At 39.5% G+C, this 120,370-nt stretch overlaps 10 protein-coding genes across 10 annotated transcripts; 5 read left to right on the top strand and 5 right to left on the bottom strand.

Moving 5' to 3' along the window:
* Positions 1-3,153: 3,153 nt before the first annotated feature.
* On the bottom strand, positions 3,154-80,863 carry LOC144651171 (uncharacterized). Its single transcript, XM_078511060.1, is given in 91 exon segments — positions 3,154-4,227; positions 4,682-4,858; positions 10,670-10,849; positions 11,581-11,673; positions 12,272-12,367; positions 12,930-13,031; positions 13,298-13,390; positions 13,843-14,005; positions 14,590-14,692; positions 14,879-15,035; positions 15,561-15,848; positions 16,962-17,105; positions 18,173-18,475; positions 19,773-20,061; positions 20,177-20,385; positions 20,782-20,946; positions 21,351-21,644; positions 22,261-22,558; positions 23,183-23,634; positions 24,070-24,369; positions 24,968-25,297; positions 25,755-26,030; positions 26,697-26,993; positions 27,918-28,107; positions 28,645-28,754; positions 29,385-29,667; positions 30,152-30,519; positions 30,626-30,676; positions 32,532-32,819; positions 33,198-33,477; positions 34,466-34,830; positions 35,111-35,140; positions 35,483-35,515; positions 36,231-36,512; positions 37,482-37,782; positions 38,149-38,510; positions 38,955-38,996; positions 39,446-39,736; positions 40,222-40,518; positions 40,956-41,244; positions 41,930-42,303; positions 42,446-42,466; positions 42,936-43,226; positions 43,795-44,070; positions 45,151-45,438; positions 46,242-46,550; positions 47,306-47,600; positions 48,175-48,536; positions 48,835-48,879; positions 49,332-49,499; positions 50,457-50,642; positions 51,005-51,097; positions 51,424-51,519; positions 51,939-52,034; positions 52,525-52,620; positions 53,166-53,348; positions 53,718-53,903; positions 54,587-54,628; positions 54,916-55,193; positions 55,869-56,024; positions 56,834-57,032; positions 57,718-57,897; positions 58,635-58,757; positions 59,269-59,451; positions 60,108-60,284; positions 60,926-61,102; positions 61,608-61,784; positions 63,209-63,379; positions 63,677-63,847; positions 64,330-64,360; positions 64,362-64,507; positions 64,946-65,122; positions 65,843-66,013; positions 66,892-67,068; positions 67,718-67,732; positions 67,956-68,147; positions 68,150-68,386; positions 69,130-69,339; positions 70,355-71,017; positions 71,502-71,671; positions 71,895-71,956; positions 72,490-72,602; positions 73,145-73,414; positions 73,754-74,128; positions 74,645-74,857; positions 75,142-75,522; positions 76,073-76,966; positions 77,333-77,437; positions 77,984-78,271; positions 78,421-78,528; positions 80,715-80,863. Coding segments are annotated over 90 exon segments (19,134 nt in total). The 5' UTR covers positions 78,482-78,528; positions 80,715-80,863; the 3' UTR covers positions 3,154-4,114.
* Positions 80,864-83,761: 2,898 nt separating this feature from the next.
* On the bottom strand, positions 83,762-86,878 carry LOC144651328 (kremen protein 1-like). Its single transcript, XM_078511279.1, has 5 exons — positions 86,691-86,878; positions 86,123-86,221; positions 85,088-85,351; positions 84,350-84,441; positions 83,762-83,932 (listed from the first exon to the last, which is right to left on the bottom strand). The coding sequence occupies exons 2-5, from the start codon at positions 86,178-86,180 to the stop codon at positions 83,903-83,905; spliced, it is 444 nt and encodes a 147-aa protein (XP_078367405.1). The 5' UTR covers positions 86,181-86,221; positions 86,691-86,878; the 3' UTR covers positions 83,762-83,902.
* A 650-nt stretch (positions 86,879-87,528) lies between these two features.
* Positions 87,529-88,984, bottom strand: LOC144652074 (uncharacterized). The gene has a single exon (XM_078512114.1). It carries the CDS (start codon positions 88,940-88,942, stop codon positions 88,355-88,357), a length of 588 nt encoding a protein of 195 aa, XP_078368240.1. The 5' UTR covers positions 88,943-88,984; the 3' UTR covers positions 87,529-88,354.
* A 1,859-nt stretch (positions 88,985-90,843) lies between these two features.
* Positions 90,844-92,846, bottom strand: LOC144652073 (uncharacterized). The gene has a single exon (XM_078512112.1). The coding sequence runs from the start codon at positions 92,584-92,586 to the stop codon at positions 91,951-91,953; it is 636 nt and encodes a 211-aa protein (XP_078368238.1). The 5' UTR covers positions 92,587-92,846; the 3' UTR covers positions 90,844-91,950.
* Positions 92,847-95,368: 2,522 nt separating this feature from the next.
* LOC144649129 (transcription factor MafB-like) lies at positions 95,369-96,772 on the top strand. Its single transcript, XM_078508576.1, has one exon. It carries the CDS (start codon positions 95,428-95,430, stop codon positions 96,001-96,003), a length of 576 nt encoding a protein of 191 aa, XP_078364702.1. The 5' UTR covers positions 95,369-95,427; the 3' UTR covers positions 96,004-96,772.
* Positions 96,773-99,749: 2,977 nt separating this feature from the next.
* Positions 99,750-101,129, top strand: LOC144649128 (transcription factor MafK-like). The gene has a single exon (XM_078508574.1). The coding sequence runs from the start codon at positions 99,886-99,888 to the stop codon at positions 100,468-100,470; it is 585 nt and encodes a 194-aa protein (XP_078364700.1). The 5' UTR covers positions 99,750-99,885; the 3' UTR covers positions 100,471-101,129.
* Positions 101,130-102,306: 1,177 nt separating this feature from the next.
* Positions 102,307-103,640, top strand: LOC144649127 (uncharacterized). The gene has a single exon (XM_078508573.1). It carries the CDS (start codon positions 102,368-102,370, stop codon positions 102,950-102,952), a length of 585 nt encoding a protein of 194 aa, XP_078364699.1. The 5' UTR covers positions 102,307-102,367; the 3' UTR covers positions 102,953-103,640.
* A 1,147-nt stretch (positions 103,641-104,787) lies between these two features.
* Positions 104,788-105,799, top strand: LOC144652072 (transcription factor MafK-like). The gene has a single exon (XM_078512111.1). It carries the CDS (start codon positions 104,868-104,870, stop codon positions 105,450-105,452), a length of 585 nt encoding a protein of 194 aa, XP_078368237.1. The 5' UTR covers positions 104,788-104,867; the 3' UTR covers positions 105,453-105,799.
* Positions 105,800-108,262: 2,463 nt separating this feature from the next.
* LOC144652071 (transcription factor MafAa-like) lies at positions 108,263-109,622 on the top strand. Its single transcript, XM_078512110.1, has one exon. The coding sequence runs from the start codon at positions 108,290-108,292 to the stop codon at positions 108,875-108,877; it is 588 nt and encodes a 195-aa protein (XP_078368236.1). The 5' UTR covers positions 108,263-108,289; the 3' UTR covers positions 108,878-109,622.
* Positions 109,623-116,006: 6,384 nt separating this feature from the next.
* Positions 116,007-117,599, bottom strand: LOC144648087 (uncharacterized). The gene is made up of 2 exons (XM_078507722.1): positions 116,367-117,599; positions 116,007-116,252 (listed from the first exon to the last, which is right to left on the bottom strand). The coding sequence occupies exons 1-2, from the start codon at positions 117,534-117,536 to the stop codon at positions 116,007-116,009; spliced, it is 1,416 nt and encodes a 471-aa protein (XP_078363848.1). The 5' UTR covers positions 117,537-117,599.
* Positions 117,600-120,370: the final 2,771 nt, after the last annotated feature.

Below are 120,370 nucleotides of genomic sequence, written 5' to 3'. Positions count from 1 at the left end.
CTTTGTTTAATGCCAGCGCTTAAGAGATAAAACATATTCTTTTGTCATATAAATTGTCTTGGGAATTTCAAAGTTTGCATACATCTCAGTGGCTTCAAAAACAGCGTGAGCGGAAACTTTTTTTGGAACTTTCGAGATCTGAATCGAGACGTGTATTTCGCGGCTTCTTCCTTGTTCATCTCTTTTGCATAAACAAAACGAAACGACCGTGGAAGGCTATATGCGATTTCAGCTCTGAGCCGTCAATTCTCTCGAGATGAGTACACTTCAATTCACAACGAGGCAAACAACAAATGGTCCACATGCATTGACAAAGAGTTAAAGCGCGCTTTAACTCTGTTTTCTTTGCGATTTGTGACCATTTGTTGTATGCCTCGTTGTACGGAATTCTTTAACAGTGATGAATGAAACACCCCTACAATCATCGCGATCGCTAGAACTGTTATAGTGTACTTACGCAAATTTATACCTCACAAACATTTTGCGACCTAAACAAAACGATTTTTTAATCGGTAAATACACAAAACATTTTTTGTAGTGCCTTTGACGTTATGCGGAGAAAGCCTGAAGTTCCTATATCTTTGCTGGATTTTTTTTTTCAAGTCAGTTGACGAGCTTTATGATCTGTTTTAAACTGACCTAAATGGAACCGAAACGCCGAAGGAAAGCTGAGTGCCAGAAACGGTCAGAAACCAGGGGGGTTGGGGAGAGATTTAAATCTCGGAAATTAGCTAGATCTGTAATTAGCTTTCCTTGCATAACGTAGAAACCTTCATTAAGATGTAAGGGTGCTATTCAGCCTTATTAGCAGTCTAAAAAAATCCCAAAGAAAACAGAATTATATCTCAAGCGCCTGTGACTGATTCAATGGGAGCAAGTGGTGTTTAAATTTGACCGGCGCGTATATACATCTAAAACAAACCTAATCACTCACTTGGTTACATGTAGTATATACATGCAGGATAATATAATGTAGGATACATGTAGCTGAAAGCTCCCCGATATCACAGAAAACAAAGCTTCTTTGATTTTGCGCCGGCACTAAAGCCAATCCAAATTTGTTATTCCAAGATTATTTTAAAATAAATGTATTAGTTTGCGGGTCTGCCATCAAATACTACAAAATTGAGCCACAGATTGTCAAGCTAAAGGACAAATCGTTGAAACGACCGAGAGTGTTGCCAGTTTTGAATCGATTCGATTTCGGCAAAGATGTGCAATTTCTGCTCAAGAATGCCGTAACAGCTAGTAGTATTCGAATAAAAATACAATTACTTCTAAAAACAATTCATTATCACCGGCTATCGAGCTAAATCTCATTTAAAAATAAACCAGTGGCTTAATTTTGTGCGCCGCCCGGGCTCTCTTACCTTGCTTTAAACTGGTGGAAAGTAAAACTGCGAGCAAACAGATCTAGCAGTGTTGGTAGTAGTAAGTGCAGTGTTGTGAATCGATTTTGTGACGTGGTTGCAGTTTGTTGACGTTTTACAGGCAAAACGCGTGAGTATCATTGAAAACTCGCGAGCACACGTGAGCCCTTACCGAAGTTTTCGCGCGGCGTTTTGAAGTGGTGCTCTTCCCAAAATCTTATGGCGGGAAGGGCTAAAGTAAAACCGACCAGGACTGAAGCCTTATACAGAAAAAAAAAAATCTTCAAGACTTTCAAGACCCTCAACACGAAATACCGCAACTTTCCACAAAATTGCAACTTGTGCATGATTACACAATACTGAAGCCGGGCGGTACTGCGGTACGTGGGACTGTATTTTAGTCACATCTTACTGACCGGCGAGAAAATTATTTCAGTCATAATTTTGAATGTTTCGTTATATGCTAGTCTGAGACTCGGTGATCATGCGATCTTAAAATTATTTGATTTCTTAAAACATTGACAGGTGGAAAGAAATTTTGATATCACTGTATGTTGCGTCATAAGAAGGTGGCTGAAAACCACACAGCAAGTGTTAAATGTTCAGTAGGGAGTCGTAGTATTTCACAATTTTATCTACCCATATGCATGGTGCTTTTTTGTATTTTTAGAAAACTAAAAATAAGCACCAAAGGATATAAATATTCTTTCGCACCTAATTTTAACAGCAGGGAAAATGAGGTTGAACAGATCAGACTGGACAAGAGACACGTCTGTTGCTTCCTACGGACCGGTATGCAGAAATTGTTTTCGGAGGCTAACACGTGCCAACGTTCGGGAGTTTCGACTGTCCACAGCCCTCTATAGATGATCGTTGAACACGGGAAAAGAGTCGCTGGACGTCAGTGCAAAATGCGAGGCCCGAGGGGTTGCATTGAAAAATGGAGAGGCTGTGAACAGTCTATTATTATTAACCCATTGACACCTGGCGGAGATTTTTGAAAAATTAAAAGGCCATTTTTGGACAGTTTTGACATTTTCTGGTCAGAAATGAGCTAAATCTGCCCCAAACTGCTCGAAACGGCATTTGCAACATGACAGTACGCCTTTCTTTCCACTAGCATCGCATTTTACGGCATTTTAGTTCAAGCATGCGCACAAATCAAAATTTTGCTTGGACGAACAAGTGCCCTTCCACTCTTGGCTTTTCGTTTTTTTCCTTGCTTTGCCTTTCTCCTTTTCTTATCTTTTTCCTGCAGTTGTTGGCCTTCTACTGGGCTTGCATTCAGTTCAAGAACTGCCGAGAAAGCATATGATCCAAACAGTAAATCCTTGCCATGTAGTAAGGGTGGTTGAGGCAATTTTCCCTCCGAGTTTTTCACTCAAATTTCTGAGTTTTTTCTGCTTAGTATACAGCTATTTTAAATACATGTAGTAGAGAAAACTGTAAGTAAGTTCTGAATCTATTCATATTCCAGTCATTCTAAGTCATTTTTAACGTACCCTATTTTCATAATGTCACTATAGTAAATTTCATGTTGGATCATTTAGTAGTTGATACTGTTTTGTCCATGGTCGTTCTTTTATGATCTCGGGGTTGGGTCAAGGATAATGAGGCAGAGGTGCAGACCATGTGCTACAAACAACCCAAAATTAAGTCCTGTCCCGTCAATGGTCCATCCACGCGGCGTAGAACAGTTGGTGCGATGTCTGGTAGATGGATAAAGTTCCTATATATTTGCCCACGTGTGAATAAAAGATAAAAGGAGAAGAGATGCAAGCAGTGGAATTAGAAATGAGGGTTTATTTGTTCAGTGTTCCACTTGACAGTACTCTACAAAACTAACAATGTTAAACACGGACTACAAAACTACACAAACATGACGAGATCTGACTATCAACAGTCAAAATATTAAATGATTCATTTCCTAGTATTCTAATGTCGAACTAGGGAAGACGTTTCCTTTTTTCACTTTTATCTGCCTTTTTAACCCTTCAAGCCCGAACAATCATCAATTCAGGAAAATGTTCCATCATTCCGCAACAAATTCAGAGGGAAGTCGCAAGTGGGCGAAATCTGATACAACGCATCTTCTCCTTAGGTACATCATACAAAATGTATGTCGCGCCGAAAGCAGAATTTAGATGCAGATGTTGGGACTTCAAGGGTTAAACTTAAATGTACAAAATCGAGTTCAACGCAACTCAGCGATAAATATAATACTAAAAATATTTCATATTTCTTTTCAAAATTGAACTAATTCCTCACGATCTTTTTTTCCAGGGATACAAATAACTTACTTGAGGAAAATGAAAACACTAAGATGACGGCACATTTTTTGTCAATAATACAAGCATCTGGAAAACCACACCGCTTACGATTGTAAGTTTGTTACTAGTATTCAGCAAAAGTGAATTTAATTCACTACGAAGTAAGGGGCTTCATTGATAAGTAAACTACACGATTGCCTTTGAGTAACTGATTTACAAATCTGTGCGATATTTAAAGCGATTTGATTGCTCATTTTTCTGCGTGAAATCAGTTACTCGGTTATCCAGAAAAGATAACCTTAACGTTTGCATTTTTTACTGGAATAGAACTTACACCAGCAGAATCAAGACTAAGCATGGTACTTATTTCTAGGGAAAGTCATATCCCAGGGCATTAATACCCTTTTAAAACCAAGCTCGACAGAGAAACAAACTAGTTATTTATCTTTAGTCTTCTAATTTGCAGTTCTTTTTTCATCTCGCAGATTGTCTTGCAATGTCATGTAATCTCTGCACTATGGTTTTATAATGGCCGTGCGTTCTGGACGCATGCGTTCTGTTAGACACTTCACGTCTTCGCTTTGCGTCTGAAAAAACAAACAAAACAACATGGTTAAAAGATAATGCTGGGCATAGAGAAAAAACTTTTGAACTTTAAGTTGTATACTAGCAATGATATGAAGCTATGTGCCTCATTGGGCGGAACGACTTTAATGCATAATAGAGAACGCAGTAGTTTTTACTTGGAAAGAACTTTCTCGTGCTTTTTCTTTAGTTCTTCCGGCAAGACACTACCCAGAATACTAGTGCTGAAACGGAAGATGATTGCGCGAACGTCTCAGCGCACGTCAGTAAAATCAAAGTTCCTTAACGCAAATACGTCGACTGATTTAGCGCATTTTAGAGGAAAATCTTTCATAATTTTCCGCCATACTTTACAAGAACATCTTAAATGCCGGAAAACCACAAAAAAGTTTTAAATAGTTTTATATAAATAGTTTAAATAGACATAAATTACACCCTAGCTCTCGAGTCACTTACTTTGAGCACAGTTTTGCTGGCAGAGCTGTAAACTGTCAAATTTATTGTCATTCCCCAGGCAGCTGTAGTATTTAAACGCCTCGCACATGTTGGTGGTGGGGTTGAAATAATACTTCAGTACTTCTGTACCACATTTATTGCTCTTCCAGACACTTGTACAAATGGAAGCACCGTCACCTGTGCGACCGACAAAAAAATGTGATGTTAGGCGACACTTTTCTAGAAAGAGATGTTCTTTACCGCAACTGCGTTTTCGACCGCACCCTTAACCACTTCTCTCCAACCCCCCGAGTACTATTATTCGTAGCTCATATTAGGGTTTTTTTTTTTTCCACCGGGGGCAAGGGGGGCTTAAACAATTCTACTATCCCAACTTACGTTTTGGAAAAAAAAAATAACAACTTGAAAGAACTACCCCATAGCTCGACCCTCGTTCCCAGGGTCTCTCTCTCTCCCTTGGAACGAGGTTGCCCCATAGCCTTGAACTAGTCACTTAAAAGGGTTTATTCCATTAGACATAAAAGCCATCCCTATATCATGCATGACCATTGAATGTTTCAATAAAATTTTATTCTGCAGAATTTATCATTTTAACTTAGCAGCAGTCACTCTGATAATCTTATAAAATCCCTGAGTTGAATACCGTACTTATCAATGTTTATATGGATGAATTTTATATGGTTGAGCTGTCAACGCGTGGATTAAGTGCGTCAGTCAAGAGTGGTCGACTATAAACTGAAGAATAGAAAGCCGCATTCGTACTTTGCGGGTGGCTTTATTTCTGTTAATAGAGACTTAAATTTGCTTATCATTTTCCGGCCCTAAGAAAGTAACATTTCCGTATGTCCAAAGGATTTTCACATAAGATGATCTATATTAGAGATAAGCTCTGTGGATGTCAAAAACAGATAGTTTCGAGACTAGAGAATGTTAGTTTAGTGGAGGAAATGGTACGTGTTACCCTACAGTTCAAGGACTGAAGCCAGAACGTGCAACTAAGACGTGAGACACTGCACGGTTTTTTAACAGGAACAAGTTGAAAAACTTTCTGCGTAGGCGAAGTCATGCAACCTCGATATTTAAGCGATAAAAGTCAAATATGATACCGGCCTTACGACTCGAACTATCGAAAGAAAATGGTTACAACTTTCGAAAGAACTGTTGAAATGTTTTTGTCTCAAACATCATACATGTTGAGCGAGCCACCCCATTTCCCGTTCCCATTGTAACCACCCCCCCCCCCCCCCCACACACACACACACACACTCACTCGCAAAAAGATACAGTAATCAGCAATTCTGGTGGATGGGCTTTTTGGAGGGAGGGGAGGGGGGAGGGGGAATTGTTGTTTCGAGCTGATTAATTGAGGTTTCATTTAAAATGGCTTCAACACTTCTTTTCTCCGTGTACCTCAAGAAAGATACTAACAGTAACTTGGAAGACAGCTTCAAGGGTCTTTTTGATCCCAAAATTATCGCTCAAGATAAGCAAACGACCAGTGGATGTTTCATTATTAGTCACTCAAGTCTGAATTGCCTAATTCAGTTATCAATGATCAATAATTCTCATAAAATATGTCATAAGAATATGTCTGCTTTCATAAAAAAATATATATAAAAGTAACAGAATCTTTCAAACTAATGACGTTGTCTGTGGAATGCTTTATACTATAGGATCAATGACAAACTATTTTGACCAGTCACGAATGAAGCGGAATGGATATAATCAAATACAACATGGAAGGCAATTCATTTCGTCAACTGAATGAAATCTGTGTCAAATCCTTCTAAATTGACGAAATTCCTTAAACATTATTGAATTGAATACTTTCCTTTGCAATGTCCTTATAAGCACCGATACATTTAAAGGACAAAAATATTTTACGTTCTTACAAGGTACTTGAGGTGAAAAGAACGAGAAATTTACAACATACGTCACTCATTTGAACTGACGTCAATCAATGCTAAGCCAAAATGCAAATCAACAGCAAATAATCGTGACTTCAGTTTAAGTGCCACAGGCTATAAAAATATATATAAACGAAAAAAAATTAAGCTAAAGTATCTATAAAGTAGCAAGTTACAAATCGTTACAAATCGCTACAAATCGTTTGGCATAACTTAATATTGTGGCCATGAAATCTCTGAAACAACGAAGCAATATTTATTAGAGTACATGTGCAAACAAACACTTGAAAGACACGAATGGAATACTAATGAAATGACAAATTCCTCATATACTTTAAAGACTTCACGCGAACAAGCTGCGATATTTTACAGGGGCCGGGATCGAACAACGATAAAATAAATAGGAACAGAGTTAGAAAGAAAATAAAACCTCAAACAGAGAAATATCGGAGGAAATTTTCAACCGCAACTCATTAATATACATATGATATTTATTGATCGTTTACTTTTCTTTGTTTCGGTGAGTACGTGCTTATATGACACAAAGGTAACTGTGTACTGTGTATTGCTTTGCGTAATTGTGAATTTTGGGGCACTTGAATATATTGTAGGATGTCGTTTGGGCCTTAAACACTCGTTCCAAGTGTCTTTGCATCTATTTTGTCCATTTACTATTCATCTGAAAAATGTTCAGAGGCAGGTAATGCTGGTAGACTGTGAAAACAGACGTGACTACACTGCCTCATTATAAATTCGAACATGACCTTGCTTTGTGTTCTTTCGCTGTGATTATTTGTATTCAGTTCGTGAGATATCGCACGTTTTTTCGTCCAGCATGGCCATCACGCGCTCAATACATGACATTTGATCGATAAGGTTTTAACTCGGCGGTTTACAAAGTCGAATTAAACAAACTTCTCGCTGAGTTGTTCTTTTGACAGTTAAAATCATCACGTTTATCAAACACGTACAGCAAGCGAAGATAGTTACCAAGGCCTTTGGTAACTAGTTTTTCGTTTTTGTCAAAAACAATACGCATAACAAAAAAAGCTTACTACTAGTAGTACTAGCTTTCTCACTGTTTAGATTATAAGGGAATGAATATTTTTTTCCCGGTTGTTTCGGGGCGTTTTTTTTTCCTTCGTTGTTTTAGTTCCTTGAGGATCAAGATATTAGTTCTTCTAATTGACTGCAATACATTTCTTTTAATGAAAGTTGTGAGAATTTGAATCTCCATCAAGACGATACTCTTAGTTCACGAATTTCTTTTGACAAGGTTTTAACATTGTGAGGTGAAACTAAGATACTGATCATCAAGTTAAATCAGTAGATTTAAAAAAAATACTTACAAACCATAATAGAGAAGAAATTAAATTTGGTTCTAATAAACAAAAGTACCTCGAGCTTGAAAGGGAAACAATTTATCTTTATCAAGTCAAACCATATCGCTTTTACTTGTGCACCAGCATACATAAAACAGATTTGATATTTCATTTACTTGCCTTCTCGTGACGCAAAAATTATATTCTACAGAAACTGGTGTAAGTGCTTCGAGAATGGTGCAAGCATCGAGAAAGAATGAAAAATAGCAATATCTAATATACCATAAACCAAAATTCCCGTTACGTTGAATATCATTAGCTGTACACTTTATACGACCGTTGTGAATATTGTTATTTTCCTTTACTGACGTAATAAATCTAAATTTCTGCTCTACGTGTATATGTAGGAATGCCGTTGAAAGTGGTCTTCATACTTAAATATATTCTATGTGAGGGCGTTTTGTTTTTTGCGTAAGATCTTCTGCTCGAGACAATATTATTGATGACGAATTCAATTCCATGCGGGGTACGCGCATTATTATAAAAATGCGATACTTCAGCTACACTTAGAAATGGTTTTTACAAACGACCTTCATACTTTGATATATTCTACTTTAGGATCATTTGCGTAAGATCTCTTGCTCAGGGCAATATTATTCATGTTGAATTTAATGAACGTCCATGCGGGAGTACATGCTGTGTTTACGTCCACCTACATGAAGGAAGTACCTTTTAAATGTGGCGTCACACTTCGATACATTTTCTAGGCGAGGGTGTTTTGATGTTGCGTCAGAACAGATTGGAACGAGGAGCAGAAGTTAACTTCTAGATCGTCCTAGGTGTGGACTATATTGTTCATAGGAAGGTAAAATAAATCGGACAAGTGTAGAAAATGACGTCCACTTATTAAAATGTGGCTTCACACTTCGATACATTTTCAAAGCGAGGGTGTTTTATTGTTGCGTCAGAACAAATTAAAACGACGAGCAGAAGTTGACTTCTAGATCGTCGTAGGTGTGGACTATATTGTTCATAGGAAGGTAAAATTAATCGGACAAACGTAGAAGATGACATCAATCAAAAACAAATCAAACGCGTAACTCAGTTTTCCTTAAATGTTAAAACGCTAAAAAACATGGTCGAAAAAAGAAACCAACCACTAACATCATTATGTACTGATGCAGCAACAAATTTCTACAGTACAATAGTATTCGAAATTCGAAGACTGGTCTACCCAACAAACGCAAGCAGTCCATCACGCCTATCTTGTCAATAAACACACAATATTTATCTACGTGTGAAATTTTTTGTTTCGAATGGTATATTCTTCAGCTAATATACCAACGTATAACTGTTATCTCGTGTGTTATAGATTTCAGACAAACAATATACAGTATTGCGGGGTGAAATTTCCTCGATTACGTGTGCACAAATATTGTAAAATTCTCTGGCAAAACGTACAGAAAAACTGAATGTAAACAAATGTAAAATATATTACGATTCAACTTTGCACTTTTTAATTTTATTTGAACATCTGTTTAAATAAAATAAAGGACTATAGTACAACAGGACGTGACTTAACTTACCCTGCTTTTAATTGAAAATAATGCTCTTGCAAGTTTTGCGACAAATCGTGAGTCTTTGCACGTTTTCACAAAATAGAAATTCCATCCTTTCGTGAGCACTCAACAAAATAGTGGCGATGTCGCCCGCAGACTGGGTATTCCTTGTTTTAACTATATTAAATTCACAATCTTTTCACCGATATAGACGATTTTGCGTCAGTTCCAAGATTAGTCGGATAAGCACGTCCGGTGAAAACACAGTCAAGGACCTCATGTAGTCACGGATCATGCGCAGTAGGCAAATTTTAGTTTCGGCCAGTTTCTCTTACTCATGCAATAAAATACGTTGAAAAATACGAAACGAACAGTTCAAAGAAGTGTGAATTGTGAAGGATTTATCCTAGTTCAGTTCATAGGATGTAAATTTTCAGGCTCCTCTTGCGATTGTAAAGGGACAAAAACATCTGACTTTGTTATTTTTTTTTTCATCCAAGATTCAAGGTCTAATTTGGGTCCTGAAATAAACATGCACATGCTTTCAATTTGCTGCGAGTCGTGAGATGTAGCATGAACACATGGACAAACGAAGTCGTGAGCCTCAACATGGAAACTCGGGCACGCTAAACATGAAAAATACTCGATATTATTTTTTCAGTGTTTTTTTTTTTTACAACTTAGCAGTTTGGTTGTTTTTATACCAAACCACATACACTCTAGCAAAACAAGAGTGCTTGACTAATGTGACCCACAAATGACACGTGCCTTATCTACTCCCCCTCGTACTGTGGGGGTTATGCTTCATAAAAACACAAAGAGTTTAAACCAGCAGGTGCGCTTTTTACTTTAACAGGTCCAACCGAGCTTAGCTTGCCTGTCGAGTGTAAAAGCACATAAATATAGGGTGCGAAATGCACGAGCGCACGAGAGTTATAGGGAGCGCGCGAGTTTTAGGGCGCGTGCGTGCGTGCGAATTGCAGGGTGCGCGTGCGAGGAGAATGTACCTCGCGCGTATTTTCCAACGCGCGGTCACGAAACCCGCGCCTTTTCCGTCGCAAATAGCAAAACGCTGACAGCAAGCGCGGGAAAGTGAATTGTCACGTGAACAGGCCTTTCGATCACGAGAAATGTGTGAAATGTGATCTAGAGATTGAAAAATCGCAAAGCGCAAAAAGTGTTTTGTGTTATACAACCTACCACAAACGTTTTCACAGTCCGCAAAGTTCGATGAGGTATTCTTCAAGGAACAACCGCTCTGTATGTCCGATAAATAATTGACGCAAGCTTGTGTCAGGCTAGATTTCTTGGCTGGACTCAGAGCATCTTCAATCTCCCATAAGCACGGACCATTATCTGGAGGAAGTGTGCACATGCTCCCTGTAAAACAAAGCAACGGGGTTACATTAAATGTGAGTTTCTTTCTGGGAATTGGGGAGGGGGGGGGGGGGCGTGCCAAATTGTATGGATTTTGAGCTGTTTTTGTCTAAAATTTTGTCCGTCTTTTTGGGCAGAAATAAGAAATGATTTCACGCTTGAATAGCTTTCTAGTTATCCTGAGTACATGTAAAAAGACGATGGAAATGACTAGGCCATGGTTTAAGAATGTCATCAGCCAAAACCCCAAGATTGTACTAACATGGGCACCGTGACCCGATAGCAAACGTAGAAGTGAAGGGCCGAGAGAGACATGGCGAAGAACATTAAATAAGAAAAGGTAACATCTTGCATTTAGGACATGGAGGGAGGGAAAGGCTGTGGCCACAGAAAGGGTAGCTCAGAGGAGGAGGCGGAGGATCAATGGCCCCATTCCCCACGAGAAGAGAAAGGATCGAAGTTGGTAGTGCAACGATAATTTACAATGTGCATTAATAATCAGGTAGATGATATCTTGTTTCTCTTTGTTAAACGATTTGCAGATGAAACCTTCTGCATAAGTGCGTCGAACAACCAAGTGCCGAAACTGTTTGCAAATAGAAAATCTCGACAAGTGCGTCGAACAACCAAGCATGGCGTAAAGCTTTTATGAATCTGGTTAGTTATATAAGGTCTCCATACAACAGGCTTTCAACTGAGGTCAAATAAACATTGTGTTCTTATAAAGGACTTACCAATTCTACACGCAGGGCCAGAGTAGCCTGGAGCACATTCACACGTGCCATTGTTACATGTTCCACCGTTTAGACAGTCCGGCTTACAGGCAGCTGGGTGAGAAAGGAAACAGTGTTAAGTTAGCAGGGATGGGACTACCTTGGTAATGAAAGCTCTGTGCCTAGAGCCAACTTGTCACTTCTCAGCTCAACTCAAAATATCAATTGTCCAAGCTGTCCTCCACATTTCTTAGATATTTGGTAGTACGACAAGCAATATCCTCTAGTTGATTGCTTTCTCTATTTTCGCCATCCCTATTTGACAATGCATCAACATTTTGGGACCGGTCATTATTTACAGTGTGGGAAGGGTTGGTGCAAATAGAGGGATGGTCAATGTTTTTATGCAGGGAAAAAGAGGGGGGGGGGGGACAAATTTATGAACGCGCATTAGGGAGGTTTAAGGGGGTGAGTGGGTAAGAGGAAGGGGGGTGACCAGTTAAAACTGAGCTTCATAAAAGAGGAGGGTCAAGGGAATTTGAACGTGGTCTCCCTCCATTTGCACCAGCCCTACCCCTCTCTAAATTACGACCGCTTCCAAGAACCTACATGTTGATGACGTTTGAGAAGAGTAAAAAACAGGTCCTGTTTATTGGCGATAAAAACTTTTGCAATTCCTGTTGTTTAGCTGGCTAAAAGTCGTATTACTTACATATCTCGCATCTTTTGCCACTGTATCCTGGTGAGCAGGTACAACTCTCTGGCTCAGTGCACTCACCAGTGTGGAAACAGTAGTTATTGCAGATAGCTGTGGTATTTAAATAATGAAAAATGAATGTGAATCTACCGTGACTATTCACTACTGACACCGACTAGCTACAATGACAATGACATATTCTGGGAAACTGTTTTCTATTGGTAATAGGGGACAAACTATCATACAGACAATTAGGGCGTTAGGGGTTAAAATTAGTTGCATTTAAGCTAAATAATGAAGCTATACGGGAATGTGACAGTGGATAAAGTGGCGGTTTCTATCTTGCATGGATATTAATTGGGTTCTCTGTTGCCCGTCATTAAATGTCTTGAATTTATTTCATTTTATAAATTTATGAATTTACATGACTATAAAGTCTCCTTGTCTGTGGTTTGGAATGGGATGCATAAACATGATGGGATGTGGCAGGAATCTCTCTACAGCTTCATCCCTTTACGGGTCAGTATCACGTTTGCCTTTTTCCCTCTTCTACGGGGCTGTCTAGGGGCCGTTAAACATGTTGCCTTGAAAATGTGCACCACATTGCGTGTGCTGTGAACTACTGCAGCATAAAGACTGAAACTTCCAAACGGACAAAAGAATCGTCACTTACGTGTTTCACATAGTGAGCCTGTGTAACCCTTTGGACATGTGCAGTTATTGAAGCCCGGATCCGTGCATTGACCTCCGTTAAAACAGGACGTGGAACATACGGCTAGAGACAGGAAAATATGCAACCAGGTTAGAAACAAAACGTCAGGTAAACAGTGTATAACTATTGTTTAGGACTGTGTATATAGATCGTTGTTTGATTGACTGTCGATAGTAGTTAGCATGCGTTTCTTTTTGGTGTTGCGTTTGGCCGAGCTAGCAACTAAATGGTGTATTGTGTTGAGCTAGTTTTGGTTTTACCACAGTTGCAGCGCTAATAGCAATAAATTGCTGATTAGAAACAAAACCGAACAAATTAAAACAACTTACCGTTTTCGCAGTGTTCTCCCTCATAGTTCAGCGGACAAATACACATTCCCTGCACACAAGTTCCACCATGTTGGCACGGTTCAGCACAGTCACCTTTATAAAAGAGAAGAAAAGCGTGACAACTTCAGTAACATTTGATACAAAGGGTTTATAAGTCAAGAAGAGTGCGTAACAATGCAAAATGCAAAAGGAAAAAGATTGGGAAACAACTAATTTCAAAAGGATTTATAAAGAGAATGGATAGTTTAAGTCTTCGTTCGAGCCTAGTGGCATATCAGCCTGGCACTTATCTTCGGTTTTCATAACGTAAAGTGACTAAGAGTATTTATACCCCTTCTCTGGATGGGATGCTAGTCCATCGCAGGGTAATTCCTCAGCATTAAATTCGCTGGTACCCATTTATACACCTGGGCGGAGAGAGGCACTGTGAGAGTAAAGTGTCTTTCCTGCATGGCCAGGGCTCGAACCAGGAATACTCGATCCGGAGTACAGCACCCTAAGGCTACCCCGCTTACAATAATCAGGATAAAGTTGTAAAGACTCACTTAAGCCAAAGGGGTTTAGTTTAGCTGGAGGTTTCATGGGCTCGTCGTGGAAACCATTCGAAGAAAGAGTGAATTCTGCTTGAGAAAATACGCCTTCTTTTGCATCTATCCAGTTGTTGACAGGAAACTCGAATAATCTTCCTTTCATATCCTTGATAGAAATCTGAAAATAAGCAAGAACAATGAATAAAACATTGGTGAAACGAATAGTGCGGCAGGGAGACTGGGAAAAATAAAGTGTACTTTCATATGGTACTATATATTATTCTGATAAAGTAGATCTAACTTTAAGTCTGTGGATGTGACCATTCAGTATTAAATAGTTCTTTCATGTGATACTGTTTATTATGCTGTACAAGGTGGTTCTAACTTTTAAGTTTGTGCATGAAACCCCAGGGTGTAGCCATTCAAATGAAAGCTATCGAGCAGTACTTTTACGTGATACTGTATATTATGCTGTACAAGGTGGTTTTAACGTTTAAGTTTGCGCATGAAACCCTGGTGTGTGACCATTCAAATAAAAGCTATTGAGCAGTACTTTCATGTGGTGCTGTTTACAACTTTCGACAAAGTGGCAGTAGCTCTTACTTTTAAGTTTTTGGATGAATCCCTAGCGTGTAACTATTGAAATATTTTACAAAATGAAAAATGTGATTGCTTGGCCACTCCGCGCTCACTAAGTATTGAACCTCTGACCTCTTCTCTAGTAAACAATTCAACTCCTAACATCTGACATTTTAGCCCTACCTTATCCAAGAACCACTTCTTCGATTGTCCAGTATTGTACATTTCTACGAATACTTTGGTGATTAATCCAATGTCTGAAGCTGCCACTCGAAATGCGTCGATCCTGAAAAATTGCAAAATAAATAAACATCAGTTAAGTTACAAAGTTTCGAAGTCCGACAATAACGGTTCAATTTTGCGTTTGAACTGTGTTTGTCAAAATGTATGAACTAGTTAGGAACAAATTAGCAAGCTCTTCTTTAAGCCAACGTGAATTTATGATTTATGTTGCAATCTAATGTTTACTTACTGTCCTGTCTTGAAGTGTCTTGCGCCAGCGGGAAGATTGGAGGTCAGCGGTATCTTGTCCGTGGACCCCCTGTCACCAGTAAGACGGACAAATATCTTCCCGTCCGTACCCGCTTGATATTTACTTCCTGTCTTGGTAGAGATTGTATAGTAGTACGCTGAAAGGAAAAATGGCAATACATGCAATTGTTAGGATACTTCAAGAAACGAGGGGATATTTTTTGAAACCGTTAAGGGATATATTCATGCCAGCAGTTCTTAATTGGAAAGGTTATTGACATTCGACAAAGCACCCGATTGTGGTTTTAACATTTTCTGTCCAAACTGAAATATCAATTCTGTTAAAAGTTCGGAGAAATTAACAGTGAATCAAGACAATGAGAAATTTCACATTGACTATTCTTGGAAGGGAAGAAACGACTTCAGTGAGCATCTCCAGTAAAATTTGGACGGCAAAAATAATGTCTAGAATTTGTCGCTCGTAATCCAGCATTTAAGCTGGATTAAAATAGCCATTATTTTTTTCATTTTGGTTAATTACTACCTCTTTGGTATTAATTTACCTCAAAAGACTAGTATTTTGTGTTTTGTTCGGAATTCAAGGGTTATTTTCATAGATATATTACTTAATAAATCAAAAGCACTGAAAAAATAGAGCTAAGTATCACGAATACAAGACTTACGCGGATTTGTAATAGTGACAGGCACAACCTTATCAGCGTCTACATCAGGTTTAATGTTCATTACAGGCAAGTCATTTAGTAACAGTGGTTCCTTGAACGGTTTGGAAAGCGCGACGAAGTCCGCCGGCTCCTTCTTGAACCTGGAGAACTTCAGTGAAAGAGATTTGCCCGAGGGAATAGCGTTTGTTTTCTTTGTTCCTGGAATTACGATCTCGGCATCTTTTCCAGCGTTGTTTGTGAATTTGACGTAAAAGTAGTACACTGACTCGTTTAGTGTGGATTCACGACCTGTTGGAAAAGCAAAGATGGAGTTGGCTGTGGATAAACAATTAGGCTCTAAAGAAACTTTTGTGCTGTGTTGGCGGACAAGAGAGACACTTAGTGAATTATGAAGTTGCTGAAAATAATTTATCAGCCGTATGCCTAGGGAATTTGGAAAGTTAATGTTTCGCCTTCGTTGGAGCTCTTCGTTTTCGCTCTAGTAAGGGGGTGTTACCGCTTAAAATTCCAGCTTTCAGCTGTGGCTTGCAGGAAAAAGGAATGTTATCTAAACTCCACACAAGGAGAGATAAAAAAAAAAAAAAAAACAAACAAAGAAAATCAGCGCGGACTTTTTTTTTTTTAAATAAACAGGCTATGAAAACTAATTGAAGTTTTCCGATTCGGTTGCGTTTCAGTCTTACAGCTCAGCGCTTGACCTTTGCACTTTTTTGTAAACTGTAAGCAGGATTTCAGGCTTGCTTTTAGTCGTTAACTGTAAAGGTTCATCAACATCAAATTTCTCCAAACGATCGTAGTCCCAGGGGGGGGGGGGGGGGGGTTATCCGGCTTGTAAATGACGGGGATGATAGAATGGAGGCAAAACTCAGGACCCCAAAAAATCCCTAAGTCTTCAGACATTACCCCAAAAAATCCCTGGACCAAAAATAACCCCCCAAAAATCCCTTGTCAAATTACCCCTAAATTGCTAGGAGGGGCAATAACATAACACAAAGAACGCTCGTTTTGTTTATTCATCATACCATAAATACGCCAAGGCCGCGCCAAGGCACTTTAGTTCATTTTTAATACCCAAAAAATCCCCTATCTAATTCAAGTCACCCAAAAAAAATACTTACCCAAAATAATCCTGGAATCGAAAATTTCAAACTCAAAAAAAGCATCCTTTAATCATCCCCGTCATTAACAAGCCTGAGTACCCCCCTTGGGATCGTAGTATTTTTTCTGCAATTTTCACTGGAAGAATTTGGCTTCAATTCCAAACTCTTTCTCTAGATCCCCAGGTCCTATATTATCACTTAAATTTGTTATATTATGGTAAAGAGAGGTCAGCAGTTCATCATTGCCTGGGACTAAGGCCTAATATACCAAGAGCACAGTCGTTTTCTTGTTATGGCTTACCTTGACCAAAGCATGACTTTCGTGTGTCGTCCCAGATCATCTCGTCTGGACATACCATAGTGTGTGGCTCGCCCTTCTCGCAGTGAATGTAGCGAGTGTTATCGGTTGGATCTTTAAACAATCCCTCAGGCTGAAGACAACGGACTTAAAACAGAAATGGGCAATAAGAATGGCGAGCATCAAATCAGTTAATTATTAATGTGAAGTAAGTAGTAAGGGTAAAGTCATTTAGGACTTAAAATAGGCGTCGCTTTGATGGCTGGCCATTCGACAAATCAACAAAGAAATAAGACATGAATACGCGAAAATTTGACAGATAAATCTTTATTCCACATCCACAACTCTGCTTTTTTTTACTGCGTTGCCAGTAAAAAACAACTTAGTCTGGGAGGCGGAAAAATCAAATTAAGTCCATGCACGTGCAAAGGGACACTGTCACCAGTTTCACTTCAAAAACTCAAGAGCCTTAAGACATATGAAAACCACGAAAAGTGGTCCAATTTTGTTACAGATCGCCATGCAAGTGTACTCAAGCGATAAACAAGTGATATTATTGTGATGCCATCAGGAACTTTAGATCTCAACTTGAAAAAGTCAGGCTCATTTTTTCAAGTTTTGTCCCAGTTGTGGACCGTGGAAAAACACCTCAAAATTATTACGGCAAGCTTCTTTCTTCGACACAATTAAGGGTGGATTTGTTTGCAACATACGCGTATATCCGTCGCATTTGTCCATTGGAATTTTTTATTGTTTTTTAGCTTGAAAATAATAAAGCAATAAAAAATCAATATAACAATAAAATCCCCGTTAAAGTGTCCCTTTAATTGGGTAAGTAGTAGATAAAATATGAGCGGGAGATCTGTATGGGCATTTACAATGGCGAGCCGTTAGGCGAGCCATTGTAAATGCCCATACAGATCGGACGCGAATATTTTATTCTACTTGTGAAATGAAAACAATAAATTGAATGCAAAGTATTGTTATGTGAATCAGTAGAGATCTGTATCAAAAGTTAATGAATACTAATTAGCTGAGCAGGAGTTTGTATCAAAAGTTAATTCTCTTGTTTGATTTGTATTAGGGTTTACAGTTGTGTACATGTGATCTGAATACTGTGCTGGGATTGGTTTGCACCCTCATGAATAGTTAATGAATTTTACAAGAGAGTTAAAACTCTTGCAAAAACAGTATGGTATAAATGAAGTACTTACAAGCTGCTGTTATGGTGACGAGCTTGATGTCATCCTTATTAGGATTGGGTACCACTGTCACAGGACCCTGTTGTCCATTCGCGAGAAGCTTGTTCCCAGGCGTCAACGGATTCTCGACTTTAAACTCAATGGGGATGTCGTTCTGTTGTCCTTTCTCTTCAAAATTCAGATCCAACGTCATGTGAGGCTGCACGGTGTATCCCTCGTTTTTGTTCTGTCCTTTGCTTGGGATGACTTTAACCTGTGTGCCAGCTTTGTTGTCGAAGCGAACTTTGACGAAACGAGTTGAGGAGGCAGATTCAACTAATAAAAAGAGAAATTGTTATCTAATTTGTTGGTGCAGACGCTTGCAGGCGCAGCACTTATGGAATGTCGACCAGATTACAGATATCCACAACTTAATTTCCGGCCTCAAAAAGTTAAGTTTTATCATGGTTACTTGAGCTGCGGAGATCTTATTAATTTGTGGAAGCTATTACAACCGTGTTTTATTATCACGATTGCGCAGAAATTATCTTTGCTTGTGATATATATATTAGATTTAATCACAAAACGAAGCTTTCAGTTTTTTATTTAAGTTTAAAGGAACTATGTCACGGATTTTGACCAGATTTTTGAACAGCCAAAATTTATATTTGTGTCCCAGAAAACCTAAAAATAATAGCCCATTTTTATTAAAAAAATGCTATATTAAAGCACTGAAACTGTTAACGAGCATCTTTGGCTGCGGATGGCTCGGATGGAAGCAGATTGCAACTTGAAAAGGTAAGGTTTTCTTTTTCAAGTTGTTTTCGCGCGTCTTCAAAAAACCGATAGCCGTAGCATGATTTTTATCCGCAAATTCAGATTATATATTCTTTTAATTAGTGAAGAAATTATTCTACATGACACGAGCGTGGGACAAAGAAAATATCTGAGTCCCCGACGGGAATCGAACCCATGGCCTCCCAGATACCGGTTGGGCGCTCTAACCAACTGAGCTACGTGAGACTCGCTGTGAGCTAGGCCATTTACTAGGTTGATAAGTGACACGCGTCCTGCGTACTGCTAGGATCAGCAATGTCGAAATCATCACATTTGTAGTAAATAATAAAGATGGTAGATTTTAAGCTCGGTGATAAATAGTGAAGAAATTATTCTACATGACAGGAGCGTGGGACAAAGAAAAAATCTGAGTCCCCGACGGGAATCGAACCCATGGCCTCCCAGATACCGGTTGGGCGCTCTAACCAACTGAGCTACGTGAGACTCGCTGTGAGCTAGGCCATTTACTAGGTTGATAAGTGACACGCGTCCTGCGTACTGCTAGGATCGGTATCTGGGAGGCCATGGGTTCGATTCCCGTCGGGGACTCAGATTTTTTTCTTTGTCCCACGCTCGTGTCATGTAGAATAATTTCTTCACTATTTATCACCGAGCTTAAAATCTACCATCTTTATTATTTACTATTCTTTTAATTGTTCTAAGGTAATATTTCTTATGGGTTAAGTTGCCTACCACTAATTTCAGATCAGTTTGGATCAAAAATATGCGAAATCCCCGTGACATAGCTCCTTTAAAGCTCGTAACGAAAAAAAAAAAAAAAAACGCTGAGTCTCACCATTGCTAGAGAAGTACAAAAATACATCCTTAGCACTCTCAGCCGGGACCTCCGCATCAAAGAACTCTAGAGACGAGGCGACCATCCTGGTGTAACCATACGGTGTCCCTGCTGTATTACGTCCCACCACGAGCCTTGTGTATGTATCTTTATCGTGATCGCCTTCTTGAGGCATGTACCCCAGCGCACGAGTGATCTCTGTGCCGTTGATATACAGAGCTAGACCGTTCTCTCGTGCCCAGGTTACCATTACATACTGCCAAGCATTGAACGAGAAATCTGATTCAACCTGTAAAAAAAACGAAAAAAAAAAAATGATTTGCCACCAAATTCTCACAACACACAAAAAGAAATGTATTGGAATTAGTAAGGAGAATTTAGGATTTGAAATTAGGATAACCTACCCGCCACACTTCATCAGGAACGGAGACTACCGCGTACAGCTTGCCGTCCTTCACGAAAAGCGTGAAACCGCGTGATTCCTTACTAGAGCCTCCGCTGTCCACAATGTAATGAGGCTCATCCTTGTAAGCTTTAGCTGCATCATCAAGTTTGAATCTTATGCCAAACGACAGACCAGCGGTGCACTTGTCGGGATTGCTCAGACATTCACCTAAAGTGAAAAATGGGTTGAATTTGTTAGTATTTTTACATATTCTAATTCGACGGGGAGAGAGCCCCCGCAAAAAAAACAGCGCGCGCTGAGGTGTCTTCCTAAAAAAAAAAAAAAATTTTTTTTTTTTCTACTATGAAGAATGAGACCAAAAATCACCCAGGCATTATAGCGTATACCGGCTTTTTTTTTTCTTGTATACTTCAGTAAGGACTCAAGGTTCTACCGAAAACCCATGCATAAACGACACAACAAAGCTGCAATCGACTAGCACCTCACTTAAAGCAGGCGAAATAATCATGCTTAGTTTATTTATGCTACGAAAACCAGAGCTATTAGCAAACTAGTTCTTAGTTTGACTGCAGCAAAATGGAATATAATTGTTACTTGACTAACCTTCAAAGTTTCCCATATCCAGCCAGGAGTCATTGCCGTTTAACAGCAGCCCTCCCTCCAGGGGAACTATAGCCCCGTGGGCCTCAGGGACGGGATCATCTCCGACAAGGCGGCCGTTCTCTACTTTACGCAATGGCCACATTTTCTTGTACCGTAATTTCGGTGCTGTGGAAGGAAAAAAGGAAAACAAAAAACAAAAAAAAAACAAAGGGGGAAATGGTTTTAGTATTATCATAGTTGCCACCATGAATAAAACAAATCCACGACTCTCTACTATCAAGAAAACAATACCATAATGATAATAAGCGTGTCATAATACGACGAACAAAATAAAGAGTGACAATTTACGTCCTAATTCTGCTTCAATTTATTTTGCAAAAATATATCTTTTTCCCTAACAAGATGGTCATTACCAAACACTGCAATGAAATTATCTGACATTAAAGGAAATTTAGAAATCAAATTAAGCTTAGAATCGTCACAGTCTGATCTGATCGTGCGCCCTTTTAAACTCTTCACGATGAGCGCAAACAATTTGAACAAAGTGCTAAACACAAACACACACTTACGAGCCACAGTGACGATAAGGTTTTTACAAGGCTTCCTTCCATCCCTGGGCGTCACAGGAAAAGGTTTATCAAAGTCGTTTATCCTCAGATGAGTAAAAGTATCTCTGTCTTCAGCAATGAAGTAAACTGGCTTGATTGGCGCACCATCTGTTGACATGGACATCAGCGTCACCTCTAGGGTGGAGTCGGGAACAATGTCAAACCCCTGGGGGTTACCCTTGTCCGGCTTGAGAACAATTGGTCGGCCGACTTCGTTTGTGACGCACAAAGAAGCGTAATAGATTTTAGCAGATACTGCGGGGGAAATGTACGGAGAATAAGTAATGGACTGAGTCGTGATTATTTTATTGTGTCACCACTTAAATATAAATATTTTTATCAACTTAGACATTCCTTTTTGGAAACTTCACATCTGACGCAAAAGCTGTGGAAATAAACTAAAAAAGCCGTAAAAATCCGGCATTTTTTATGGGTTTCTATTAGGGCTTGTTTTTACGGAAGAAATAATGCAGTTTTAAAAATGGCTGGGTTGATATTTGGAAGGGCGTTTGAGTCCGACAACTCAACTTGCACAGACGAATATTGCTTGATGTACAACTAGCCAACTAGTTAATATCAACAGTTTCTGAAGATACTGAGGCAAAATAAAGTATATAGTAGAAGGCTTCGTAATCGCACGATTTTATATCGCTACTTAGAGAGAAATCGAAATATAGCCTACGGCTTATGTTAATGGGGTTGGGAGGGAGGGGGAGAGGAGGAGGGGGAGTTTGATTTGCGGCGGGCAGTTTGTGCCCGAGACTCAGTGAACTTACTTTCGGATAGGCTTATTTTCTGCTGGGGGAGGGGAAGGGTGTTTTATTATCGGATTTACTTTATACAATAAAAGTTGCCAGTTTTCACAACTTACAGCCACTCCAGAAGAAAATATAAGCTGCGTTGACGTCGTCTTGTGATAGACTTCCCGCAAAGGTCGTCAAAGACGCCACATCAAACTTCCCAGGGTGAAACGGACCGTTATTTCCCACCTCTCGACCAATCACAAAGTTGTCCTTGTATGGGTTGACTGTGGTCGTATGGACTGGTTCTCCTGTGGTATTATGAACTCGTAATTGTGCGTTGTAGTACATTTTCATTCCATCTTTTTTATTCCACGTAACCATGACGTAAACCCAGTTATTCGTAGCAGCACCAGCACTGCTTTCGACCTTGTAATGAAAAGGATGGATTATTGATTTTATGATGTACGAAGACTAGTACATTAACCTATCGCAATCTAATGGTTAACGTGGGCTAAAATATAGCCATAAAAATGCGTCTGTCGCCTTTAATACTCCCGGACACTATAATTTACAAAGACATCTTTAATAGAAATTTCGTACGACTGTGTAGCGCATATAAGAAGTGATTTTAAAACGATAAATTTAAATTGTAAATAATGCGCCAGTACGTTTCGGGGTAACTGCCCCTTCTTCAGTGGAAATTTGAAACGACAGCTAACTGAAACAGCACGCGCAGTAACCCCGAAACTTATGGAGACAATTTTCTTCCATCTGGCGCATTATTAGGCTCATAGAATCGAGCCTAGCGCATTATTTACAATTTAAAATTGTCGTTTAAAATCACTACCATTAACAGATGCACAATAGCTCCAGCAATCCTGCTAGGAAAGGCTTTGCAAGTAACGTTAAGTTACATTACGCTATGTTATATTTACGTCAAATAACGCGAAATGGCGCTGCATGCGACGCATCAGTTACATGGCATTGCCATTTCTTTAACGATTACATTACGGAGCTCAAAGGCTTTCCGTTAGCGCTGCCAAAACCTACCGTCCATTCCCTATCAGCACTCCTGATCGCAGCAAACAATTTACCCTTCTGCTTGAACAAGGTGAAGCCGCGCATGCCTCGGCTGTGAGCACCGGTGTCCACAATGTACCGCGGCTCGTCACTAACATCTGCCTTGTCAAACTTGAGCTTTGTACCAAACGAAAGCCCATCAGTGCACTTCTCTGTGTTAATCACACAGTCTTCGGTCGAGATCTGGGCCACAGCGTGCGACTCGTGCCCGTCAAAGGCCAAACCCCCGTCTACTAAAGTCATTTCTCCGTGCGTCCTCAGGTCAGGGTTCCCAGGGATTTCCTGCGTGGAGTGTGGATGCCTCGCGTGGAATATGATGCTACTGTCTGAGAGTTTGTCGGCTGGCGGAGGCTGTCCGCCTGAGATGCGGCTGTCCTTTACTGATATCATTGACCAGGAATGTACAGGCTTGATTTTAGGGGCTGAAAACGGTACATTTATAGAATAAATGTTTGTAGCACTTTATAAAGCATTATTTGGAGGTTCTTATTGAATACCGTTACAAAATCGAACTGTTGTTTTGTTGTTTTGTATCTCCGATCAAATGGTAGGAAACCAGTAAATGGCAGCGCACTGAAAGGCAAGCGAAAGGCGTAATGGCCAGCATGGTTCAAGTGTTAAAGTGTCCTGTCATACTGGTATAGAAGTGTGAAATTTTTCATAACGGCTTTAGAACTGCCGTTAAAAATATAATTTAATAATATCTCTAAATATTTGTAATCGCAAATTCCTTACGCAAAAACCTTAATCCCTAAGTTAAACAAACAAACAACCAAAAAATAAACAACAAACAGAAATCAAACAAACACACGCAGAGAAGACAAACAAAACAAAAAAACAACTAATATCTTACTCACCAGGGGCAGTGATGGTCATGTTGATTACTTCATCCGGGAACTCTCCAGGAGTGATTGACACCTTCTTGACGTCACCATTAATTTCCAGGTCGTTTTCGGTCTCCAGATCCTTAGCGTCAAATGTGACGGGCTCAGGCTGAGCGCCACTTTTGGGGAAGATCATGGAGACTTTCAAGTAGTTGTTCTCGGGGACGACGTAGCCTCCTTTGCGGCCTCTTGACGGTTCAACTCTAATCTCACGGCCGACCTTGTTGTGTATGAGCAGTGGGATGTAACGCTCGTCAGGTCCGGATGGCCCATCTTATAAAGTGGAAGAAAATATATAAATGCCGTTAAACTAACGCTTAAAAAAATCGCCCATAAATAGGAGAAAGGCTAGATATCTTGCGACGCGACGAGGATTTGCCACCCTCCCTTCCTTGTCGGCTTGTCGACTTGTCGACTGTGTTTTTTTTTTTTTTACTGAAGCTTTGCCAAATACTTGCTAGGAAACTTAATGTTTGCAAAGAAATTACTCCTATGGATCTAACTGACAAAACCATAGCTTTATTACAACCAAATTTGTCTCCCGGGCGTAATAATTCAAAGTTACAAGCAAACGAGACTAACTTTGAAAACTGTTCAGCCCAAAAACATTTCAATAACCCATATTGCAATCTGTTTCAATCTGCGTCACTAATGATCGTCAGTACCTTCTTTTGTATTTGCTGTGTTATTGAAATGTTCCTTCACTGTTTTAGAGGTTATTTGTTATATTTTACCGAATTTGATTGTCATTTCCGATGCCTAAATTTGGCTAAAATCCGTGAAACAGTCCCTTTCACACGCTGCTCATAATGAAAAAAAAAAAAGTGCACTGGGGTGCAGATAATACAAAACACCTAGAAAAAACACTTACTTAGTGGAGAGATCACAACATCTGTGACTTTTTCTTTAAACTTAGCAGGCTTCACAATAATGCTCTTCCGATTGTTAATCATCATTTCCGAGTGCGAATCAGGATCGAAGGCCTTCAGAAGTAAGGGCTCCGAGCTCTGGAACTCTCGCGTGATCTTCATAATGGAGCCGCTGTTGATGTGGAACCCCTCATTCAGTCCCTTGTAGCTGGGCGCTATAATGGACTTCTTGCCTGCACGGTTCCTGACTTTCAAAGTCACATAGTACAGGGAAGGCGTTTCGGCGATGTGCTGTCTGACAGAAGGGACACTGGACTTCTTCTTTCCTGAAACTGGAAAGGAGAAACAGAATTGAAAATTAAGGCGCGCGCACTATCTGTGATACTGATGTAAACATCCAACATTACATAAACAATTCCACCTAATAACGAAGAACACAATGAAGATGAATTGGAAAGTAAATAATAAGTGATCATAGCAGTATGCAGGACGCGTGTCACATATCAACCTAGTAAATGGCCCAGCTTCCCACGAGTCTCTCATAGCTTAGTTGTTTAGAGCGCCCAACCAGTATCTGGGACCCCAGGGGTGGATTCTGGTCGGGGACTCACACCTTTTCTTTGTCCAATGCTCGTGTCATTGTTCAACAATTCATCTACATTATTTATCACCGAGCTTAAAATTTACCATCTATATTTTTAACAAAAAAGATTTTTAGTTTTATGGATTAACTGAGGTTAAAGTTTGTCGCTTAGTCACAGTTCATCATCTACCCTGTCAGCCACTCACCTGATGTTCCAAGAACGATCGTTTCTTGCTTCCCCTTAGAAACCTGTGGCGTCACAGACTGTTCCATCTGTCCATTCAATGTCAGTGCATTCTTGCCGTCCGCTGATGAAGCCGCTAGTGTGATTGGCTGAGCAGAGGTGGTACCTTTGGTAATGGTCATCATGAAGTTCTTCTTGACTTTCCAGCCCTGGGCGGGGTTGTTGTCGCTTGAACGAACTAACACGTCTTGTCCAGCCTTGTTCATGAATTTTAAAGTGACGTAATACTGCTGTCCTCCTAACAAAGGACAAAGAGAACAAAGGTGGACATCGTTAAATTCACAGACCACAGTGCAGTAATTAACAAAAAAAACCATCATCAACAACAACAACAACTGCCGCGGTTTAATATATTTTAACCGATAGTAAGACTTGCATGGACGTAATCGCTCGAAATCTTTGAGAAATGTTCTGTTGCTATATCAATCATAGGCGAAAAAAAGAAAACCGCAAGTAAAATTTTATGTTGAACATGTGTTATCGGGAAAATCGTTCACTTCTGCGTTAGCTCAGGTAACGACTGGTTCATAAAAAACGCAGAAATCCCACCGTGTGATATTGAAGAAAACAGTAACCTACGGTACATTGCATTTTCTTGGAAACCTTTTAAACTCAATTTCATTACCATGACCATAATAAGACGGTTGTTATTACTGTTGATGTTGTTGTTTTCACCAACACTGATCAGTTTTTTATCGGCAGCACTCATTATCAAAACCACCAACAACCTTCACTATTCCTGACTTTTCCTTGACTTAAACATTAAATTTATGACCAGATACTAACTTTCCTGACTTTTCCCCGAGAAAGAAATTTGTTTTCCTTTGACTTCCATCCTGATTATGACAGATACAAGTTCCTTCTACCGTGGAGTAAATTGTAGTTTATAAATCAAACTACAAACCTGGTGACATTCCTGGAGCCAAGATCTCACAAGTTGTGGGCGCACCCTTGACTTCACTTGGTACCAGCTCAATAAAATCTTTGCCATTGATTTTCATCAACTCGTTCGAAGCCGGATCCACAACCTTGAATGTTACAGCCGAGTTGCCAGTGGTCGGTTTCGTGAATGACATCATGAAGCCCTTCTTGACTGGGAAGCCTTGTGGTGGATTATTGTCACTTGGCATAATAACAACATTTTTACCCGATTTGTTTAAGATCTTCATTGATATGTAATATGTACCAGTGGCTGAACCGTCTGCAAGAAAATTATTCCCATCATTAAAACATGCGTGACACTGGCAATATTTATATTAAAAAGAAACAATTTTTTTGTTTTGTTTGTTTTTTCCCGTGTGTCTCACTGGCAACATATACCAGAGTTTGTTTTTCCTGCGTTTGCGTGATTTCGTCTTTGTGTCAATATTTCGTTACTGTGATCTAGGTTTAACGTATCATTCAGTGTTCTGAATTCCCGAAACAAAACACCATATGCCGTAGAATTCCGGTTATAGCCCTGGGCTTATACAACTTCGTAAGGGCTTTTGGGTGGGCTTATAAGCGGAGGGGCTTATATCCGGGAAATTTCTGCTTATAAGCGAAATGAAATAAACGTTTCGAAACGAGCCTCGGGAGTGTTGATCGAAATAGGTTTTTAGGTTAAAAACGCATAATAAAGCCCCTCCAAACATTTAGCCCTGTTCAGTACTGTCATCCGGTAGAGGGGCCGGCTTATATCCGGGGGGCTTATAATCGGATGTATTTTTTTGTTTCCAGGTAGATGGGCTTATAACCGGGGGGCTTATAATCGGAATTTTACGGTATTGTGGCTCAATTTCGCATTGGTACAGTCTAGTATTTTCCCTTGTTTTATATTCATTAATATATATTACCATATACCAGTACAAAGAAAACACCAAATTGTACCAAGGGTACAATTGAACCACAACATTTACAATGTATGAAGAAAGATATTTGAGTTAAACAATAATCAAAATTGGCTTTTAAATCTAAATTGTCGGATCTTCACTCACGCTTGATGTTTGCTAAGATAACAAGAAGTTAAATATGGGGTTAACGGAATTGTTCCATCAGTACATCAAGACAATGTTTCCTTAAATTCTTTGTCGTCATCTGCTTGTTAAGGTATTGGCATAGTACATAGGAATTGCATCACTCTTACCTCCTGCGCCGTCAATCTTTTCCTTGGAGATGACCACAACAAACGGGCCTTTACGTGTTAGCTCCGGTGAAATAGTGAGTTTGTCTTGATTATTCAACAACAGATTCAGATCAGCGGACTTGGCACTAAAAGTGACTGCTTGACCAAGTGCCACATCTTTGTGGACTTCCACGGTGTACTTTTTAAGTATCTGTTTAATAGGAAAATGGGCATGATGAATTACGTGTGCATAATTTATGTACAAACTTGTGGGAAGAGTGCTGGTTAGTGCGCTGGACTTCGGATCGAGAGGTCCGGGTTCGAGCCCAGGCCGGGGACACTGCGTCGTGTTCTTGAGCAAGACACTTAACTCTCATAGTGCCTCTCTACTCCCAGGTGTATAAATGGGTTCTGACGAATTAAATGCTGGGACCAACACCGCAAAGGACTAGCATCCAATCCAGGGAGGAGTCGAAATACTTCTAATCGCTTAATACTACGGAAATCGGGATAAGCTCCGGACTGATGGGCCACTAGGCACAAACGCAGACGGACCTTTCAAATCCATCTAAATTTTGCTCAGTCCTACCATCCTTGTTCCTTTTTGGTTTAATATTACAGCCACTGCATGTATAAAATCTGTGTGGAAGCCTAGTTGGTTCACCAGGGCCAGCAATTAACTGCATAACATTAAAGGACTAGGAGTAACTGCTACTCCTTCTTATTCCTTTAGGAAGTATTGCCTCACCTGAATACCCTGCGCTGGTTGTTTGTCGCTTGCCAGGAGTTGCACATCTTTGTCGAACGTGTTTTTCACTCTTAATTTAATTGTATTGGAAGCTGATGAATCAAACATGCCTAAAAAATAACAACACAACTTAGCACCTGATTAAGATGAAGTGGATAACCCTAAAGATCCTGTAGTTATCTCTTTTTTTTTCTCCTTTTTTTTGACTTTTTTACCAGTCTCAACAACAGTTCTTTCCGATAACATTATTAAAAAACATTACACGTGTAATTGCTAGCTGTTTGACTGACTAAAAAGTTTTCAAAAAAAAAAAAAAATAAAATACGCACACAAAACAAAACAAAACAAACAAAAGGTCACAGTACAGTGCATCCCATTATAACACTACCATTTTCTAACTCCGCCAAAAAAAACAAAAACAAACAAAGAACAGACAAACAAACAATCCCACAAGCCTTCACATGTCTGTCCGAGTAATGTTCTCTTTCGATGTGACTCCATGACTTCGAATCTGCACCAATTTACTTTCCCTTCTTTTTAAATTGAGTACCCCATTCGTGAACAGTTTCTTTTTACAATCCTGACATATAATTTTTTTAGCATACTGGTCACGTTCATGTTCTCAGCACACTCTTACTTTTGACGAGAAAGTAGCAATTGCACTCGGTTAGCCCGTAGTTAGAGACGAAAGGTTGCAAAGTCCCAGCGGAAAAAACCTTACACCAAAAGTAATTACTTACCACTTCTAAAATAGAAAGTGTACACATTACGCATCATCGATGGAGACAAAAACGACCTAAACGTAGAGAAGGATCCGATAGAGAACTTGGCATAATGGCCCTTCCCTTGAACGTCACGACCGAAGCACAAGTTAGGCTTGTTGGCATTGAGTTGAAGGTCGATGTCTTTTCCCTGATTATCAGACGCCACTTCTGCACCATCTAGGTAGAGTTTGAGACCAATGTCGTTTTTCCATGTCATACTGGCATAGCACCAAACATCGGCAGTGATTTTTGCCTGCGCCTAAAGACATAACGAACACAAATCATGACATCAATGTTTATACTTCATGTCGCGGATCGAAAGTGGTTTTCAGGGCTTGAAGAAAGAAGTAGAGAGCTTAAACACATGTTTTTGAGTCACAGACGGCAACCGGAAGTCGAATGTTTAAATTTTTGGCGAACGTTTAACTCAAAAAAATTGTTGGAAAGCCTTTGTTTTGGCAATTACAAGTTCAATTTATGAACAAAAAGTCGCTTATACGCGCCAAAGAAGAACCTTCCACTTCCGGTTGCCATTCGTGGTTATAAAACGTCAGCGCTCAAGCTCTCTAGACGGTGTATGGTTAAATACTAGGATCTTCGATTACTCCCGGAACGACCCAAACTCACATTAGTTTATAGTTAAAAGGGTGCTGCAGCGGTCCTAGCGTCTCATGGTTTTTGAAGACATCACAAACTCAGCACTAATTTAATTGTAACAAACTCTTCTTCCGCATACAGCTTACCTTCCAAGCCTTTTTCGCGGTGGCTAACTCAAAGATCAGGTTACCATTCACGATGTACACAGACACCCCACGCGTGGTCAGGCTGCGAGCTCCACTATCGACAATATACTTGGGCATTTTGTACGACATGACCGCTTCATCAAGCTTCAACTTGGCACCCATAGAGAATCCATTCTGACATTGCCCAGGGTCTTGCAAACAGTCGCTTTTTACTAGAGAGGCTTCAGCGAATGCACCAGCACCGTCAAATAACATGCCGCTGCCTTGGATGGGGGTGTTTCCATACAGGTTAAGCGGTGGCGTTCCTACGATCTTGTTGTGCGTTTTGAAGATGAACGACCATGAATGAAAGGGAGCCGCTGGACTGGCTGAATAACGAAAACATTTTCACTGGTAAGTGATGCAAAAATACACGACAAACAATAGATAACATGGCGATATTTATCGAAATGCAACTCGACATAACACACAAACCTGGAACGACAGCAGAAGGTGCAAGTCCCGCCGCGTCATCGTTGTTTTCTCCTGAAGAAACAAAAATCAAAACACTTTCAGAATCCAGCAAGCCTCTACACGTAAACCTATTTTTTTTTGAAATAACAGTTCTGGCATACACACAAAGTGTAAGATTGATTTTGACAGTGAATATATGAACGACATTATGTGAACTGCGGATAAATGATAAAATGAATGAAATAATCCTCGCAGTGTGTAAGCAATTTAAGCAATTGCTTTTTAGCCTGAAGAAAAAAAAAAGGCTACAACGGGACTTGATTCCATGATCTCCGCGATACCGTTGCTCTATCAGCTGAGCTAAGCTTGATTTTGTTGGGCTAATTGAAGTCAAGTTTTAATCAATTTGTATAAAAACGTGGCCAGTAATGCCAAAAAATCATACTTTGGCCAAGAATTCGCTGAGTAAGACGTTTTTGCCAGAGCCCAGTATGGGCCCGGACGCACTGGACTGACAAAATTTGTTTGGCTCTACCAAAAGTCTCGACAAATTTTGTCTCTACCAAATTTTGAATTTGGCAATCGTGGACGCACTTGAAAACAACAAAATTGTTTGATAATCACAAAGTGTCAATCATGTTAAAACTGTACAGCTTCGATAACTTTCCGTTCACTGAAAAGAGTCTTACGTTCCGGCCGATAAGAGCCGCATTTTTCGCATTTAGTACAATTCAATAGTCTTGACTCGCTGCGCTTTCATTTTGATCAGCAGCGGTACTTGTACTCGGGCGGTTTGAAAATTGTGCCAAGCCAGGAGTACTGCGAGCCGTATATATTGTTGTGTGAGTCGTTTGTCATTATATCTTTGCCGTCCTCCGCCGTTCACAGCTCAATTGTCGAGAAAAAAATAAAATATTATGGCAGACAACTGCCTTTAAAAGCGAGAACAAGTATACTTGTTTGACGTTTTCTTTAAGATTAAATCATGTTAATTGAAAAATCTGTCAGTTTTGACGCTTGACAAAAATTTGTCCTGCTCCGAGGCAGGACGACGGCGCTTTTGAAGTTTGGTAAGGCTTGACAAAATTTGGTAGATCTGAAAATCCCCGGGCGCACTTGTCTCACGGAACTGGTGACAGATTTTTTCGCAAAATAAACAAAAAATTGCCCAGTGCGTCCGGGCCCTATGTCTGTAGCACAAGGCTTGTTTGTCATGTGAAGAGTTCGTTTCTTGTGACAAGCTAGCTAGTGTTTGACTGCACGAGTACCGCAAGACAGCGTGACTACCGTGACTTGCAACGTGCATGATTATTGCTGGTTTTCACTGTCACGCAATCAAAAAATAAATTCAAAACCATTCAACTACAGAAGCTATGAATTTCAAATATTATAGACGATAAATAGATAAACAATTTCTCCAAGTTTCAGGTCTGTGCGGTGTACCGTTCGCGAGTTATTTGCCGAACCTTTCCACGCAAATTTATAAAGCTTAGTATGGAGGTGCCATAACTGTGTCCTTCCGAGGGACACAAATATGGCCGCCGTGATGTCAGAGAAACCATCTGGAACTCAATTCTGTTTACAACAGCGGCAATCTTTGGCTCATGAGCTAGTACAGTTTCACATAAACACCACTTACTATATCTGAAATGTTCAATCTGCTCAAAATGGAAAGGAAAGGCCCATTTCAAACAAAACAGCTTTGTCACGGCACTCAGCTTGATGTCAAATACGACGGAGAACTCAAATATTAAAAATGCTCTGTTTAAAACACGAATGACACTATCGATCTGGAAATTTGCAAAAAGATATATTTTTTGTTTATCTTACGTCTAATGAGAACGAAAATTTAGCAGGCCTAGTGAATTTTGATTTCAGAATTTTATGACGTAACATGAAAATCAAGAATTGTAACGCAAGCACATACCTGACGGTGTAAGAGTAACCTCCATGACTTTCTCTTGTGAGTGACATGGTTCGACCTTCAGTTTAGCAAGGTTGTTTAGGAACACTCTAGCATTGGTAGAGCTATCCAAAGCGACGAAGTTGACAGGCTGTTTGGAAACCATTGTCTTCACAACCGTCAAGAACGAACCCTTTTTCACAAACATGCCGTTAGGTGCTTGGTTGTCGCTAGAGAACACGAGAGCGTCTTGTCCAATGCTGTTCATAACTTTCAAGACCATAAAGTATTTCTCGCCTTCTCCTTCAGATCCTGCAAAACAAATTACCAAAGACTTTGCTTCTTGTTTATCTTTGCAACTGAGAAATGTCTTTAATATGCATATAACAAAAGAGGAAGTATATCAATTTTATCCCACGTCTTATTTTTGGCGGGAAACAACTGGACGCAATTTATGGCGGGAAAAACACAGGCAGCTGTGACGCACGCGGCAATCTTTGGCGGGGAATAACTAAAAGCTGTGACAACGACTCTAAAATATAGAGGCATGGTACAACAACAGATTAAAAAGGTAACAACACTTAGTTATATCCACACCGAAACAAATTTATTAACCAACAATGGTTTCCGTAACGCAAAGTTATACCGCCCCTTTAGCTGGGTTTCGAGTCAGTCACAGCACAAACCTACCTTGCCTCCAGAAGTAACTGTAGATGTGAGAAATCGTTTTTGGAGACAGTACCCCTTTGAAAGTGGAGATGGAAGCCAGTTGAAACCTTGCGTGTGCGCCTTGATTGACACTGCTGCCCACAAAGAAGTTCTGGGGATTTCCAGAAGACTCGTGATTTCCTTTCGCTCCCAGTGGATCCCCGTCCACCAGCTCGCCATCAGAATAGACCTGGAGCCCAGTCTTTCCGCTGAAGTCTCCCATAACGTAGAACCACTTGTTTGCGTAGACAGGGATGGAGGCCTGTAATGGTGAAATATAAAATAAGCAAACATTTTTAATATTACAGACTGCAGAAAATCGTGCCAGAAATCGATAAAAAGAATTCCGCTATTGGTGGTTTCCAACAGTGTTACAAAAACTGTTTATATATAGGAAAAACATCCGAGAAAACTTTCAGATTATAAAGCAGGCAAAAAATACGTTTTGTCAAAATTAAAATTATAGCTCTGTAGCGTTTTTCACAACCGAGTTATAACGATAATAATATCATAGGTGACAAATTACTCCTTAATTTTGGCGCGTCACATGTGCATGGCCGGGCGGCAGTGGCGTCGGGTAACGATGTGCACTGTCACTTCGCCTCCCCCGGACCCTTCCAGTCGGCGGGGCCTCGTCTCGACGAACTTGGTCAGGGGCCGTCAACAGGAACTTCGTCCCTCCGCGTCTAGCTCGGGTTCGCGTCACTGTCATTCGCGCGTTGTCACCAGGTAGCGGGTTTCTTCATTTCATCTTCCCCTGGCTCGGATTTTTCCGGGTTCCTACTCCTTTGTCCATACTAATTTTGAAAAATTCGGTGTTCAGTATACAGCTGCCATGTTTGTGTGCCTCTTTTGGGCACAAATATGGCGGTCATAGAATTTCACAATCAGAAACGTGGATTCCACCATGGATGATATTCCCTTTCACTCAAATTCCTTCTAGATGTCAATTCTAAATTATTATCACATCTGGAAATTGGAAAACAGCGATAAAAATAACCCTTTTTGTGACAGTAAAGAAACGTTCAACAGGGACTACACAAATTTCAAAATGTTCTATCTCCTTAACGAAGCACTTTATCGATACCAAAATTAAAATAGCGGTTTGTGTCCTTCATGTATAAAATATGTGAAAAGCATAGCTTTGTATGGATTTACAGTTTAGATTTTAGAATTTTGATAACGTCAGATGAAAACCATCAAGTTGAAACCACCAAGCGAAAAAGTTGTTTGGTACGAACATCCCTTACCTGATAAACCGCATTGGACGTAACAACCTTAAAATAGAGTGAGTTCAGCTGCAGGAACACGCTGACGCCCTTGTTGTTGGCGCTAGCACCACTATCAATCACATACTGAGGCGCGTTGGACGTCAGTGACAGGTCACTGAATCGCAGTTTGGCGCCCAGAGCGAACCCACTGATACACATGTCTGGATCAATCACGCACGCCGTGTTAGGCAGCTGTCCGCTCAAAGAGCTCTGAGTCCCATCGAAACGTGATCCTCCCAGTATAGCCTCTAAGCTGCCGTGGATGTTTAAGGGCGGGTTGCCGGGAACTTGTTTGTCATTCATTGCTGAGAGAATCCATGAATGGGACGGGTTGACTGGAGGTGCTGCCAAATGAAAAGCAAATATTGTTCACGTTTGTGATTGGTCGATAAATCTCGTGCAACGTGATTTAACCAATCAGAATAAAGACCGCCTCATCTGACAATCAGGTGAAAGCTTTGCCTTACACGACTTTTACCGCGCTCATCACTCCAATTTTGAAACTTAAACCATAACACGCGTACGTTTTCAAATATCAAAACGTCTAACAAGAGTTCTTACTGTTATAAAGAACGGGGAATTGATTTCTAGTAATATTAATAATTAATTAATAGTAATATTTACCTGAAACACTCGACTCTTCCATGGCTCCACCTTTGGAAAAGAAATAGAAATATAAATACAAAAAATATAAAAAAAGGAAAAGAAATATATTCTTGATTAATGAGATGGTCGTGAAGTGCTTAATTAATGTATTTAAATGCAATTTAAAGGAGTTGACTACAAAGAGCACCAACAGTACTAGTGGTCTGAGGTTGGCTTGGAGGCGCATGCGCACTGGCACGACATGTTGTTCATGTGCGAATTGTTAAGAAGGCAATGCATGAGAACAATTATCTCAGGAAAAAAATTAAAAAAAAAAAAACAAATTCTCCCAGGACAAATTATAGAAAACACGTGACTTCCAGTATGGAGAATCTGTACTCAGAAACTCACCTGCTGAGATTACAGGCTCCGAAAATGGCTGGCCTGAAATTGGAAAATAAAAACGTTAATTATGCTTAGAAATTACAAAGAGCATTGATCTTCTTGATCTTCACCTACATTATAAAACGTTAACTACGCTTAGATTCTGTGAAAAGTATCATCATACGACTTACGGGTATGTTGAACTCTATCAATAGATCACATTGAGTTTCCTTTTTGTCAATGTTCTTTTGTGAGACCGTCCGGAATCAAATCAGCGGAAAAATGTACAGACAAAGATACAGAAAGCTTAAACCGTGATTGAGCGCAATCGAGCACAGCTAATTAATACACAACTGATCAACTGAGGCTATAACAGACTTCACCTCAAGTTCAATTATAAGGGATATTACCTGACATAGAATTCCCATAGAAACAGTGCAATTCGCGCAAAATACTGTCAAACCGAATGTTCTTTGTAAAGTTGCAGCGTAACAGTGGTACTTCTATCACAAGTAGTTTGCCCGAAACAAGATCAAAAGATAGGACATTTGCTTAGTAGAATTTCCTGGTACATTCACCAGCAGATTTCTCTCCAATTTTGAACTGTAGCGCGGAACTATATCGCAAAGCTGCTATTGCGCTACAATATTGCAAAATCGTGCGGGAACGATCATCCCGTATACCTGTTAAAGGGACCGGATATACTTGCTAGAAGACCAATTATACAGGAAACAGATTCAAAGCCGGCATACAGTCAACAGAAAAAATCACAAACCTTTTTGTGTTACAGTTACTTTCACATCTTGTAGAGGAGACTTGGTAGGAGTTACAGAAATGCCTTCCTGACCATTCAAAAACAATGCCTCCTGATTACCGCCGTCTTCTTTTGCATTGAAGATTATCGCTGAGGGCCTGGGCACGGCTTTCTTAATCTTCGCTACAACCCCGGATTTGATCGTAAAACCTTGTGAAGGATAACGATCTGACGGCATTAAAGTCAAATTCTTTTTCGAAAGGTTTGTCACTTCCAGGACGACGTAAAATTTGGCCGCAGCTCCTGAAAAATAAGCAAAGATAGTAAAATAATGGTGAACTTTTGAACAGTATTCAACGGCCAATAAAGTTTCTGAGTGAGGCTCGCCAGGGTGATCTGGTTTAAGATGACATATAGTGGAGACTTGAAAATCGACACTGAGCTTGACTCATTTGTATTTGAAAATGAAACTGAGTAAAGTAATCTTGATGGAGCTTACATTCTCAACAAGGTCAAAACATTTTATAATTCGCCTCACTGATTACCAATATTTTTTCTTTGCAATTGAGTTCTAATAACTTTGGTGGTGAATCAAAACATCAACGAAATGACCAGTGTTTACCAAGTCAAGCTATAAAGACAAGATGGGCCTCTGGTCAGCAGATTAACTAAAAATGTGATATTTATTTGCTACGCCTCGTGGAACCACAACTACTTTGACAACGTTATGACGAAATTCATCATCAGTAACAAGACAGACGCATGAAAAACTGACGTCAATTTGTTAAAGGGACTGTGTCACGGCTGAGTGAAGTTTATTTATTTTATAGTTTTGCCAAATACTCGCTATGAATCCAATTGTTTGCAAAGGAATAACTTCTTTGGATCTTAACGACAAAACCATAGCTTTATTGAAGCCACATTTGTCTTGCGGGCGTTAAAACTTAAAGTTACAAGCAAACGAGATTAACTTTGAAAACTGTTCAGCCCAACAATATTTTAGAAAACCCATATCGCAATCTGTTTCAATCTTCGACACTTTTGAGCCATCCGTACCTCCTTTTGTATTTGCTGTGTTATTGAAATGTTCCTTCACTGTTTTAAGAGGTCATTTTTATATTCCACTGAACTTGATGGTCAATTTCACATGCCTAAATTTGGCTAAAATTCGTGGCGCAGTCCCTTTAAGTTGACGAGTTTCTCTATTCTCCTCACTTCTTTATCAAACAGTGTATTGATATTGTAAGAGAAATTGCAATCTTGATCACTAACCTGATCCGTCATAATCTTTATAGTAAGAAGCTACACTGCCTGTGTGAGCAGCTAGGATGCATTCGTCAAAAACAGCCAGCGATTTCACGGAAAACTTTGCAAAGTCAGAGCCAAAAACATTGGGAACCCTTCCGCCAATACAGAGGTTTGTTTGTGCGACGTTTATTGGTCTTGACGGCTCTTGTTTTCCCAGAGCGTCTGTAGCCTGCAGCACGCCATCTTCGCACAACGATAAGCCTTCAACTTCACTCCATGTTCCCGTCAGGTAGAACCAGTTGTCAAATTTCAACGGAGCTGAGACCTGACAAAAGAAATTAGTCGAAATAATAGTTGGCGAAAGCTTAAGAATTACATGGCAAACCAGTTCTGATTTCTTCTTGAGCGGTCCGAATTTTGCAATACAAACTGCTTCAATGATCGCTCACAATTTTCTTTCACGATTTGCTTGTTTTGAAGAATACGTAGAAACATTTTTTTGTTAACTTGGTTGAACCTTCACGAAAGATGTTTAAAAAATGCATGTGCGTCCTAATTTAACATTAAGGCGCGTGTTTGAGGAAACGGATGGATTTCGTTAACGGAAAAGTTGCAAACGAGCCATAATTACTGAAGGATTTATATTTTAGCTTGTTTGGCTAGTATTAAGGAAACAAAAAAGTCCACGTACCTCCCAAGCCTTCTGAGAAATCGCCAACGTAAAGAAGATTTTCCCATCTTTAACATACATCGATACACCGCGCGTCTGTGAGCTCTGGGCACCCGTGTCAATCAAATATCTTGGCTCCTTGTAGTCCTTCGCTGATTGGTCGAATTTCAGACTCATACCAATTGAAAGTCCCTTGGTGCAAAGAGCAGGGTCCATCACACAGTCAGTACCACTCATGTCAGTGGTAAGGAACCCAGTCTGCCCATCAAATGCCACGCCGCCGTCGCTAGCTTTGACGTTCCCATGCACTCTGAAGGCAGGATTGCCCTCTACAAAGCCTTGAGGAGTGATGGATTTAAGCCTCCAGAAGTAGATACTTGTAACTGTAGTAAAAAGACGACAGCAGATTATTTAAGCGAAGTTGACTTGGTTTATTGCTGAATTGTCTCTTTGCATTACCCTGTCATGCAGCCTTTTCAATAAAAATAAAATGGCCGTGGTATAGATGATAGAAACGGAAAGAGCGTAATCATATTAGTGAGTTTGTTAATTTTAAGACCACTGATGTCTAAATGGAAATGGTAACCTTTTCCATCCAGCATACAAATCTTTTCTCTGACAAACGTTTCATTTAACGTGAAAATGTTACGCAAAGGGCCTATTGATTTTTACACGTGGTTTGTGTAACCACGACTAGGCAGGGCCGCAGTTAGCGTAAACCGCATTTAGATGTGGTATCTAGAATGGGGTTATTTGTTTTTTTTAGTGAAACCCTGTCTTAACTTAATCTTATAAATAATCTTCCCCTGTTGCCATGTGAGGCTCACCTGGTGGAGTATTAACCACAATCCCACCATCTGGAGCCGCTCCTGAAAGAAACACAAACGTTTGTTAAATCAAGAGTGCACGTACTTGCTTGTAGTGAGAGGTCTTAACGACTCAATGCTGGTCTGCAAGCTACTACATTGCACTTGCTTCATGTCGTATTGGTTGTAAGACTCTTGCACGTAAAATTTCGCACGAATTGGAACTGAATGAATCACATGGATAGTGAAGTGAATAGTCGTTCATTTCCTGTTATTTGCTTTGTAAACTTAAATGTTATTTACCTCTGAAATCTCGCCGACACTGCGAACGAAGAAGTTTCCTTAGCAAGGTTTTTTTTATGTCCGACAACCTGAAGTAATGTACAGCTAACTACACTCCAGGTAAATCTTGTTCAGCTCGGGCAATTTTCATCACTATGACATAAAATTGCTTCAGGTAGGCACTTAAATATTGACTGCATATCGAGATAATCAAGAAACATAACTCTGACCTCCTTTTCCAGTGATTCTCAACACAAGCGGATCTCCAGTCGCTTTACTGGGTGCAACAATGATCCTGGGCTGTCCATTAAGAAGTAACGTCTTCTCTTCACCAGGCACAACTGCATGAATGGACATGTCACTGGGGTTGCTGACTTCTTTTGTGATGATACTCTTGTGCTCAGGCTCCAGTTTGAAGCCATCAGGGGGGTCATTGTCGCTTGTGAGCACCCTTAATGTTACGCCTGCTTGGTTATCCACCAGGAACGACATGTGGAATCTCGGGGGAGGAGACAGGTCATCTAAAGGAAACGGTGACGGATGAAGCAAGGATAAGAATTGAAGAAGACACTGTTGTAAAAGAGGCCTAGCCCTTGGTGAAGTCGATACGTTAATAAACTGCGAAGCGCCTTAAAGAAAACTTATGTGGAAAGGGATATCCAATTTGAGCTATACAAGTTAAAATACTTGACAGACGCATTGAAAAAGTTACTTCTTACTTTGCGGACGAGATACTGATTTAAGATCGTGTTTTATTCAAGTCAGCCATGACCTCAGTCACGCTTGTGTGTGGAGTTTAAGTCGTTTTAACGAGCTATAATACATTTACGATATTTAGAGAGGAAGCCACATATGCCCTCGCTGGTTTTCATAGGGGTCCTCTATCCAGGTCAAAAACTATTCAACAAGAGCTTTACTTTTGCATTTCGCAGCCGAAAGGTTCAAAACTCAACAGACGCTGTTATGCTCTGTTTTTGAAACAGAAAACAACACCAAAAACACTTACCCCCAGGCTTCACCAGTCTGATAGACATCTCTGTCACATCCTGCTCAAAATCACTGGGAACAACAGAGATCTCTCTTTCTCCATTCAGTAAGAACGGTTTATCAGTTGACACGCCCCATACTCGGAACTTAACGGGAGAGGGATTCCTAAGCTTCTTCACAACCCTGTTACATGTTTTTCCCTTCATGGTGAAGCCGCTGGCTGGTTGACTGTCGCTTGCGGCTAAAAGAATGTCTTCTGCTTCAGTGTTGTTTACAAGAAGGGTGATGTAATACAGTTTGGCTGGTTGGACGGACACTACGGATAAAAGAAAATAATAAGATGGAATTAACAAGTCCGTATTTGGTAAAAAACGACAACTGAACGTAGAGTAAAGGAACTTTTTTGCTCATATTTTTTGGTCAAATTCAAGACTGTTTCCCAAACCAGGTTTGTCAGTCTTGTTCAGACTTCGGAAAAGCGAAACCATTCTAGTAGAACAGAAATTTTGGCTTCTACTTAACAGAAAGACGTTTACTGAACAGCTAAGAACTTCTTGGGCAAATTTCCAGACATTTTCCCAACGTTTTTTTTTTTTACAATGAAAAAAATGCTGTGTTCTATCAAAAAAATGAGTAGGGTCAAAATGCGTATTCTGAGGCTTTCTAGTCAGTGACAAAAATTGATGACACTTAACTAACGTACTAATTTATTGCTTGATTATCACTGCTTAAACGTTACAGAGAAAATCTTACCATCGTTGTTGTAATACTGATACGCAGAATACGCTGCCTGTGCTTTCAAGTATTTGTTGAAAACCACAAAGGATGCGATGTAGAAATTTGCAAAGAACTCTCCGTTGCCTCCTACGTTACGTCCAACACAGAAGTTCTCCTTTTGTTTCCAGTCTTTCATGTTCTGCACACCCACCCCTCCCTTGTCCTCTGCCTCTTGCTTGCCATTGATGTACATTTTCAGGCCGCTTTTCATTCGCCAAGATGTGGTCAGATAGAACCATTGGTCCGTGATTACATCTGTTTCAGCCTGGACAAAGTCACACAACGATAGTAAGAAAGGGTTACGTAACGCAAGTCACGCACTAGCCTCGTACATAGGCGAAGGTCTTACAACTTGTCACGTAAGAGTATCCGGCTATCAGGGAATTTTAGTTCTATCACGTCGAAGTAGGTTAGGCAAGATTCAAAACAGGTTTTCCAGAATTTGGAAAGTCCGTTCGAGTCAGCGTTGAAAGAGGATTCCGTGATGAGCCAAAATTACGCCAGTGCAGAGCGTTGGAGGCTGATTATTTAATATGTATATTTTTCCAGCTGCACGTTTCATGTGTTATCTTGCTATGTACATTATAACCTTTTCCAGGCGTACGTTAGTTGAGAAGCAGCGCGAAACTGGATTAGCGCGAAGACCGGCGAATGAAAAAAAAAGTGCGAGTGGACTAACGAGGAAGTGCTCCTTCTTCTCCCCACACCCCTCCCCTATTTTTTTTTTCGCTCGCCGTTCTTCGCACTGCTCCCAACTAACCGAACGCCTGGAACAGGCTATGTTCATTACAATACAGTGCGAGAGTGAAGAATCTTGAAATGCTGTATACCTTGTGTGGTATACCTTGTGTGAGGTTTGAAAACATTACCGTAAACTTCTGAAAACGATCTTTTTTTATTGTCTTTACAAGAAGCATCAAAAAAGAGTTGTTTAATTAAGAGATACTTACCTTCCAACGAGTATCGTAAGTTGCCAGCTCCATAACCATTTTCTTATTCAACAAGTATAACGAAACTCCTGGCGAATTGACGCTCTTCTCCCCTGTATCCAGGATATACCTAGGGCTGTCGTACTGCATCACTGCTGCAGGGAACTTCAGCTTCAAACCAAACGTAAACCCTTTCGGGAATTCTCCAGGATTCACCAGAGCATTCTGACCACTCAGGTGAGAGCTAAGGTAACCGGAGCTGCCATCCAACAGAAGACCACCATCTACAGTCTGGGAGTTGCCGTTCACCTTCAGAGGTGCCTTACCAGGGATGAACCCGTAACTTGATACCACAAAGAATGACCAGTATTGGCTTGGAGTCAGGGGTGGCATAGCTGAGAGAAAGGCCATGAAACACAATTGTAAGGTCTTCATTAGTGACATTAGTACTAAAGATCTCAGAAAAAAAAAACGCAAGAAACTATCGAAGCTTAGAAAAAAAGCAACAACTCAGATACAATGTAGAAGTAGAATTACCTGGCTTCTGTCCAGCACCATCTGTGAAAAAAGAAATCAAAAAATAAACTCAACTATTTGGTCAATTTTGTTTGCCGAAGGTTATTGCTAGAGTAATACCTATCTACAACACAGTTGTCAAAGGTACAGCGCCATGCGCAGCCCCCGCCAAAACCGTATTTTTTGTTTGTTTGACATGCACGGTTCTACACTTTAAAGCCACACATCGAGACATTTACTGAAAAGTTAAGCTCTGCACGCCTAATATGCAAAGGTAATTTCACATTTGTTATCCAGAACTCTTAATACAGAACTCTTAATTATTACGGTTCAATCTTTTACAAAATTAAAGGCAATGAAAACCGGGAGTTTCCATTGTTTTTTTAACCGGAAGTGATATCAGTTCTGCTTTCGACCGCTGAACTGTTGCTAGGAAAGGCTAAGCTGTTCCTTCCTCATTAAATACTGTTACTTATTAACTCTGATTTACTTATTAACTCGAATTATTTACCTGATATAACCAAAGGCATCAGAATCTGTTTCATGCTCGGTGAAACATTAACGGTATCCATGCCATTAATCAGCAGTCGCTTCTCTGTCGCAGAATCCACAGCATAGAATTTGATGGGCTTCATGTGTGTGGTGAGTTTACTGACAGTTAGCATGCTGTTGGGCAGGAGACTTTCACCGTTCAGTGGTTTAGCGTCGTTCGATACCAGAGTTACTTGACAGCCGGCATTGTTTGTGACTTGCAGCAGGATTGAGAATAGCTGAGAGGGTGGCGGGAATACTGGTGGAACATCTAAAACAAGTGACACATCACAGAACATCATAAATTGAACTACAATGTGAACTATTGTAGTTGTATCCATTCACTTGCTTTAGTCATGTGTTCAGGGGTAGTTTCGAGTTTCAAACCAGTTGTGTTCAATCCCCTACTGGGGGGGGAAACAAAACCAGGAGGAAAGCAAAATTTTTTTTTTACCTCCAACACAACTGGTTAGAAACTCGAAACTACCTACACAAAACTTAACACATGGTACTCAAGACGATACTCTGTTTAAAGAGATTGACTAGCGAGGGATTAAACAATTCCTAACAACGGCACAGAGCTAATTTTCCATCCAAATGTTAAACAAAACAAAATTAACCGAAGGCAAGGATGGGGAAGGAGGAATGGCTTGTATCAATGATTGACAGAAGGGATTTAGGGGAAGCTTGTTTAAAGCAGGTTTTTACGGTACTACAGTAATATGTGAAATGTTCAAAATTGATCATTTTGTAGAAAATGGATGCAAACACCAAGACTTAAACAGTTAGAATTGATGTTACAGGTATATTTGATCAGAGTTCCAAACCTTATTACTTACATTTATCAGTAATATTGACAACTTGCCAGGCGCCCGGTTTGTCTTGAGGAATAATGATCATGCTGGGTTGATTGTTCAGAACACAGGAGTGATCGGCTGCTTTGGCCCAGAATGTTATAGCGTTCCTGTGTGTGACGTTCTTAGTGATCTGCACAATGGTCCTTGGCTTGATTGTGAAACCTTGAGCCGGCTCCTTGTCGCTTGTTGTAATTGTAACAATTTGTGTTCCATAGTTTGCAAAGCGTAAGCTGAGGTAGAAAGTTACCACTGGAGAAGCTGATAAAATGAAACAGAAAGCATTTTTAAGCGTGTAGATTTTTAACATCGACAGGACGTTTGATATATGGCTATATACTTTGAGGTAAGCAACTTTATATGTAAGATACAGCTAGGCTAGCCGTATTCAGTACTAAGCATTTGACTACTATATAGCAGTTCTGATTACGGAACTATGTTCTTAACACACTTTATAGCGCTATCTGACAACGTACACTTACAGATACAGATATATAAGATATTTTGCAAAACATTTATTCACATAACGTTAGTCCCTTTTAATAGGCACATACACAATCCACGTTGAGAATAAGATACAAAATTCTTCTTCAGAAAAGGTGCCTTTGATAGCTGCTATCAGACCTCTTCGATCAGTCAATGCACCCGCTTTACCCACGAAATATGAAATATATTTGTATCGATCTTCTGAGAAAGTGGGACCGCTAGTAACTATAACAATCATGCAATCCATTCTTTGAAGATGCCATTAAAGGCAGGCCCTTATTCTTTAACCGTTTTAATGCCATGAATGCTCTTTCGGGTACCTCTGAATTTTTGGCCTGAAAAAGTGTACGAATCCTGTAAGAAGATAAAAGGCGCGTTTACACGACAGAAAAATGTAGTACGGACTCGTCAGAAAATTGGTCCGTACCCGTCAAAATGTCTGCACTTTAATCTACTTTCTCTAGTGAAAAAGTTCTAATTATAAACGGGGCTATAGGCGCCTATGGTCCCTTTTAAGGGTAGCTGTTTCTCTACAAAAAATGATTAGGTGCTGGACCAAACCTTGACGGATACACGGGCTTGAGCTATCCAGTCTGGCGCTTCACCAACTGAGCTAATCTGATGGAAGATGCTGACTTCCTATCACGATCTTTCTCAATCGAGAAGTGTTATGCTTAGCTTTTCCTAGAGTTAATACTCTACCTGGTCCACTAGATAGTATGTAGTCTGACGCCCCACTAACTGAGCTAAGCTGACAGGGATATGTCATTTCATTAGATCGGCACCTTCTCCTTTAATGCAGACATTATTTCTGATCATTTCCTCGGTAAAATACTTTTATCCTTTATTACTTACCATTTTTGGTCACCGTAAGCGTAATAGCAGAGTTAGGATTTTTAACCGTGATGGGTTTCAGCACTATCGACGACTTGTAGTTAATGAAGAACTTTTTCTTGTTGTTTGTCTTTAAGAATGCTTCAAAGCTGCATGGAAGAGGTGACTTGACTTTCTTTGTGATGACAGCAATCACGTTTTTACGAACAACGAACCCACCAGGAGGATCACCGTCTGAAGGCTTGATTTCAATGTCATCGCCGACCATGTTCACGATTCGAAGAACAAGGTAATACCACTGGTTGGAAACTGCAGAAACATTTAACGGAAAAAACTCATTAAGAAAGGAAGAAAAAGGTTCTAATGTCGCCACGATACTTGAGCTACCTGACCAATTGAAAAAGGTCCGCGATGGGCACAACTAAAATTTTAGAGCTAAAGTTTTTAAGTTTTGCGTTACTTTATTTAGCTTCATTTTCTAGTTTGTGTCTTCTTTTGGTTTGAAGGAGGCAACGTGGCTCGAGTGGTTTACGGCGCTGGTGTTGTAATCCGGAGTCCCGGGTTCATGCACTCTACATGCTCCAAATAGCACTCTAGCAATATGACATGACTTAATCGTAGGGATGGCCGATTCCCGGAAAGCAGAGTTAAACTGATTCAGGATTAGTGTCAAGCTTGATTTCTGCTTTTAATTATAAGTTATCATTGTCGTGAAAAAAGCTTATGTTGTTCATCGTAGTAAGATACAACTATATAAGTCTTAAAGTAAATGGTTTGAACCCAGGAGTATCAGTATTCGTATAGTGTGATCGTCCGGGTGAGAGTAGTTCTGAGAGAACTGTTGTTGGTGACTGACGTTTCGACAACCTGAGCGGAAGTCATCTTCAGAGTCAGAGTCAAGGGATCACCTATACGAACTATATAAGTCTTATCGCTTGTCTTACGATGCAGTCACTTGAGATGTCGATCACGACGTTTCCACTGCTTACTGCTAGTCTTCATCGGGCGATAATCCATAAGCAAACAACTAGGCGCTGATGTGTAGAACACAGTTTTTGCCTGTGCAGTGGTTAAAAAAAAAATTGCCCCAACTTGTAACAGTCGCGACTTACCTGGCTTGCCAATCACTAAATTGATCGGCGTTACATTCTTGCTCTTCACGGGTTTCAGAGTCACAATTTGCGTTCCATTAATCAACAGAAACTGCTTTCTGGTCTCGGCATCCACAACAGCAAACTGCAAAGCCGGAACGTTAGGCTCCACAACAGGGCAGTCCTTTGTAATGATGGCGATGACATTAGCGTTGATTGGCATACCGCTGGCTGGGTCGTTATCACCAGGGATAAGAAGAATCTTCTTCCCGGACAGATTAGTGATCTTCATCTTGACGTAGTAATCCACTAATGGTTGCTTGGAGACAACTGAAACAAAGCAAAATGGTGAGAAATTGTTATTCTTGTAGAAAAGGCAATGGACAAAATCCATGACAGTGACAAGAAGGTGTCTAATCTCGTACCCAGAACTTCTCAATCCTCTTACGAAGTGAGTAAACATCTGGGTACGAGATTGGAAGGTGTCAGCAAGCAACAGTTTCATACAGCCAATTTTTAAAAGAAAAAAATTGAAACTTCTGTGTGGCAACTCTCAAAAAATAGCAGTACAAACGTCAGCAAATTTGATGTTTTTCAGATGGTAAAAAAAAAAAACAGTTCAATATTCACTGTATTAATCTTAAATCTTCCACAATTACTTAGTGCCATAGTCGCATTCAACATATCCTATCTCGACAAGCTTTCTAGTAGGCTAAAATTAACTGAATTTTCGCAGAATTTTGTGTTAATGAGGAGATTATCATTAAAGGAGCGAAGTCACGGACAACACATTTTGAAAAAGCTGGCAAAGTTTTTTCAAATTTGTCTACTCGAAATTTGACTTAATCTTTATCAGTCAAACCATTCTTGGTTATTTTCGCCTTTTTATTACTTCTTTGTTGTTTTTTCTATGTCAGAAAATAATGTTTTAAGGGTTTCCTTCAAATTGAAAGGAATCAGAAAAATGACTTTCCGATATACCGTGACATGCATGACTCCTTTAACGAAAGCGGAAAAAAACAATCTATCAACTTTATCGGTCTCGACAATCGCTTTACACCTGTGAGGAAAGAAATTTCACTTACTGTTCTTCCAGAAGAATCCAAAGACCTTGTTAACCCATTCCTGGTTAAGGTGCTGTTTAAACACAGCTATGGATGACATGTACACTAAGCCGCACATTTGGTTCAGGTCCTGATTCAGACCACGCCCAACAGCAAAGTTTGGTTTCCCACTGTACACAGCTGTTGGAGCCGGGTTACTCTGAGGTGCTGTCAGACTGGCTTTCAGGTTACTGTTACCGTAAAACTGAAGTCCAGTTTGTGGATGCCAAGTTATTAAAATGTAACACCAGAAGTCAAACGCTGCTGGAGTTTGGATCTAAACAAAACGCAAAGAAATTTTAAGCAAGCAATGGATTTTATGAAGATGGGCCCATTCTACGATTTTTTCCCACCTTTTGAAATTTCCTATTTAGCGAAAATCTGTCGATACGGCTGAGATGAGCACCTTAAAATTAGTAAAATAACTAAGTTTGTACATCATATCGTGTAAAACTGCAAAGTTATATCTTTGCAAATCCGAGAAATTTTCTATTTTACAGACTTGATTTTGTTTGCTAGGAGGCAAGTTTGCCGACTACCGGTATTTCAGTTGCAAGATTTGACTCTTAAAACTAGGTTTTTTTCACTAATTAGGACACTCTTTCTAGCATTGTCGATATATTTTCGCTACTTGGCCCAGTGTCTAAAGTTGAAAAAAAAATAAACAAACAAAAAACAAAAACAATAACAAAACAAAACAAAACAAAGCAAAACGGTGGCAGAGTCAATAAGACACACTGTAGATTATTAAAAACGTTTCCACCGAAACGCAGCTTGTTTGACGAGCCATCAGCTCACCCTTAGCACATTTATGTAAAGTAATATTTTAATAATAACATCAATCAACAAACCTGCCAGGTTCCCTTTGAGGATGTGACTCGAGCGACCAGCATACCTCCAGCCACGAAAAGTGAAACACCCTGAGCTTTGACGCTGGGACCAGTATCCAGGATGTACCTGGGCTGTTTACAAAACTTGATGGACAAATCTAATCGAACTTTGATCCCGATAGTGAAGCCTTTCAAGCAATTGTCCGGGTTGAGCAAACAGTCTTGAGCTGAAATTGTCGTGGCAAGCCACGTTTTGTTGAAGATCCTGAAGCCCATGTTCAGAAGACTTGCTTGTCCGCTGATAAACAGCGGAGGGACGCCGAAAACTTGATTCTGTTTGTAGGCCAAGAAATACCAGTAATAGCTGGCGGGAATAGGAGGTTCTACAGAAAATAAAGGATGAAAACGACAGTTATCAAACAGTCTTTCCAACACATTGTTGTGTTAGTGAAAATGACCTTCCACATTTTACACAGTTGCAAAGAAACCCAAAAGGAAAACGAAGGTTTCAACAAGATTCGAACCTACAATAATTGCAAATATTCAACCAACTAAACTACATGTACATGTATGAAGCCACTGGGTAAGTGGGGAATTCCTTATTCGTGGTCCTGATAATGCAATCATGTGATAGGAAAAAACACAGTAGACCACAAAACCAGCTGCTGTACTACAACTTACCCTTTGGTCCTGGGCCTGTTGGAGTTACTACTGTTGGCTTTGGCCCTAAGGGAAGGAAAAAATATTTCATTTTCTTTTGGCCAAACAAAGGCTCTATGGAACCGCTTTTAGAGCTGTAACTGGGGAACTATTGTAGAATTGCTGGCTTCTTCAGGAGAGTGCACAATCTATATTTTAGCAGTCAAATCAGGGTTAAACCGTTTTACAATACAATACAATACAATACAATACAATACAATACAATACAATACAATAGTCGTTTAATATGTCATACACTTAGCAATAAGGTGTGACATTGCAGAAATGTCACACCAGCTAGTTAACAGGTATTCCACCTAAATTAGTTAAGAAAAAAAAAAAAAAAATAATAAAAAATAAAAATAATGATAATAATAATGATAATGATAATTTTAGTTATCCTAATCAAGTTAACACCTGACAAACGTAAGCTAAACGTGGTGTTAAGCTAGATTCATAATTATTGCAACTGGACAAACCTGTACATCTGGCTTTACATTCCGCTTCCGTCGGATAGATGTTCTCATTTCCGAGGCAGTTTGCAAACTTGAAAGGTTTGCACTGTTTGGTGGCTGAGTCAAAATAGTACCTCACTTCTGCATTAATGCACTTCTCAGAGTTCCACACCCTCTGGCACACAGCTGCGTCTGATGAGTTTAAGAAGAAACAGCAAATACATGTAAATCTCTTGTCAATCACTACTGGTTTATCACTGAGTAACAAATTCAAAAGTGCATCCCTTCTTAAAGGCTCTCGACCATACAAGAAGGTGTTTATTTCAAGAGGGTCTACATGTCTACATGCTTGGTTAGTGGTAGTATAAATGCGAACTGTAGGTTGCTAAGTGCACCCTTTGATGGGAGACAGACATGCCCTAGTCTGTATAAATAAGCCTTAGGTATGTAACTGGAAATTTATTGACAAGAGCCTAAACGGAATTTAACTGCCAGCCAAGGCTAATTTGCAAGATTCCAAATTAAAGTAGATCCTACACTTCTTAAAGGATCCTAGTCAGCCTCCGCCATTTTCTCTGCCATCTTATTCGGACATTTCGCATGTTGAAAAGAAACCCTCGTCCATCCTTGTGCGTTCGCTTTACTGAGGTCTTAACTGACACAAGTTCTTTTTAAAAATCGGTGCTTATTTTTGACTAGTATCTATCATTCTTTTGTTTGTTTAGGGAATTTATCAGTTAAACTTAAATATCCAATTCCCCCGCCATTTTCGATGCCATCGAATTATGAAACTGTATGGCGGCGACATCTTTTGCACCAGAAGTCTGTTTAATTACTTTCAGCAGTTTCACGGTGATTTATTTCCTTTCGACTATGCTTTGGACAAGCTCCGCGAAAAATATAATAATCTGTATGTAAACAAAACAGGCGTGGCGACTAGGGTCCTTTAAGACTGCCCTCTAAAAGAAAACGAAACAAACAAAAAACACAAAACTACTGGTAAGATACCTGTCGATTTCCTGGCCCACGTGTGTACTAGCTAACATAACAGACTGTTAAGAAGGGGCCTCGTTTGTTAAGTATGCTTGAGTTTTTTATTTCTTCAATGGTATGGTATAAGTAGTATTGATAAAAAATCAAGTAACTTACTACACATTTGTTCGCAGTTCTTCATTGAATACAAGTGAGACATGTTTCTGTAACTACAATGGGTCAAGACTTCTTGCAAGAAGCTGATACAAGGAGAGCTCTGTTCATTCACAGAAGCCTTGCCTACTTCTTGCTGAATGTCGAGTTGACAAGGTCCTTCTGGTTTGCCAATATCACACGGAGAAACTGTAAAAAGAAGAAAATAAAACGTGTGCAATTAATATTACATAATTATTTACTACAGCTACATGTAAGTGAACCTGAAACGCCACTCAACGCGTTTACAGTATTTCCTTTCCTTGCAGAAGACGTCAGGGATTTTCAGAGATGCAAGTCAAACAATTACATAGAAATAAAGTTCCATTTAGAGTACTATAGGATCCGTGTAGTGTGTCTAAATGGTTGTTGGTTAGTTACAATAATTAACCAATCAGAGCCTTGGCATGATGGTGGAACCGGAAGCAAATGCGCAGACTTGAATGTCCTTCAGGGAAATACTTAGTAAAAAATAAATGGCCCCTGAATCTCAGTAGCAATGTTATCCTCACCTATGTTGCAGTTAGGGCCTGAATATCCTCCGGCACAAACACATTTACTGTTGACACATGTTCCGCCATTGAGGCAGTCTGGTTTGCAAGTAGCTGTAAAGTACAAAATTACTTCAGTTTATGTAACTTGCATTGGATACCAGGGACATTAAGCGTAACAAAAACAAAAAGAAAAGAAAAAAAGAAAGAAAGAAAGAAAAAACACCCAGGTAGCAGTGGTTATTGGGTATATGGCTTAGCGCATACAGATTATTCATGCACAGTGTTTACTTTCAGTAAAACCATCGTACATGTATTTTGATTCTCCCTGTATGTGGACAGGCTTTCCAAAACAGTATGACTCACACTAGCATAAAGTAACATGTCATGCACACTAAACTGTCTTTAACAAGAAAAACGCTTGTTTAATCGATACATACAGGTTTGACACCACTGGCCTGAGTACCCGGGCTGGCACTGACACTTGTTTGGAGCAATGCATGTTCCACCGTTTTGACAAACACGCTGGCAAACAGCTGCAACGAGAGACAGAAAGGAAGCGACACGTTAGAACATACATGTATTCCCACCTTCTAGAACGTTACATTAATATACCAAATTGAAGAAACGCTGACCCTGTGAAAAGCAGAAACCAGCAACGGTAACACCGAAATGGATTCTGGGTAGACATCGTTGGTAAGCTTAGTAATATTCTATTTATTTATAATCAAGATATTTTCTTTCTTTGAGAGCTTTAAGAACATGATTTAAGCAATCTGTCTTATTATCATGTTTATTCTGTCACAGACAACGATTACTTTTTCCGATTTCCCAGTATACATGTACATTTGGGACACATCGTTTATGGTTTATGCTTTTCATGGGTCAACGTTTCTTCGAACTGGTGTATACTTGAATAAGAAAAATTATCCGAACAAGCATAAATCATACTCACGAGTGCCACAAGTTGTTGTCTTATATCCATTTGGGCATTTACACTGATTAGGTTTAGCACATGTGCCACCGTTTTGACAGGGAACCTTGCAAACAGCTGAAGATGAAATGAAAAATGCACAATACAACGTTAACAAAGAGTGCGTGGAGAAGCATAATGCACTGAACTGGTTAAAGGGTCACCTTTTAGTCAACCCCGGGCGCGCGCCCCCTCCCCGGCCCCCCGTCTCCTCGTCTGCGGGCTCTGTCGTCTGTCCCCATCTAGTGAAAATGAAATGAAAGCTGTTTGAGTCAGCCTTTTATTTCAGAGCCAGACCTTACATGTAAAATCCATGTAACTTTTAAGCGGCCATTGGCAATTAGTAAGACAACATTGTAAGTTTGCTTCTAAGAATTCAGACAAGCTAGCGAAGAACAATGATGCTGGCAAGTCGCTGTACATTTTTTTTGCAAAACATTATGGTAAGCATCGAGTCTACAACAACAGTGTTTGCCGCAAAAATGTCCCTTATACACATGAACAGCTGTAGGTACATAGCACTTGCAACTAAGAGAAGCGTTTCAACTACTAAAACCCGATAACTTACGTGTTTGGCAATAGACTCCTTCATAAAGGCCTTGACTGCACTGACATTTTTGATTGACACATGCGCCGCCATTTTGACACGCCGGAACACAAACACCTACAACAGAATAACATACAGTAAATGAACCACTTCCAAGGAAACTTTATCAACAGCAAGAATTAAAATGCACAAAAGTATCGTTGAACCTGGGTGGCTTAATATTAGTATCGTACTGAGCATGTTTCCTTGTCCATTGTGTAGCAAAAATGTGTCATGTTGTAGTCTAAAATAAATTTTATGGTCAAATTAATTCCAAACATTTTCTTTGTTTATGAATTTTAGTAACAAACCTGAAACAAAGGAAAATACAAATTACTTAGTCTGAAATCATTTTCTTGGCCTGAAATTCATTTTAAACTACAACATGAACAACCATGCTTTTTACATGAACACGATAAAATCTTTTGAATCATCATTCTGTTTTTATTCTAAACTTTCGTTTCATATCGTTTTACTTCAAGTACGTGGTTACTTCCTGGAATGGACAGCATCAAAAACCTTATAATTTCAATATAAAGTCAAGTGTGCCACTTAGGGACAAAAAAGGTGAATGGATATTTTGGATTTGCAAAACATGTGACAAAGGTATGTAAGCGACTCACTTGGACAAGGCTGTACATTGCACATTTGTGTTTCTAGTTCTGGGCCCAGTCCCTGATCCAAACACGTCTTCCCGCCGTTCTGTGCTGGAGGGTTGGTGCAGGAGCGATTACGCATGCGCGTTCCTCCACCACATGTCGCTGTGCATTCTGTCCACTGGCTCCACGGAGTGTAAGCACCATTAACTGCAACAAAACAGCATGATAAAATGAAGGATTCTACAATTCTATAAGGTATAATTTTATAACTCCCTTGACAGCGAAATCGTCAATTTTGATTCAATTTGTTCTTTTTAGAAAGCCCTCATAAGAATAGCAAACTATGAATAAGTTTCATTTTCTTGCTTATTACTTTAATTTATGTAGCGACTTTACAACACTAACTACGTCTAATTATTATATGTAGTAGTCAACTAAGCTAATTGGGGAGGTCAAATTACGCATAAGCTTTCTAGTTCTTTTCGGTCTCCCCGCCACTAACTTTTTCTTTGCATATTCTATTGTATACTGTTTTGTGATTCATTTTAATTTGAATTGTACATTTTCATACTTTACCTACGACCCCTGGGCATGCCTCAGGATTGCACTTCCTTGTTTCCACGTCCCCTCCCAATGCGGAACAATCAGCCCCTCCATTGAGTGGTACAGGGTTGGTGCAGTTCCTGGTTCTCACTTGACTACCACCCCCACAGGTGACTGGGCAGGAAGACCACTGTGTCCATTCATCATATCCACCGGGAACTAGAAAGAGATATTAAATAATTATATACAAACATCAATCAGTCACTTATAGAGTCCTGTCTTATTATAACATTAAACATATTCATCACTGATCAGTTAGTTTCCCTTCAGTAATTATGCTTATACATGTACACATTTGAAAGCTGACATCTAAAAAGTTATATAGAGTACACAGTATACCAATCATGTATCCGTGAAGTTTGGGCACTTGACAAGAAACCTGAACTTTGTACGCCACTACTTTTCACGTTTCTCGCCAGAAATTTCCATCAAAAGATATAAGGTCTCTAGGATTGCCTTTGACCATTTTTATTTATCAACAGTTTATATAAATATCTTTTATTAGTAGAAACTCTATTGTTCTATTTTGAACTCTGTGTTCTATTTGAAATCTGCGAATTCATCTGATTGGTTCTCCCACTGTTTTCTATTCGCCAATAGAAAACAGTTGCGCGCGCGCATAGCTCTTTAAGCTGTAAATTTTATTGATTATTGTCTTCAAAGTGCACAATATTGTAGGTTTTGGACTGTAATCCTTTAGAGTTTCTACTAAAACAATTAGACTACTTGCCCTCGTTTTCTATGAGCGATAGTAAACTTGGCTGCGCCTCGTTGACTATTTGCTCATAGAAAACTCGGGCTCGTAGTCTGATTGTTAAGTAGTATTATGTTGTGTAACATACCTGGGAATGGACACATTGGGTCTGGTTTACCGCCTGCTGGAGCTATTAAAAAACAAACAAACATGAAATGCGTTACTTCCTTGCACAAGTCATAATTAAATGCAAACTGAACTGGCCATGGCAATCTACAGCATAAATGACAAAAATGCACTTGCCCCAGCTGGTATATAAAAAAAATCATAGATTAAGGATGATCTGATTGTTGTGCATGCCAGGTTCTTGAATTGAGATGTTCACCCTTAAAGTCAGCTCTAACTGTTTGCAATGTTTTCTAACTGCCATTTATCCTGTTCCTGATATAATCCAGCTGTACCTGAGTGTTAACCCACCTTGCAGCATTGTTGAAGACTCTTTGATCCAGTACCAAATAATCCCAGGGTTCTCCGCGTCACCAGTGATCCACTTGGCTGGTTGATTATCAGAAGTTTTAGACACAATGGTTCCATACTTGGCTTGGCTTTGACATTCAGATGTCGTCAACAGAGACTTATCATCATCAGCAGACATGTATGGCATACGTTTGCCGATGCCTGTTTGGTCCTCAGGCCAAGTACCAAACTTTTTCAGCAACTGTATCCCAGTGAGTCCGCATTGTGAGGTTGTAAGGCTTAAGAGATATAAAATGAATCATGAGCAACTAAAAGTAAATTAATGTTTTGCACCGAGAGGGAGTTTTGATTTTGTGTCATTAAAACAAATATCTCACTCTAGGCAAACATAAAGGATGCAGACAATCCAGAGGAGCAATCAAAACTCAAAGCAAGTACATGTAGCTGAAATAAAGCATGGAGAAACGTGTGAGTAAATCAAGAAATCTTGGTTTTGGTTTTACTTCTGACTGATTGAGAAATTGGGGTGGATTTTTCAAGCCGTTTACCACTAAGCGTAGTTACAAAAGCAAAAACAAAAGCAAACGTGAATTACTTTTAACAATCAAGTGAAAATCGCTCTATTATTGGCATCTACTGAAATGTACTGTCAGTAATGAATAAGTTCAGTAATGTGCGCAACATGTTTTAACAGAGCAAATCTCAGCTGTTTCTTAAACCAATAACAAACAAAATTAGAACAGCTGTGACTAGCTTAGGGATGACTGTTTTCCCATTTTAGCATGATCTTGGTTCACATTCTGATTGGTTTAAAATAAATGGCTCTTTGCATTTGCATGTAGTGAGTGGTCAAAATTTGTCATGACTTTTGTTTCGGTTTGACAAAAGTCATTATCAGTAAACTTTAACGAACTGTAAAAATTTTTCGATTTTGGACGTTAACGCCTATTCACCTGTAATTCTGTGGTGCCACAAATATTCCACCATTTGTTCCCCTTTCTCGTGCTTCCAGCCGATAAAGGAAATAAGGACTAACAGCTATGGATTTGATTGTGTCGCCTTCATCCAATACTGAGTAATCCTTAGTAACAGAAGGCTCAGCTGCATTTCTGATATTGAACAAAAACAATTAATTAAGTATGTGGAAGTCAAAGTAGAAAAGAGGGTAAAAGAAGAGTTGTACTAACATGTATAAGAGGTTCAAGGCATGTTGCTGCAGGAAGGTAGGTGCACTGTAGGCAGGCAGGTAGACAGGCAGGCAGGGAAGGTAGATAGGTAGGTGGGTGGGTGGGTAGATTGGTTAATGCAGGTGCAGTGTTAGAGTAGAACTAGGTACAGTAGGCAGGCATGTACTAGTACATGAACACAAACAATGCTCAATAAGGAAGAAAGTGTGTGCTTGTGTTGTGTAAGTACGTACATGTACGTAGTTTACATAGGCACATTGTATTTGTCAGTAAGTCATTTACCTAGTATTCCGAAAAGAAAATATATGTACAATGTATATAGCAGTACTAATGGTCAAGAGATACGGGGAAGGAAGAAAGATTACCTTATAATGAACAAGGAAGAAGCAAATGAGAGAATGGTTGAAAAAAGGAAGTTAGAAAAAAGGACAAGGACACACATGTGCACGAACAAAAATTTGTAAGGACCACCTTGGCAAAATAAAATAAGTACCAGGCGTGAGATCCTCTCACTGTAGAGAATCTTACGCAACCTTGGCTGATTAAACAGTATAATATTATGGGATTATATTTAAATTCCAATAATTATTTCAGAAGGCAGTCTTCCGTCTTCAGGGTCTTACACAGGGTCTTAGACCCTGAAAAAGGAAGGTCATGGCTTCCAAAACATTGTAATTTAAATATACTCCCACAGATATACATGTATAATCTTGGTTTGTACATGGACGCACCTGTTTTTGACATTGTCTTTGGTCCAACCCTGGTTGGTTGCACTAGTAACCATCAAAGTCCAGCCTCCGTTGTCATGTGTCATATCACAGAACACATTGGCTGTTTCAGCTGAGTTTGGCTTTTGAAGATAGATAGTGTAAAGACCATCAGTTTTACTCTGACAGCGTTCCAAAAACTCACGACATGAACGAATAGGAACTGAAAAGGTTTAAAGAAAAATAGGTTAGCATCTTTCAGTACCAATGTCCTATTTTGATACTACAATGTTTCATAACTTGCGCATTGAAAAAAACTAACATGGGTGATATCCTTTTTAGTTAGTCTGGTTTCAAATTTAAAGTAGATGATCCAGAAAATGATATCATCTACAGTAACTGTAGGTGGCTCAATTTATTTTAGGGCTTGCATTATAGGCATGCAATGCGTGCAAAGCTACATTTAATAGCTATAGTAGTTTGCACCTATTGCCGGACATTAAATAGGCATGCACTGAGTGCAACAACACCATTAGCTGTGTCCTTTTTAACACATTGCCGGCTCTAATGATTTTTATCACATCTTTAAAGTTTTACAGTTAAAATATTTTGAAATTAGTAACAAACACTAAACAAACAATTCAGCTTCCTTCAACTTGTATCATTTGGATTGGTTAGTACAAGTAATTATTTTAAGATTGCAATAAAACTATTCCCTATTGTATTGTATAATGAATTATTTTGATCTTGTGGCTCCAGTTGTTAAAACACCATCCACTGGTTAATTTTCTCTTCAGTGGAACACTGAGGAATTCAGCTATGTTCTCCTCTGGTTAGTGAATTATTTTGTTGATAGCATTAAATCATTTTTAAAACCCAAGTCACAAGGATGACATCATTGTACTTACTCTTTGGTTTAGGACAGGGCTGTACATTACATTCTTTAGTTTCCACAGGTAACCCAGGGCATGTCTTGCCTCCGTACATTGGCATGGGATTAATACAAGACCGTGTTCTTGAAGTAACACCTCCACCACAAGACTGTGAACATTCAGTCCAGTTGGCCCAGAGGGTGAATCCACCATTTACTAGCAAAAATTAGAACTAATTAATAACTGTTTTAACAACAGGAATCAGAAGTTATTTTATTTAAAATCGTGTTTAAAGAATAAAGTTAAATCAGTAGTCTTAGACATGTCACAAGATTTCCTGTTTTAACCACAACTGTTTTCACGTACATCACTGTACCCCCAATAAAAAGAAATTGTTTACTCTATTTAATTGAAATAGTCACCTAAAACTACTAGACAAGTGTCCTAAATATTGTATCTTTGATCCATATGACATGGTAATATAACTTGTATTCAAAGAGAATACTTCAACATGATACAGGCTTTTTAAGGTAGAATAGCAGAATGCAGGAACAAAAATGCTGAAAACTAATGAGGGTTGGGATGGATTACGAAATAATGAAAATCTATTTAATTTCTTCAGATTGGTCATCCATGTTACACAAGTGTACATGGAACTCTTTAAACAGAGAATAATAACTTTCAATTGGAAAGCTATTACCTTATTGTTACTTATTTTCGCAGGAACTTAATTTCACGAAAATGGAGCGGGCATATTTTGTGTGATGTAATTTTTCGCGATTTGGCCAAAAATATATTTAAAACATAAAGAATACAATAAAAAACGTTTAAAATAAATTTTAGCGGGTCTTTAATTTCACGATTTTTTGAAGTCCCGCGAAAATTAGTAACAATAAGGTAAATTGGTCTGTCATCATATCAAATAATTATAATTAATTTAACCAAGGCCACACCTGGGCAAGGAAGTGTGTTACAAGGCATGACTTTTTTCGTCATCTGTCCACCACTGTTAACCATTTTAAACTTCTCCCCACCACCACATGTTTTAGAACATTCAGACCAACCAGTTTCTGGAGCTAAAGAAGGAAAAAACCACAAGCAATTATTTAAAAACATGGATATGAAAATGCAAACTCAAAAGGTCTCATAAGCATAAGGACAGACACATACATTAATTTAAAACAACACAAGTTTAACAACTGCACTCCCACAGTTAATTACATGGCTATGATTAATAAACAAGGTTTAAGTAGGTAAGAGTCGGCTTATTCTGTTTCCGTAGCATGAAGCTATTAGTCAGAAGTATTTCTACCTTCCCACCCTGGCCCCCCAGCCCCGATAGAAAGCTAGTCAACTGTACGGTTACCACCCCCCCCCCCCCCCCCTTCAGCATTGAATTCACCGGTACCTATTTATACACCAGGGCGGTGAGTAGCACCATGAGAGTAAAGTGTCTTGCCCAAGAACGCAATTCAGTGCCCCGGCCAGGGCTCGAATGCAGACAGAGTCCAGCACACTAACCATTAGGCCACCGAGCATCCCAATGAAAAAACAAGAACATCATTAATCTAAATGAATTTAACTTACGCCCAGGAGGACACACTTTAAGGTAACAAGCTTTAGTCTCTGTAGGTTCACCAATAGCGGCACAATCTGCTCCACCATAACTGGGTGCAGGGTTATTACACATCCTTATTCTGTTTTGCTGTCCATTGCCGCATGTTACACTGCAAGCTGACCACTCTTGCCAAGGTGAGTAGCCAGCATTCACTGAAATGGAATAAGGACAATGAAAATTAAATCTGTGGCGATAGAGTGGCAACGTGAAGGGAAGAGAAAAGTGGGATGACCTAAAACCACTTGGAGAAGGACGGTGAAAAAAGAATCCAGACAAAAGAGATACTGTAAATGGTCCAGCTGGTCGGAAGTCAGGGGTGCAGCGCAAGACAGGGCTAGTTGGCGAGAGACAGTTACAGCCTTATGCGCCTCATGACGCGAAGAGAACTAACTAACTAACTAAATTAAATCTGTATTTCCAGCATCATTTGTACAGCACAACTTTAACCAGTTGACTCAAAGCTGGGAAGTGTTAGGAATTCAAACTGGTCATTGAAACTTGCATGAGCATGTGTACAAGTTTTAAAAGTATTTAGTGCATTGAAGGTACTGTCTTAATTCAAAAGATGCCTATAACGGTCTCTTGGCCCTTGTGTGTACACAAATAGTATACAAAATAGACAATTGAGTCTGAACTTACAGTCATCACTGTTTTGAATTATGTAATATTACGCTTTAGACTGAATGTCGCAAGTGCAAGTTTGATGTGCACAAGCTGTGTGTTCAAGGAAGGGCCCTGATCTTGAAAATTATCATTGATCACAATTTTCATCAACATTTCATGGTGTCTTTGTGCAAGCAACACTCACCTGGGCACGGATCAGTCTTGCACTTCATTGTCTCAGTAGATGTTCCCAAAGAAGAACAATCTTTGCCGCCAAACTCTGGTGCTGGATTAGTACACTGACGTGACCTCAAGGATTCACCACCGCCACATGTCACTGTACACTGTGTCCAGTCGCTCCAGGGAGAGTAACCACCATTTACTACAACATCAAAGAGAGTGGTTGTTGATTAAAATACTAACTACTTTTCCTTTATCGAACACAGGGGTTGAATTCCAGCTTGCAGCTCTCAAATTTTGTTTGCCCAGGGCAGTTGCATGCTTACATTGTAGTTTACTTTTCTACAGTTTAGACATCAGACGACTTGCCTGGGCCCTAGCCCATCAGGCAAGCAAGAATAAAAAGTTTTTTTTTGCCCGACAGGAAAATCTATTTGTCCTGGATGACCAGATGGCACTTTATCGGGCCCAATTTAACCTCAGAGGGTGTTATGTGTAGTCTTTTAATAATTGATGTCTCTAGTCTTCACACATCGATCAGATTCTTCCCCCACTTTCATTAGGTATTCGTGACTCAACTTCACAAATTCCATACTCATGACACAGTGCTCTTTGTAGCAGAGATTTGTGCCCTGCCTTGCGACTGGTTTTTTTTTGTGTGTGAACATTGAAAATAAGCAACAACTAATCAGAGATGTACACTACATGCATTGAATCTCTAAAGAACCAAAGTCAACAGTATGACAAATTTATGAGTCGCATCTCAGACATATGTCTTCAAGGAAGGGAAATTGAGTACAGAATGGAAGATGTCTGTTTCTGCAGCAGTTACTGTTTTCTTACCAGGGCACTGCTGTGGATTACAAGCCTGGGTAATGATTTCTGGTCCATCCAGTGAGCAGTCTTTTCCACCGTACTGGGGCATGGGGTTGGTACAGTTTCTTGTTCTTTTTACCACTCCGCCTCCACAAGTTACGCTGCAGGCTGTCCATGCAGACCACTCGGTATATCCACCATTTACTGCAACAACACATCAGTGATAATTAATTTTTAGAGTTAGTAAATGTCTTTGAAAAACAAAGAAAATGTAAGTTTTGATTTAGTAGTGTTTCAGATTAGAAGGGGTTCTCTGGTCAAAAGCCCAACAAGGTCAGCCCCCCTGGCCCGACAAATTTGTAGTAAACTTCTAATGATTTGGTGCGAATACTGGGAATTTGACCCGTATGAATTCCTTGTTGACATCTTGACTTAAAAACGTTCTGAAACCCTGTCAAGTCTATGCAGTGATACATTTACATGCCATGTATGTTGTGTTTCCAAGTGCATGTAACACACCATAACAGTATAGGCTCTGAGCTACTTAACATAATTATGTTAAACTGGATAAAACCACAATTATGCAATTTTTAGAGTTTTCTTTTTAATTTGTAATTTTGTCACGTAAATAGTCACTGAAAAGCCCCAAGGGGAGTGTTTATTAATAAAAGTATCATCATGATCAATCATCATGCAATACTAAACTTACTTGGGCATGGTGTAGTGCTGCAGTTCTTTGATTCCGAGACTGGCCCAAGTATACTGCAGTCTTTGCCGCCATTTGACGAAGCAGGGGCGGTGCACGCTCTTGTCCTTTGCTGCACGCCTCCACCACATGTTGCACTACATTGTGAATATGCAGTCCACTGAGTGTAACCACCATCAACTGAAATGCAAACAGTCACCCAGATTAGATAAAGCTATAAATTATAGTGATAGTAATTACATCAAAATGTACTGAATCACCTTAAAAAAATAATTATAGTCCACATACGCACATGTACAGTATGTGGCCCTTGGTCCGCGAGTAAAAGTTATAAACTTGAATATCTTACCTGAATCAAAGCCCGATGAGCTGAAATTTTTCTTGAAGATAGATTTTATGTCTCTCTTTATAATTGCAAAGTGGCAATGCCTGAACTAAAATATTTTTCGTGTAATTAAAAAAACAGTGACCGTGCTCGCAGGTCCTTGGTCCGCACATTTGGTCCTTTATCCGCGAGTCACGTAAACAAAGTGAAAATTACTGTAAATCGCAATAATTTTCAAAATGTTGCAATGTTTTAGCAATATTTAAGTTATTCTTTACTATTTTTGACATTTTTAAGCTTCAGTCTTGCTGGAAGTCGTTGTTAGGTGCGAGTATAAAACAACCAGTATATTCTTCAGATTTCTTTCAGACCGAAGTCTCCAACGAAACCCGCGTCTTAATTTCTTCTCTTTATAACTCTCCAATTTAATTTTGAAACATTTGAAGCGAGGATAAATGCCGTAGCACCAATGTGTGCACCGAGTACTTAATATTTTTCTGAATGATCTTTGTTTTAGAACATTTTTTTTAATTCACAGTCGAAGGTCACGGACCAAGGACCCATATGCGAAAATTGTTTATAACTTTCATTAGTCGCTAAACCGAAAATTTGCAACTCTGCAAAAAATTTCTTCGCAGATTCTGAAATCTATTGAACTATTAACCTGTTTTCCAAAAAAACACGTTATCCCGTTGCGTTTTATATATGCACTAGCTTAGTAAACGCGACCATGTAATTCACGGACCCGCGAAAAGTTGAAATTTCAAGAAAGGCAAATTTACTTGTCTGTTGACAAGCGTGAATTTCGCATCGTAACTGACAGTAAAAACGCTGAAAATTTTAACATACCAAAGAAGAATAGTCAAAGAATCATTGGAAACATTCATTTTTTGCCGAAGTTTAGATATCGAGGAAATATTAAATCATATTCGAAAAAGTCGCGGACCAAGGACCTCACGGACCAAGGACCACATACTGTACATGTACACATAATTCAGCAAAGCCTTTAAAGCACAACTAACTCATACATATACATGTACAGCCCTGTACATGTAACTCCTTAGCACTTTTTTTTTCCTTTCAAGTTGCCCGAACAATTCACCAATAATCATTAATACTCCTAGAACACAACACAGTGACCACAGCCAGGGCAAAAATTAACCCAGGCCGTTGGATCTGGATTCAGTGCACTAACCATTAGGACACAGCACCTCTCATGAACATGTAACACACTGGCATAAAAGATTACATTTATAACCAAATTTAATGTGAACTGTACCTGGACAAGGTTGGGTGTTGCATTCCCTGGACTCAGAGTTAGGACCAGCACAAGGTTTGCCTCCATTTTGCGGCACAGGATTAGTACAAGTTCTCATGCGCACCTGATTACCGCCACCACATGTAGCAGAACAGGCAGAATAGTTACCCCATTCATCAAACCCTCCATCAACTAGAAAAGAGAAATGCAATCAGTAAACAGCTTTCAGTCTGCAGAAGGATTAAATAGTGTAGTGGAACAACTAATTTTTCAAAGAGAATTCATAATGTTTTGCTTTTTGAGTTTGGGTGATAGTCTGATCAAGCTCTGTAAAGAGCAGTCTTCTTGTAGTCGCTGGGCTGGCAATTCTGACAATTCTGTTGCCAGCTAGCTCCAAAATTCTAGTCACCATGGCAACTAAAATGATCACAGCTAATAATTAGAGGATTGCGCAAGATTTCGGGTACTACTAACAGTGCATGTACTTACTTGGACATGGCTGTGTGTTACACTCTCGGGACTCCTCGTAAGTTCCTGAGCAATTCTTGCCACCAAACTGTGGTAAAGGATTAGAACAGGACCGTGTGCGTGTTTGGACTCCTTTACCACAAGTCTTGCTACAAGCCGAGTAGTTGGAATATGGTGTGAACGCACCATCCACTATAAAAAAGGGAACGATAGGAAAATGTTACAAAAAAAATGTTGCAACATTTATCATTTGGAAAACCAATGATTTATGCATTGCTAAAAACTCTGTGTACATTTTACAGGAAACTTCTCTCAGATTTTTATCTTCATTTTTGTAAAGCATAGCCATGGACTGTGTGTTGCAAGAAAAGTTCTTTTATAATTTTTTTTTATTTAACTATTAATTTCCTTTTCAATTTTAATTATAAAATTACATGTAGGTTTAAACCATATTTGGGCAAAATACCTGAAGCAAAAAGAAAAGAGAGAGGGGAATGAGATGGGGGTTTAATATTGAATTTCTTACTCCAGAAAGGTGGGGGGCATTTAGAGAGAGGTAGGAAAGCTTATTAGAGGAAGGGGGGTCTTAATAGAGGGAGGGGTCTTATTTGGAGGGGGCTTAATATACGACTAAAGGTAGTCTATAAAATGTAAAGTGGTGTGCTGTAACTGACCTGGGCATTTTTGAGTGTTACATTTTCTTTTTTTCGTAGTCTAACCCAAACTTGGAGCAGTCCTTTCCTCCAAGCTGTGGTTCAGGGTTGGTGCAGGTGCGAGTTCTGATCTGTTCTCCTCCACCACAAGTCTCAGTGCAGTCTGACCAATTGGTGAATGGCGAGTAACCACCATCAACTATAATTAAGGGATAAAATTGAATTTGTTAGTCATTTATTTATATATTTTTTTATAGTTAAAAATTAAAACGCAAATTATGTAAGTACTGCCGTGGCAAATTTTAAACTGCCTTGTTCAATTCTGACTTTTCCCAGTGGATACTCTACAATCACTCTTTCATTTGACTTAAGCCTTTGAATTAAACGGCTGTCTACAGTTATTCACGAAGACCCAAATCAACAAAAAGAGAAAAGCAAAAACAAAATCAACCCACTCGGATACACCTGAATGTACTTGTTGTTCCACTATTTGGATTCACAACTTCCAAAATGGTCACACAATACATGAACATACATGTACATGTACAGTACACTAGCTGGCTGAACATTGTGCATAAAGATTGCTGAAATAATTATAAGTATGCTGAATAATTATCATATTTATGGTAATTCTTACTTGGACATTCCTTTAGATTGCACTCTTTAGTTTCCACAGCTCGACCAAATGCTGAGCAGTTCTTTCCACCATGTTGAGGGGGTGGGTTGATACAACTTCTGGAACGTGACTGTACTCCTTTACCACACGTCACACTACACTGCATGAATTCTGACCACTCGCTGTAATTTCCATCAACTGAAAAGGTGTCAAAAAAGAGCACAAACATCAGCTAACTAGTACATATCCTAGACATGTACTTACAATAATAAGACCCACATAAAAAAATTATACCGGTATATTATTTAAATTTGTAAACCTAAATTCCAAGATTGCACTGACATGGGAACCTGATGGAAAGCACAGAAGAGGATGGCTAAGAGAGACGTAGCAAAGAACAATAGACAAGGAAAGGGAACAACTTGGATTAGGACATCAGGGCTGCAAATAATTTTTTTTCACTTGAAAGGACATAATGTCCTACTAAGACACCATCTTGGTTGGACAAAATAAAATTGTGGTTGGACATCATCAAAAACAAAAGGTTGAATCTTATTTTCTTAAAATAACTGATCACTTACCTAGCAATCTCTTTGCACTTCTGTTACTTATTATTATTCATTATTGCTGTAAAATGATTTACGATCAAAAAATTGTCCGAATATCATGTCCGACCACATGTACACTTGGGATTTTGTAGGACATGAGCAAATTTTGGTAGGCCAATATTGGAGGATGGACTGTTACTTTCAGCCCTGGGACATGAAGGGAGGCAGAGGTTGCAGCCAGAGACAAGGTGACTCGGAGAAGGAGGATCAATGGGGTCATTCTCCATGAGGAAAGAAGGGATCGATGATGACGATCTTTTTTTTTTTTTTTTTTTTTTTCGATCTTTGTAAACTTGCAGTGTAAACTTACTTGGGCAGTAAAAGGTATTGCAGGCCCTTGTTTCATTAACTGGCCCTATGCAGTCTTTTCCATTGTACTGTGGTGCAGGGTTACTACATATCCTAGTCCGGGACTGAACTCCTCCCCCACAGGTCGCACTACACGGGGTGAACACACCCCAGTTGTTGAAGCCACCATCAACTGAAATAGAAAAGGTTGACAGTGGTACATTAGCAATGTTCTGGATGTATGCAATCTACCATTACATGCAATGACATTAATAGAACAGCAGTTAATATAACAGCTGTTCCAGACCGTGATAATCAGTCCAAACATTGTGGAGCCAAATGCTTAACTATTCTGCTATTCAACTTCACTCAGTCATGTTTATTTATATTGAATATTTTTATGAATCACAAACTTTAAAAACTCTGTAGGAAAAAACTTAATAATCAAAAGCCAATTTTGATGGATAATGATGGACCCAAGGCAATATTAATGGCATTTAAGTACAAGTACTTTAAAAAGTGCCTATGAAGTAAAAATAAATGCTTGGTTCAGTGCTCTATCATTTTTGTGGAACAATTAATGTCATTATCACTTTTCTCATTTGCATTTTATCTCTAAAACGAAAGAAGATATTTCAAAAAGGAAAATGCCATGATTCTTCTTTAATTTAAAAAGCCTATTAAAATAAGCAGCAATTATTTTTTTTACTTCAAAGGCACTTAAATAAAGGTAGCAATGAACCAAAATGTTGTTTTAGTGCACAGTACAAACAAAGTTTTTTCATAATACATCTACAGTACCTTATTCTCACTTAATTTTGCAAGTACTAAATTTCATGATTTTCGCGATTTACTCGCGAAATATAAGAGGTCAAAGCTACATATTAAAGAATTGAAAAAATCGCAAAATTTAATACTCGCAAAATATGGCTATTGATTTTTCACAAAATTTAGTGAGAATAAGGTAGTTAATATCTGGACTGGTTTGTCAGTTGACTTTGTGTTAGCAGTGTACAAATTTTTTTTTTTTTTAATATTTGTGTTTCCTTATTTGATTGCTGGAAAACTTACTTGGGCATGGTTGTGAGTTACAGCTCTGTGTTTCGGCAGCTGGGCCTAGTAGAGCACAATCCTTTCCTCCATTCTGTGGCTTTGGATTAGTACAGGTCCTTGACCTCTCCTGAATTCCGCCACCACAAGTAGCTGAACACTCCTTCCATGCACTCCAGGAGGTGTAGTTCCCGTTTACTAGTAATAAACACATTAAAAGAATTGAAGTTTTACAAGTCGCAGGACATCCGAAGGAATGATAAGACATCTTGACTGTACATACAAGGACAGTATTATGATAGCAAAGGTTGCAGTGATTTTGATTTTATTTTTCATCACATAATATTATCTCTTTAATACTTACGCCAATTTCACAGGTGGGATTTTTTCTAGATTGTTTTAGTTACCATGGTGAATAAAAATTATCACTGACAACACCATCTTTTTTTAAAAAAAAGTCAAATAGTGACTGTGATGCAGAACCCCAATCAAATGTGATTGCTTTTAACTAAAACAGTTAATATTTAATAATTTTGTTTTCCATAGTTTTGTTTCTGTTCTATTTGCAATACTTGTGTGCTTATTTTTGAACATTGTGCTTTTTAAAAATAAAGATTAAATTGCTTTCCTTTTGATAACTAAGGCTTTTAAGGGCTTTTTGATTTTGTCAATTTCTTGATAAAATTTATCAAGAAAGAGGGCTTTTAATAAGAGGTTAAAATTGGCTCTGTCAATTCTCTTGCAAATAAGGCAATGCATTAGTAGCATTAGCAGGGAGAGGATTGGTAAGCATTAAGCATTCATTGAAGATACTGATCAGATAACTGATATTAAACTACATACTTACCAGGTGGCTTTGGAGCTGGAAGAAAAAGAGTAAATGTAAAAACAGGTTTAGTGTCATGCGAATAAAAACTGTTTTTAGCAAAGTGCCAAGAAAGTGATTTCGTTTGAGTTATATAGATAATAATTGACATGCAACATGTACCCAACATACACCCGGTATAAGGCATGAAAAGATCAAAAGTAATTTTTACTTGAACAGATTGGCTAAAAAAATATAAACATTAATTTTCTTAACTCACTTGTAAACACTGGAGGAGGCTTGGGAGTTGTATTGATGGGTTTTGTCGTCACTACTACTTTTGGTTTCTTTGTTGTTTTCAAAGCAGGGGTAACCGGAACTGGCTTCTTTGTTGGTGCTGGGGGTTTTGTTGTAGCAGGCGGCTTTGGTTGCGTTACTGGAGGAGGAGGTTTTGAGGTAACAGGGGGGGGGGAGGTGGCTGAGTGGTTGTTGTAGCTGGAGTAGGAGCAGGCGGTGGCGCAGCTGTTGGCGGTGTCGTCGGTGCCACAGGAGGGCATGGTGCGGGGCACTGTGCTGGACATGGTTGTGGAACTGGACACTGCGGGGGAATAACACAAGGTACACATGGCGGATTTGGTTTGCTAGTTGCTATTGTCCCATTATTCCCTCGCATACATTCTGGCCATGATCCTGGCTTGGGAGTGTGCACACCTTAAAATAAGAAAAAACAAAAACAATTCAATCAATCAGTAAAAACAAACAAACAAACAAAAAACAAAATTTAAGTATTCTTTTCCCTAAGAGATAACCTCACATTTCACTAATCCTAAATTCAATAACGCATCTTACCAACTCTCCACGATTATCCGAGAGTCATCTGCAAATTTCCGAGGTTCAAACTTCAAATATTAAAATACCGAGATCATTTTCTTTTGCATCTCATTGTCAAAGCGCCTATTGTTGCCTCGTTCCCAAAGCGTTTTAACAAATGTAAATGAGATGGACTAAATCGGCTTCGAATTCTTGTTCTCTTCGATTTTCTCTTTCTACGCTGTCAGACAACGCCATCGCACAGGGAAACATCAATTCCAGGTACGTTCCATTTGTGCATGTAATCAAGAAAAAATAATCGCGTCTTTTTCTAAGCCTAAAAGCTACTCACGATTAAACCAGTCTCAATTCGTAGAATTCGATTTGTTTTGCCTTTAGACTGGTAAGTTATTCACTAAAAGAGCTTCCGATCGCATTTCAAAAAGAACTTTTCAAAGAAACGACAAGAAAACTGAAATAAAACTGAATGTTACCTCGCGTTCCATGTCGCCATTGCCGCCATTTTGGTTATTGCTCATTTGGGAAACCGCAAGCCGTGGTGACACGGGGCACATAATTTTTGGCGGGAAAAGGATGACTCCTCTCTTAGTTACTTGTTACTGAACGGATAATGATTAAATTACCTTTGCTGTCTTCGCACACACAAGCCAGTTCCCTGATTTGACTTTGCGTCAAAGCTGATGTGTAGATATACACTTCGTCCACTGCTCCCACCAGGAATCTTTTGCCTTTGTGACTTCCTATGCCCGCTCTCTCGCCCCAGTCCTGTGCCAGGTATCCCGCGCCGTTACCTTGGCCTGCTAGCTGTGTATTCACATATATTTTGGCAATCCCTGTTGATGATAAAATAAAGAAACGAACAATATTGTGACAGATTACCCAGTTAGGTGATTATTCTACATTATTATATGGCTACAATAGTACGCGCGCTCTGATTGGCTGCTGAGCGGGCATTATTTTCTTGTAATGACCGGGCATTATGAAAATTTTTCTCGGCTCGACGGTTTTTTGAGTTGTGAGTAAAAGCTACTAGCGAGAGGGAAAACAACAAAAAATGCCGACAAAATATAACGTAATCTTTTCAATAACTGGAAAATATAACATACCATACTTCTTTAGTATGAGCGACGAAGAGAACCACAGAGAGCGGGCGAGTTTACCTCCAGTGTTTTTTCCCTTGATTATACTCTTCTTTTGAATAGTGCTTAAAGGCCATATAAAAAAACTTATTAACCTCGTCCTTCGGTCATACAGGGAATCTACTCGGCTTGAGGCCTCGCTGTCGCTCGGTCAATACATCAAGGCCTCGGTCTGAGTTCCCCTGTAATGACCTCACTCTCGGTTAATAAGTAGTATATATCATTGTAAACTGGAGAAGTACCTAAGGCTTTGCTGTTTCACTTAGGTGGCAAATTAAATTAGAGACAATTGTTTGGAGTAAAAAAACAATAGGTTAGAAATTTTATTTCAGAGTTGTTGAGTGTTTCTATTGTGTTTTAATGTGGTTTAAAAACAGGCCTTGGTAAGTAAAGGAATGGCTTTGGAACTGAGCCCTTTAAAAAGCAATAATAGCACTCTCCTTACATTAGAACAGCTTTTTTTCTCGTTTAGGGTTTTGGTTTTGAGTTTGTCGACAACTGCTTTTACTGATTTTAAAGAAAGAAAGAATACGACTTGATCCAGCTAATAAAATCAAAGGTATTTTTCTTTTCTGCCAATCAGATTCAGGGCTAAACTGGATACACACAACTTTACCCGCCCTCGCTATGGGTAACACGTTGTAGGTTCTGATTGGTTTATAGCTCTATATAGGTTGGGACTGGCGCCGTAAGTAAAACTTAAACTGACCTTGCTGCTTATCATACGTGCCGACAAGATGCGTCCACTGGTTGGGAGGGACCACCACCTGATTTGTGATGACGTTAAACACCTCATTGCCGTCCAAATCACGCGTTAACCACCTCACTCTTCCATCGACGACCTCAAAGTGATAATTTCCTTGCTTCTTGGGAGATTCTGCAGCGATAGCGTCGAAAAGCGATTGTCTGCCTGCTGTCGAGGTCAGTTTCACCCACATAGCGATCGTAACAGCGACACTCGGCTTTGGAAAGAATTTCCTTCCGTTGAAGGACACGTTGCCGTTAGAAAATATACCCACCAAACCACACGCTTGTGGCAATGGCGTTACATCTACGTTGTTTATTTTCCCGTTGTTTGATCTGTTGGAGGTATCCAGAACGAAAAGGCCCGAGTGTCGATCAAAAGGTATGTGCAGAGCTAGGAGAGATGCCACAGGCGGACCAACCTGTGGCTTTGTAGGTTGGACGGGTGGGTGGACCGGCTGTGGAGCTGGCGAGGGTTTCGGCACAGCTGGTTTGACTGCCGGTGGCTTCACAGATGGCTTGATAGGTGCGGGATGTGGCGCAGGCTTCACTGGGACAGGATGTGGCTTGGGAACTGGACGAGGCTTGTAACCTTTCGGTGGACACTTGGATTTTGCATCATAAGGAACTGAAAGCAAACGAAAAATGGTTAAGGGCTGTATAACAAAACCGACTATGGTATAGAGATCTTACCACCTTAGAATGTTCGACTTCAACTTTCAAAATTTATCACGGTGCTATAGGCACATGTAGAGGCCATTACTAGCAAGCCTATTGTTTATGATCTTAGTGGTTCAACTAAGCTAAGATTAGTAGCTGAAGCTGAAAGTGTTCAAGCTAACCTTTCGGTATGTTTTAGGGGTGAAAATGAACTTTAACCACGCTCAAAATTTACGGCTTCTGGTCCTTAAAGGTTCCTTTTCAAATTTCGGACAAGCGCCTCCGTCACGTTCATACTGAGACCTCCCGCAAACCCCAAATCGGGCTATCTGCCTCCGTTTGAAATATAGAGTGTCCTGATTAACTGTTCGCCTTTTTACTTGATGCGCGCAGTTCTAAATATTTCCAAGGTTAAATTACAAATTAAATTCGTAAAAAGTTTAACTAGTTACCTATCATATGCAGTGACTGTGGGATGACTTGACGTTTATTTATCGTTTTCTTGGACACCAGATGATCTCTTAGCGTGGCAAGTGGATCCGCTACAGGTTTACGGAAAGATATCACCAAGAACAGTTCAATGATATAAGGGGCATTGGCCATGTAGGGATTCTTCGTTTTCCTGAAAACAAAAAAAAGTATTATCTTTCGGAGAGCAGCGTAAATAGAGGTTGTTGACCACCATCAAACATCTAACTCATTCTTAAAATGGCAATTTAACTCCAGCAAGCAGGTTGTGATAATGCAATTGATCGCCAATAACATAAAATCTTAGAACTATTTTAATATTTCACCGTTATGGATGGAAATCCGGCGGTTAGGAAAAGAAGAGCAGTTTTACGTACCTGATACCAGTAAGTCGAGTTGACACAAAATCGGGGTGAACTCCTTTGTAAATTCCTACAATCTAAAAATGAACGAATAAATAAGAAATTAAACTAAAGCAATCAAAACTGTAACACCAACTTATTTTAATTTTAAGAACTCTTTTGAAAATCTTTATATACCTTTTGGAAGATACAAAGTTTTTCGGCATCTTTGTATCATATTTATCCGTAAGCTGCCTAGAAAATCCACCACATAATTTTCAGCCGTAAACGCCTTCTTTGGTCACTTTATTTCGTATAGCAGCTTTTTGAAAGTTTCAAAATATATTATTGTATTTGCTTTGGTTTGCCGAGTGACGGGCCTTGTGACTGGTGAAGAAAACCCGTATACGGCATGTTCCAACCAATCAGCAAGAAGATCGACATTTTTCTAACAGACAATCACATGTTAATCACGTGGAGCAAATCGTGGTTTGATTCAGCAAATAATTCCCGCGCTTTTCATACTAGCTCTGTGTTGTGATTATTTGCTTGGAATGTTTCTAGCGTCACTTAATTCAGTCGCTAAAAAACTCTCTAAAGCATTATTAAAGTAACATATATTTTGTCTTACCCCTGTTACGATCTCTTTGTTGAGTTGTTTGAGATAGAGCAATGATTTGTCTGTTAACTGCTCGTACCATACTTGGCCCAGCAACAATGAGACACAAGCGTCTTTGGTGAAGGCTATCATGTGGACAAAACGCACAGTGAAAATAAATAAAACATTGGAGTATGCCTTGGACAATATTTGATATGTGTATGCATCAAAGGGCCTTTTGGGTAAAAAAATAACTTGAGGAGAAATTTAATGAGTAAACACGTGCGGGAAAACTACAAATGAGACGCAACAGTCACACCATACGTTCATATTAAAGGGAATTGAAACTGAAGGAACATTGAACCCTTAAAAATAACGCTGGTCTTTTTCAACCAAACTTTCCTTATCGATTGCTAAACTAAGTTAATGTTCCCTGAAAATGTTCATAAGTATAACACAGAAATTCCCCATGTGATAAAAAAAATTCCAGATCGATTACTTCAGTTAAAACACACAAAAATCAAACGACAAGTGAGAGAAAGTGATAAATACGAGTCTCAAAGGATGAAAACTCTGCTTGGTTAACGCAAACTTGTGGCTTGATTCACTGAAAGGCGCACACAAACATGGATTTAATTAATTAAAGGCAGTTTTAAAATGTTTCACATAATCAAATCTTTGAACGTACCCACAGGAAACGTCGGAGTGATTGGTTTTGTTGGTTTTGGCTGTGGCTGTGGTTGAGGCTGAGGTTGCGGCTGTGGTTGCGGCTGTGGTTGCGGTTGTGCACATCCGTGTTGGTTCGGTCCAGCGGCCGCTGTTCGGTTGTCAGGGCAACATCCATATAAAGTAACTTGACAGTACACGTGATACATGGGTGGTGGTGTAGGTTGAGTGGTAGCTTCAGGGGTGGGTGGTGGGGTGGGAGGAGTTTGAGATGGTGCACTTGTGGCATTTGCTGTAGATATTGACAGAAAATCACAGATGTTAACATTTTGTGAAATGGTTAATTTATGCTTGTCCGTTTTCCATGGGATATTAACATCGGGTAGAATTGATGGTATTCATATGTAATGTTACTATGGGTTGGCCTACATGTACTTTTAATTACGGATTAGTGTTATAAAATCGGCTATCAAATAAAAGAGATCTACCTAAGCTATAAAGCTCTACAAATTCGCAGACGGACAGTTATTTAGTTCCACTGAACTGCTAAAATCAATAAGGGTGGCGGTATATTTCAAGGTCGAAAACAAAGAAACAAACAAGCAATAAATTAAAATACAAACATATGTACCTCTACAGTTCGGTGTCAGTGTATTGACCCTCGTTCCAGTAATCTCGCTGCCATTGTTTTGATTGACACACCAGCAGTCTGTTTTTCCACTGGCTGGGTAGTTATAACACTGCACCTCTTTATAAAGACCAGATGGTTCACACTCGGGTACAAATATGTCCGCTGCTCCGGAACTTTTCGCTTGCTTCTGATCTCTTTGGCACTGAGTTAGCGCCTGTGGTGCCACGGCGGAAGCTAAAGGTACTGGATGCTGGTTGTCCCGTGGAGGGCAGCCCTCCATATCCGGCCCCTTAGCGAAAGTTGCATTGTCATGGCAACAGCCATAAGGACCCAGATTGCAGCTTGGCACATTTGTGGCGTCTGCGTGAACTACACCTGTAAAAAAAAAAACACCAAGATGATAGTGGTAAACACAGTAACAATATTAGCGATAACGCATTCTGTTGGACTAACTTTAGAGTATTTCAGAAGAACCGAGCTACTTGCAAATTGTTAATTTATAAGTTTATTCGGTTCATTTTGACCTCTAGCCAAAAAGCTGTTTGCTAACGTTAAACCCACCATTCAAAATGCTTAACGCAATCTTCTTGAAGGAATGCAGATACCAGATCAAATCTTTCTAAAGAAATCTGTCTTGAAAATGCCAACACATTCTCTATTGTACAAAGAAATACCTGAAGAACCATTTATGACTATGCAATCGTGGCTGAATTTCACGGTGTTGGCAACGATATGCAACTAAATTAAAAACGGCTGAAATGATATTATCTTTGGTGAAAGTTAAGAGTCATTAACGTTAGTGTAGAATTGTAGCTAGTAAGAACATCACGCATCATAGGTCTGCAATGTGTGCAGAAAGCTGGACAATTATTACCGGCATGCTACACTCACCACATTCTGGGGTTGTACCATTGTCCAATCTTGTTCCTTTGATTTCCTGGCCTGATGAATCCACGCACCAGCATTGTTTGCCGTAAACGTCATGTTCAAAACACTGAAGAGGAACAAACTTTCCCTCCGCGTCGCACAAGGGCACAAAGATGTCCGTGATAAATGGAGAAAGAGCAATGTCTCTTTCTTTTTGACATTGGGTTTTCGGCTTTTCTGTAGTGGTAATTCAAGAAAAAAAAAGTATGACATACCACGCTGACTGCACTTTTTCTCTGTTAAACCTCCTTAACACGATCTATTTGTAGCTATTTAACAATTATTTATACTACAAGCTCAAAGTAACGGGTTGATAGTTGGGCGAAAAACTCTAAAATTCGTTAGAAACCAAAAATGAGAAATGTAATTGTTCATAACGCAGTCAGTTGGTCTAGATAACTCGCCTACGTTCAATACTTCGTCAGTTAGAAAAAATGTAATCCATCTTTTCACAAGCCTACCTGTGTCATTTTTAAATATTTGCAATTCAACTTCCATCGTTGTCTGATTCTGAGCCGGCGATTCCTCTTGTGGTTTCGCCTGTTCAACTGGTTCATCGTGATGTTCCGGTTCAACTGGTTTATCCTGATGTTCCGGTTTAACTGGTTCCTTGTGATGTTTCTCCTTGTCACTGACAATCGCGGTACAGTTGGGTGTCTGTCCGTCTGACATCCGGGTTCCTTGTATTTCCTGGCCATCGCTGGTCACACACCAACATTGCTTGGCAAATGATTCGTGCTCAAAGCATTGCACATCGGTATAGCTGCCATCTTGTTTGCATTCAGGGACAAAAGCATCATCCATTGTCTTTGCCATTTGTCGCTCTAGTTCACATGATGTTTCTGCAAGAATTCGTAAAGGTAAAGTTTATTATAAAACCTATAGTGGCAGTTATTCCATTTTTTTCAAATGTTAGGTATATTATGTCTTCTTTAATTTTAACACCGTTTGACATGAGTAGTAGGGACTAAAAATATCGAGACGAGCTTATTAATGTTTCAAAGAAAAGAAGAGAATTGTATACAATTCAATAAAATAGCCAATCAAGAATTTCGAGAATTAGGTCTAATAATAGGCCTAATAATAGGCCTTATGCATAGCTACGTCAGAGAGCTTATCCCCACCCCCCTCCTCCCAAGCTTCGCTTCCCGAAATGCAAACTAGTTAATTTTATAATGAACGAATTCCCAAAGCAGCGAAGATAAAAATAATACCCATTCGAAAAGAGTATGAAGTTACTAGAGGATTAAGGAAAATGTCGTGAATACGAAGCTCGGGGGTTAACTTTGGGCAACTTGCATATGGCCTATGGAATACATGCAGGTGAAAAAAATTTAAGTAGGTGCTTCTGCGTGTAAAAAAAACGTGTAAAAAATCTTTCTTTTTACTTACTATTTTTGTTTTCCTCTACGGCAGGTGCAGGAGCAGGGGCTGGGTAAGGGGAATAGGGTGCAGGAGATGGATACGAATATGGTGCATAGGCCGGGTATGGAGCAGGATATGGTGCATAAGAAGGTGCTGGGTACGGTGACGGATAAGGTGCCGGGTAAGGTGACGGATAAGGTGCCTGGTATGGTGCGTAAGCTGGATATGGTACTGGGGCTGAAGAAGGCGTCTGAGCTGGCGCCAGCGCCTGCTCTGAGTACGTGTATCCCGCTGACTGTTGATCGGAAAGCTGTGTATCATTTGACAGATAGCTGGATGAATTATCCGTGCTATTCATTTGAGATGTACTGTACTCAGATGAAACATTAGACGAATTGGTTTGATTCTGTATATTTTGCGCCGTATAAGCAGTGTCTTGTGTCGCATTAATTGCATCCGAGTAAGCACTGGCTGTATATTGCGCTCCATATTGAGACTGGCTTTCTGTCGACGGAGACACATCAGGAGTGTTATACGAAGATGTTGATGAATTATCACGCTGCGATGAATCATATGGATTGTAAGCGGTACTGTTTGATGTTGTATTGTTATCCGCTGTTTGTGGAGTTGAACTATAATAATAACTGTTTGTATTAGCGCTTGTCTTGTCATAGTTATCTTGACCATAAGCGTTTGCTAGTTGCTCTTGTCCGTTTGACCCTGTGTTCGCTGTCCCGTAAGATGGGCTGGTGCTCGAACTCTCGGGATTTGACCCGTAGTGATTGTCCCTCTCGGGATAGTTGTAATAAGAGTTCGTATCGTACACCGCTGATCTTTCTGTCCTTTTGTTCGCTTCCTTCTGTGGATGCGGGATGTACGAATATTCCGCTGGATTAACGTCTATGGTGAGTGTTCGATCTTCTGCAGATGAATCAATATTAACAAACGTTACCATTAGGTGCATTTTTAAAAAAAAGCAAACATTATGTTCGTTACAATTTCATGTATATTAGATCTTTATAAAAATTTACGCATTACATTTTCAAATCAACTTGTATTTGTAGTCTGTATTAAAGGGGTTCAGTCATCTTAGGGTAACGATTCCTTCTTTGTCAACTTTGTTGTCGTCAAGGAAAAGCAAAAGATTCCAGACAACTGATGAACCGCCGCGCGAAATTTAATTGAATTGCTCTGCCTGACTGTTTGTTGGCTCATCTTCATCGAACACATGTTGGCTTTGCAAAAGGTGTTAGGATAGATATGTCATTCTAGTATAATAACTATTACCTGGTTTACGACTGTACTCTTTAACATTATCAAACAAAACCACTTCATCTCGTTTGACTTGTTTGTGGGATTTGCCCGTCCCTTTATTTGATTCCGGGTTGTATCCTGCATAACAAAAAACAGTGGTAAATTCAAACTGAACCATATTTGATGTAATGTATATGAAATAATTCATATATGAACTGCGGATGGATATGAAAGTGATAAATGATCATCGCAGTGAATTTCCAATTTAAGCAATTGAAATAAAGAAGCCTGAAAAAAAAATTCAGGGCTTCAACGGGATTCAATTTGTTGGGATTCAATTTGTTGGTAAAGACCGTGACTACAGTTGGGCCTAGCTACCGCTGGATCGCTATCGGAGCATATTCCCGAATTTCAAATGAAGCAGCTTGAAATACATTGCTACCGATGGCCCTGGTAAGCATTTAAAATCGGCTAGCTCCCATTGAGTTTCTCTGGCGGCCCAACGACGCGCGCTTTTGATTAGGCCATCGCGCCTCCCACAAATTACATTTGTAAGGAGTACGAAATCCTTTCTTCGTTGCACATATTTTTCAATTCGCGTTTCACACACTGCTCGCTGATTACATATTGTACAGATAGCGTATAATTATAGACCTAGAGCTTTTAAAATCCATCTATACTCACCCGTCTGGTAAATTGAATTACTCCAGTGGCCGCCACAAAATGAATCTCTTTTGTTCGTACACTTGCTGGAGCACAAGGCATCTGGAAGTTCGCCGTATCTTCCGTAAGTGTTTCCACAAAAACAAAGATAAGAAAATTGTAGTCCAGCGTATTTAAATTCTAGTTCTTTGCACTTTTGGACGCATACGTTAGCGTTTAATTCCCGCGCATGGACCCGTTGCGGGAGATCCCGCGGAAAGCTATCTTTATAACATCCTATGTGGTGTAACTCTGGCACTTTGTGTAACTCTGTCAAAGAAAGCAAGCGAAAAAGAAAGAAAAAATGTTATTGCTTGTAACAGACCTTGAAATAAAAGATGAAAGGACTCACACATTGCCTTGGCCGAAGAAATATAAAATACGATCGATTCTGTGAAGTTATTTTAGTTGTATTTTACCTTTTGTTCTGGCGATCCATGGTAAAATTGTCAACAGTAGTAGGACCCACGCGAGGCCCATTATCTTTTACTCAGTCCTCTGCTTTCGTTCTCTAACACCTTTATTTTCTGTTCACGTAAAGTAGTAAGTTAGTTTAAATTAGTTTAACTAATATCAAATCTGGTGTATAATACAAACCATTCATTGCCTGAACTCTTTCAGCGATCACACACTTCACCTCAATCCGCCGTAACTTTGATTCACTATAGCTAATTGGTACTAAAAGAAAATGTTTTTTTCACGAGGTGTGAAAGCCCTGTGTCAGTTAATTTTCTTTATTTAAAACAAAAATTGAAAAATGTTAATGGACGGATGGGATAACTTTTCAAAGATGGGCGGATTAGGGCCGAATTCAGATCACATTCCGTACTTAGACGTCTCGCCCGAGGAGTCCATTCATGTTTGAATAGTGACAACTGAAGCGGTTCAAACAAGAACAGCGAAAATCACTCGTCCGCGAATAAACAACTATCCAGACATCTCCACACCAGACTATAGAACATATCTCAGATACTAAAGTTAGAAGACTATTTAATAAAGTTTTGAACTGCAGGAATGCTTTTAACTGATCTTTTTGACTGTGATTTGATCGGGACTAGGTAAATTTTAAATACAAAATGGTGCATTCCTTTGCTGAAATGTTTAACCTTAAACGACACCTCAAGCTGAACGCAGAGCAAAACAGTAATATATAAATGCTTCGCCGAGATCAAGGGACTTCTATTCTGATTGTTGCAGCAGTTATTAAATTTAAGTCGTCTTTTATGCGGGTGGGATAACGTCAATCGCTATACTAACTTAGTTGGATTACAGGGCTGTGATACGTTGAAGGGCTGCAAGAGGCTTAGCAAAGACTGCGCTTATGTTAAAACACACTTGCAGTCGAGCTAATTCTCTAAAATACAGAATTTTTAGCTACGTTTGCGTAATCGCGAAATAATATACGTTGTAACAAAGGCCATAAAATTTCATTTTTCGGACGTTTTCCGCCGATCAGCCAAATGCTTGTAGACAAAAACAAAATACCATACAAACCTTGACAAACGTGCGTATTCTAAGCTACTCTCCAGGAATCTCAAGCGTCCAAGCTCACTTTTTCAACGACATTTTGTAATTTGAACAGCTTAGAAACATAAAGGCTTCGAATCGTACGCCGCTATACAATGATCTTGAAACTCGTTACGAATTAATGACATGCAAGAGAACACACACAACTGGTTGCATATTCTTGGTGCTACCTGTTCCTAAATAAACGTCTTCCTTCCCTCTCTCACTTGTAGAAATGATACTGATTTGAATCTAGCAGACATCAGTGTGTCAGAAATTATTGCCATTACAATTTTCGCGACTTTTCCAGTTGTAAAACCGTACGTTTTTTAAAAGACTAACGAATTTTTTCAGATCCCTCTCTGTAAAATTCACTTCATTTGCATGATCATTAAAAACACGAAGTAGGCATTTGAAAGCCGCAGTTTTAACTTAAGTGCGATAACTGACTAATCTGAGTGTCGAAACTTCCACAATATTTTGTGACAGTGCAATAAAAAGTCATTGCTAATCTCGTTTGACGTTTCTCAGCAAAACGCACTTATGGCCAAATATAGCAAATAACTTTAAGCAACGGGATCACGGATCGTTTGAGTTTATTAATTTCCTTGCGATCAAGTTAATTTTGGTTTTAAAATCACAAAGCCAATTATATATAGAGTGTGGAAATCATTACTTCTTTGTTTGAAAATAAATCGTAAGCCACATAATCTCTGCCAAAAGTATAGAGGCTACTTATAAATCCTACAACCTCAAAAACAAAATGGCGGACCCTACTGCAGGTGGAAAAGCAAGGAGAAATGTCGAAGAAGGGGTCCCAGAGTCAACTTTGACTTTTTTATTTTATCGAAAATTTTTATATCTTCATTAAATTAAAATGATCGATGATCAATGTTCGATAATAATTTTGAATTTAACTCTTTTCCGAGAGTTTACCTTAACTGGTTATTTATACTTTACGAAATATCTTCAGTTGGAGAATTGTTGACAAACGCTAGTTGTAATCATAAGTTGACGTCGGTCTTTTGCTCAGAAACAACGTTTTATTCTCGTTCACAGTTCGTTCTCATTTAATTGAATCGGAAAGTTTATGGCTAACCGGGAATTACGTTAATCTATAGGTCAGTTTCTTTTGCCCGTATCGAACTTTTTGATTCTGACTTAGTAGACAATAGATTGCAACTATAAACACTGAATTTTGACTTACCTCCCCTGTTCAGAAAAGCATAAGTTTCGATCTAACACAATCCAAAGGTTTGGAACGCTACTTTTCCACTGATTTCGTTAATCAAGTCATTTGAAATCAGCTATATTTCTCCCTGGTTTGTTCCTCATCGAGGACTTCGCTTCCATGGATTTTTTTTCTTGTAACAAAAGAAATTCAATATTAATGATCTCTCAGAAGAACGTACTGGCCATTTTTACGCAGGACCAAATTAAACATTCACTTGCCTGACCAGTGAAAACTTTACAACCATGTAAGAAAGACCTGCTCCACCGACTTTGTATAGGAGTTAACAAAAACAATGGAAATAACACAAGTAATATGCAAACAATAAAACCTTTTCTATTCCACTGACATATTTTGTTTTTTAATTTCAAATCAATGTCAGATTGAAAAACTAACGGACTATATGTACTATCTCTGTAAGATCAACAAAAACAGTTGAAGTCAATACCTTAAAAATATAAATCAGTATTACCTAATTTTTCTTTTCTGAGCTTTTATTATTATTATTGTTAAAATTTTCCGTTTGAGAAATATTACGTCAAACATAACCTTGAGCCGTGAAATCAGACAATATTCAAAACACATCAACGTTATAAAACAGTTTACTCATATAAGATTTGTCTACCCTTCTCTTTAGCTTCTCCGCTAGTCTATCACTAAAATCAAAGTAATTAAGACGCCTTTTATCCACTTAAGGGGCAAAAGCCGTATCTCTACAAGCTTCAAAAGAACTTCAGTTGCATGTGACGGTTGAATAAATTTGTTTGTAGTTTGAATGAGGTTAACACTTACATTGTTCGCTTGTCAAGGAAGCGTTCGGTTTGATTTCACATAAATTGTCACGTTAACCAACCGTTAAATCATGCACTTAAAAACAAACAACATAAAATCAGTGATCCTTGTATTTTTAAAAGAAGAAAGCGTGTAGATAAAAGTTTAGGTATGCTTTTGGTTCATTTGTTTTCATTTTTTACTCAAAAGGACACTTAGGTTGAAGCTTGTAGTATAAACTGAATTTACGCGAATATTTTTATGTGTGCTGGATCTGGTTGTGTCAGATTTTTTTTCTCGCTCTTCATAACTTAATTCCACGTTTTGTAACCACAACCTAGCTTGAATTTAATGGCCGTGCTGAACTTTTTAAATCCGTCCTTTTTTTATAGGTGATAGGGTCATGGGATATTTGTTGAGTCTTGCTCTTTCTGGACGAAAAGTTGATTTGAATTGCTCGAGTGTATCCATTTAACCTTTAAGTTAGAATACGCAAAACATCCAGAGAAAAACGGTTATTTAATATATTTGAAAACGGTTACTTGTCTAACAATACCATATTAAAGAAAAAAGTTAATTCCTCAAACCCTTCTTTCAAGTTTTAGTTTAAGAGTAAATCTCAGACAATAAGGTAAATTAACATTGTATGACATAACACAATAGAGTTAGACCGGTTGTTTTACTGTTGGATGAATAAGGCAGTCTAGTCTGTTTGGTGCCCTGGGTATTAGATTTGTGTTTATAACTGATCTTCGTGTTTACAAGCGCGGGAAGATTCCCTACGATTTTGCAACATTTATTGTCCAAACAGAAATTAGTGCCAGTACTTGCACTTAAGCAGGTACCACCAGCAGAGGGAGGGGGGGGGGATTTTAAAAAAAAACCCCCCCCAACGCGCCCCGCCAAAAAAAAACCCCCCCCAAAAAAAATTCCTTCAAAAACAACACCCATACAAAAACTTCAGCTACGCGCCTGAGCAATACTCTTGTTACCAAGCAACCTTCCTGCCGTACCCGAAAATTACAGGCTCAGACATTCAACGAGAAGACAGGGCCGTTTTGATCTGACAGTCTGGGAACAAGTCTCATGGGGGAGTCGACTCATGCAGCTGGGATCGTAATATAACGTTTCTAAGAATTAACTGAGGATGCGGTTTTCGTCACCAAATTTGGCTAAATACCTTATAAAACTGGGTATTTAGATAATAATTTGAGGTTGACATCGAATAACTTTAACATTTAGATGCAGCGAAACCAAAATTCTACAACAATATAGAGCTCGTCATTCTCAAAATGTTGCCAATTTCGCTTTTTTTATCAGGGAAAAATGATGTTATGAATTTTGCGCTCAGTAAAAATAGATTGTAGTATTAAAGGACATAAGAACATTACACGAGGATCTCAGAACTCATGAGGTTTCTGATTGACACTGAACCAATGAGTGAAGTTAGGGTGAATGAAATTCGCAATTTTCCGCAATAACGATAACACAGATTGAATATTGCAAATCGAATATGGGTCCTTTCAGTTATCAAAAAAATCGAGTTAATTTATGGGTTTTAATCATCCAAAGTACGCTTCGAGCTTCTCCGACTGCTAAAATATTAATTACGTAGCAGTGACACCAGCTTTGGGCATCTACACACAAAATAAAGCTGAATGTTTATATGTTTTTAGAAGTTCTCGCATAGAGTAAAGGTTTTATGAGTCAAATGAGTCAATGAGTCATGAGTCATGAGTCAATGTGTCAATGAGTCAAATCTTAAATTAGAGTTATTAATTTGAAAATAGTTCTGCCCTTACTAAAAATAAAAGCTAACCGCAAGCAAACCGGGGTGGAATTAGCTGCAAGATAACCTGATTGAAATTAACTGCAAGCAAACCGGAGTGGAACTTACTGCAAGCAAACTGGAGAGCAACCAAAAGCAAGCAAACCAAAGTAGAGCTAATTAACCGCAAGCAAAATAGAGTGCTGCTAAGCTTTCCGTATAAAGGGAAACCATGGTTCAATAGATAATAACTAATTTTTGTGTAATAATCAACTTGACTCATTGACTCATGACTCATAAACTCATTTGACACATAAAACAGGGGACCTCGTCTCGCAAGGAGGGATGAGTAAGTAACCGTTATAAGCTCTCTCTCATTCTCCCTGACAATCACGAGGTACCCATTCCCTAAGAAATACGCACAACTTTGTAAAAAGTTTTCTTCCATCTTTTTCCTCCTCTTCACAAGAAACGTACACATAGACACATATTGCAAAATTAAACTTTTATTAAACTGTGGAAAAGAGAAAACATAAGTGATTTCAATCAAGAGAAATCGAGAATCTTGTCCAGCGAGTAAAAAGAGTTAAAACTCTTTAAAGAGGGAAAGTGTTTCTTCTTAGTCTTAGTGATCACTTTTCGCCGCTTTGTGGTCCTGCAAAACATAAGATGGGAACAAGAGTTCAAATGTTGTTAATACATCCAAATCAGGAAAACTAAAAATTGGCGTTACATTTCTTCAGATTGTGTCCACGCTAGATTTTCAAATGCAATCAAACCTATCATATTTTATCCAATTTAATTTAGAATGCGACGTAATTATAATCTATAACTGATGATAGGAGTAATAACCTCCTCCTCGACCAACCCCCACCCCCTCCCCCCCCCCACCTCTCCCTGCTCCGTGTGTGGGCCGTGTCATATTATAGTTCAATCAGAATTATAAACACGAGCATGCTCTTGACAAATAAGCACTGTCTTTTACGTCATTATCCTTATGACGAGCATATATCCGACATATGCGCTTTTTTATATCTTTAACACGTAGAGATAGGATTTCCAAGCCGTTTACCTTGTGTTTTGTAACGTTAACTCGTGGTTTTAGATCAGTCAATGCTTTTGTTAGTAACGGAGTGATCTTCACGCCTCCTGGAGGATCATATCCTTCAAATAAAACAAGGCAATACAACATTTAATTGTATTTTTGTATAAATGACAATAAAAACTAATTAACAATAGATCTTTCCTTCTTGTGCTAACAAGAGCACTTCCGTTTGCTTACAATGCAACAACTTTAACTCTCTTAGAGAGATTGCAACGCTTCAAGTCTTTGGGTACTTTCGTGACATTTCGTCGAATAAAATAATCTCGATCACTTTAATTTAAAAGCAGTTAAAATATTTCAAGTTGTAACATAAAAATCTCTCTCTCTGGCCCCCCCCCGCTCGTTATTAAGAAAAAAAAAAAATTCCAATTTTTTTTTTCTTGTTAGTCCCTCAGGATCACGCCGGGATGGTCATGGTACATGCCGGCTTCAGTATTAAGACAATGTTGCTTAGTTGATGATTTTCTTGCCTCAAGTCAGTTGTATGCTTAAAAATGTACTAACATTACAAATAGAATATAAACATTGTACATTCTACGAGGGCAAGCCATGGTCGAGTAGGTTATATTATTCTACCATTGATAATAATTACAATCAGTATTAACTATATAAATACTAGCACCTGATGTATGAAGAGGCAAGGGTACAGCTCTATAACCCTTTGCACGCGTTGCATGCCTATAATACTAATTGATAATGTTGTACCTGTTCTGTAGATGGAATTACTCCAGTATCCCCCACAGTGCTTGTCTTCTTTATTTGTACACTCGCTCGAGCACTTCCAGTCGGGCAGCTGACCGTATCTTCCTCGCTTGTTACCACAGAAACAGAGATACGAGAATTGTAGGCCGGCATATCTGTAGAACAGGTCCTTACAGCTCTTGGTGCAGGTCTTGACCGTCACCTCCCGATTATGAACCCGCTGCGGGAGATCCCTAGGGTCGGAATCTTTATAGCATCCTACATATTCTAAGAAAGAATTGGAGGGACATTTTCAGACGGTGATTCTATCTTATTACACAGTTTTGTTTGAGCTTAGTTGCTTGTATAGGCGTAAATCAATTCACTATTCCTGTTTCTATTGTATCAAAATCATAGAAGAATACTTAATTCCCCTAGGCAAAACACAACTCGAAAACGCCGACCAGAGTTTAAACCCTAAACAGAACCAGGAGTCCAAATTAACAGCGGTACAATTGTGTAACGTCTTAAAGTTACTTGCGTGACATGTAGATTTACATTTGTCAACAAATATCTTCCTGCCTTCCTTAAGAAATAAACTGCGAATAAACCTTAATTTCACTTGCAAGCTGTTCTGTTTAAAACTAGCGAGCAATCAACTACCGCGTATACATGTAAGATATATTATAAGCAGTTGGCAAAATAATTCTCATGGCCATGAGAACTGACAAATTCCAATATTTATTGCTGTCCAACCGTAAAATCAGGACACAGACAGTTCAATGGACAGGTTGGAAGTCCGCTTGTCGTTAGGACCATGAGTCATGTTGGCATGGCGACCTGACTGTATAAATTGGCTCGGAGGCAGGGCTAAAAATAAAAACGTTTTTGGTTGAACCCTCTCATTCGAAAGAAACAGAAAACGAAACCGAAAGCCGGTTTTCTCCCACGGCTTTTAATCTTTGGCACATTGCTCGATGATTACTAAGGTAACCCGGAGAAGGTAGTCGACATACCCGCCGGTAAACACAAATTGAACACAAGTTTCAAAATCAATACCTTGACAGGTGACACAAGACGCTAAAATCACCAGTAAAATAATGCCAGTGCCTCGCATGGCTATCCAATGCTTCACGTTTTATGCTTCGCTTCAATTTCCTGGGGAACAAGATAAAGAAAGGAGGTGATCGAAAACTGTGGCTGAGTAATAGCCGAGGGCCACACGGCAATACCAATACACGGCTCTAAAACATAACAAGTTGTTCTAGTTATCCGATAATGGAACTAATCAAGATCGTTTTCTTTTTAATAAGATCCGTGATCGTATTACAGATTTTAATGGTATAGTAGGATCAGCTCACCAATAAATTTGTGATTTTTATTGCTTCAAGTACGTTTCAGTGTTATATAACAAAAGAGAGGAATACTGCAAAGGGTATGGTGAATAAAATAATATCACTCAAGCGATAGAGTCATCACTTCATGTAAATCTATCTCATAGTTCGAGAAACATTCGGAGCTTAAAAACGTTTTCTTTTTTGTATGGAAAATTGCCAATATATCACCACAAGAAACAATCCAAATCTTCGAATAAGTCAAAAGATGATCTTAAAGCTGCAAATCTTACCTTTCATTGATTCGCGTCTTTTCAGTCCAAAAGTTCACGTTTTGCTTTTGCTTGTTATTCGCGTGGTTTGGTCGCGCGAGAGAATTCTTTATGTTTGTTTGTGAAACAGAGAGTTCAAATCAAGGGGACAGAAAACTGTACAAGGATAATCTAAAGTTCAACTAATAGATTTTTTGTTATATTTTTAGATGACAAGAATGAAAGAAGACTATTAAATATTAATCATGACAATATGGATCCTTAGACAACCTGTATACCACTGACAACACACGGGTGTCAATTGGGAACGAGGGAGGGAGAGTTGGGTGTTGTCTATTGACCTTCGTTAATTTTCGAGAAAATGTTGCCTGTACCCTTAAGAGAACTTGATTTTAAAGGTTTTTAAAAATTGTTAAAATCGGTCTAGTGGGAAAAATTAAAATGAATTCAGCCTGGGATTCGTTGCTGCGTGCTGCTCACTATATAACAGTACTTTTGATGAGTAAACTAATAACCAAAATACTCTTTTTCCAGAGGTTTTCTCTATTCTTTTTCTCTCTTTTTTTAGTTACTCGAAAACCCCTCGGACCAGGGTATTATCAAAAGCCAAAAAACAAAAAACAAAAAGAAAAGAAAAAGAAAAGAAATTGTCTTGGTCATTTCGCTTTTTTTTTTGAGAGAGATGACAGTGAAAATGTCTCGATAATTTCGCTTTTGTCGTGTAGATATCGAACGAGGAAAGACACCGTAATTTAAAAACTGAACAGTTAAACATGCCTCAAATAGCTTAAAACAGACGTTTTGATATAATAAAAAGAGAGATAAAAAGTGGAACTTATTTCTGATCTTGCGTCATATTCAGCCTTTCGATTTTCCCAGGCTATATTTTATTTTATTTTTATTTTTATTTTTATAAACTTGTTTTAACTAATACGTCTTCCATTTGGTGTAACTGGGATATATATTAGAGCTTTACATCATTTTCTAGATTTATACATGATATTTACAGGCTTAAAAAACAGCTATTTTTGGCAGCAGGTTTCGTTACGTAATTTTTAGAATATCCCCTGAGCTATTTATAGAGAGTGTTATACAGTATATTTACAGCCTGAAATATTGCGGTGTGCGTAGCTCGCGTTCGAAAAAGCGATTCAAATTCCTTTTTCACGTTCGTCCCTCACTCTGTTAAAACATCACGAACCACCATAACCTAAAGCTGCTGTTTTTGTGACTCTTACTGTCAATTAAAAATGTACGAAACAATAAATAAGTATTGAACATGTAGTGAGATGGTTGTGCACTGCTTACTTACTACCGAGATTATCATACATTCTCTCTCTTACAAATATATATTTTTATCTATGTTATAAATGTGTCATTTTGATTAGAAAAACGATGCTTCTTTAAATTACACACGTACGTTGTTTTTTTGTTTATATCGAGCTCACAATTGTTTGATTAATTACTGCTTGCTGGTTGCTATCGGTTTGCGAAGTTGATTCGTGAAAATAAACGAGTCTTGTGCAAAACGGTTAATTAAAAAACCTTGAAGTTTTGGTTGGTATATTGTAAAGCAACCAAAGCGCCTACCAATGCAAATATACCAGGAAGTATTTAGTCTGTATAATTTTGTGTAAGCTGTCAATGTGTAGGTAAAGAATACATTGCAGAATACAGGACAGTCTTTAGCGACATGGTGACATCTTCAGACCTGTCTTCTTGTTTTGCTTGTAAACAGTAAAGGCCCTCTGCAACTGTACATATTTTCTTTTGTACTCTTCTTTCTCATTCCACACGTTCCTCAGCTTTCTTCTTTCATCTTCCAGTTGTCTTTTCAATGAGGTATTCTCGTTCATCAGATCTTCGTGCTCTCGCTGTTTCCGAAGGCGACATGTCAGGGCATAGCTTCGGTTCTTCAAGTTACGTCGCCTCTTTCTTATCTTTGCCGCCTCGTCCCTCGGGAGGTCCCGAAGAAGCTTGTTAAGATCTTGTACGCGGAGACCTTGTATTTCTTTGTCGCTTATTTCTTTAGCATCACGAGGAGGTAGCAAGTTCTCGGTTTCAGATTCAGATGAAGAGTCATTTGCTTTCAAATTGTTGGTTGTTTCACCGTCGAAAAGGTCTTGGATATCGCGATCTTCACCGATAGCACCTGTGTTGCAATAATTGTTTCTTTCGAACAAACTGGCTCGTTCTGTCCATGGAGGTTCCAAAATGCGCTGCCCCTCGCCAGTGAGATACAAATCAAATACGTCGTCAAAATTTCCCTCCATATTATTGTCAGTAAAGGTTAAAATATCCAGTGTTGCAAATGACTGTTGCTTTTCACGAAAACTACAATGACTCGGTGTTTTAGTGGGAGTTTTCCCCAATTTCCTGCCAGCAAATCAAATCTCCCAGGAGGAAAAGTTTCATTTTCATTGCTCGGGGGGAATCCCCTAATAATAAAGTTCTTAGAATTTTCGAAAAGCCTTCCAAGAATTCTGCCGCCATGAGGCAATCATAACTTTCTGCCTTGTCAGAAAAATAACCACAATTTGAAATCCTACTGACAATCGATCGGCGGGCTTTTTGTGATCAAGCTCAAATAATATGTTACTTTCTATAAATTGGTCTAGCGACAGGTTTAAAACGAAAGTCTTCCTCTATGTAATTTGTTTTAAATATTTATGTCGATTGTCGTTGCCGCTCAGTTATTTTTTCTTTTTTTTTCTTTTTTTCAGTTCTTGCTTTCGTCCTCGCTGGCATGCACCTGCGCTAGGGCTTTCCACAGTGCTCGAGATTTCCCAAAGTTGCCCGTATTTCTCAAAGTTCTCAAGTTGATCCATTCCACTTCTGATAGGCTCACCCTCCAACGCTCTTCTATCTTCTGCTATTTCCCTTTGGGGTGCATCATCTTATCTACAGGATTTTGACTGAGTCGTGAGATATCGGAGCGCTGGCGGTGTTGTTTGGGCCGAGGTCTTCGTGTTCCTCGGTTCGGCCTTCGTTCTTCGGACGTCGTGCGCCACTTGTTCTTCGGGATCTTCGGTTGGATTGCCAAAATCACAAGTTCTCGAAGGGGAAAAAGTGCTCGATTGCGGCGGCCTTGTGGAAAGTCTAACCTGCGCACGCTGTGATTGGTCAGTGGAAATAGGTTTCTAACCACAGACTGCCACTGGCTTAACTTTCGCACGAGACGCGGAAATAAAGTTGAGGTCCTTGAATCAATTACTTCATAGGTTTTAAATAACCATACATGACCCTAACTTCACTTCAAGTGTAAGCAAAATTCATGCTCGAAAACATTTGTAAGTGTCCAAGACAGCCCTGTAGAAAGGAGGAGGTCCATGGTGACAGGCTAAACATGTGTGTTTTGATTTATTAAGTATATTAGCATTTCGAATGGCCACCTTTACAGTTACATTCCTATAAGTTGAAATAGAGGTAGAATAAATAATTATTTTAACAGAGGTAAGCACCTTTAAATACAGAAAAAACAAAAAATTAAATTTGAAGGCTGCCCTTTAAGTTTATATTTTCACCTGACAAAAGCTCTTTAAGCCTAAGGGTGAGCAACAAAAAAATTTCATTGTATTTAACGTGTTGAGAATTCAGCAGATCGTCACTAGGAATTGTTAAATTATTAAAACAATTATCCTTACTAATACAATCTGATATATTAAAGCCAGTGGGGGAGGGGGAGGGGGGATGTGTATGTTGGCCCTTGGCCTTAAAGGGTAAATCAGAAACAACCACGTGATCACAGAGCTTCCGGTTTATCTGACCGTTGCCACACTCAGCTCTGCTAAACACTAATATTTTGATGTTGTCAAGGAACTTGAAGTTGAGCACTAGCTGTGAAGAAAATTTTTTACAAGAGCTGCAAGCCAAATTAAATACTGAGAGAAGGATAACTTGAAGGTTACATCGTAAACAGCTCGATGAAAGACATGTCAGAGTCCAGCCTCGAGTTTTAAATACCCCTGCGGTTTTCACAAAATGTATACATCGAAAAGCAGTGATATATCTTAAACGGGCAGCATCAGTACTGGTAAACACCAGCAACTCTAAATTTGTGGTTTTCCCTTAATATGACATTGCTTATAAGTTCACAGTCATTTCCTCTTAACCTTATCTTATAATTAAGTGGGCTAGGGTGCGATATTTTAAGAAGCTACTAGACATTGCCATCACACAAGTGTTGAGCTCTCAGTTTATTTACAAAAAGTCCTCAAGAGTTTTGTACAGAACTCCTGAAATTATTCCTAGTGTAATTTCAACCCGTGGTTTACACAATACATTCAAAACAACAAAGTTGCAATTTGTGTTCAAAACTGTAGTTATACGTTTCTTATTTGTAACTATCTTAACTTTCATTTGCCCAGTTTGTAAACTTGGAAGCTTAATTGCAACTGAGTTAGTGGGATTGCGTTTTGCGACGTTCAAAAATAAAGACTTTAAATGTACAAATATAGTTTTATATACATGTAGAACGATGTAGAAACTAAATATTCACTACGCCAAACAAATATAAAAAAAACTAAACCCTCGAATGACCAAAAAAGTAATGTCTCTGTTAACTTTGTAAATGAATTACAATGCTTACATTTCGACAAATTTTGCTTCATTCAAGAACATATCATTTAGTTTCAATACACTTGTTTTCAGACCATTTCTCAAGTATACATTATGTACAATTCCCCATACAAGTTTATACGATTTTTGCTCTTCACGGCTATTTACATGGCTTATCACAAACAAAAGCGCAAGAAGTTTACATCTTATTTAAAGAAAATAATGCCCAAGAGTGTTGTCTTGATATCACGGCCTGGTATAACTTTGCTATCGTAAACAAAAATCTAAATGCATCACATGGCATGGCATCTCGTCAACATCGTTTTTATCCCGGGCTTAAGCGGAATCGTTTGGATCAGCAGTTTACAATCAAAATAACACACGGAAAACAATTATATGTTTGAAACGTACAACATTGCTATGCAAATAAAAAACGAAACATTTTTACTCTTAACGTTACTTTGAAAAGTGTGACCGGGAGAGAATACGCCTTGCTTCCCAATCGTGATGACTCAGCAGCAATGAATGAACAAAATACATATGAAATAAGAATTTAGACTAACCTTCATCCGATATCACAGTTAGAATTATAAAATGGACAATCGCTGCAATTCACCCGCATAACTCCAATCTCTGTTATTTATAGTCCACAATCACGTATGACTTAACTCAATAATATAAAGTTCCTCGTTCCACTATAATACTTATGTCTTCACAATTGCCATCACTGTTTATGTTTCATAACAAAAGAAGGTGTATTTAACGTTGCATAAACTTTGTTTAACTGGTCGAATTTCGTTTTGTAAGAGTCCCTATCTCTCACTGCCTTGCAAAGGTGATCTTTTGCCTCGCGTATCTGATCTTTCAAGCGCTGGTTTTCTGTTTGCAGGCTTTCCTTTAATGCTGTGCGCCTCTGTCTACAGCTCGTAGCGTAGCCACGGTTTTTCAAGCTTCTTCTTCGCCTTCTAATCTTCTGAGCCTCCTCTTTCGGTAAACTTTTCAAGCGTTGGTTTAGATCCCGTATGGATAAGTTCGTTAACTCGTCATCGGTGATTTCTTGGCTGAAATCTTGCAAACTTTGCAGGCTTTGAGGCTCGCTGCTCGTGGCGGACTCAGCGCCATCAAAATGGCTTAGTGGCGACTGCAACAAAGTGTTTTCCATATCGTCTTTCTCGCTAAAAAGCTCTTGTAAACAATTGCTTTGAATCCAGCTTGAAGTACAGTCATTATCAGTGAAATCCCTTTCCAAAATTTCGTCCATGGGCGACACATCAGCAAAAAGCACTTCGCTCACCATCCTGCGCCCAGTAGCAGTAAAATGAACACATGGCCGGGTCCATGATGGAAATCCATCTTGCATCCAATCAGAGCGCGGAGTTTTGACAGATTTGATTTTTGGCTACACCCACTTATGGTTACGTAACGGGGAATCCCCTACAGTCTGTTTAGTGTGATCGTTCTCGAACTTGAGTGAAAGCAAGTCGAAATTCTTGATGGAATGGCTACAAGGCGTATCAGGTTTTGCATATGAAGGCCAGCTCTTTAAAATTAAGTCTTCCTTTTATACAGTTTGAAATTAAAGACTTGACTGTTCCTTCAATTACAAAGTATTTCAACAATGTCAGAGAAATACTTGTGTGATCAAAAGTCGCGCGCTTAGATGGTTCTGTGTCACGCAGTTTATACCCTCTCCTGGCTCTGGGGTTTCGCTGCTATCCCTCTGTCCGCGTTCGTCCTGTCTTGATGTGTTCTGGTTTCTTCTCCTCGCCCTCATTCTTCTTTCCTTGGAGTAACTCGAGCTCAGACTTCATCTTTTCGTTTTTTCCTCTCCCTCCTCGCCTTCCTTTCTTCTTTCCGCCTTCTCCTTCTATTTCTCTCTGCTCTTTTGGGGCGTCGAAGCTCTTTCATCTTGGATCGAATCTTTTCAGTACTCGTCAGTTAACTTTCTAATCAGTTTGAGTGGATCGGGGCGTTCATCCGTTTGTCGATGTCTTCCAGTCGCTTCTCTACGCCTCGCTGTATTTTCTGATGCGAATCCGGACTCTTGAGAGTCTTGAATCGTGTAAACGCCATTTAACAGACCTGTACTGGGCATATTTTCATTAATCTCTTGGATTTCATTCCAAGCAAAACTCTCGTCTCCAAATTTATCTACAGAAGGTACAACCATTTCTGTGTGAAATTGTTCTTCTGTCAACTTCACAGATGGAGAAAATTGTTAAAAAGGCTTTGAATATTAGGGTAAGCGTGGTTTTTATTGTAGGTAAGGGAAAGTACCATGTATTACAAAAACAAGCTTTGGGGAATCCCTTAATTACTTTTCACCTCTATAAAACAATGTCCTAATTGTTTTGGCAGCAGAATGAGTATCATCACAGTTTGTTTGCACAAATGATGCTTTGTTAAACAGTGAGTTCTTGTGCCAACGCTCCCTCAAATGTATCTTAATTTGCAATGCGCTAACTAGCTACACTCTTCAATAAAGTTAGAAACAATTTTCGTGACATCTTGGAATCGAAACTAAGATATCGATACAACACGGGCAGGGAATTTCCCTCAAAATATCGCGTGTTTAATAATAAGTTCTCTGTCCGCTCAAAATTAATATAAACATTTTGAAATGTTGGTCCTATACCGCGCCGTATATTGGTCCTGTTTTCATTACCAAATGCATGTTCTATGTATACGAGCATAAACATATCTCTTTACGCGACGGGACGGGATAGATGCGGGACGCGACAGTCTGAACTGAAAATCACGGACTTCGCGTTTCCTTGTACGCGGGTGTTGTAGATTTGAGAAGAGTTTTATGTTTCAGTACGAGAAACAGCCTAGGCACTTAAACTTCGTGAATTTTTCTTGTAGTTTGCTCAATGTCAACTTTATTTTCACCCATGTTTGACGACCCACCCACTCCCCCCACAAACAGTGAAGATGCTGGAAAGCACCCCCCGTTTCAGTCAGGCACAACTGGTTATATTAAAAATTTCGCATTCTCGCTCGGACTGCTTCAGCTACTTGACATATTTCGCAAATGAAAATTTGACGTTTTGACATTGACAACCAAACTGTTAAGGAAACATGGAGAATATACGTGCGAAGAGTGATATTTATTCTTGGCCCCCAAAGGTTAAGGGAATTTTCCCTTTTTGCAAATTACTCAAAAGTCTAGCCATGCGCCATGGAGGTTGGAATGAAATTAAGCGCAAAATGAAAGTACAGAATTAAAGTTGAAAGGTAAGAAGCGAAAACAATGAAGAAAAATACAAACTTTAACGGCAAAACGGCAAAAACTGCCGAGAGAGAATTAATTAAATTGTTAATTTTATTTTAGGAATGACGATTATCGGTTTCGAAAGTGAAATTTGCATCTGAAATTAGATGCTTTCATTGTTTTCCTTCCGAAGGGGTTTTTCCCTTTTGCCTTGTTTGTGACACTTGAAATTTGGAATGAAAAGCGTTTTGGCATATTCCATTGCTTTACACAATAAAAAATATATTATTTGCTTGTAAATTTTTCTTACGCTATAAAAACACTCCTTTTTTTCACTACATTTTTGAATTTAGCGATTTAATGTTTTCAGAGCGGCGAGCTATTCGATATTCACATATTTCGCATTGTTTAATTATTTGTGTTGGCCTGCAGCTTGAAAGGGACTTTCCCGTCGTGTTTTTGGTGCGATTTACCCTCCCTGTGGAAAATAACTCGAACGGTACAATCAGATGGTATCCGAAAAGAAAAACAAACTCCTCGGTTAGAAGTTAGATCGTTCGAGTTATATATTTTTGAATCTTCAACACTGTTAAAATGCCTAAAAATATATTAATCTACAGATGACGTAATCGCAAATCGCCGACAAAATACTTGTTTGAATTTCCGTTTTCTGAACAAGGGCTATGAAGTTGAGGTCTTTTTTCATCGGGAAGAAAACAATACTCAATATTTAAAGTTCCTAGAACGATTTTTCTTCGGCCTTTACTGTTACGTGCTCCGAGAGTCTGCTGAAATGCTGAAAAGCTAGCGAGCGATTTAGGGGATTCCCCGTTTCACAACTCCGCGAGGGTTGGGAACCTGTCAAAATCCTGAGATCTGATTGGATGAATACAAGCGACCCCCAGCGGTTAACCGATTTTAATCAAATAACGCTCGACTTTGTACAATCAGGTGTTTCATTTCGGGTTTGATCGCAAGTTAGTTAACATGGATTACGACGAACTCTTCTCTGATATTTCGCCGATGGACGAAATTCTGGAAAGGGAATATACTAATGATGTTTGCAGTTCTAACTGGTCGCAGAGCCACCGTTTGGGAGACCTTGTTGGCGAAGACAACCTGGAGAACCTTCTGTTGCAGACGCGACTAAATCTCGACGGCTTCGATGACTCGGCGTCCACTATTAGCAGCGAGCCTCAAAGCCCACAGAATTTGCAAGCTTATAGCGAACTGTTTTCCGACGAGGACTTGATTAAGATGTCAATACGAGATCTTAACAAGCGGCTGAAAAGTTTGCCGAAAGTGGAGGCCCATAGGATCCGAAAGAGGAGGCGAAGTTTGAAGAACCGAGGTTATGCCACGAGTTGTCGACAGAGGCGAACAGCGATGAAGGAAAGCCTCGAAGTACAAAACCAACGCTTGAAAGCACAGCTACGCGAGGCAAAAGAAAACCTTTGTAATGCAGCGAAGGACAGGGACATGTACAAGAGGAAATTAGAACATTTAGAACAACAATTGCACAAGACTTTTATTGCTTATACGCTACCTACGTCTAAAGGCTGAGAAACAGTAAGCTTATTTTGACTGCGTGTTGGAGTCTTACAATTTCTTCCGTCCAGGGATTTATCGGATTGCGTTGATTCAGGGTGAAAGACCGAACGTAAACTGTTAAGCTCAAAAGTGATGTAAGGTCCAAGTTGCAGGGTGACTGTTGATTTATAATTATTTCTCCGTAATTGGCTCTCGGATTAACATACATGTATTTCTTCATTGTAGCAAGTGAGTCTTGTAGTTTATAGTGTCGAGTAGCGACCAAGGAAAGTTACTTTCCTGAGTAGCGTCCGTGATGTGTACAACTTGTATATATACCTCGCTTAATTAAGTTATTTCCATCAGTCGTATTTCGCTGTGGATAATTTTAAGATTTGTCAATTCGGAGTTTCTGTATCGATTTCATATATAACTCGAACGATATCAAGCTCTTAACTTAATTCGAATTATTTTTCTGTGAAATTTGTTGTACAGCGCCACAGTAGTTTTGACTTTAAAATGTACAACATTTTCATACGCTACTTAAACGAATACGTAAATATAGAGATGTATTTTTTCCGCGTTGTAATCGATAGTTCATATTTTCACGAATTGTGGTTAAAATTATTATGTTCTGACACTGAAACCGTTTGTCTCAGAGCAACACGACAAAGTTATTTAAATTAATTGCTATTACTTTAAATTTATGAGCGAAATTGTACAAAATATTACGCCAAAGAGATGGAAATAAGTATATATTAAAAAAACCCCACCATTTTTGAGAATAAATATGTTGTTGAAATGTTGTGGGTGTTGTTTTGGACGGCTTGCGAATGTTCGTTTCAGTTATGACGAAATTGCACCCGTGTGCTGTTAACCTGATCAATCCAGAAGTTTCGTAAAGTTTATTAACCCAAAAAACCTCATAGGATTTGTATAATCTTGGTGAATGATCACTTCAATTTGTACAGTAGTCAATCGTTTTGTGATGGAAGATAAAGACTGCTTGTAAGGTATGCTACAGGATGTATACGGGTTTAAGTGAAGACGACTCATTCACAGTTTCTTGAAAGCCAGTTGAAAGCAGACCCTTGAAAGACAGTTGAAAGCTTGATTTTCATGTGTTTTATTTATGCCTTTAAACGGTTTCCACTGACATAATTACAGTTAAATCCCGAGAACTCGAACCCCCAATAACTCGCACCTCAGTCCCGTTTACTCGAACCGTTTTCGATTCCATTCGGGCCATATTCTTACTAATTTTGCCCTCCATAACTCGAACCCCCGATAACTTGAACCTTTTTCGATTTCCCTTGAAGGTTTGAATAATCGGGATTCAACTATAGCTGAAAAACCAGTCGTTTTCAAGGCCGCATTTGAGACAATTTGAAGCAACAGGCGCGCCACTCCTTAAAGCCCGAGAGCACGAGGTTTTCAGAGAACCCGAACCAATTTCGGGGAATTCATGCATGCTAAACAGCCTACTTATTCCTTCCAAATAATCATATAAAATTAAGCATATACCTCCATAGATTTTCGAGTAGGGAATAAAGGCACATTTTGTCAAAGCATGATTTAGGCTCGATTTCCCCAAACAGTCTCTGGGGTCTTCGTTCCCTATCGAGTGAATAACTACGATCTTTGACACAATTCAATAAACATTACGGATATTTGCATTTTGAATGAAGGTCACGCAATCTTGTTGTTTACACTGGATTTACTGGATTTGCATTGAGAAATATCAAAGTCAGGTCAAGTCACAAGTAACAAAGACTTGCTTACCAGCATTACTAACATACAGAAAAAAGCCAGGAGCCTATTGTTGTAAAAATATTTTTATTTAGATGAACAAAATAAATAGAATAGGGTTTACTAAAGTGATCGCCTCAATAATAAATAGTGAATAACGCAATCCCTTGCGGACTCCTTAATTTTGTAAGTACGGAATCTATTCATCTGGTTAGGTCGATGAAGTCTTGCACCATTCGCATCGAAGAAGGAAAAATACCCTTTCATTGCTGCAAATGTTGATGAGGTTGTTTTAAGGAAGAAACAATGTTTTACCTCGTGACGAAATATTGATATCTGATCTGTAATGACCTGTAATGATAAGTGTTTATCACGAGTTGAATTGAACAGTCATCATGAATTAACAATCGATCATTGACTGTCACGCGAGCGGCTTTGAGGTCCGTAGTATACGTAACATGTTTAAGTCAGGCATTAAATTGGATCTACCGTTATACAGTGACCTTACTAAATAAAAATACATATTTCGTGATCTTAAAACAATTTATCCCGTTTCCCTGTATCACAAGAACCCTTTATTGATTGGCTAAACACTGCACATTGCGAATGCCTTATTTCTGATCTTGGTACATCTAGATCCCTTACCGAAGACTGCCTGTTAATTTTGAGGAGCAATAAAAGTTGTCGGACAGGATTACTGTTAGCTGTAGATTACTGCAAGGAACACAATCAAAGCAAATCTGAGACCACCTGGTCACGTGATTGTACTATGCTCGCAGCAAAAAGAGAAAGCAAGGGTAATTCCCTTCCCATCTTTCCAAACAGTCAGGGTAAATACTTATGTAGGCAAAAATTCATTAAATCTCTCTGGAAACAACCAAAATGTTACTAAATATTTGGTATAATCATTCAGCGTGTCTCGTTTGTATCCTGCCTCAATTTCCAAGCAATCGCAACCTTTGCCTACTCGACCACTTCAATTTAATTTTTTAAAAACTTTTCGACACGATAAAATTACCGCACTCTATAAACATTTGAGGCATGTGCAGGCTAAGCAACGTTGTTTTATAGCTGACACAGTCTAATCCTTCATGTAAATAGTTTAGTCAAGTTGTTTTTCCGCTTTGAACATTCTCGTTTCGTTTGACGTAAGTAAACCAGAAAGGGAAAAATCCCTTCCAATTGTATTGCCTAAAAACTATCGAACCGTAAACCTTAGAAAGTTAAAAGCCCCCCCCTCCCCACATCCCAAAAGCTTTTATGAACACAAACTCCGGCATGGCTGACTCAGTTAATATCACCATACTACATCGTGATAAACAGAACATACAAATTTAGGCGCACACCCTTTATACCCCTTGTCACTCATCTCCGATTTCCAGCAAAACCTCCTCCCCAAATACTTCATTTCTCTGTAAAAAAATCACCAAATATGATAACTTAAAGTGATCATATTATTTTTGAAGTAAAACTCTTTTATGTTGAAACGTAAATATCATGCACAATGGCTGTTTTTATTTATTGGATTGAGTGGCAACAAACATCGATGTGACGCAATTAAGTTTTAAACATAACACGCGGACCAGGTTTACTTCCGGGTCCTCGGGGCTCTTAAAATAAACATGTTTTACTTTACATGTTAACTTACATGCCGTAAAACCTCCATGAGGCCCCTAGCCCCAACTTCACTCCTTTTTCATTGATAAGCTCCTCCCACTACCTCGACACATTGTGTAATCCAAGTGAGTCTACTTATTATAAAGTTATTAAAAGTTTACGTATTTATTGCTGTTGTCATAGAAACGAAAAATATTCAGCGAAATCGATCAAAATGGCTTGGGAAAATTTGCAATGATATGTCATTGGTATGGCGCAGCACAGGTCCTTTTCAGGTTTCACATGGGAAAAAGCAAGCTGTTACCATACAAGGCTGTGGAACCTGGATTCTTGGAAAAGTGTGAATTCTTGGAACTCAATAGTTAGGGGATTCCCCACACTTTACGTTATAAACAAGAAATCTGATTGGTGGCATTTGGCATCGTTCTGATGCAAGAAGCGTTTAATTGATGCACGAAGTATTTGCTAAACGACTGAGTCATTTCTTCGTTACGTGTACTGCAGTTTCGAAAAAAACTGAACACCTTAATTTTGTCTTCAACTGATAACATGGAGGAAGATTGCAGTGATATGCTTGATTTGTATCTCGCCAGTGAGGTGACAAACACTGCTTTTTATTCTCCTTGGCCTGAAGAAAGCGTTTTGTCTGAGGACAACAACAAGATGGCCGACGACAAAAATGACCGCGACATCCAAGATCTGTTCAACGGTGAAACAAACCTGGAAGTCAATCAAGACGATGACAACGCATCCTCGGTGTCATGGGGCGACGAATCGAGCCCCGGAGATGCAAAGGAAATCACCGACGAACAAATCGCAAACCTTCGGGTCTCAGAGCTTAACAAGCGTCTTCAGAACATTCCGTGGGACGAGGCAGCAAAGATAAGAAAACGACGAAGAAACCTGAAAAATCGGGGTTACGCCCTGACTTGTCGACTGCGAAAACAACGAGAACAGGAAGATCTGATGAATGAGAATACCTTGTTGAAGAAGCAGGTGGAAGACGGAAAATTGAAGGTGCTGAAGATTTGGAAGGAGAAGGAGGCATACAAGAGAAAATATCTGCTGTTACAGCAATCTATTGCTGTGCACAAGCAAGGAATGGAAGCTACAGAGTCGCTGTCTTTTCGCTAGAACTTTGCATTGAAAAAAAATGGCAGTTTTTGAACTGTAGTTGTACCAAGCGCTGTGACTGTTTGGGCCATGCTACAAAGGTCGAAATATACTTAATTCCTTTGAAAGAGACTTTGCGTCTATTTACCACGTAAATTAGCTTACGGTTAGCGGACCAAGGTTACAGAAAATCTGTGCCTGCTTTAAATTATAAGAAATTTAACCATATCTACTGTATACATTTTTCAGTGTAAAAATTATAATTGTACATAACAAGATCAATCCATATTTAGCAGTAGCGCAATGTATTTATATTATAGTCGAGGCCGAACTGCAAAACAATTCTAGCAATAAATGAGATCATAGCATTAGCAACTGTAAGGATAAGTAAGGCATACACTCTTAAATTCTACAAACAGCGTGTTCAGGGCGTTGTATTTGAAGTATGTACAGCTGTAATTACTTGAAGCAAAAATTACAGCGATAAAGTTATGGAAGAAATGGACCAGAAAAAAAAGTCCAACAAGTGAAGGCAAATTAACTGAGTTTAATATAGGTAATAAAACTGAGGAATGATCGCTAGTGACGCATTCGGTTAATTTGATTTTCTTTTATGCTTGATGATAAGAGCTAACAACTTGAAAAAACGCTGACTCAGATGCACGCATATACAAACTGGCAAAGCAAAATATACATTTGCTTGTGAACTGATTATGATATATGTAGTCTGTTTAGCTTTTGGTACCAGTTAACGCAGAACATTTCCTGTTCATTATCCGAAAACGTGCGAGAAGTGGGATCTATTCCATCACGAGGCCAAAACCCCTCGGCCACACGCAACTCGCGCGTTATACGCGTTTCACGATCCACGAGATAAAGCAGATAATTAGTTATTTTTTCCTTTGTGTGACTTCAATCGCGTTAGAAACACCCAGTACTGTTTAAGATGATACCCCATCATGACTTCCGGCTAATTTAGCCTATTGATATCGAAACTGAAATTCAATAAATTGTTTATCGAAACTGAAAGTAGGCCAAAGCCAACAGACATTGGTTTCCATGTGGGCGATAATAAGAATATATTTTGCTAACAAAAGGCTTCACGTCTATTGGTTAAAACTGCCAGATTGTGAAACAAGTCTTGCATGTATTAAATTATGTGTTTGTCCCAAGAGGTGGGCGTAAGTAATATTGAGTGGTTGTCAAAAATATTGGTATTAGCAGTGGTAAGGGGCGAAATAAGTGGAGAAAAGGTAGCAAGGAAAGTAAACAGAAATGAAGAGATAAAAGGAGACGGGATTGAGGGATGTAGTGCTTTGGAGGTGTACCAAAAGCCACTGTGTGCGACACTTAACACAGTTTTTTTCCTTCCCAGTGCCAGTTGTACACATAGTTATCCAAGTTAGACATTTTTTTTAACACAAAAATGTTAATTGGAAACTCCAGGTACTGGCTCAAGTTGTTTTGCTTTTAGCATTCACATCTCCTGTATCTATGGGTTTTCACATTATTTACACGAAAAACATTAATGAAAGATAGATTAGATCAATAACTTCATAACAAAAACAATGGTTCGTCACCTGTAAGTGGGAAGATGTTCAATGACAAAGTTTATGGCATCAGATGCTTCGTTTGAAAAAAGTTCAATCGTTATTGGTATGGATCAAAATAAGCCCTTTTTAAGATCGTACAAAAGCAAAACCAGCATACAAAGTAGATGCAGATTCTTGGAAAGATCTGAGTTCTTGGAACTCTATAATGGGGGATTCCCCACATCATACGTTAGCAACAAGATATCTGATTGGTTTGAAAATAACATACAGATCACTGCTTACTAGAATATTGAGGCATTTCTTCGACGTTCCGTGTTTCTCGCAAGAATAGCACAGTTTCATTTTTGTCACCAGCTGATATTAACATGGAAGAAGACCGCTGTGACATGCTGGATTTGTATCTCGCCAGTGAAGAGACAAACACTCTTTTTGATTCTTCATGGATTCGGGAAAGTGTTTTGTCTGAGGACAACAACAAGATGGCCTACGACCAAGATGACCGCGACATCCAAGATCTGTTCGACGGTAAAACAAACCCGGAAGTGGACCAGGATGATGACAACGAGTCCTCTGTGTCATGGGGCGATGAATCGAGCACCCGAGATACAAGGGAAATCACCGACGAAGAAATAGCAAACCTTCGGGTCTCAGAGCTGAACAAGCATCTTCGGAACATTCCATGGAACGAGGCAGCAAGGATAAGAAAACGGCGAAGAAACCTGAAAAATCGGGGTTACGCCCTGACTTGTCGACTGCGAAAACAACGAGAGCAGGAAGATCTGATGAATGAGAATACCTTGTTGAAGAAACAGGTGGGAGACGGAAAATTGAAGGTGTTGAAGATTTGGAAAGAGAAGGAGGCATACAAGCGAAAATATCTGCTGTTGCAGCAATTATTTGCTGTGCATAAGCAGGGAATGGAAGCTTCAGAGTCGCTGCCTTGTCCCTAGAACTTTGTGTTGACTAATATGACAGCTTTTGAGCTTAAGTTGTACCAAGCGCTGTAACAGTTTGCGCTATGTTAACAAAGGTTGAAATAGTTTATACTTAAGAGTACCTTTGAAAGAGACTTTGCATCTATTTACCACGTTGCTTAAAGTTAGTAGACCAAGGTAACCGATAATCCGAACCTGCTTTTAATTATAAGTAATTTAATCGTATCTACCGTTGTACATTTTTCAGTGTAAAAAGTATAATTGTAAATATTAAGGTTCAATCCATATCAAGCAGTAGCGTAATGTATTTATAATTAATAGTCGTGAACGAACTGATGGTAAACAATTCTAACAATAAATAAGAGCACAACTTAAGTAACTGTAAGGTTTAGTAAGGCATAAACCGTTAAACTCTACAAACAATGTGTTCAGGGCGTAGTATTTAAAGTATGTAATTACTGGAAGCGAAAATTGCACCGATAAAATCATGAATTGGACCGAAAACAAAAAGGCCAACAAGTGAAGGCAAATCAACTGAGTTTAATATAGGTAATAAAACTGAGGAATCATCGCTAGTGACGCATTCGGTTAATTTGATTTTCTTTTATGCTTGATGATAACAGATAACAACTTGAAAAAACGCTGACTCAGATGCACGCATACACAAAGTGGCAAAGCAAAATATAACATTTGTTTGTGAAAATTATGATATGTGTAATCTGTTTAGCTTTTGGTACCAGTTAACGCAGAACATTTCCTGTTCATTATCCGAAAATGTGCGGGAAGTGGGATCCATTCCCTCGCGAGGCCAAAACCTCTCGGCCACACGCAACTCGCTCGTTGTACACTTTTCACGATCCACGAAAGATAAGCAGATGATTATTTTCGATTTTCAAATTCCATTTTTGCGACTTCGATCCCGTTAGAAACATCCAGTACCCCATCATTACTTACGGCTTATTTAGCCTGTTGATATCGAAACTGAAACTCAATAAATTGTTTATCGAGACTGAAAGTAGGTCAAAGTAGCAGACATCGTTTACCATGTGAGCGATAATAAGAATATATTTTGCTAACCACGAGCTTAAATCCATTTTCAAATCTTCCAGGTTGTGAAATATTTCTTACATGCATTAAGTGGCAGTAACCAATGTGCCTGTACCAAGAGGTGGGCGGAAGGATAGTGAGTGGTTGTCAAATTAAAGATGTCGTGGTATTAGCTATGGTAAGCAGGGGGGGGGGGGGGGGGGGGATTTAAGTGCAGAAAAAGGAGTGGTGAGAGTAAACAGAAATGAAGAGCTAAAGGAGGAGGGGGTGAAGAGATGGAGCATAATGATGATATACCAGAGAACCATAATTATGTGCGACACTTACACAGATTTTTCTTTCCGAGCGTCAGTCGTTAATATAGTTATCCAGGCGAGACAGTTTCTGAACACAGAAACAATTATTTGAAACTCGTGGTACTGGCCTAAGATATTTTGTTTTAAGTATTCACATCACCTGCATCTATAGGTTTTCACATTATTTACACTAGAAGCATTAATAAAAAATAGAATCAACAATTTCATAACAAAAACAATGGTTCGCCACTTTTAAGTGAGAAGAAGTTCAATGACAAAATTTTATGGCATCAGACGTTTCGTTTGAAAAAAGTTCTATAGTTATTGGTATGGATCAGAATAAGCCCTTTTTGAGATCGCACAAAAGCAAAACCAAGCATACAAAGTGGATGCAGATTCTTGGAAAGATGTAAATTCTTGGAACTCTATATTAGGGAATTCCCCACATCATACGTTAGCAACAACATATCTGATTGGTTGGAAAGTAACATACAGATCACTGCTTGCTAGAGTATTGAGTCATTCATTCGACGTTCCGTGTTTATCGTAAAAATACTGCAGTTTCGAGTTTGTCACTACCTGATAATATGGAAGAAGACTGCAGTGACCTGTTTGATTTGTATCTCCCCAGTGAAAAGACGAACACTCTTTTTGATTCTTCATGGATTCAGGAAAGCGTTTTGTCTGAGGACAACAACAAGATGGCCGACGACCAAGATGACCGCGACATCCAAGATCTGTTCGACGGTGAAACAAACCCAGAAGTGGATCAGGACGATGACAACGCATCCTCGGTGTCATGGGACGACGAATCGAGCACCCGAGATGCAAAGGTAATCACCGACGAAGAAATAGCAAACCTTCGGGTTTCAGAGCTGAACAAACGTCTTCGGAACATTCCATGGGACGAGGCAGCAAGGATAAGAAAACGGCGAAGAAACCTGAAAAATCGGGGTTACGCCCTGACTTGTCGACTGCGAAAACAACGAGAGCAGGAAGATCTGATGAATGAGAATACCTTGTTGAAGAAGCAGGTGGAAGGCGGGAAATGGAAATTGTTGAAGATTTGGAAAGAGAAGGAGGCATACAAGAGAAAATATCTGCTGTTGCAGCAATCCATTGCTGTATACAAGCAGGGGACGGAAGCTTCAGAGTCGCTGCCTTGTCGTTAGATGGCAGCTTTTGAACTGTACCCATGTACCGAGCGGTGTGTCTGTTTGGGCTATGATTTTAAAATAGTATTGATAGTTCCTTTGAAAGAGACTTTGAGTTAGTGCAACAAAGTTACAAAAACCTGTGCTTGCATTTTATGTCTGATGTTTCTGACGTTGTACATCTTTTAAAAGTTTATTTGTACATATTATAGTTCATTCCATCTTAAGCAGTTGCTTGCTTGATGTATCTAATAATCGAGGCTGAACTGAAACGAAAAATAATTCTAGCAATAAATGAGATTATTACTTTAATAACTGGTAAGTTATCCTGACCTATCCTAGTAAAAACAATGTTCTGGAAGTAACTGTTGTGGCATTCTAACTGTGGTAATGAATGAGGTTAACGAAGTGTTACGCATAGTTACCTTGAAAGCACTAAAATAACGTATCGGTGATTAAACAATGGAAGAAATAGGCCACAAGGAAAAAATCCGAATAAATGAAGGCAATTAAACAGAGATGTAAGTGGTGGAAAGTTCTTCATCCCAATACTTATTGCAAGAGACACATTCAGAGGAAAACACTGACTCAGCTGCTTGCATTTGCTGGAAAAAATTGCGAAAGTGTGCTATTCAGCTCTTGGTGCGTACCATAAAATGGCAGAATATTTTCTCTTTACTACTAGTATCGCGAAACGTGAGAGAAATGTGATCTGCTCCCTCGTCAGGCCAAACGAGTTCAATGCACCCTGATCGGCAACACGCAACTCGCGCGTTGTACACGCATTACGCTCCACGTCTGTATGTAAGCAGGACTATCAGGTTTGGAATTCGATTTCCAAATTTTATGTTTCAGCTTCAATCGCCGTGAAAATTTTAACAAACGACCAATATTTAGTTAGATAATGCGCATTACTTTCAGTCAACTTAACCTGCCTATCTTGTAGTTTTGTTGTTTTGTTATGTTTATATCGAAACTAAAAACTGAATATATAATCAATCGAAACTGAAAGTCGTTGCCTTCCGGGTGGGCGATAATAATAGTAAGTATATTTTGCCACCTAAAGACCTTATCTATCATTTATGGTTCAAAATTGTCAGAACGTGAAACATTTCTTGCATGTAACCACTAAAAAAGCTGCATACCACGGGCGCTGCCGGTGATTTATAATTTACCAATTCATTGTTTAATTTTGTTTTTAATTTTGCCGGAGATTCTAAACCATTCCCAACATCGGCTACGTTGATCACATCCTCGGAGACCCAGGGGCAGTTAGTGGGGGCGAAAGAAACGCGAAACTGCGGGCAAAAATAGCGCGAAACTGCGCGCAAAAAATTGGCATATATAAAAAGTTGTATTGACTGAAAGTGCCCCTGGGGAAAGTGTCTTACCAGACCAGTTCAAAAACCTCTCTGAATACTGCCTCCCGATTGGGCAGAAAAATCTTTTGTATTCCCTTTGTATTATTCTGCCCAATCGGCGACCAGCCTGACTACAGTCCTTTTGGTGTGTTCTCATACGAAGTATGTACACAAAGCCAGTTCGGTCGCCATACCTGTCTTGCTTGTTCGCCAAGAATTTGCTCGGGAAGGAAAAGTTTCGGCTAGTGCCTCGTGGTGCGAAGTGGGGGTTAGGGGGGGGGGGGGGGGGAGGCGTGAAAGGGGACGGAAGGAGAAAGTCAGGTGAAGAGAGAGAAAGGAGGGTGGTAAGGACAGAGTATGGAAGGAGGTGGGGGGGGGGGGGGGAGAGAAAGAATAAAGAAATGGAAGAAGAGACACGTTACCGTTTCCCTACCATATCAAATTAAGGCAGCAAAGGAGTAAACTATCGTTTTCAATATCGATGTCATCGTTAGGCAGTTATACGATGATATTTTAGGCAGATGATATTTTTAAAGGTTCCCGACTAGCTCACCACGTACGAGTCCAACTCACCATGAGTCTCTCGTAGCTCAGTTGGTTAGAGCGCCCAACTGGTATCTGGGGGGGGGGGGGGGGGCATGGGTTCTTTGTCCCATGCTCGTGTCATTGTTGAAAAATACATTTTTACTATTTATCACCGAGCTCAAAATTTACCATCTTAATTATTTACTACACAATTGATGAATTCGACATTGCTGATCCTAGCAGTATGCAGGACGCGTGTCACATATCAACCTAGTAAAAATGGCCCAGCTTACCACGAGTCTCTCGTAGGTCCGTTGGTTAGAGCGCCCAACCGGTATCTGGGAGGCCATACACAATTACAAAACATTCTTAGAATACATTCAAAGCTGAAATTCAGGTATGATATTTTGTTCAAGACATTGTAACAAAAAATGCGCCTTATGATTTAGTCAACCTATTCTCGAAATACGACCTGGAGCCAACATTGAAAACCTAGCAGTGAGTGACTTGTGGTACAGTTTAAAGAACATTTTCACACTTAAGGCCTGGTTTTGACTAGCGACGCAAGCACAAGCGCAATCACCAGCGCAAGGACAACAGCTCTTATTGCTCAGTGAAAAAGGCTTCGACTCAAGCGAAAGCGCAAGCACATTGCATTTTGATCCTTGTGCGCAAGCACAAGCACAAGGATCAAAATGTGTCCTGTTTGCGCGATCGCGCTTGTGCTTGCGTCGCTAGTGAAAACCAGGCCTTAAATGTTCGTTCCAGAACACAAATTTCACTGAAACACGATGGTGAACAAAAACGATTTTAAATATATCATTTTACGTTGTTTTCTTCCTCTTTTTCTTATAAATAGCGACAAAACGGGGAATCCCCTTTACATCATCAAAGTGCGATCTGATTTGATGACAGATGCTTTCGTGTTATGACTGCAAATACACAACTAAAGGTTATTACGTTTCAGACATGGAGTCAAGCGAAGAGGATTTTCTTTTGGATTACGCGATTCCTCGATATTCCTTAAAACCAGATTGTTCATCTGAGGAAAACTGGAATCCTTTACATGCAATGGAAACGATGAACAACAATGAATCGAATACGGAGGATCTTTTTAACGGTGACACGCATGAAGACTTTGGTCTGGTACCCGAGAATACGACGGGGCATGATCATGATGCAAAACGACAACAAAAGCACCGAAATCATCTTCCTTGCGAAACAATCACACAAATAAGCGATGAGAAGCTTGAAAAGATGTCTATCCAAGCCTTCAACAAACAAATTCGTCAACTTCCCGAAGCGCTGATGCGAAAGCTCAGAAAGCGAAGACGAATCCTCAAGAATCGTAAATACGCTCTGAAATGTCGAAAGAAAGACTCAGAGAAGACTGGTAATATTACGGAAGAAAATGCGAGTCTTGAGTTGGAAATATTCAAGGCGAAAGAAGAATTGAGAAAAGTCGCCAGAGAAAGGGATGAATATAAACTGAAATACAAGAGGTTGAACGCAGCTTTGATTGCCCGGCATTCGAAGAAAAGTTATGGCGCCCTTTAAGAAATCGCTTCGAATAACTTCACTCTCTTAGCAACGACTATCGGATTAAATTACGTTTAAGAAATTTTGTCAAGAACGTTGCCACAATAATAAAAGAAGAACTGATTGAAAATATCGCAAATATATTGTTTCTGGCCATGCAGTGTCCAATACAATTGTTTTCCTTTATTGTTGGATGACTAATACGGAGATTTTAAATTTAGAACATGTACACACTCAGGCATTTCAACTTGGGAAGCGTCGAGCGCTATTCATATGTGCTGCGTTTTACTTCAAAAGAATGATCAGAGGCAGCGAGGAAATGATGTGGTTTCTTGATGTGTAGTCCTAGTGTAGTCCTAGTTGAACTTAACTGTTGATTTCCGCGTCAAAAGGAAATAATGATCACATCCTGTTGAGGATGAGACCAAAGCGGAACACTTAGAAATCTAAAAGTGAAAATATATTTAGCAATTCAGTCGATTGTTCGATCTTCTGGCTTACTCATGAATGCATCGCAAATTACTTGTACTGAACTGAAGATTCTAGCCTGGGCAACGTTCTCAGTAGCGCATTGGCGGAAATACCTGGAGGCTGGCCAGATCATTTTAGTCAGCATCCAGAATCGCGACCTTTGATACCCCATTGTCGGTATTTGATCTCGAACAGAGTACTCGTTTATTCTTGTCTTTTTCTTGTTTTTTGTTTTGTTTTGTTTCTCCAGCCAATCAGATGTGAAGGAGAATCGAGTTTGGCCAAATATTCGGTAAGTACGTAGTGTAGTCATCATATAGTGGTTTGACTAAATTCTATATAGGGATATTAATAGAGGGGATACAGAGCCCTACGTAGCTATACACGGCTATACATAGCTATATACGGCTATAAATAGCCCTACATAGCCGTACATAGCCCTACATAACCGTACATAGCCCTACATAGCCGTACATAGCCCTACATAACCGTACATAGCCCTACATAGCCCTACATAGCCCTACATAGCCGTAAATAGCCCTACATAGCCCTACATAGCCGTACATAGCCCTACATAGCCGTACATAGTCCTACATAGCCCTACATAACCGTACATAGCCCTACATAGCCCTACATAGCCCTACATAGCCCTACATAGCCCTACATAGCCCTACATAGCCCTACTTAGCCCTACATAGCCCTACATAGCCCTACATAGCCCTACATAACCGTACATAGCCGTACATAGCCGTACATAGCCCTACATAGCCGTACATAGCCCTATATAACCGTACATAGCCCTACATAGTCCTACATAGCCCTACATAGCCGTACATAGCCGTACATAGCCGTACATAGCCCTACATAACCGTACATAGCCCTACATAGCCCTACATAGCCGTACATAGCCGTACATAGCCCTACATAGCCCTACATAGACGTACATAGCCGTACATAGCCCTACATAACCCTACATAGCCCTACATAGCCCTACATAGCCCTACATAGCCGTACATAGCCCTACATAGCCCTACATAGCCGTACATAGCCCTACATAGCCCTACTTAACCCTACATAGCCCTACATAGCCCTACATAGCCGTACATAGTCCTACATAGCCCTACATAACCGTACATAGCCCTACATAGCCCTACATAGCCCTACATAGCCCTACATAACCGTACATAGCCGTACATAGCCCTACATAACCGTACATAGCCCTACATAGCCCTACATAGCCCTACATATCCGTACATAGCCGTACATAGCCCTACATAACCGTACATAGCCCTACATAGCCCTACATAGCCCTACATAGCCGTAAATAGCCCTACATAGCCCTACATAGCCGTACATAGCCCTACATAGCCGTACATAGTCCTACATAGCCCTACATAACCGTACATAGCCCTACATAGCCCTACATAGCCCTACATAGCCCTACATAGCCCTACATAGCCCTACATAGCCCTACTTAGCCCTACATAGCCCTACATAGCCCTACATAGCCCTACATAACCGTACATAGCCGTACATAGCCGTACATAGCCCTACATAGCCGTACATAGCCCTATATAACCGTACATAGCCCTACATAGTCCTACATAGCCCTACATAGCCGTACATAGCCGTACATAGCCGTACATAGCCCTACATAACCGTACATAGCCCTACATAGCCCTACATAGCCGTACATAGCCGTACATAGCCCTACATAGCCCTACATAGACGTACATAGCCGTACATAGCCCTACATAACCCTACATAGCCCTACATAGCCCTACATAGCCCTACATAGCCGTACATAGCCCTACATAGCCCTACATAGCCGTACATAGCCCTACATAGCCCTACTTAACCCTACATAGCCCTACATAGCCCTACATAGCCGTACATAGTCCTACATAGCCCTACATAACCGTACATAGCCCTACATAGCCCTACATAGCCCTACATAGCCCTACATAACCGTACATAGCCGTACATAGCCCTACATAACCGTACATAGCCCTACATAGCCCTACATAGCCCTACATATCCGTACATAGCCGTACATAGCCCTACATAACCGTACATAGCCCTACATAGCCCTACATAGCCCTACATAACCGTACATAGCCCTACATAGCCCTACATAGCCCTACATAGCCGTACATAGCCCTACATAGCCCTACATAGCCCTACTTAGCCCTACATAGCCCTACATAGCCCTACATAACCGTACATAACCGTACATAGCCCTACATAGCCGTACATAGCCCTACATAGCCGTACATAGTCCTACATAGCCCTACATAGCCCTACATAGCCCTACATAACCGTACATAGCCCTACATAGCCGTACATAGCCGTACATAGCCCTACATAGCCCTACTTAGCCCTACATAGCCCTACATAGCCCTACATAACCGTACATAACCGTACATAGCCCTACATAGCCCTACATAACCGTACATAGCCCTACATAGCCCTACATAGCCCTACATAGCCGTACATAGCCGTACATAGCCGTACATAGCCCTACATAGCCCTACTTAGCCCTACATAGCCCTACATAGCCCTACATAGCCCTACATAACCGTACATAACCGTACATAGCCCTACATAGCCCTACATAGCCCTACATAGCCCTACATAGCCCTACATAGCCCTACATAACCGTACATAACCGTACATAGCCCTACATAGCCGTACATAGCCCTACATAGCCGTACATAGTCCTACATAGCCCTACATAGCCCTACATAGCCCTACATAACCGTACATAGCCCTACATAGCCGTACATAGCCGTACATAGCCCTACATAGCCCTACTTAGCCCTACATAGCCCTACATAGCCCTACATAACCGTACATAACCGTACATAGCCCTACATAGCCCTACATAACCGTACATAGCCCTACATAGCCCTACATAGCCCTACATAGCCGTACATAGCCGTACATAGCCGTACATAGCCCTACATAGCCCTACTTAGCCCTACATAGCCCTACATAGCCCTACATAGCCCTACATAACCGTACATAACCGTACATAGCCCTACATAGCCCTACATAGCCCTACATAGCCCTACATAGCCCTACATAGCCCTACATAGTCCTACATAGCCCTACATAGCCCTACATAGCCCTACATAACCGTACATAGCCGTACATAGCCCTACATAGCCCTACATAGCCCTACATAACCGTACATAGCCCTACATAGCCCTACATAGCCCTACATAGCCCTACATAGCCCTACATAGCCCTACATAACCGTACATAGCCCTACATAACCGTACATAGCCCTACATAGCCGTACATAGCCGTACATAGCCCTACATAGCTCTACTTAGCCCTACATAGCCCTACATAGCCCTACATAGCCGTACATAGTCCTACATAGCCCTACATAACCGTACATAGCCCTACATAGCCCTACATAGCCCTACAAAGCCCTAAATAACCGTACATAGCCCTACATAGCCCTACATAGCCCTACATATCCGTACATAGCCGTACATAGCCCTACATAACCGTACATAGCCCTACATAGCCCTACATAGCCCTACATAACCGTACATAGCCCTACATAGCCCTACATAGCCCTACATAGCCGTACATAGCCCTACATAGCCCTACATAGCCCTACTTAGCCCTACATAGCCCTACATAGCCCTACATAACCGTACATAACCGTACATAGCCCTACATAGCCCTACATAGCCCTACATAGCCGTACATAGTCCTACATAGCCCTACATAGCCCTACATAGCCCTACATAACCGTACATAGCCCTACATAGCCGTACATAGCCCTACATAGCCCTACATAGCCCTACTTAGCCCTACATAGCCCTACATAGCCCTACATAACCGTACATAACCGTACATAGCCCTACATAGCCCTACATAGCCGTACATAGCCCTACATAGCCGTACATAGCCCTACATAGCCCTACATAGCCCTACATAACCGTACATAGCCCTACATAACCGTACATAGCCCTACATAGCCCTACATAGCCCTACATAGCCCTACATAGCCCTACATAACCGTACATAGCCCTACATAGCCCTACATAGCCCTACATAGCCCTACATAGCCGTACATAGCCCTACATAACCGTACATAGCCCTACATAGCCCTACATAGCCCTACATAGCCGTACATATCCCTACATAACCGTACATAGCCCTACATAGCCCTACATAGCCCTACATAGCCCTACACAGCTATACATAGCCCTACACAACTATACATAGCCTTAAATAGCTGATTACTGGGTTTTGCATGTAACAGTCTGTCACTTGATCTCACGGAGTATCTTAGAGTGATTTTATTTAACCCGTGAAACAACATCTAACAATTAGTGCTAAATAGTGAAAACTAAACAAAAGAAAACAATGGAATAAGTGTCTAATAGTATCTATTTGAGTAGTAACTATGCGAGTTTGGAAGACATAGCTTTAGGCTAAGGAGAGTATATATTGCAAACAAATTAGTCAATAACAGTCCCATGTAACTTTCAGCGAAAACAGCTCACGTTGTTTTTTTGAAAAGCAAAATAGAGGAACTAAGCCAGTTTGAGTATTGCTGTTGACAGCCCGTTTCTCTGTAAAGACTGTGTAGTTGTACAGTGAGCAGAAAGATGTGTTGTACAATGGGAGGCTCTACATAGATTGATAACTATATTTTACATGGATAGAAGCTATACACAGCTACACAGCTACACAGCTACACATAGCCGTAACGATAGCAGCACTCAGCTGTACATCATGATACATGGCCATAGCGGCGAGCGAAAGATAAAGGAAAGGAACCACTGGTTCTTTTTTTTATTCCTCTCGCCGTTCTTTGCGTTGATTCACAACAGGCTACGCAATGTACGGCTATGTGTAGCTATGTGTAGTTGTGTACAACTACACATAGCTACACATATTGCGTAGCCTGTTAGATGCCAAGTTTTTTGGCTGGTATGGAGGGAGAAATTGAAGGAGCATTAGTGAGACCCAGAGGAGTAACTTCTAGAGGTGTCTGGGGGTATATTCCCCCCCCCCCCAAAAAAAAAAGAAATAATATTAAAAATTATGGGCAAGCGTTTGTAGTTTTCTTCAACTCTTCCCTACTCGAATAGCGTTCATCTCTACCAAAGCACAGCTGAAAGAATAACTTAATTTAAATTAATAAGACTTTTTCATCAAGTTGTAGTATTTAAAAAAAGCGTGACTTTTTGTCTGAATGGCGTGGTTGCGTGAGATTTGGTCAAAAAAAAGAGCGAGTCTCACGCCAACAGCGTTAGACTTGGCATCTACCTACTAATTTTAGCTATTTTTATGAGCAAGATTTTGCGACTATTAAATTTAGCGATTTTCCGAAAACTAAAATAAAACAATTTTAATATATAGTTAAGATGGAAATATATGTTCAGTAATAGAACAAAGTCTCTTAAAATTGAACGAACATTACCACTGTCAGAAAGAACAAAGTGAATTGCAAATGTTAGAAAGTCGTCCTCGTCATATTTTCTATGATGCTGGCGATCCCAGCTCTCTCCCAACCCTTCTTAATTGTTGCCCTACCTTCTGACGTTGTTATGAGTTGAAAAGGGCCAGTGTATTTAATTTTGTGTTCCTCCCGCGGGCGGGGGTATTAAATAAACGCTTATTAAATTACATTGAGACAAATTTTAGCGAGTACTAAATTTAGCGATTTTGGCCCAATTGGTTACCGTATTTATTCGATTTACCACCCTGGGCGCTTTTTAAATTTTTGGACCTTTAGGGTGGGCGCTTATTCGAGGTGGGCGCTTATTCGAGGCTGGGCGCTTATTAAATTTTCACCATTTTAAGCAAGTAGCACGTTTATTTTGCAAGAAAACAACAATTATAATAACTAAATGTGAAGGTGTACGAAAGCTGAAATTAAATATTCATTAAAAGTTTCAGTAAAAAATCTAAAAAAACTCGGTTTTCGGGATAGTCATTTAATAGTAGTTAGTCAATTTTAATCTCAACTTCAACAACAATCATCCTTCCTTTTGTGCCCTCAATTTAGAGGGGTGGGGGTGGGCGGTTATTCGAGGCTGGGCGCTTATTAACTTTTTCTACCTTCAGGGTGGGCGCTTATTCGAGGTGGGCGCTTATTCGAGGTTGGGCGCTTAATCTAATACTTTCCTTTATCTTTCGCTCGTCGCAATGGAGATCAAGTACTTTTTAATTGACGTGTCCCCGCCTCGAAATCTTAGGAATTTCCTGCCCGCTCAGGCCTACTGGAGTATTTTCCCGATATATGAATCTGGACGTACAAGACTGTCAAGATTTTTTGATGAGCAGATTTCGACTGGCCTTCTTTCAATTTTCCTAGTGATTCCGCCGTAACCGTTGGAACCAATTTGTACTGCTCGTGGGAATATCCCCACAGTCTCTGGTATTTAATATTTTCTGCTTAATATCTGTCAATCTACCTGTCATATTAGTTCACTTTTGACAAGTTTTCATCAAACACGTGTACGATCTGGACTGACTGCTAGTTGCATTTCTCCATTTGATAGCTGCTCGGCAGTCAAACCCAGCCATTGTTGATACTCTCCAGATTTGCTCAGGATCTCCTGGCACATCAGGTACCTCAAATGCATAGCATCTTCTTCCTCAGTCTTTCCAAACCCAAGACTTTTAAGAAACAAAACATAGCTTATTGTGCTATCAGTTGTTTTTTTAGATAACTGTGATGAAGACATTTGATAATACTACGAAAACAGCAGTTCCCATCTCCAACTACAGACACCTTGGTTAGTCCAAACGAGGCTAGATTGCGTTCAAGTGTTTCAAGGTTGCAGCCAGCAGGAGTGTCTTCTTCTGTGGACTGTTGCTGAGAAAACTTCATAAAGCAGCGTTCGAGTCCAAATATGTCTAACATTGAAAGAACAGTTGATGGTGTCTGATTTTTAACAGAATTCCAGCAGTCATTAATTTGTAGCAAACGTGTTACAACATAGTTAACCACAAAAACATTCAACAAATCATTTATATTCGCAACCTGTTAATGTGAATGCCATGTAGAAACACTTTCTGGTCTATCTGTTTCCTGACCAGCACTTCCTTCATTTTGAACATCTTTATCGGGCAAGCATTTAAATGGCAAAGGGTAACCATTGCTACACTTATTTCTTTTGTCCACATCCCCAAACTCAAATGGTATTATGGGGATAACTCTTTGATTGCTGGTATGCTTCTGTAGCCCTCTGCGTCTACAGGTCCACACATAGAGCACAAGAGCAAGGATAGGAATGGCCAGCTCAGGGGAAACAGAGGATGCACCACACAACATTGAGCGTTTGAGATGCCTGTGTAGGCGTTCATTTAAGGTTGTTCCTACTGAAGGTGGTATCCCTGATAAGCAGCCCTTGCGCACATGTTGTCTCACGTTTTCAATTGCATTCAGAGTAGCTCCAGGCAATTTTTCCTTCCATTTAAAAAGTAGCTGCTCAAGGTTACTTTCAATGCATTCAGGATCAGGAGTAGGGAACATTCTGTCCTGTCCAACATCACCATCCTTTCGAAATACAAGTCCCACTTCTTTAGAAAATGTAAGGCTTTCAATTGTTCCTTTGGGGAGAGTCTTGATGATTCTTTGAACAGCATGAAAAATGTCCAATTTTACTGGAATGTTTGGAAAGAAACGATGGTAAAAATTCTTAATATGGCAGCAGTCATCCACTACGATCATCTCCAATGTATCCCCACAAATAGTAAGCCTCTCCTTCAAGTCAAGAACTAAGTCATCAATTTCGTCACAACTTGTTGACCGCGTGAGGCGCCACATTACTACTTCGCCATTTTCATTTAGACCGACGTATAGGTTCTGAAACTGGGGCACAAATACAGCATCAGAATCGCGAATAACTCCAATGTGCTTACTTACTTTAAATGTATGGTCACACGATAAAATGCGACAGTGTGTAGACAAAAAGAAATTGTCAATCGAGATTTTGATATGCTCATAATATGATAGAAACATCTGCATTAACTTGTCATTTCCGGAAATAGAATACAGGGGGCTTTCATGAAACGAGACCGTCGAGTCAGTGCCATGAATGCGATAAAAGGCGCGATAGTTCATGTCAAGTATAGATTCTGTAATATCGAGGAAGCTGTGTCCCATGGTCAAGGACGTTATTAAGTAATCGAGTAGACGGTTCGAGCAAGCAGATTTGTAAGACATCCTCAAGGGAAAGGAATCCTTTACTGAACTTGGTAGCACGTCCAAAATTTCTTTAGAGGCAGACAGGAACCTATCGCCGCGCGGACAAACATAGGAAGCTTGAATTAAAATTACCTTATTATAGGAAATTAACGCTTCATGAAATTAACGCGAATTTCAAAAATTCGCCCCAATTTTACTATTTTGCTACTATTTTGGCCCCAATTTCTCGATACAGTCCAGACGTTCTTAACTCGTAGGAAAAAGCATTATTTCATTAGGGTGGACCGCTCAAAGCGGTCTGATTCCTTCGCTTAAACCATAGGTTTGGGTTTAGTATCACAAACATCGTTTCCAACTCGGATTATACGCCTAGTGTTCAAATAAACTTGTTCCTGTTGTCTCAACAAGTATTTTTCTTTGTGTACGTCGCGATAATTTCCTTCATTTTGAAATGTTATTCTCTCTTTCGCGTTAATTTCCTTTATTGAGAAGTAATTTTTCCTTCGATTCGCGTTAATTTAAGTCGCGTTAATTTCAAATACTTTAATTTACACAAGCGTTAATTTCCTATAATAAGGTATGTTGCCGTACAAATCATACACAAGACGCGGGTTGTAATTATTATCACCAACGACATGAGACGTCCATCTGTAAAATGCTAGATGAAAACGATGAACAGGACATAGTATCCTTACACCTTTGTGCTGTAGAGGGCACCAAATGAAAACTTTTGGCAGGCATCTTGAATTCTCCGAGCTGGTGTTGATTACAGAATCGTAACGATAATGATCCGAACAGGTTGAATATTCTTCTAATAGCTTATCCAACAGCTTTTGTTCCTCTTCCGAGAACCAAACTCCTCGCCCAAATGAAAACGAGGAACATAGAACCAACAGAACGAGACAAAATGAAACAGAAAAATGCATCTTTGGACTGCGACAACTGTCGCGTCGCGACAACTACGAGTGAAAGTAACGAATCGACCGTGAAAGCCTGGGAAAAAGCACCGGGCGTCGATGGGTCACCAGGCCTCCACTGATGCGATCGACTAATGTTTGGCTTGCACGTCATATCCAAATTCAAAATTCACTGATCAGTAAAAGACTGACGGGAGAGACAAGAAAGCAGAAAGGGGAGGGGAATGGAACAATATAATCAAATATATATGGTCAATTCATACGAAGTACGGGCTCCTGTGGCAAGGATTCAAGAACAAACTCAAATGTATATGGTCAATTCATACGAAGTACGGGCTCTTGTGGCAAGGATTTAGAACAAACTTTTCAATGCCCTTTTTAAGCCGCTGTTACTTTATGCGTTCGAAATTTGAGGACCGGAACTACTCAGTGATATGAAACACACTTCAAAAAAAAAAACACAATTTAACAAGTCCACATTAATTTATTTTATTTATTCCCAGCAAAATATTGACTTTAAGGCCCTCACTAAATGCGACCACCCATCACCTATTGCTGACCACATAAAAACAACAGGCCATAACATCAAATGGGATCTTTTTGAAATCCTTGCGTCAGGCAAAACTGACCTCCACTGCAAAATTAAAGAGACCTTACACATTCAAGAACTACAACCTTCTTTTAATGCCAATGTCGGTTGTTACTTTATTAACTGAAATGTAAATATTAAGTTACTGCTGAATATCAATTGTCTCAGTCTAGGTTCCAGAACCCTTTCATAACAATATAAATAATTGCCAAAATTTTAACGGTCAATATTTTGAAAATGTATATAGCTTAGCATACGAAACGTCAAGTTTAGCAATATGTGATTTTTCATAATGTTTATCACCGCTGTTTGTGTTATATTTTTAATCAAGTTACGATGGCCTAAAACCAAGAGTATATATGATACATGTTCTGCTAGTTATTATCGTTTGTCTTGTAGAGAAGAAAATAATAGAAATTTTTTGTAGCTTTAACTAAAGCTATCAAGTATTAATCCCATACCTACCACTACCCTGGCTGACAACAACTTGCTGTCACTTCTTTTAAATATTCCATTTTTGCCGATCCTCAGTCATAGCTGTTCTGCTGAGTAACTTTATCAATTACAAGAAAATTGATCGAGACTTGATGGACACTCGTGCGGTGCGGTTGTTTTGTTTCAGAGATTTCAGCGTTTTAACTGTTCAGTGCCGGACTTAAGAACATAACATTATAGAGCGCAAAATATGCTGGTTTAGTTATGTACTGACACGCTTCCCATTCCCATTTTTTGTCCAGTGAAAATAAAGGCAAATGCCAGTCAAAATAGGCAAATCTCAGTTCCTATTTTAACCCTTAGGGACCCTCATATAACTATATGCCGAACGCTGGAGCATTTGGATTTCTACAAGGCAAATTCATTTCATTCGATTTTCAGTTTCCTGGCCTCACTTATTAATCTTCTGGGGTTGCGTCCATTGGCGAGTTCATTCTATCTAGCTTTTTGATAAAGGACCCATAAAGCTAAATTAAATATTTCTTTCTGCGTTAGTTTTCTTCTTATCAAAACGAATTGCAAATATCCGAATCTGTATTTTGAGCAATTCCCGAAACATCCTTTTGTTTCTCAGCTGCATTTTTGATAAGGAAATTAAAAAAAGCTGTTTTAAATACTCGTGTATTAACCATTAATTTAACGACTTGAACTCAAATCGTATTCTGTCAGCAACGAGGATTAAACGAGGGTCTCAGAACAAGGATTAATTCTCGTTTTGTATTTTACCATATATAATCGGAGTACAGTAGAACCCCGTTAATACGGACACCAAGGGGACAGGCCAAATTGTCCGTATTAACGGGGCTGTCCGTATTAAGCGGGGTCTCAGGAAAAAGTCACGGATACATGTT

Source organism: Oculina patagonica, chromosome 4 (assembly GCF_052425735.1).
Source record: "Oculina patagonica isolate OP01 chromosome 4, crgOcupat, whole genome shotgun sequence".
In the NCBI taxonomy this organism is placed as follows: domain Eukaryota; kingdom Metazoa; phylum Cnidaria; class Anthozoa; order Scleractinia; family Oculinidae; genus Oculina; species Oculina patagonica.
The sequence above is the reverse complement of the archived record's forward strand: the minus strand, read 5'-3'. Positions and strand labels throughout refer to the sequence as shown.

Bases quoted from the DNA above. Each gene is read 5' to 3' on its own strand.
- LOC144649127 (XM_078508573.1), top strand. From the start codon at position 102,368: ATGGAAGAAGACCGCTGTGACATGCTGGATTTGTATCTCGCCAGTGAA.
- LOC144652073 (XM_078512112.1), bottom strand. From the start codon at position 92,586: ATGCAAGATGGATTTCCATCATGGACCCGGCCATGTGTTCATTTTACT.
- LOC144649128 (XM_078508574.1), top strand. From the start codon at position 99,886: ATGGAGGAAGATTGCAGTGATATGCTTGATTTGTATCTCGCCAGTGAG.
- LOC144652071 (XM_078512110.1), top strand. From the start codon at position 108,290: ATGGAGTCAAGCGAAGAGGATTTTCTTTTGGATTACGCGATTCCTCGA.
- LOC144651328 (XM_078511279.1), bottom strand. From the start codon at position 86,180: ATGCGAGGCACTGGCATTATTTTACTGGTGATTTTAGCGTCTTGTGTC. The intron at 84,442-85,087 runs GTACAACATTAT...TTTTATTTGAAG, and splicing joins TAATTCCATCTACAGAACAG to GATATGATCCTCCAGGAGGC. The intron at 83,933-84,349 runs GTAAACGGCTTG...TATGTTTTGCAG, and splicing joins TTAACGTTACAAAACACAAG to GACCACAAAGCGGCGAAAAG.
- LOC144648087 (XM_078507722.1), bottom strand. From the start codon at position 117,536: ATGTCTTACAAATCTGCTTGCTCGAACCGTCTACTCGATTACTTAATA. The intron at 116,253-116,366 runs CATTCACATTAA...GTTAAAAATCAG, and splicing joins CAGAAAGTGTTTCTACATGG to ACACCATCAACTGTTCTTTC.
- LOC144652074 (XM_078512114.1), bottom strand. From the start codon at position 88,942: ATGGAGGGAAATTTTGACGACGTATTTGATTTGTATCTCACTGGCGAG.
- LOC144649129 (XM_078508576.1), top strand. From the start codon at position 95,428: ATGGATTACGACGAACTCTTCTCTGATATTTCGCCGATGGACGAAATT.
- LOC144652072 (XM_078512111.1), top strand. From the start codon at position 104,868: ATGGAAGAAGACTGCAGTGACCTGTTTGATTTGTATCTCCCCAGTGAA.